This window comes from Magnolia sinica, chromosome 11 (genome assembly GCF_029962835.1).
Source record: "Magnolia sinica isolate HGM2019 chromosome 11, MsV1, whole genome shotgun sequence".
Lineage (NCBI taxonomy): Eukaryota > Viridiplantae > Streptophyta > Magnoliopsida > Magnoliales > Magnoliaceae > Magnolia > Magnolia sinica.
The window spans coordinates 67,528,485-67,672,663 of record NC_080583.1 but is presented as its reverse complement, the minus strand read 5'-3'; the positions used below and the strand labels follow the sequence as shown (position 1 = coordinate 67,672,663).

General features: G+C 40.3%; 2 protein-coding genes across 4 annotated transcripts; one reads left to right on the top strand and one right to left on the bottom strand.

Moving 5' to 3' along the window:
- The first annotated feature begins 33,983 nt into the window (after positions 1 to 33,983).
- LOC131219277 (UDP-glucose 6-dehydrogenase 3) lies at positions 33,984 to 40,416 on the top strand. Its single transcript, XM_058214340.1, has 2 exons — positions 33,984 to 34,169; positions 38,620 to 40,416. The coding sequence occupies exon 2, from the start codon at positions 38,635 to 38,637 to the stop codon at positions 40,075 to 40,077; it is 1,443 nt and encodes a 480-aa protein (XP_058070323.1). The 5' UTR covers positions 33,984 to 34,169; positions 38,620 to 38,634; the 3' UTR covers positions 40,078 to 40,416.
- Positions 40,417 to 45,709: 5,293 nt separating this feature from the next.
- Positions 45,710 to 141,476, bottom strand: LOC131219276 (pre-mRNA-splicing factor ATP-dependent RNA helicase DEAH1-like). Of its 3 annotated transcripts, none has more exons than XM_058214337.1 (28): positions 141,353 to 141,476; positions 124,623 to 124,756; positions 124,391 to 124,521; positions 117,340 to 117,534; positions 117,148 to 117,222; positions 115,036 to 115,122; positions 95,135 to 95,168; positions 94,999 to 95,053; positions 94,706 to 94,765; positions 94,146 to 94,217; positions 86,792 to 86,855; positions 75,397 to 75,476; positions 75,148 to 75,239; positions 74,924 to 74,981; positions 74,723 to 74,780; positions 74,499 to 74,567; positions 74,211 to 74,279; positions 71,987 to 72,076; positions 58,325 to 58,411; positions 58,040 to 58,155; positions 57,892 to 57,958; positions 51,539 to 52,579; positions 51,343 to 51,405; positions 50,285 to 50,408; positions 49,478 to 49,578; positions 48,787 to 48,849; positions 46,078 to 46,150; positions 45,710 to 46,000 (listed from the first exon to the last, which is right to left on the bottom strand). In XM_058214337.1, exons 2-28 carry the CDS (start codon positions 124,720 to 124,722, stop codon positions 45,948 to 45,950), a joined length of 3,177 nt encoding a protein of 1,058 aa, XP_058070320.1. In that variant the 5' UTR covers positions 124,723 to 124,756; positions 141,353 to 141,476; the 3' UTR covers positions 45,710 to 45,947. The 3 variants fall into 3 exon arrangements, with proteins under 3 accessions (XP_058070320.1, XP_058070321.1, XP_058070322.1); XM_058214338.1 differs by having other exon boundaries at positions 75,148 to 75,215; XM_058214339.1 differs by lacking the exons at positions 124,391 to 124,521; positions 124,623 to 124,756; positions 141,353 to 141,476 and having other exon boundaries at positions 117,292 to 117,429.
- Positions 141,477 to 144,179: the final 2,703 nt, after the last annotated feature.

The window sequence follows — 144,179 nt, the reverse complement described above, 5'->3', positions numbered from 1 at the left end:
TGGCGGACCACACTTAATTCAACGGTCACCAAATCTCGATCAGGTCCACAAGCATAAGGACATGCCTGGGCCACCTTTCCTGATCAGAGGGTGAAATTGGGTCAGAATCCAATGGTCAGATTGCTTAAAATCATCGCGCAAGCAACATGACTCAGATTTCATAATATCTTAATTAATTTCCAACCGTTCTCACACTCTTCACTCCGAACTCAACCAAATCGACCCAGAACATCATCTGGACTTGATTTTTGAGGTGATGGCCAAGTCCAACATGGTGACCGCAACAGCCTAAGATCATCGCTATTGGACTTTCGACGCGCGGTCCAGGTCCGATCCAGAACTTCCAAAAATTTCCAAGAGCAACTGGATTTAGCAATGAATCCTAAATTTCAGAGTAACCTAGCGCTAACCATTCTACAGGTTTTAAGTCATGCAGATCAAATTTAAAGTGATTGATGCAAATTTCACAAGCAATTGAGCTTAGCGCTAATTACTCCAAAAAGCTTTTAAGGAAAATAGAGGTAGTACTCGAGTCTTGGCACAAAATTTTCAGGGTCATTACAATCTACCCCCTTAAAGAAAATTTCGTCCTCGAAATTCATACCTTCTCATATTCCTCAAGGATCTGAGGGTAGCTCTTTCTAACCTCAGCTTCAGATTCCCAAGTAGCCTCTTCTTCATCATGATGCGTCCATAGCACCTTCACAAGAGGAATGACCTTGCTACGCAATACCTGCTCCTTCCTGTCGAGAATACGCGTCGGTCGCAGTACATATGTGGCATCTTCGCTCAACTGCACCTGCTCCCAACTGATAATATGCGAAGGATCAGGAACGTACTTCTTCAGCATAGAAACATGAAATATGTTATGCACGCCCGCAAGATGTGTGGGCAAAGCGAGGCGGTATGCTACCGCTCCCACTCGATCCAGAACTTGAAATGGACCAATAAATCTCAGCGTAAGCTTCCCCTTCTTACCGAACCGCAGAACTCCCTTCATAGGAGAGACCTTCAGAAATACATGGTCTCCAACCTCAAACTCAAGCGGTCGCCGCCTTGTATCAGCATAACTCTTTTGCCTACTCTGGGCTGTCAGAAGTCGATGTCGAATAACGTCAACTTTCTCTTAAGTCACCTGCACCAATTCTGGGCCAAGCAAACTACGCTCACCAACTTCTGCCCAGCAATGTGGTGCTCTGCACGGGCGACCATACAACGCCTCATAGGGAGCCATGCCAATACTCGCCTGGAAACTGTTATTATACGCGAACTCTGCATACTGAAGACAATCATCCCAACTGTCCTTAAAATCTAAAACACAAGCTCGCAACATGTCTTCCAGGACCTGATTCACGCGTTCCGTCTGCCCATCTGTCTGCGGATAAAACGCGGTGCTGAACTTCGATTTCACACCCATCGCTTCCTGAATACGAGTTCAGAAGATAGATGTGAAACGTGTGTCTCTGTCAGACATAATCTCCAAGGGAACTCCATGCAGACATACAATCTCCTTGATATACAGCCTAGCCAACTCATCTGCAGAGTTTGTGACTCTGATAGGTAAGAAATGAGCCGACTTCGTCAATCGGTCGATGATCACCCAAATAGAGTCATATCCCTTCCTCGTTCTCGGCAACCCAGAAATAAAATCCATAGAGCTGAAGTTTCACTTCCATTCTGCTATGGGCATGGGCTGCAGCAACCCAGGAGGTCGGCAATGCTCTACCTTGACCTGCTGGCTCGTGAGACAATGAGAGACAAACTCAGCAATATGGACCTTCATGTTGTCCCACCAATAAGATCTCCTCATATCCTAATACATCTTCGTGCTACCTGCATGCATCGCAAGCTTAGAACTATGGGCTAACTTGAGAACCTCTCGTCTCAAGTCAGGGATGTCAGGAACACATAACCGGCCAAGAAATCGTAAGCCCCCATTAGAACTAACACTCCAGTCGGAGTTCTCATCTGTACCAACCCGCTTTCTCATCTTCACCAAAAGCTCATCATCTGCCTGAGCTGCAACAATCTTCTCGTCGATAAGGGGCTGTACACGAATGTGTGCGATAACCTCATATGGCTCTTCCACCGTAAGCTTCTGCTCAAAGTCTCGCACAAACTCCAACATATCTCACTCTGCTATCATCAGCGGAGCCACAAACTCAATAGCCTTCTTGCGATTCAACGCATCTGCCACAAGGTTCACCTTGTCCGGATGGTAAGAAACATCGAACTTAAAGTCTTTCAATGTTTTCATCCATCAGCGTTGCCTCATATTCAAATCATGCTGCGTGAAAATATACTTAAGGCTCTTGTGGTCGCAAAAGAGCTCGAACTCCTCTCCATAGAGGTAATGTCTCTAGAGCTTTAATGCAAAAATGGCAGCTGCTAACTCCAGGTCGTGCGTAGGATAATTCTCTTCATGTTTCCTCAACTGACACGAAGCATAAGCAATCACCCTGTCCTTCTGCATAAGGACACAACCCAGACCAACGTGAGAGGCGTCAGTATATATAATATACTTTACCCCTTGCTCTGGCAATACTAGCACAGGGGCGGACGTCAACTTGTCCTTCAGCTCTTGAAAAGCTATCTCCGCCCTCTCATTCCAAGTAAACTTCAAATCTTTCCGTGTCAACTGCGACAATGGTCTGGCAATCTTCGAGAAGTCCTGAATGAAGCGTCGATAATAGCCTGCAAGACCCAGAAAGCTCCTTACCTTAGTAACTAAACCAGGCTGCTTCCAGTCCTGCACTACAGCTACCTTGGCAAGATCGACAGCTATCCCTTCCTTGGACACCACATGTCCCAATAACTTGACTTCCACTTTTCAGAAATCACACTTCTTGAACTGCGCAAAAAGCTGATTCTTCCTGAGAGTATCCAAAACTGTTCTTAAGTGCTCCTCGTGCTCTTCCCAACTTGCAGAATAAATCAAAATGTCATCGATAAAAACAATGACGAATCGGAACAAGAATGGCTAAAACACCCTGTTCATCAGATCCATGAACACGGCCGGTACGTTCTAAGACCGAACGACATCACAAGGAACTCATAGTGACCGAAGCTAGTCCTAAAAGCGGTCTTCTGCACGTCCTCATCCTTGACGCGCAACTGATGATACCTTGACTGCAGATCAACTTTCGAAAAGTACCGTGCCCCCTTCAACTAATCAAACAGATCATCAATCCTGGGCAAAGGGTACTTATTCTTCACAGTTACCAGATTCAACCTGCGATAATCAATATATAATCGCAAGGAACCATCTTTCTTCTTCACAAACAAGACAGGTGCTCCCCACGGAGACACACTAGGCCGAATAAAACCCAAATTCAGCAAACCATCTATCTGCTTCCTCAACTCCTCCATTTCGCTCGGAGGCATACAATAGGTGGGCAATGAAATGAGCGCCGTACCAGGCATGAGATCGATAGCAAAATCAATCTCGCGCTGAGGAGGTAATCCAGAAATCGACTCAAACACATCTTCAAACTCCCGAACTACCGGTGTGCTATCAAACGCCGAATCAGCCATACTCTCCAACAGAGAAGTATAATAATCAAGACGAAGAGGGTAACTGACCTGAACTGGGAAAGTAACTGTCTCGCCCTCAAGTCCATGGATGGTCACCGACCTTGCTTCACAATTAATCTCAGCTCGCATCCTCGTTAGTCAATCCATACCCATAATAACATCGTAATGATAAAGAGGTGCGACAAAGAAATCAACACGGATCGATCCACTTCCTAGATCAACCAAACAATCCATACAATGCTTGTTCATAGTAGAGGAAATCCCCGTAGCAGTAGTAAGCGTCACTCCTTGCATAGAAACAGTGCTCAAACCCAAACACCTAACTGCCACATATGATATAAGAGAGGTAGTGGACCCTATATCCACCAACATAGAAACGGGAATACCTTCAATGTGCGCTATAACCTCGAAGGATCTCGGCACCAAGTCAGACATAGGCGCTTCAGCTGAGAGCGCATGAACTCGAGCCTGCTGCTAACGATTCGGCGGAGGAACCATGGGCCACTGAGGTGGCCTGAAGCTAGGTATTGCAGGTCTGAAGGATGGATGAGCTGGCGCTGAACGAAGAGGTAGAGGAGAAATAACCTGAGGCATCGGACGGCTAATCCTCTACGGTAGAGTAAAACCATTGGCCCGCATACGCGAAAAGCAAAAACGATCCAAATGCCCCATCTTCCCACAATACGAACAGCGAAGATCAGCTCTCATCTACTGAGTGGGCGGCGCTGAACGCCTAGGAGGAGAATCTGCTCGTGGCCTCTTGCCGAGGATAGGTGCACCCTGAAAGTCAGGTCGCGGCCTAGGAACCATCGATGCTCGCATACAGGACGACCTGTCCCCGTCCTGCTCTGCTCGTAAGGACATGCTCACCAACTCCGCATAAGAAGAAATGCTAGCAAACATAACTTCAATCAGATCTCAGGCCTCAATCCCTCAGAAAAGCACCGCATCCTCATCGGCTGATCGCCCAGAATCAAAGGAACATACCAACCTAGCTCAGTGAACCGATTCTCATACTCCGTCACCGACAGCCCTCCCTGGCGGAGGCGAAGGAACTCACTCTCCTTCTCATGTAGGTACGTAACTGAAAAATACTTCTCGTGGAAGCGTGCCTCAAATGCCTGCCACGACCACTCAAATCCTTCCTCGACAGTACGAAGAACACTGTCCCACCATAGACTGGCCTCCTTCTTAAACATGAAGGAGGCAAGCTCAACCTGCTCAACCTCAGAGCAGTGCAGCGGTCTCAGCATCTTAGAGATGCGATCAATCCAATACTCGGCCACCTTGGGTCTATGAGAACCCCGCAAACGTGGGAGGTCGTAAGCGCTGGAATCGCTCAAAAGTGTCGTTAGCACTGGCGCTCCCAGATGGGGGCATAGGTGAAGCAGGAGGAATCGCCCCCACTGACTGAGCAAAGATGCCAGCCATGGAAGATAGGAACTGCTGCTGCTGCTGCTGGTGGTGCTGCTACTGCTGAATCTACTGCTACTGCATCAACAGCATCATCTGCTCAAACCTATCAGACGGTGGAGCAGACGAAGATGTACGGCTCCGCTCGGGAACCGAAGGCGTGACTGGAGGAGCCATAGGTGTCGGCCCAACACCGGCATGAGACGGGCCCGTCTGTGGATCCGTCTAGCTATCACTCAGGGGAGGAACCCTAGCAAGTGACTCAACCAAGGAGAGACGGGCCGAAGTCTTCGAACCCTTAGGAGGCATACCCTACATTCAACAGAGGATGCAACCTGTAAGATTCTACGTCCACATAATCTATCCACACAGCATTCACAGCACAACTCCAAAGACAAACAACATGCATTCCATTAAACAAAATTGTCGCAATACAAGTAGTGCAACATTACATGAATCACGACAAGGAAAGCATGTGAACAACAACATCTACAACTTCAAACAACAACAAACAACTACAAGCAACTCCAACTACAAAGCCAACAACGACTACACACAGAAAGAAACAACAAAATAAAGCAAAGGACGACTACAACGACAACTACTCGTCGAAATCAGGAGATGGAGGCGGGGCACCCTTATCCTGCAAGCAACACAGGATAGACTTCAGAGTTCGAGTCACCTTCTTAAACTTATGCTTCACAAGGCCTCAAAGATCCATGATATCCTGGTGTAGAACAGCCTGCCCTTCCTCAAGCCGAGCAATACGGGCATCCCTGGCAGCCTGATCTGCGCTCTGCTCTGGTGCCACAGGAGGAAAGCTCTCACTCGTATCCTGTGCCTCTACCTCTTCCTCGTCCTGCTCTGTTTCTCCTTCAATCTCAGCACCACCTTCAGCATAACTCTCATCCTCATCACTCTCTGACTCATCCTCACTCTCTAAGGCCTGCCGATGAGGACCAATCTTCATCTGCTTAAGGGTCGTCAGATTAAGATGACGAACAGGAACCGGCTTCTCTGTTCCAAGCTTATAGCCAAACTCATGAGCAAGCTTACAAATGAGGCGGCCAAAAGGAAGCGATTCGGTCCTCCTGGTCGAACGAGTGATAAGGATAATCTGACGTAAGATGTATGTCGGCACACACAACTTCACTTCTTGCCCCGCCTGATATAGAAAATCTACCATCAGGCGCGTACACTCGCTGCGATTGCTCCACCTGGGATATACATTGAACGTACACATATGGTGAAGCAAGCGGAAGTCGTCCGTCATGTTGGTAGCCAGAAGACTTCTATTCGGCTACCATTTGACCAGACGACCACGCAGGAACCGGGTGCGACGATCCTTCTCGCGCATACTGTTCAAATTCTTCTCACTGGCATGTACCTCACCAAGTGGCACATTCAGAAGTCGGGATATCAAAGCGACTTTGACCGTGGCCTCCCGACCGCTACTACAAGGAATCTTGAACTGCAGAGGCTCCAGCGAAGGATCACGAATATTAGCATAAAAAGCTCGAACAGTACTTACATTCGTACGATACTCGCCCTCAAACAAGGGACACCAACCAGACCCTTCCAGGCACTCCAACAATAAAAACTCACCAAACAGCCGCGGATCAACATGAGCCTCAAAAAGGACCCTACGGCCTTCATAGACTCCATGCGACAACTCCGCCAACAAGGTTCTACCAATGGGAGCTCGAGGATCAAAGTCCCACTTAGTTTGGAATTCACGAGAGGTGGTCGTGCTCGCGGCGGCACCTCTCGACCTCCGTGCACGGGTTGGGCGGCTAGGCCCGGCTTCATCCACGGGCGCTCTCTTCTTCCCCATCAAAGAAAGAATGAGAAAATGGAAAAGATGGCCGTGATAAACTCAAAGAGGGCCATGAGAAATGAGAGAAAGAGAGAAATAAGAAGAATGGTGGAGCTTTCACACACTTGGGATCCCAAAAGAGGATTTGAGAGCCCAAATGAGAAGAAAAGGAAAGGTAAACAGCAATGGGAGGTGAGGTTTTGAGATGGGCAGGTAGGGTTTGCACGAAAATGGAAGAAGAAGAAGATTTGGGGAGGATTTGGAGAAGTTTGGAGAAGAACTTGAAGGAAAACAGAGCTTGGGAGGGAGGATTGTGAAGGAAGTAGGGTATAGAAAAGGTTTAAACCAGCAAACCGTGGAAGGGTGGGCCACACTAAGCCATACATATGTCGGCCCAAGCCGGCCCGCCTGGCCTGACCCGCTGATCGGTGAGGCCTCGCCGAATCGGCGATGACATCGCCAGTCTCTGGACCAACCGGCGATGGCTCACGGTTTGGGCGAGGTCCGCCTGGTCCCCCAACTCTAAAATGATGTGGGTCCCCCCTGGGCCCCACTGGAAATGCCCCGATCGGCCCCTTTGCATGATTCGACGCTTATCGGGCCATTCGGGCAGAAATCTAATACAAACAGAGATTTCTTGAAGATTTAAGGGTTGAAATAGGATGATAAACCATCTAACTTATTAATAGATGGTCTAGAAGAGATTTCAGGTCGCTGTGTGTGATCAGGAGAGAGCACAAACTCGATCTCGGCGATCGTTTTCAGTAAACTTTCACCGATAGAAGCAACGGAACATAAACACACAACCTACGATAAACTCGCACCCAAATACACTAAAGTGGCGACAGCGTGCAGTGTGTGACCATAACCCAAGTCCGGTTTAATCTAAATCATGCTCTGATACCAACTTGTAACGCCCTGAAATTCGGGAGTCGAGCATAGCTCAACTCCCGAGTTCCAAAACATCACTTATGCAACATATTGAATGATGGATGTATGTTGTTTGTATTAGCGCATAAAACATGGAATAGATTAAGCTAAATAGCAAATATAATTCAGGGATAAGTGAAAAATGCAAGCGAAAGACTTATAGAAATATGTGAGTACATGTGCAAATCCCTGAAGTATATATACCTACCAGGTCGTATTTCAAGTGTTGCTATCAAAATTATAAGTATCAAATTACATCATTTAATTCTCAAAAGAAATCCCAGCATCCCGCGCATCAGAACAAGGCTCACTAGAACCCGTCTGAAAACTACATAAAAGAGAAAGCAGCCTCATCATCATCAATCTCCCGCTCTGCCTCAGAGGTCGCCTCAACATCTGCAACATCAGCAACTAAGACAGAGTCTGGTAGGTGTTTAACACCGCCCCAGAATGTGGGAGTGAGTAATCAACTCAGTGGAATAATAAAGCAAAGGTTAACATGTTATCAGTTCAATCAAGCAGTAATGATAAAGCAGAACAATTAAACATGTCCTAAGTACTCTTGTGAATGCAAAGATGTATGCAGAATGATGCATGCCCTCACGCATACACCCTCAGCGTCTTCATCTTACGTTACGCATGACATCGCCTTAAAGTGCGCCATGTCTACAAAGCACATGCAAATGCGGTGCATGAACATGATTACCAAGTTGTTATTAGTCCTTTTCATACAGTAGGATTGAGAAGTTAAGGTACCTTCCTCATATCACCATCCAAACAATGATCCATTCTAGGGTTGTCAGTCCTAGACAATCTCATACGATCATATGTTTTCAGGTCGTTGCAAAGGGCTCGTCACCAATCAATGCACGCCTATCACACCTTCGTTACTACACTAAGGCTCATCACCTCAATGCGGTATCCAGGTGTGCTCGAAGTCACTACAAAGGGCTCGTCACCAATCAATGTACGCCGACAGCGCGAATGTAGTGTCTCATACCACCATAATCGGCTCATGAGTTTGGTTGCTCACTGGTCACTACGAGGAGGCTCGTCACCCCAGCGTAGGCCGACAGCTCGACCACGGTGTCCCATACCACCATGTCCGGCTCATGAGTCTTAGCGGATCAAGGTACCATGGTTAATAGGATTTCATCGGTAAGTTTGGTACCCTAGATTCAAACAGTAGCGTCCATACATGGTGAACATACATCGGACAATCGGGTTACTTGACGAACTCGACTAGCACGAGCGCACGTTGGGTTGAACGACATAGAGTGCGCAAACACTCCGCGTGGCCAAACCACTGCCGACAACTCTAATACGACTCGGGTTCGTCTAATCACGTCCTACGTGGCGAAAGCAACCTCAGCCACGAACGTAGGGTCGATTGCCGATTTCCTGAACTAACTCATAGTCCCACACACATTCCACTACAACAGATGTTCATATCTACAATTTAGAATAGCAATGGAACAACAACTCAAATCATATGGTATGTAAGCATCTGAAGAATATTAACTTAACATGGATTTAAGCATAAGTAATACTTGAATTTAAACAATAAGGAATGTAACTTGCATGAAGGAAATCACACACACTAGTGGGAGAGTTGAGAATCGCTTCTCAACGCCCATACTAGGTTGATATATCACACTTTAGATCATTCAGGCATTTCTACAAACACTTAGAATACTTAGTTCACCAGACATGACGTATGTTGAAAATACACGCATTTGAACAATTCCTTTTACTAAGGAGTTGTTGTACATACATCTAGCATAAGTACACGACAAATAATCATGGCAATCACATGTTCATATTTTATACGCATACGGTACTTTATACATACACATAGAATACACAAATCTCAATGTAACACATGCATATCAGGAACGCAAAGTAAACATAACATTTGGCATGTGAAATCTCATCATAACAAGAATAAACCATTCACTAACATTGAAAGCCTTGAAAACCATAACCTATACGATTAAAGTCCGCACCTTAATCCAAAAAAGAACACCAACGGCGACAGGATAACCTAAGGTAAGAATAGAAATGAGATACAACATCACAAAGACTATTCTAAGTTCTAACACAGATTAGGTTAACTTACCCAAAGATGAACTTAGAATCGCCGGAATAACGATTCAAAAGTGAAGGTTTAAGATGAAGAAGAACAGGAAAGAATCTAAGATGATTCACCAACTTTCTCTCTCACTTTCTCTCTCTTTCTAACCTAGGGTTAGGAAATTCATATGGAAAAGAGAGCTAGGGTTTTAAGGTCTATAAATAGGCCTAACATTGATGAAAATAACCCCAGGGCCAAGGTATACTTAGGGTATAACCAAAACAAGCCTCTCTCGATCCAACGAAGCACTTCCGGTGGGCCTATTACCACGAAAGGTCGGACTTAAGCTCACTGACCATGGATCTAGGTCAAGTTGAGTTTTTGTACCAACCGGATCTTCAGATCAGCCGTGGCGGACCACACTCAATTCAACGGTCACCAAATCTCGATCAGGTCCACAAGCACAAGGACATGCCTGGGCCACCTTTCCTGATCAGAGGGTGAAATTGGGTCAGAATCCAACGGTCAGATTGTTTAAAATCATCGCGCAAGCGACACGACTCAGATTTCATAATATCTTAATTAATTTCCAACCGTTCTCACACTCTTCACTCTGAACTCAACTAAATCGACCCAGAACATTATCTGGACTTGATTTTTGAGGTGATGCCCAAGTCCAACATGGTGACCGCAACAGCCTAAGATCATCGCTATCGGACTTTCAACGCGCGGTCCAGGTCCGATCCAGAACTTCTAAAAATTTCCAAGAGCAACTGGATTTAGCGATGAATCCCAGATTTCAGAGTAACCTAGCGCTAACCATTTTACAGGTTTTAAGTCATACAGATCAAATTTAAAGTGATTGATGCAAATTTTACAAGCAATCGAGCTTAGAGCTAATTACCCCAAAAAGCTTCTAAGGAAAATAGAGGTAATACTCGAGTCTTGGCACAAAATTTTCAGGGTCATTACACGCAACCTCGATCGACCATCAATAACTGTCAAACTAACTTCTAATCATATTCATCGATCGATGCATCCCAATGGCGAGTCAATCATATTCATACGTAGACCATCGCTAGGACCAACTATCTTATAGTGTATATTGACATGTACATCTCCTAATGGATTATAAAATTTTTAAAAACCTCCCATAGGGTTGTAATAATAAATAGTTGGGCTTTATGGCCATTTGCACCACATCTGACACTATAAATACATCCCATTTGGGCTTCCCTCTCCTAAATCCAAATTTTCTAGGGCTTGAGAGAAAGAGAAAGAGAGAGAATGAGAGAAAGAGAGAAAAAGATTGAGAATAAGAGAAAGAGTGAGGGTGAGAGTGTTGTAAGAATTAGATTTGGGATTTCTTATTCTTGTAGGTTGTTAGTGCTCCAAATCATAATGTTGCCGATCTCTTCGCCGGATCCACCTCATTTAGAATTGGAGGTAAAAAATGAATCGTGCTTCCCAAGTTCAATCCATTTAGTGTTAGAATTTCATGAATCTTACCTTATCTCTCTCGATTTGATTTAGGAATTTGTGATTTTCTCAAAAAAAATATACCTTAAGCGTGATTAGATCGCGTAAATCCCTTTAAAGTGCATACCATTCTTCTATGTTTTATTTTATCAACTATTAATAGTGATAGATAATGACTTTGATTATTTATAATATCCGTATGCTATTTATACTTGAATTGTTTTATTATTATAACTCTAATGTTACGTGTTGCTAGTAGTCAACATGTTCAATGAAATACCTAAGCAATAAGAAATTCCTACTGATATGAATTTTTATATTATTTGATAATTGTTATTAATATATGTAATTTTGTGTCGATATTCATTTTTTGGTGTCAATTCACACATCTATTTAATTGATATACCCTATTTGTAGTATTGAGTGGTTGCACAATTTATTTATGTATTTGATAATTTGATTTGTAGTCGTGTGGATCGATCCATGCAAAATGTTAAGTGGATGGCCCACTTTGGGTTAGCTATCCCGGACTTACACAGTCGACCGAGGTTGAACATAGACGACCGACAGTAATTGGAACTACACTGGATGTTTCGCACCCAATGTCAGTTTTCTTTTTCAAAATCTCCCTTTGTCGATCACATCAATTTAATGTAGGACTTAACATTCTTATGCTTGATGATTGTATAAAATTCAATACAATTTGGGATACCGTTATTACCGTTAATTTAAGTCTACTCATAACCATTAGTGTGTTACGATCCTATAAAGACGCATAAGCCGAGCATGATGGTATGGGACACTATATTCGAGTTGTCGGCCTACGCTGGTGCGACATGCCTACCACATAGGCAAAACATTGTTTAGTAAGCCCGCGATATTGGTAAAACATTAGGTGATGAGCCTCCTCATAATAATCACCAAGCACCAATGAATGTTGCGATCTACCATGTTGTTAATCGTTTGAGTGGCGTGCCTTCTCTACATTTGGGGTATGGGTGACGACCTTCACCCCAGATATGATAGTCCTTGGGCAACAAATCCTAATATTAAACCGACTGAGTTATATGGACTATTGAGTGATGAACCCAAATTTGGATCAAGAGACACCGGCAAGGGGTTGTCATATGCCGCCAGGAGGTATGTGAATTATTTTAACAACAATTGATAGAATGAAGATATCCTAACTTTACCAACTTACTTTTTAGACCGAAAATAATAACTACTTGGCTAATCATGCATATCATTACATTGTTGGGTCATGATGCGGGCCAACCATTATGTATATATTGACATCCTCGTTAGCAATAGCGTTGATATGGTTCTATATTGGTATTATTAATCTCAGTCATTCATCGTGTTAAACACTGTTGGGTTGTGCTGCAAGCTAACCATTATGCATATCATCATGTCATCCTTGCATTTAAACAATTAACTTAGCAATTATTTATTTTATAATGATATTATTGTATATGTTTGATTGTGTCAATAGCATGTATAACTTAGAAAATATAACCACTGAATTAGCTACTCACTCACACCTGGGACAGTGTTTTAAAACACCAACAAAGTGATATTATCAATGTATGTACTATTGAGATCTTAGACGGGTATGCATAGATCGGCTTGATTGTGTCGATAACATGTGTAACTTAGAAATGTAACCACTGAATTAGCTACTCCCACCTGGGACAGTGTTTTAAAACACCAACAAGGGGATATTATCAATGTATGTACTATTGAGATCTCAGATGGGTATGCATAGATCGCCTTGTACCACTGTCGTTATGTTTTAGAGGATTCGGTCAAAACTGAAAACTTTACATTTTAGTCATTTTTTGTATGTATATTATGTCTTGTACAATCCTCATTTAGATAGACACCACTCTTGGAATTGTGCATTTTAAATATTAGCCATCTATTTATGTACGTAGTTATCTCTACTTAACTTTTGATGATATTGATTTAAAACTACTCTAATTGGTGAACGTTAACTAAACTGTGCAAGTGCATGGGAACTTGCCCACGTGCATTTTTATTAGATTCACACCCAGGAACTCGAGATTGGAGTCTCTATACTCGGGTGTCGATTTTTAGGGCCTGAAATTAATGGTTCTTCTTTATCCTTGGTGTAAGATGGGCTTGGTTCGGTTAATTTTTGTAAAGATTTATACAGTTGAAAGGGCGATAATCGAAACCTCCAAGGTTTGTGACGCAATTAAAAAATTATACACTTCGTATGTTTCTACTTAACTGTAACACCCCGTACTTTCAGTACTCGGGTGTCACCACGTAAATCCAAATTAGCTCACATATATGCATTGACCCACATGATTTGCCTTACACGTCACTATCCAACAACCCTCAATCTATTCATCTTAACCCTTAGATTTTAGACTATGACAACTCACAACATCATAATAAGATTTGAGATCAATCTGTCCGTTTGACTATCACAAGTTGAACTGTATTTAAATAAATGAAAATCTTATTTTTTTATAATCTTGAGCGTGATGACATCTCATCATACACCTATTTAGTACAGTCGAACCGTATGAAACCAATGTAGGGATCAAAATCATAAAGTCCACTATTCATCGGTCTACAACGCCCCATAGAAAGATTCATCCTATTCAACTCCCAAATTTCACCTAAACATTCATTTGGACCCCTAGAGTTATCAATAATGAAATACTAGGAAATCTAATCGTTGAGTTGGTTTATAATGGTCCTAACTCCTAATGACCTACAGTGTAGCCCACAATATGAATTATATATATAGTGTGCAGACAATAGTAATAATAATACAAAAATGATATAAATGCATACACATAACAAAATAAATGAAATAAAATCAAATTATTATTATTATATGGGTAGTAACAAGTCTTGAAGATGTGGGCAACCCATAGGGCCACTTTAGCCGTTGACGATTGATTTGGGGTAAATCTGACCACCAGAACAATTATAATCATCCGTTAAGGGTCAAGATCTGGTTGGCATGGCCCACCTGGGTCTCACCATCGACCATAAATGGGACAAGTCCCTATGAAGGATTCCTAATGCAAATGGACGGTATGGATTATGATACTGACATCTCAGCGGGCCCCTACACGGTGCATGTGCACTAAGGACGCTGGTACACGAGCCACACTGGGACCAAGCCCTTTTGCAAATAAGAAATATCTCCCGCCTTTCTCTCTCTGTTTTAAACCGACGTACTTCAAACCTATAAGTGGGCCACCACGGCCACTTTTCGAGCTTTCTAAACCATTGCAATCCTTCATGGGGCCCACACGATCAAAACGGTATAGCCGTTTGATCACCTGTACTCGGACAAAAGGGATCGAATGCCACTGTCCAATCCGTGCCAAAAATCGCCCGACCCGAGCCTGTGAAAGACGAGAGAGCAGGAACGCCCTTCCTCTCTAGGATGGGCAAAGCTCAGCCGTCCATGGTAGGGACGATCTCGACCGTCCACCTCTCTCTCTCTCTCGTTTGGCTATAAAAAGGGCCCTGTAGCCCTTGGAATTTACACGAAGAGAGGAGGAAAGAGAAGAAAAACAAAACAGAGAGTCATTCTTTCGTATTATAGTTCGAGTGCAGGTCGGCAATCACCCACCTCAGGTGACTCTTCTTCTTCCCTCTCCATAGGAGTTTTTAGTTAAGATAATCATAGCATTGTCTGGGCCAACATCGTGCCAAGTAATGGTCGAGAGTCGGCCCAGCAATGGCAACCTTTGGAGGGTTGAAGCTAGGACCAAATGATGGCCATGCAAAGCTCTGTTTTGGATCTCTCATTATAGTTTGAAAATAGACTCGGGGAAACAAGCCAAACAATGGTCGTTTTAGACCACAGTCAGGCCCTAGTTGAGGTCTGTTTTGAGCTCTCTGTAGAGCTTTGAAATGGCTCAGGGTGCAAGCCAAACACGGTAGCAGCAAGCTAGGAGAAAGACTCCATTTTAGTCCGGAACCTGAGCCAAGCAATGGTTGCACGGTGAACTGAGAACACCGTTGAAATGAGTCCCTGTGTTCAGCCTGAAGCTGAGTCAAACAATGACTCTGTTTCAGTCTGGGATCGGACCCAAGTGCAGCTTATATTTCAGGCCAGGACCGGGCCAAACAATGGCCGTGCGTTAGGCCACGAGCAGGTAGAAACGAAGCTCTGTTTGAGCTATAAACAGACTAAGAACGGAGTCATTCTCGAAGCCAGAAATCAGTTGGAACAAGGCCTGTTCTCACGTTAAAGAGCTGGTGGGCCCTGTACGAATGTTGTGGGCCAGGATCTGGGCGTGGATCGGGCCTCGAGTAGACCTTGGTTCGAGTCCATGCACGGGTTCAGTCGGTGCCGGAAACCGGGACCGACGGTGGCTTCAAACAATGGCCGTTCCTTTTTCCTTTCCTTTCTTTTACATTACAGTTAGTGGGCTGTCTACCCGCCTGGGCCCTGCAAATTGCAGGTGGGCCTCAGTTAAAACACCAAGGTGGGCTGCATGGTCGGGCCATCTCATGGCAGCTGAGTCCCTGGCCCCGTGTGGCACCCACATGTGGATGGGATCCACCTTGCTCTACATACGTGAGGCCTACCAATCACATGGGACTCACCTGTGCAGAAAATACACGGTGCATGTAAGGGATGCTCGCCTGTCAATCAGTCCACATGAACTGATTGCAAAATGTTGAGATCTCATCATGACTGATGAATCTGGAAAATCTGAACGGTCCACCTGAAACAGAACCTTATGAAACCCACTGGTCCCAATTTTTACTTTGAACCAAAACTTCGGCAAGTCATGATTAAGGCAAACAGTTTCTTCCCTTGAAATTGCATTTATCATTAATATGGCCCACTGGAATCTTGGATCAGGGTGAAAATTTACTCCATAACGTGTCTCTAGATTCCACACCTCATGAGCCGTTCGGATTCGACACCCATGTCACAGGTGTGAAGGTACGCCCGTACCTAGATGCATAGGTAAGCATGTCTCATATATTCATGCAGGGTGAGTCCTACACGTGTGGAACCCACTTTTGTGCTATGGATATAAACTATCCAGGGGTTGGACGTGATGCACCAGGACGGTCGATATTTATATACGTACCATATAATATACATATTGTAAACATAGGTATACTATGTGATATATCTATAATGTATATAATATATACATACATACCATATGGTACAAATATAATATGCATGCTTTGTACATAGATATACTGTGTGACGCACCCATATTGTACATAATGTATACATGTATACCGTATGATGCAAATATATTGTACATAATGTATACACGGATATACTATGGGATGTATATAGGGGGTAAACTCATCTATATGGCGGTGGGCCACATATGGGGGCCCCACCATGATATAAATGCCTATTTGCATGGTCTGTGTAAGGGACCCCACCAAATAAATAATAGTATATCGAGCCCGCTTATTGGGACAGGTATTGACGGGCCTGTACCCCTTCAAATAAGCGTCAAACCATCATGATTTGGGCCATTCGACCAAAATGGCGTCCTAAAATCGTAGAACTTATCAGCCAATGCAAGGAATTTCTCTAGGAATCTGTTCAAGTGACGCAGAGACGCTAGCTTCTCGAGAGGGCTCACACCAAAGGACACCCTACAACGTATCTGGTGATAATTCTTCCCTTTGAGCTTTCCATCTTCTCATTAGCTTAAGTTATAGTTTTTATTTAAATTCATAATTGATATCTCCCTTTATAATCACATGTGTTAGTTAGTGAAAATTGAATTGATGTATTACATGCTTTATGATTATCCTGTATAATTGTTCATGCTTGTGGATTTCTTTTTGTGGATTGCTTATGGAACTTAAACTGGTACATTAGTGGGAAATTCCCACATATGAATGTACACCCATACTTGGGATGTAAATTGACTAGTCATGATCGTAATGGACCTTCGACTTGGTGGTTATTGAGCGATGATCTAGATAGATCATTGATGTGGGCCTACCATCCAGGGTTGTTGTATCCAATGGCTTTCAAGGATGGTCTTTTATCGCACGGTTCTGATACTCGCCCTATGTGGCCTACTTTGATGTCGCCCTGTGTGGCTTTGTTCTAGTATTTTCCCTATATGGGTCCGATATTTTACACTATGCAACCATGTGATGGTAAGCCCCATATATTGTAATATGATTGGCTACTAGTCGATGGGGTTCCATTAAATATCCTAAGGTGGTAGCCTCATGGGCCGGGCATGGTAGTCATGGGATACTATGCCTGAGTCGTCGACCTACGCTGGGCCATGTGCTCCCCGTAGTGACCGTGAGCTTACTTAAATTGGCTGGTTGCAAATAGACTAATAATGGGCTGACAAGTCATGCATACATGGCATATTTCCTGCCCTGTGATTACGCTGAATGTTGCGTTTATGACCAGTCATTCGATGATGATATTGACTCGGATTATCATGCCCTGCGATTACGCTGAATGTTGCGCTGATGACCAGTCTTATCCCTGGGTGACGACCCCGATGTCCGTCCGGATGTTTTTCCCGGGACATTGCCCGTCTGGATGTTTTACTCGGGGCACAGACTGTCTGGATGTTTTACCCGGGTCAATCATTATATTCATGCATCCATGCATCTAACAAGACTGCATTTACTCTGTTTTGGTTGTCTGTATGTTTTATATTATTTCTTACCTAATGCAGCAGTGCTTAATCCTGAGGGGAATTCACATTGAGTTGGCCACTCATCCATTAAATATAAAACCGTACAGGTAGTACAGGTGGCTTAAGTGATATGCATGTTCAGACTTGATAAGGAGAAGGGTACGATCACCAAGAATGCATGACTGTATGCTTGGAGGAGTTGTGTGATCTTATGGCTTATATTTATATGCTTTCTATTATTTCTCATGTACTAGATTATGTAATTCTTGTATTTGTTAATTTTGGAGACATTGGTTTGTATAAGTCATTATAGGCAGCACTTGTATATTCTAAATGAAATTTGAAATTTCCCTTTATGCTACTTGTCCACTCTACGCTCATCTGCTTACTCTGATAAAAGAAAAATATTATACCTGACCATCCTTTAAGGTTAACACTCGAATTTTCGAGACACGGGTCATGTACTCGGGTCTTGAAAAGTCAGGGCGTTAGATTAACCCATACTCATAATAAGTGATAAAAATGTCACGCCCCAAACCCAGAAACTAGGCTCATAGAATTCCTGATCGCTGAATCCGGTGCTGATAGCCTCCATAGTACCCCATTCTCGGCTCTCGACACTCATATGCCGGATTCTGATCCTGGGATCCTACAAGGAGGATTTTTAGTATGATTTTTTTTAACGGTTGATTTGTTTAGGCGATTACACATTTTATACATGGTATCAACGCATATCGAAGAGACGAACCTGTTTGATATATCACACATACTATGATGCACTTGCTCAATAGTAATGAGGAAAACAATAGCAACTCCAACAGTTCTTGCATGCATCCTGAAAAAGTGTAATCATCTATATAAGCAAACCACAGCTCGTGAGTCTACTGCATGCCAAGAGTAACACACGGCTTATCAAGGCACTCCTATAAAGACATCCAAAACAACCATAGGCATGTTATTAACCGAGCATATTATCATATGTGATCAGGTTGTCAATTAAACATGCTATATAACTGCATAGGTTATTATGAATATGACATCAATAATAGGCATGTCACTCAATAAGCGACCATGAATCATTAAAATAACCAATCATTATGAATAAGATAATCAAATTCCATTTTCTACTCTATGGCGTATGATGGAAAGGCAATGGCAGAGCTAGCATGTGGAGTTCTAGTAAGTCAAATGTCATATACTAAGGATGCAATGTAATATGCAATTCAAAAGAACTAACAAGCTGGAGTATGTAGTCGGGATGATAATACGTAGTATCGCAAGCTGTGAGATTTATCACAGGGACTTCTATCCAAACCAGTCTCATACCTAAATTTGGATAGCTAGACTCAATGTGGCAAACTCCTGATCTCAGGTTGGTCGCACGCCCCAACCGAAATCCTGACAATCGCGAAGATACACATAATGATTTGGTTGCGTACCACCAGCCCGATTGGATAGTGGATGGATGAATGAATGAGTCAAGTACTGAGTATGCAACTGTTGCACAGTAGCCTTTTGGCCCCGCCCACATCAGTGTCCGCAAACATGTGCCCGCCCACGTGAGCAACAGTGACGGGATGTCATCATATCAATACCATACATCTCTGGGATCATCACCGGGGTCTAGTACAATGCTTTCAGCTATACTAAGGCTATGCGATGCAAGACATGAATGCTATCTGCCGTATCAAGGTTATGCGATGCAATATATGAATGTTATCTGTCATACCAAGGCTATGTGATGCAAGGCATGAATGTTATCGGCCACACCAAGGCTATACGATGTGATGCAAGGCCTACATAGCCAATGTCATATGCAAGATGCAGCTCAAGCATACCAATTCATATATTAATCCAGCTCATCTTTGGAGCATCATATATCAGTACAGTTCTCTCTGGATAATCACCGGGGTCTAATACACTATACACCACATTACCGCCCTACACTGGACGCACAACCATGTAAGCGAAATAGACCTCACTACCCATCGACTAGTAGTCTGTAAATATCTACCCGGCACGTCGGTAGAGGACTCATTTACAAGCTGATCAAATCAACCTAGCAATTGCCCTTACCCTCAGGCAGGTAAGGCCACACCCCCTTCCAACCGACCATAAAATAGTGAGAGACGTTGCTTCCTGGTATTCAGCCCTCATACGCTCATACATCCACTTGGTCTAGGCATTGGAGCATCCTCCATGGAACCATAAGGGTTTGGGAACTTTCACCTTGGGACATCCTTCGCGCCCCCGTGCTTAACAAGAATTTCTGGTGTCCAATCTTGTCATCCAAGCTATACTGCGGAGGCTATAGCCCTGATGTCCCTAAAGCGTATAGTAATCATAATCACACAATACAAGATGCATGAGTCACTCAGTCTAATCATGCATCAATCTTACGCATACCGTGCGCTCATGTGGGACAACTTCGCCTATCAGGGATTCCCATAAACAACCTGCCTAATGGCATATGCAATGGTCAACCAGATCTCATATCAAGCATGCATATGAAGCGTATGGGCATGAATCATGGTGATGATATACTCTCCTCATATCAAGGATTGGCCTAGATGACCTACTCATATCAAGAATGTGCCTAATAATTATGGGGGCCCAATGATTTGGGTTAGCCCACTAAGAGGAGATGAGAATGGGCCTAACAACGGGCCTTAGAGAGGGTTACAATATGGACATTTAACCACCATTGTCCTTACAATGTGGACATTTAACCATCATTTCTCCTAAGGCATGACCCATTTTAATACCAACTAGGAAGACGAATGGGCATCATAAACATTTTTACATACATCATGGTGGAATCACACATCACAATTGGGCTTCATATACATCACCTTGGGCCTCACACAAGGGCCTCACATACATCACATTGAAACTTGCTCATGGGCCTCATTTACATCACTTTGGGCCTTACACAAGGGCCTCATATACATCACATTGCCCTCACTCATAGGCCTCATATACATCACTTTGAGCCTCACACAAGGGCCTCATATACATCACATTGGGCCTCACTCATGGGCCTCATATACATCACTTTGGGCCTCACACAAGGGCCTCATATACACCACTTTGAATATCAAGCACGGTGGTCAACTAGCATGTTTTGTCATCATGTGTGTGTGTGTGTGTATAAAATATCATCATCATTACCATGAGGATCATTTTCACTTCATGAGTAACATAAAAAATATCATAAGTGTTATAAATAATTACTCATCCATCATCAATGCATATGTTATAATTTACCATACATTAAATTGTATCTATCATTCAACCAACAACTCACAATCATCATTATGTTACTATACATGTATCATCATCTCACCCATCACTAGGTGCGTCCTACCTAGTGTGACTTCCACACTGGACTTGAACTACATGCAAGGCATGAGGTCATATAGGTCAAGTGTGGGTCCCACTTGGTGAACCAATAGGCCAACCCAATGGCATAAATGTCCAACCACAACGCTTTCAATGGTGTGGATCTAATTCTACAACTAAGTGGATACCACACATTCCACCAACTAGAAACAATGCACAATCTCAAATACAAAGGATAATATGCTAACATCTTTCATGTCATCATTTATCATATTGGGCCTACTAGCCACAGACACAACAACCAAGAAAAAGTCCAATTATCCAATTTATGCATTATAAAATAGGCCTCTCTAAGCGTGGTTTACTTGAATAGAAGTAATATACAAGACACGCTGCCCAGTAGGCAATGGGTCTGCCTAATGGGCTCAAGGAAGGTTACCTTAGTGGGTTTCTTATTCCCCAATATTTCTCCTAGTGTTGGGCCTGCTTGGGCCTTAGGGTTGCATCATTTAGATACACCCAAGGCCACCTATGTCTTAATAGAATATTTAGACAACAAAATCTGTCAACTAAATATTTTACAAGTTATACAACACCCATTTACAAAACATGCCAAGTGGACCTCATTACATGAAAGGTAAGGCCTATACAAGACAACCCATACTAGATGGCCCACATAAGATTTTTAAGCCCAAAAATATCTGAGAGTTATTTTTTAGAGTTTAGATGCTACATTAAATGTTTTGGGAAGGTAGTAAACCCCACTGACGTGACCCCACATCAATTTTACATCAAACAGATTTTTGTACAATGTTGGTTCTGGGCCATTTTAGAGTCAGATTCATGATCACGTGGGGCCTATATATGGTGAAAGAGAATAACCACCTAGTAGCTCTATGTATGGGATTTACAAATGATAAGGCAAGCCTCATTAGTTGGGTGAGTACAATTTACAGTGATGGCCCAAACATGAGTACTTGGAGAAACTGTGCAGGAAATATAGTGTAGAATTAGTTTTGACCCAATTTTAAGTATATCCCATGATCACAGGGGACCATATTTCAGTGTGCCGTCAGGTGCCCTTGGTTGTACTATACATGCACTTCAAAAATTATAAGTTGGGACCAACTAGTTGTGCACATGTAATATTTGGTATAGGGCTAAACATATGCACTTTGATTTTCTGCACATAATTGTTCTACACAACCATGCCTGACAACATTTTGGGATCCACTCCCTGATCATGTGGGGTCTGATTTGGCCCAATTAAAATATTATTTATCTATTCATTAGTGTATGTTAGAGGTTCCAAGTGGTGGCCTACTCAAACCTCCAGTGTGTGGTCCACTACAGAGGCCCAAAGTTGGTACAAAACACAAATAATCAGACAGTTTTCAGAAATAGATTCTGACACAACTTAGGGCTCAATTTTCAAACACTTAGGGATCATTCCTGACAAAAAGGTGGGACATCCTAGCTCAATTATATAAGGATTAAACATCCCCTAAAGTGAGACCCTTAACTATAGAGTGTGGGGCCCAGTACAAGGTGCAAAGAGGCCTACATACAATACAGTTAAGTACTTGAAAAATTTTCAGCAAACAGAAAGTGTAAAGGGAATGAAATAGATCCAATGGCAAGTGGGGCCCACATAGTAGCAAACCATAGATAAGAGACACAAAAATATATATGGGTTCCCAGATTGGATGAACTAATAAAATGCATAAATCACAAGTGATCCCACACCCAAGAGGGTCAACGAGAGGATAACTGTTATGTATAACATAGATCTAACATATTCATCAAGTAACAAATGAAATATATATTGATGAAATCTCTATGATCAGACTCTCTATTGGAAGATCTGATCCAATGGATGGTTTGGGAACAAGTCATTCAGGCCATTTATAGGTTTCCAACCATACAGAGCCTTGGATCCATCTGGACCACACATAGAAATTCAATATTTGTCCTTACAGAAGTATCTATCAGTCCATAATTTTCTAAATTTATCATGAAAGAATCTGACCATATGAACCATACATGTGATTATTAACTATCTCAAGTAAGTTAAGAACAAATATCAAATACATCTGACCATTAGAATCACGGATATGGCCCAAAAAAGAATGATCATAATAAGCTCTCCAATACATCTTTCGTATAAGGCCAAGATCTCAGTCGTCCGAACTCCGATTGAGGCTTATTATATACCGTTGGAAATATGGTTCGATTTTCTATGAATCTAAAAGGACATATATTTTTAATACATTCATTAAAAGAGTTTAAAAATGGGTATATTTAGGTAAATCGAAATCCTGCATGTGCTACTGGACAGCAGCCAAGTAAACTTGATGTTATAGATGATTGGACCGTTGGATATTGTGATTCATAATATCCCTAAGTTTTAACTCTAATCTTAGCATGGTTGATTTTATATGAGTTTTAGAACTTACTATCCAGAAACAAAAACAGGATTACAAATGAAAGGTGTAGATATGATATTCATCATGGTCGACCATACTGACATAGGCCAATTTTCTGACCACCATAGATATAAATACATGCACACAATAACTCCACACCAGTGGGGTCCACACATATCAAGAAAATAAAAAGAGGAAGAAAGAGGAGGATGAGGAGGATGGAAAGAGGGGTGTAGACTCACCTTAATGGATGGATGGTTGGATGATGATGTGTGGTCCACTCCCTCTAGATTAGATGATGGGCCACACCTTAGCCCCACTCTCTCTCATTTTCTCTTAAAATATCAGAATTTCTCTAAGTATATGAAAAGAATAAGTGCAAGAGAGCTCCTACTCTTATATAGGGATTGGGAGTTGAGGTGGCAAGATGATGTGGTAAGTTTATGAGATCTTATTGGTGCTAAAAATGAGGTGAAAGGTGGTCTATGGCATGAGTAGTAGATAGATGAGGTGGATAGTGCTAAGCATGCATTGGCCAAGGTGGAAGAAATCTAGACATGCATTGGCTAATGGATGGATAAGAGTTATGGGTAGTAAGTGATGCACGGTGGATGATGAAGTGAAGTGTTGCAATTAGTTGATTGAAGTGATGTGGCATAAATCAAGACATGCATTGGATGCATGTATAGGATGAGGTGGACATGGGTCATAATTAATTTCTAAGGCATGGGGAGAGAGCTAATAATGGGTTTTGGGAGAGAATCAAATTTTGTCTTATAGCACTTGTCTTATATTTACTAGCTTCTTATTTAGAGAGGTATTAGTTTTGATATTGAGGATGAGGATGAAAATGGGAATGGAAATTGTAAGCGTTATAATGTGTAAAGCACACCTTGTTTGTCAAATTTCGTATAGACAAAACAGCTTATGAAGTAGCCTTCTAGTGTGGTTCAAGATGAAAAATTCAAGTTCTACTAAGATCAAGATGGAAGTTCAACTTCTACTAACATCAAAATAGAAAGTTCAAGTTCTACTAAGATCAAGATGGAAAGTTCAGGTTAAGTTCAAGTTATACTAAATTTATAGTAAAAGATCAAGCTCCATTAAGAAATTCAAGATCTATTGAATAATCTAGTAGAAGAACAAGCTCCATAAAGTTTAAACATCTAATCTACTTTAAAGTGCAATCATTTCAGGTATTATAAACCCTAAAAGACCTTAGGTTTAGGTACTTTCAAAATATACTTTAAATGAGTTTTTATGCTTATGTTTGATTAAGGTTCGACTAGCCTAAGTTGTGGCTCGACTAGTCTAAGAATTTTTCGACTAGTCTTAATTCAAATCAAAGTAAAACAGATTTTCTATTACACCTTCGACCAGTCGAGGGTGGGCCTTCGACCAGTCGAGGGTTACTCGACTCAAAGTCTAGCAATTGAATCGTTCGGATTTTGTGCACCCTCGACCAGTTGAAGACTATGCTCGACGAGTCGAACAGGGCCCTCGATCAGTCGAGCAAGGCCTTCGACTATTTGAAGATTTGTTTTATCTTATCGCACTCAAATTTGAAAATTTATTGGCTCTTAGATAAGTCGAAGCAACAACTTCTTTGCTTTTAAATTGAGGTTTTCTCTCAATCCTAAAATACAATTCAAGTATATCAAATCCTTCTACAAGAAAGAGAGAGAGAGAGAGAGAGAGAGAGAGAGAGAGAGAGAGAGAGACCCCTGTTGTATTCAAGCTATTGCATGGTATTTATTAAATATTTTTAATAGCTTTTTGTTTAATTATTTAATCTTTTATTCTGTCAATTTTATTTGATAAAGAGAATAAATACTCTTCTTTTTTATATCTTAAAGGAATTCAAACAAGTAGCTATTGATTTGAATCTATTTAAAATCAATATAAAACTTGAACCTTTGTCTATATGACTGAATATTGAACGGTCTACATTCAAAAGAAGCGGTTATACGGCTACATCAACAGATATGTCTTCAAAGGTGAAGATAAGTACATAATTCTTTTATATTTTAGTTTTATTAAGATAGTCAGAAAATCTCATTATTAGTTTTCCTAAGATATCCAGAAAATCTCAGTCAGGGGTTTTTTTTTGTTTGTGATAGCCCGCTAAAATCACAACTATATCAGGTTTTAAGGTGTTCCTATAAAAACCTTATTTATAGTAAAAGGCAATATCACGTAGAGAGTGATTATTGGGAGTAGAGTAGCTGTGGCTGGTTGAGAACAATTGTTAACACAACGAACCACCATAATTCTTGGTGTTGTGGTGAATGCTTTTATTGTTTATGTGGTGAATGGTTGTAATCTATTTAAGTTAAAGTGGTGAATACTTATAATAATTTACTTTTTATTGACTCTTATTTGATTTGGAATTTTGATTCTTATAAGTTTAGTGAAATAAGATTGTCCTACCTAAACTCGTTTGAGTGAAGGTTGTCCTGCGAATCAGTTTGAATCAATGTTTTAATATTAGTATAATTGATACTTTTGATTTATTTATTATTTCTTCACTTTACTTAATTATTTGGCATAGTCCTATTCACCCTCATCTAAGATTGTTTAAGCACTCCCTTTTAGAAATGAAACAAGTCTCAATATAATACTGCACCCACATCAACATCAACAAAAATTAATAACACAAATTATTGTTATTTCGTTGAAAGTAATGTATTTGTCCCTTAATGCATTATAATTTACACATCCGCATCCCAGGCGTAGATAATCTCTCTGGATGTAGTGCTCTTCCCATTTGGCTCGGACCGTTTTTTCACCAATCCCGCGGCGTTCTACTTTAGCCGGTACCCGTTACAAATCTTTTCGGGAGATTCTTGTAGCCGTTAGGTTTGTGGGGCCACTGTGGTGTGTCTGTCATATCCGCTCCGTCCATCCGTTTTTTCAGCTAATTCCAGGGTATGATCCCAAACATGAGTCAAATCCAAAGCTCAGGCGGACCACATCACAGGAAATAGTGGGGAATAAAACGAACACTGTTGAAACCTTCCTATAGCCCACCATGATGTTTATACGTTAGTCATCTATCCCGTTCATAAGATGACTCCAACATGGATGAAGGGAAAAGGAAAATTTCAGCTTGACCCAGAACTTCTGTGGCCCTGTAGAAGTTTTCAACAGTGGACGGTTCAATCCTCACTGTTTTTTGCAGTATGTAGCACTTGAGCTTTGGATCTACTGTTTTCTGTTGTATGTTCCACTTGAGCTTTGGATCTACCTCATGTTTGGGCTCATGACACAGATGGACGGAGTGGATATAACAAGTCAACCATGATGGACCCCACATATGGCAATCCGCTTCCCCTCGTACGTTCGCGCTTCGGTGGATCCGCGGATCTACCGAGGTGGGTGGATCACCGACTGTGGGGCCCACCTTGGTGTATATTCCTTGCATCCACGACGCCCATCCATTTTGAAAGCTTATTTTAGAAAATGATTTAAAAATATAGCAGGTACAAATCTCAGTTGGACCACACCATAGGAAACAGCAATGATTGACCATTAAAAGTTTTTTATGGGCCAAAAAAGTTTTATATCAAGATTATATTTGTGTGGTTCTTCGTCCAGGTCTTTCTGACCTTATCAACAGGTTGGATGGCAAATAAAAATTCTGGCGGCCCCATAAAAGACTATTCAATCACCACAGTTTCCTGTGGTGTGGTCCAACTAAGGTTTGGACGTCTCCATTTTTTGGGATCATTTAAAATGAGCTTTCAAAACGGATGGATGGCGTGGATGAAAGATCCAAACATCAAGGTGGGCCCCACAGTCAGGGATCCACCCACCTCGGTGGATCCTGGGATCCACTGAAACCGCGGCCGTTACAAACCACCACACTTTTCTTGAGGTGTGGGCTTCTATCCTGACCGTCAGTTATTTACAACGTGGCGTTGATTACACTCAAAGCTTCCCGAATCCGCCGCTGAAAAGGTTGCTGTGTTTCGAAGCCTCTTTTTTTCTGTAAATGGCCGCAATCGAGTGTTCGGTTAAGCCCCCCAAAGCACATGAAAAGCACTCGATTGGGGGTTAGATGCTCTGGCAGATCATGACACTTGATACGCAGGCACTTAGAGACGCTACCCTTAAGACCAACGAAATTTTGGAACGTACGATAGTCCCAAAATCAGATTGATTGAACAATTCTGACATATGATTTGTGCATACTTTGGCTGTTGAAATAGGAACATTGAATGATTTCACCTCAACCGTCCAATACATATCCACCACCAATCTGATTGTCAAATATTCAAATTAGTGTAATTTTTTGTTGGTGATAAATCTGAACGGCGGCCCACAGTTTGGACAGTCTATATTAAATTATTTTTATGCCATTTACTAATTTCTAAGTGCCCGCGTATCATCCATCATAATCTGCAAGAGTACCAAAGTTTTTCTCCACTCCATAAACAGCTTTTTCCGATTTTTTAGGGGGAATTGACAGATCGAATTAGTCCGTCCAATTTGTGGGCCCCACTGAAAAATAGCTAACCACTACATATTTATCAGATTGATCTTAACATCCTACCTTTGATTAGTGGGATTTGTTCGTTGAATTCAGACCATTGACTACATTCGCGACCCTAGTACTGTCAAATCGAAGTTGGTTATCAAGCACTCATTCTCCATGCACATGATCAACATGCACGAGATCTGGACCATTTATTAGATGGGCCCCACAGTTTATGGACCCATCCCAACTTATAAATATATTCAACGAGCGAAAGCAGGGCCCAGAACGGTTGTCAATGGGGGAAAGGGAATTGCCTGCTGGACCCGTCACCAGGGATAACCCTGACCTGGCACAACGTGGCCTAATCTTTATGGGGCTCACCTGATGTATGTCTTTCATCTATTCGGTCCATCTTCATTGCAGGATTATTATATGGCGTGGGCCCAAAAATGAGGCAGATCCAAAGCTCAACTGGACCACACCATAGGAAAAAAGGGGACGATGGCACACACCATTGAAACATTTCAAAGGCTAATGTGATGGTTACATGCCATCCAACGTGTTCATGAGGTCACATGGGCCGGGAAAACACAAACATCTACTTCATCCAAAACTTCCGTGGCTCTCAGGAAGTTTTCAACGGCTGTCATCGTTCAATCCATGTGCTTCATTTCTATTCCGACAAATAAGCCGACAAAACGGATGGATGGTACTGATAAAACATATATCACAGTGGCCCAATAAAGCTTGCCCACGTGGAAGTTGCCCTTATTGATCGGTGCTACCATTCGTACGTTTTTCCAGTTCATTTAGGGCCTGTTTGGCCAGGCGAATCCCATGGGATTAGGAGGGTTGGGATGGATTTTAAGGTAATGATGGGAGTGTCAGTGGATTGGTTTAAGATCCATGGGATTGCTATATCCCGGGACAAGTTAACTTGGTCTGTTTGGTACGCCTAGTATATCCCAGGATTTCACCTTCGGATGGGATCAATTTTAAAGTAATGATGTTGATGTCAGTGGATTGTTTTAAGCTCCATGGGATTGCTTATATCCCCGTGAACTGGGACAAGTTCACGGGTTCGTTTGGCTCATCATGTATATCCCACGATAATGCGATCCCATCCCTCCTAATACATATTGCAATTCCATCCCTCTTAATACTGTGGGATCGGTCCGACCAAACAGACCCTTAGAGCGTATGAGCCCAAAATAAGTTAGATCTTGAGTTATTTGTCATCCAACCTATTGATAAGGTCACACAGATTATGATGATGGGCAAACACAAATATTAGCTTGATACAGAACTTTTGTGACCTCAAGAAGCTTTCAATAGCGTGCGTTCAATTACTACTGCTTTCCATGGTGTGGTCCACCTGAAATTTGGATCTACCTCTTTTTTGGGCTCATATCTTAAAATGTCGTGGTAAAATAGATGAATGGCATGGATAAAACACATATATCATGGTGGGTCTTACAGAGAACCAAACAGTATCGACCTGGTACAGGAGGGGTCACTGCCGACACCGACTCCACCGCGACCTACCGGTACTTGATGGACCCCACCAGATTTTCATGGACTCAGGTCTAATTTTCTGAAATATTTTAGAAATTAACCTGGTGGGGTCCACCATCTTGGATGTGGTTCGAACTGAGTGAGTCGGGTCCAGTCAATTTGTTACAAATATCATGCAATCTAACAACCGAAACGAGGTTTGGTAGAGCCCGTGCACCCACCATGCATGTCTCACAGAATCATACGTGCGTGTAATTTAATACATCCATTTTGTGGTCCCAAACATGTAGATGGTCTTATTTGACCTGGACCAAACTCGAAACCAAGGTCGAAAGACCCGATGGGTCCCATGGGCACTCAGATCCGGCGAGACCCAAACACGATCCTGCCGGGCATGGTTCTCTAGTACGAGACCCGACCGCATGTCATGCGGCAACCGACTGAGGGAAACGGATTGGCTACTCCCCCTGCCACCAGCCACGGTGCTCTGTGGGCCCTACCATGATGTATGTGTTTCATCCATTCCGTTAATCCATTTTTAAAGATCATTTTAGAGCTTTATCCAAAAAATTAGAGGGATATAAATCTCAGGTGGTCCCACCACATGAAAACAATAGTGATTGGATATCCACCATTAAAATCCTCCTAAGGCCCACTGTATTGTTTATTTGACATCCAATCTGTTGATTTGGTCATATAGACTTAGATGAAGGGAAAAAACCAAAAATAAACTTAATCCAAAACTTTTATGGCCAACAAAATGTTTTTAATGGTCATCGCTCATTCAACACTGTTTCCTGTAATGTGGTCGAATTGAGATTTGGATATATATCATTTTTGGTATTGTACTGTAAAATTATTTGTAAAAATAGATGGACGGCATGGATGAAACCCATACATCATGATGGGGCCCACAAAGCACCGACCATCAGCCATTGGCTGGTGTCAGGGGAAGTAGCCAATCCGTTCCCCTGAGCTGGGACTTTGGTTCTCTGTCCAAACCTGATGCGCGTCCGATTGGCTGGTGTACCACACACAACCGAACTGGCTAGTGTGTTTACGTAACCAAGTTCTGTGGGTCCTACCATGAGGTATGTTTTATATCCAAACCGTCTATCCACTTGACTAGCTTATTTTAACGTTTGAACCAAAATAAGATAGATCCAAATATCAATTGAACCGCAATACAAAAAAGTAATAGAAGAGTGAATGTATACCGTTGAAATCCTTTTGGTGGTCATAGAAGTTTTGGATCAATATGATATTATTTTTACCTCTTCATCAAAGTCTGTGTGAGCTTATAAACGGATTTGATGGAAAGTAAAAGTTTTGGGGTGAGAATCATTCTTCCCGTTGCTAATTGTGGTGTGGTCCACTTTATGTTGCATATGACTCATTTTTGGGCTAATGCTCTAAAATGATCTCGAAAAAATGGATGAACGGTGTGGATATAATAAATACATCATTTTCAGGCCGATATAGCTTTGATCTTCTTTAAACCGTTCGTACAGTTCGAAGCTCGAGGAACGTCAGAGCTCGTTTTCGCACGACACGTACACACATCAGCCAGTTCGGTGGCGTGTTGTACACCAGCCAATCCGCCGTAGGCTGCGTATGGACCTGAGAAACGGTCTGGGCCCGCCCCCGAATAACAATCTGGTGGATTCGAGCTCAGCCAGACCCGGCCACAAGTAGGCCATGTGGGTCAGGGTCAGCTGCACTTTAGATGGTAGGCCGCATCATGGATAAACCACGGATGGTCCCACTTTCTCTAAAGATAATCTCAACCATTGGAGAGTGGACGTGAATGTAAACCATTAACCATCCCATGACTCTGCGTCCATAGATTAAATATCTAAGTATTTTTAGCAATATGTAAATATTTCATAGTGGGGTCTACCACTTTAACGGTTCCGATCACGCACAGACATGGCACAAGTAGTTGGACTGGAGCACGTATGTTGGTATCAAATACCGGTGTTCTCCTGGAAAACGCTTGGTTGTAAACGCGTTGGAAAATCCAGTCTCAATGACGTCGCTTGCTGTTTAAGGTTGGTATCGAGGACCACCTAGTACAGAAATAAATATGATACTCTGGCAGAGTGTGAATGTCCATACACAGGCACGTATCTATTGTACATGTAGAAGGCATCTAAACCGATCCAACTCTTCAAAATATGGATCCCACTTCAGATAGCTCAAAAACATACTAAAGGAACATTTTTTCTATCCGACTACTTATTAATTTACGGTTGACATGGAAACCATCCACCTATCTACATTTTAGAAAAATATTATTTATATAATTTTAGATATTTTAAATTGGGTCCACTATCTGGATGGTTTGGATTTCTATAAAAGCATGAAATCTATGCAGTGTCAACGTGCATGAGTATGAATGGTCATTCTCTACCATCGTATCGAATAATTTCCATTTTCCAGTACTGAGTTATTTCATTCGCTGGCAGATTTTTATCATTTACATACCGGCACTTAGAATTGTCTACGAAGCATACGTGTACTCAAACTAAACCGTCCAAGCCGTGGGACCCACTGTTGAATGGTTGATAGGTCACAATGATTAGTGAACATTTCTTTGACAAATCCGGACCGTTAACTCTTCCTCGTTGTAATGGCCTTTTAAATATTCGCTATTTTGCGCAATTTGTATGTGGACCGTTTAAAGTGGGCCCCAGAATTTGGACGGTTTATTTTGTGTTGCGTGTATAACATCTTCCAGAGTACCAAAGTATGAATTTTGGAAATTCCACGCTCGTGTGGAAGCCTACCCTACCAGGCTACCACACACAGGTACACGTGTCTATTGGAATAAGGAAACGGATTGGCTACTCGCCTGCCACCAGCCCGGTGGTTGATGGTCGGTGCTCTGTGGGCTCCACCATGATGTATATGTTTCATCCATGCCGTTCCTCCATTTTTACAGATCATTTTATGTCTTGATGCAAAAATTGAGAGAGATATAAATCTCAAGTGGACCAGGAAAACAATAGTGATTGGATATCCACCATTAAAATCCTACTAAGGCCCACTGTACTGTTTATTTGAAATCCAATCTGTTGATTAGGTCATACAGACCTAGATGAAGGGAGAAAAAACAAAGATCATCTTGATCCAAAACTTTTATAGCCCCCAAAAAGTTTGTAATGGTCGAAGTTCATTCAACACTGTTTCCTGTAATGTGGTCCACTTGAGATTGTGATACATCTAATTTTTGGTCTCATACCCTAAAATGATCTATAAAAATAGATGGACGGCATGGATGAAACACATACATCATGGTGGAGCCCACAGAGCACCGACCACCAGCCATTGGCTGGTGGAAGGGGGAGTAGCCAATCCGTTTCCTTGGAAGAAGTGTAAAAGATCTGAACCTTACACCGGGTGAGATACACTGTTCAGATCTTCTCTGGCCTCAAAATAAGGCAATTCCACACATTAGGTGGACCCTAGCATACAAAAGTACATTGACGGCTAGGAGAAGTTTTCAGCCATCGGTGTAGAAACTTTCTACAACCTAACATTATTTCGAACTAGGTGGAAAGCTCATATTTCACATACGTGTGCCATGTCGGCACGTGCTCCCGCGTTCGTTTTGACTAGGCTCAACGCCCATGGAATCAGCAAACCTCGAGCCTTTTCATTTCTCTTTCTTATTTCCTTTTCTCACATCTGTATATTTCACACTACTCCCCTGCTTGTTCACCACCATTTTAAAAATAGTGGTGACTCAACCATGGTGCAGATGGCTTACTTCTAATACAATCTAGACCGTCCAATAGCTTTCTTACTTGGAATTTGGAGCAATCAAATTTACTTTTAACCATTCATCCGATAACCATCAACTTGATTGGTTAGGATGATCACCTGACCAGCGTAATTACAAAAGTGCTACATGGACGACAAGTCACTGGTAGTTTGAAAATGTTGGTCTACCATCGCCAAGCAAGTGCAGCAGATACTTTTATGCAAGTCTTCAATATATGCGATTTTTCACATACGCCCTCAATCTTCAGTATATTGTAAAAAAGTCCCTCACTATTCATACCTTTTCCTGTGTATATGCAATGCAACCGATGTCGTTGAGTATATTTTCAAAAATGATAAAAATATTTTTTAATAAACTCTGAAAATCCTATAAGGCTGGACTACAGGTTGTTTTTTAAGTATATGAAAATGGGAGGGCCGTATTTGCAAAAACCTCCGTATTTTTTGTAAGTTAGTGGAAGGCAGTGCTTGAAAACGTGTTGAACTGAACAGAACAAAACAGCTCAGCTGTTAAAATCTGACTTTTCTCAGTTAGTTTTGTTAAAACTGAAGAAGGCTTAGATCTCAAATGGACCTTCTTCTCTTTGCTTTTGTGGGTATTTAAAGAGAGTCAGGTCCTCTTCATTTCCTTGCACAAGAAAGAGAGATTGTGAGATCTACTGCTACTTTTTCCTTCCACATCTCATTCACTTGTTAGAGGGAGGGAGAAAATTCATATAAGGTAATGGTGTTAGATTTTAAATTCAAATTTCTCTCCTTGAGCTGAATCTAGTACTTGGTTCATGGTTTTTTAGCATTTGTTGGTTTGGTTATTCAATTGGGTTTCTTCATATTTATCGTTTTCTCACCAATCTATGATTTGGGTGCATCTGTTTCTTTCTGATCCGAATTGGGTTTTTTTTTTTTTTGAAGTTCAATTGGGTTTTATTTGTTTGATCTTTGGATGAATTGAAATGTTACTCTTAGATCTACTTCTACTTTTTTCTTTCACTTCACATTTCGTTGTTACTAGAAAGAATTGAGGGAGGGAGCAAATCTATGTATATGGTGATGTTGGTAGATCTCAAGTTCAAATTTCTCTTCCTGATCTAAATCTAGTACTTGGTTCATGATTTGTTTGCATTTGTTGGTCTGGTAATTCAGTAGGGTTGCTTCATGTTTATCAATTTCTCGCTGATCCACAGTTTGGTTGCATCGATTTCTTTCTGAACTGAATTGATTTTTTTATTTTCCAATTTTACAAATTCAACTCGGTGGTGTTTGTTTTGGTCTTTATATTATTTAAAATGTGACTATTGGATCTACTTTTACTTCTGTTTCGGTTTTTTTTTTTTTTTTTTCTTTGACTTCTCAATCTGTTGTTACTAGAGAGGATTGAGGGAGGAGAGCAAAGTTATATAAAAGCTAATGTTGGTAGATCTCCTGTTCAAAATTCTCTCTCTGAATTGAATCTAGTACTTGGTTTATGATTTGTTTGCATTTGTTGGTCTGGTAATTCAATTGGGTTGTTTCTTCTTCTTTTTATCTTTTTCTTTTTTGCCGATCCACGGTTCAGATGCATTCGTTTCCTTTGGATCTGAAATGGGTTGTCTTTTTCTTAGTTCAATTTAGGCATTGTTTCTTTTATCTTGTTATGATTTTGAATATGACTATATTGAAGGAGCTTTTTGTAAACGCTTAGATCTGTTGTGGTTCTTGCATTTCATGGTCTGGATCCAATGCCTGTGACCATTGCTTTTTTCTTGTTTTTTTTTTTTTTTTCCTGTCTCTCTCTGTAGAACCTTCAGCCCATTTGAGAATTCAATGGATTGACTGAATGTAGGATCGGATTTGGCCAAATAAATAAACAATAATAATAATCAGACACCAATGAAGGCCTTTTTGTTAGATTCTCTACATTGATATCAGATCTGTAGTGATCTTCTAATTTTATTTTCATTTTTGGATTATACTGAGTTCTTCAGTTCCGGATTTATTTATAAAGCATTCGTTCATTTTTATTGCAATTGTTCTAATTCTGTCATTTTTATCGCAATTGTTCTAATTCTATCCTTACTTTCTATTTAAGAATGTATTGCTGAATCACATTGTGTAGGCAATTTGCCCAGATCGAGATATCCTTCTTCCCCTCAGTGAAAACGATTTGTGCACTTGTATTTGTTCAGATCTGGGTCTTGTTGTTTCCCTTTTACATGACTTAATATGGTTTACTTCTCTTTTTCTATGGCTGTGTTTGGTTCATGGGTCATCTCCATTTCAGCAGTAGAGAAAAATAAGTTGCAAATTTGGAATTTTTGCTCATATTAGAATTTCCAAAATCACAAAAATGAGTCTCTTTTATGTGCTATCGGAAAGAAATAGCTCTTTGATATCCATTCAGGTATCATTTATTGTTCTTTCCAAATTCTAATAAGAGTGGAAACCCAAAAAAAATCATGAATTATTTTTCTCCTGACCCAAGCCAAATGCCGCCACTGAAGTAAATTGGATATTGTGTTGTGTATGGAACATAATCCACAAATGATCTGTCCAAGTCTGCAGAAACCATTAGATCGTTGGATGTCTCAAATCAATTATTTGAAATATGGTTGAAATTTTATGGATGCCGTATGGCCTATTTTGGTAGGATCTCTGCAGAAACCAAATGACCTGTTTTGCATTGCAAAAAATCCATCTTGGTTTTGACCATGTAAATTTGTGATGATGTGAGCCTAACAGTTCTGTGTCCACGGCTTGCTACTTGTTTTGTGGGAAGGAACACTGTCTTTGCAATAGTCTATTAGATAGACTTACATAGGTTGACTGATTACAAAAATAGTCTATTAGATTCTGCCTGTGGGAGTTTTATGCTCTCATTGCCGGTCCCCAGCCCAGATAAAGGAGGGTTGCGTCAGATTGGCAGCCAGTGTCAAACTTATGCCAAAACTTCCAACATGAGTCCAAACAATATGACATTCAAAGCCCTTGATAGAGTGGAATGGCGGAAAAGGATTCGTGTAGCCATGATAAGCCCTGTATTTGCAATGGTTTTGTTTTAGTGCTGCATTGAAATAAAATGAATGGCAAAGATAGACTCCTCCCTGCAAAATGAAAAGCACCATATGGTGATGACTGATGAGGACCATCGGCCCACATCATCTGAACTGGGTTGAAATATAACCCATTGCAAAGGTGGGTCCTCCACAGAAAATGAGAACTAGCATGGTGATGATGATCCATGGCCTCACATTGTCAGAAATTGTTGGTGGTTGAAATATTGATGAATTATCTCAATGCAAACAATTCCTTAGATATGAAGATTGATTCAGCATTCCAATCTAACATCTTCCCTGGTTGATCCTTTTTTTTATTGTGGGCATAATGTTTGGGATATCAGCAGATTCATGTCTCTTGCTTGCTTGGTAGTGATGTTCAGAGTCGCATTATGAGTAACTCAAGGCTTAAACTATTTTACCGACTTCTTTCTGAAAACTCTTCTTTTTCCCTCTGTCTGCTATTGGGGAAGCGTTCTGCAATGATCCATGTTCGCGATTCACTAGAGCCCATCCTCTTTCTTCAACCCTTGATTTTATGACCCATGTTATTGATCTGAAATGTGCCTCTATCTTCATTCTAACTGCTATGTAACATTACTTTGTTGTATGATAATAAAGGCTTGTTTGGACGCACCTTCCAAAGGGGCATTTGAGGAATAAACACCCTTTTGGGCCAAACTAAGGTTTTTTTATTTGCATTTGGATGCACTTTACAAACCCCCATTTCCCCATGTCACCTGACAGAATAGGCACTAAAGTGCAGACTTGACGAAAACCAATAGGATTGGTTTTCGTCAAGTGGACTAAAAAAGCGGCTTGAAATCTCTTTTTGAGGAAACCCCTTCTGCCTAATTGCATCCAAATGGACCCTAAGTCTTTAAAAACTTGAGGCAATGCTCAAAAAAGCTCAGTGAGTCAACACAACTCAGTCAAGAGTCAGGTGAGGTAATATCATTTCCCTAACTCCCAAAAATAAAAATAAAAATTGGTATTCGTAAAATGTGGAAAACTTGACTGGCATTAAAAATTTGAAAACAACTCAATTAGAAAGTTGAAAAACGTTCTGAATAATACTAGGAACTTAGAAAATCGGAATATAACATGAGCCTTTGAAGTTGAAGAACTAGATTGAGTGCTCGACTGAGTTCCCTGCCTCAACCGTGAATCTGGCCCTAATCAAGCTTTGAGTTTCTAAACCTTGGATGTAGTGCATTCATTTACCAGCATTTCTGTAAACAAGAAGTCAGCGGCCCTAATCAAGCTTTGAGTTTCTAAACCTTGGATGTAGTGCATTCATTTACCAGCATTTCTGTAAACAAGAAGTCAGCAAATCAACCCTGCCAGACCTGAAAGTTTTGGAGTTTTGGTTGCACGCTGGAATTTCTTAGTGGGTGACATCGCGGTTGCTGGAGAAAAGGGAAGAGATCACCCTCTTCTTCTCAAGAATAGTCCTTTGAATCCTCAAGGAGAGAAAATCTCTAGAAACAAGAAATAAAATTGATAATGTTGATGAAAACTATTGTTTACAATGTAATTAATGGCCTTGTATAAGCATAGAGGCTCTAGACTCCTAATCTGACTCAAGCTAGGCATCTTTCCTGAAATAGTAAAATTTACTAAACTAGTAAGTTACTGAAAAGAGTAAAAGATGCCTAATTGTAAACAAACTAATTAACAACTCTTTGATGACCAAAACAATGACTTTGGACAGCAACTTAACTCTTAAAACCGTAAAAATAGCAAAAGTGGAACTAACTAAAAATAATAAGCTTTGAACTAAAATGCATTTTGACCCAGAAAATGCAGTTCTTCAAGAAATCCTCCGGGGTCGACCAACTCCATCTATTTCAATGTCACAGGGGCCCATCAATATCTTTCCAACAGCTTATTATATGGATGAATCTGATAAGCAGTCGGAAAGTTACAGCCATTGGAAGCCATAGTGCATGTTTAGGCCATTTTTTCCCACTCAGGCGTTCCAGCCCAAATTCATGCAATCTTGGCACTCCATTGAACTGTCCATGACCTGTCCTATATCAGTGGGTGTGTTTCCAAGTTTCCAAATTTGAATATATTGCATATGGATTATTAGATGATAAGGTGCCATTGTTTTTATTTTCCACTTGAATGGTACAGGTAAAAGAAGAAAAGATGGTGAAGATCTGCTGTATCGGAGCTGGATATGTCGGAGGCCCAACCATGGCTGTGATTGCGCTCAAATGCCCATCAATTGAAGTGGTTGTTGTCGACATATCAGTCGCTCGGATCACAGCCTGGAACAGTGAGCAGCTCCCAATCTATGAGCCGGGCCTTGACGATGTGGTCAAGGAGTGCAGAGGGAGGAATCTCTTCTTCAGTACTGACGTCGAAAAACATGTCAGTGAAGCAGACATAATCTTTGTCTCTGTCAACACCCCAACCAAAACCCGTGGCCTGGGTGCAGGTAAGGCCGCTGATCTGACTTACTGGGAGAGTGCTGCTCGGATGATCGCTGATGTGTCTAAATCCGATAAGATCGTCGTTGAGAAATCAACTGTTCCAGTGAAAACAGCCGAGGCGATTGAAAAGATACTCACACACAATAGCAAGGGCATCAACTTCCAAATTCTCTCCAACCCAGAATTCCTTGCAGAAGGAACTGCAATCCAGGATCTTTTCCACCCTGATCGGGTGCTCATTGGAGGGAGGGAGACCTCAGAAGGCCAGAAAGCCATCCAGGCCTTGAAAAATGTCTATGCTCATTGGGTGCCCGAGGATCGGATCCTATCCACCAACCTTTGGTCCGCAGAACTCTCGAAGCTTGCAGCCAATGCGATCTTAGCTCAGAGGATCTCATCCGTCAATGCAATGTCAGCCCTCTGCGAAGCGACTGGGGCTGACGTTACAGAGGTGGCCTATGCCGTCGGGAAGGACTCAAGGATCGGGCCCAAGTTCCTAAATGCCAGCGTGGGCTTTGGGGGTTCATGCTTCCAAAAGGACATCCTCAACCTGGTATACATCTGCGAGTGCAATGGTCTCCCAGAGGTCGCACACTACTGGAAGCAGGTGATCAAGATCAATGACTACCAGAAGAACCGATTCGTGAACCGGGTGGTGTCGTCCATGTTCAACACTGTCTCGGGCAAAAAGATTGCAGTCCTGGGATTCGCGTTCAAGAAGGACACTGGGGACACAAGGGAGACGCCTGCGATCGATGTTTGCAAGGGGCTGTTGGGTGACAAGGCCTCGATTAGTATCTATGATCCACAAGTAACTGAGGATCAGATCCAGAGGGACCTGTCGATGAACAAGTTCGACTGGGACCACCCAATCCACCTGCAGCCAATGAGCCCCACTGCAGTGAAGCAAGTGAGCGTGGCGTGGGATGCATATGAAGCAACAAAGGGTGCGCATGGGATCTGCATTTTGACAGAGTGGGACGAGTTCAAGGCCCTCGACTATAAGAAAATCTACGAAAACATGCAGAAGCCTGCATTTGTGTTTGACGGGCGGAACATCGTCAACGTGGAGAAGCTGAGGGAGATTGGATTTATCGTGTACTCTATAGGGAAGCCACTGGATCCATGGGTCAAGGACTTGCCTGCTGTGGCATAGACAGTAAAAGAGAGGAGAAGAAATCAGTAATTGGTTCAGCAGTACCCATACTAGATTGAGAGCATAAGATAGACGCATTTGATTATTTTTTTCAACCTCTCCTTTCTTTCTTTTGTTGAAACATTGCTCTATTCTGTCATGTGTTGTTCTTTCTGGCTAATAGTCTTAGGGTAGGATCAGCATTTTGTCTTTGATAAAAAGATTGTGGGATACCTTGTTTTTGCTTTTTATTATTGCTTTGTAGTTAATCATACTGTATTAATAATTGCGGTGTTTGTTTATTTTGCTTCATTGGAAGTTTTTATATACACACACCCATACGAGGTTTGGGTATGTCAATTTGATTTGTTCATGCCTCTCTCTCTCTCTCTCTCTCTCTCTCTCTCTCTCTCTCTCTCTCTCAACATGGAAAAACAAATTATTTTATAATTATTTCCATTGGCACTGCTTAAAACAGATTCCATTTTAATGGTTCATGTTTGTTTTGCAAGCAGAAATTCCATAATCCAGATAAAATGGTTTCCTTGCATCTTGGACCGAAAAACTGTCACCATGTATAAGGCTAGTAATTATTTTTGTAGAATTCACAGTTTCTTTGGCAACTAATGGCAGAAAACTTCAAATTAAGGGAAAATGTTTTTTTTTTTTTTTAAGTTCACGTGTTCTGTTTATCTAGGATGCCAAAATCTTGCAAAGGAAATTGATTTTTTGGGTAGAATCCTACTTTTCCTGCAAAGCTTTGTACTTGTCCCGCCTCATTCATCCAAATCACCATAGATACCTTGTGGATTGGTCATGTATCACAAATCTGAACCATCCAAGTAGTGGGCCCCTTGTGGATTGTTCATGTATGCAACATCATATTGAGTTAATCCCCACCTTTGATTAATTGATATTTGTTTGTAAAGCTTGTGTCGCGTTACATGCTAATTATAGTAACTGTTTTGCATATTTCACTTTTTAGATAATATGCAACCACACGAGCATGTCCTTTCTCTGGGGCCATCAATTTCTCTAGCTAATGTTATGGCACGAGTCTAAAAATGAGGCAGATCTAAAACTCAGCACAGAAAATAGTGAGGATTGGGGCCATCAATTTCTCCAGCTAATGTTAGGGCACGAGTCAAAAAATGAGGCAAATCTAAAACTCAGCACAGAAAAGAGTGAGGATTGAACACCCACGGTTGAAACCTTCATGGGGCTACAAAAGCTTTGGATGAGCCTTTCCAACATTTCGAGTGACATGTAAAACATCACCATGGACCTTGAGAAGATTTCAACTGTGGGTGTATTCATCGTCATTGTTTCCTGTGGTGTGCCCCACTTGAGTTTTAGATCTGCCTCGTTTTTTAACTCTTCTCCTAACACAAGCCAGAGAAAGTGATGGACGGAGTGGATGTCACACCGTCATTGCTATGGACTCCATAAACAATGATGCTAATGGTTTTCTTAGCAATTGCCTCTTTCTCAACCTTTTAAGCGTGCATACAATCATGAATTGAAGACTTACCACTCAGATCAACCCCTTCGTCACTGAGTCAAGTCAGGATGCGGCTGAGTCGAGGGTGACTTGTTCAAGTCAAACTGAGTCAGGTACATTATCATTGCTGACTATATTGCTGAATGGGATTGGACACTACTGAGCCCCGAGTTGACTCGGTCAAGTTGCATCAACTCAGACGAATCAGCAATCTAGGGGCATGTAAGTGGTGCCGTGGTCCAGTTTCTGGCTAAGACAATGAGGACCATGATGAACCATTTACAGTGGTCCCCACTTTTTGGTGGGTTGTTTAGGTACATGCCCATGTAAACCAGGAGCCTCAAAGAGGTGGAATCCACCAACTTTTTTTTTAAGGCAAGGTTTCAATTATTAGGCCAAGACGCACAAACAAGAAGAGACTTTTTACTCTCTCTTTTGCTTCTTTGTTTTCCTTTTCTTGGATTGGTTACATGCCTAACTTTAGGTTGATTTTTCACATTTAACTTATAGTAAGGTTGCGTTTGGTTGCACCAAATATCTCGATATTTCATTACCAATCAATCTAATTTGGAGCAAAATATCATGAAATTTCATGATACCAATGCAACCAAATGCACCCTAAAACATTAGAAAAAAAAAAAAAAAAAAGAAAGAAAAAAGAAAAAGAAGCATAGTTATCTTTAACTATGATTTACATAATCTTCACCATGAATTACACACTCTCACAAGCAGTTAAAATGACCATTTAGGAAGGAAAGAAAATCAAAAGTGGGCCTCACATGATGGATGGTCCAAATCAATGATTAGAGCTTCTCTATTATAATCAATATGAACAATCCATTTTCCTAATCATTGATCATATGGCTAGGATCATCCTATTTTAAAGCAACTTTTAATAGAGACAGGCAACAAAGGTAAGCCACACATGATGGACAATCCAATTGATGGCTAGATCTTATTATAATTAATATGGACTGTCCATTTTCCTCGCCATTTGATGGATAGTTAGAATCATCGGTTCAAAGTAATTTTCTTAGAGTGATAAGCAACTAATGCTGGGCCCAACTAATCAATGGTCAAAATTTCTCTATTATAATTTATATGGGTTGTACGATATTATTAGCCCTAAATCAGGACACTGGGATCATCAGATGAAGCGACATCTAAGGGGGATAAGCAATCAAAGGTGGGCCCCTAGTGATGGACGGTCCAAATCAATGATTGGACCTCTAAATAATCAGTAGTGAACATCCATTTTTTAGCAATTAATCGGATGGTTAGAATCATTCAATCAAAGTGATGGATAGGCAATAAACAGTGGGCCTCGGTGATGTATAGTCTTGATTATTGATTGTATCTTCTTATCATAATCAATGTGGGACTATCCATTTTTTGTAGCAAATGATTTCATGGTTAGGATCATGCCATCAAAGTGATTTTTAAGGGGGGGAAAGGCATCAAAGATGGCCCCCACATGATAGACAGTCCATATTAATGATTGGACCTTCTCTTTTATAGATGTGGACGGGCCACTTTCCCTAGCTATTGATTAGATAGTTAGGATCATCCAGTCAAAGTGATTTTTGGGTAGAAAGGGCAATCAAAGGTGGGACCAAATGATGGACGGTCTAGATCAATAATCAAACCTTCCTATTATAATCAATATGAAGCATCCATTTTTCATCGGATGGACAGTATCATCAGAGGAAAGTGACGTTTAGAGGGGTGGACAACAAAGGTGGGCCTACATGATGGATGGTCTAGATGAATGATTGGACATCTGTTATAATCAACATGAACCATACATTTTCCTAACCATTAATGGGATGGCTAAGATTATCTTTTCAAAGTGACCTCTTAGAGGGACAACCAATCAAAGATGGGGCCCCACATGATGGCTGATCCATATTAATGACTAGATCTCTATTGTAATCAATACAGACCATCTATTTCCGTATTCATTGATGGAATGGCCAGGATCATCCAATCAAATTGTGTTTTTTTTTTTTTTTTTTTTTTTTTGTGGAGAATAGGCAACCAAAGGTGGGCCCCACAGGATAGACAGTCCAAATCACATATATGATTCGGGCTTTCTCTACTTTAGTCAATAGGAAACCATGCATTTTCCTGGCCATTTATTGGATGCATATTATCATCCCATCAAAGTGACTTTTAAGAGGGACATGCAATCGAAGGTGGGGCCCAAGTGGTCCACAGCTCAGGTCAATGACTGGAGCTTCTCTGTTATAATCGATACCAACTGTCTATTTTCCTAGTGATTGATCTTATGGTCAGGATCACCCAATCAAAGAGATTTTTATAATGGACATGAAACCAGAGGTGGGCCCGACATGATAGATAGACTAAATCACTTATTAGACCTTTGCTAGTGTAATAAATATGGACGGTCCAAACCTGGTACATTGCTCAGATGGTGCGGATCAGACCATGCACTTCCTAAGTTGCTGTTCGATAGTTAGATGGTTAGGATCGTCATAAAATTAAGTTTTCTCAGGGGTGAATGTTCAAAGGTGGGCAGCCACATGATGGATGGTCCATATCAATGATTGGAGCTTTTATAGCATTATACATATGGATCATCCATTTTCATAGACATGATTGGTCGATCATCGAATCAAGGTGACTAAATAGGATTGGAAGATCAAAGGTGGACCCCACATGATGGACAGTCCAAAATCCAAATTACTGACCCAAAATTCAAGCATAATAATCATTAGCTATCCATATTCCTTCAAAAGTTGGAATGTACATCTCAAAATCAGATGGCTAGGATTGTCAAATCACATTTTGAATGTGCTTCCCAACATTGGTTGCCCATAATAATTAAATTGAAACCGTAATTTCCAATCATAAAAACTGTAATTAAGAACTATTGCATGCCAAACGCACCCTCATCCCAATACATTGTTGCATGACATGGTATACCAACCCAAGAGAGATGAATACCAGTGTAACAGCTAGATCTTGGAAACGCTGGCTTCTTAAGATCTTAATTTGGGATTTTAATATGCTTATATGGTGTGTGTGTGTGTGTGTGTGTGTGTCCATTTTCTTTTTTTTACACAGACATCTGAAGGCAACTCATTTAAATGTCCCACACCTGCCAACATGGCACACGTTTGAGATCCAAGCCTTCCATCAAGTGGGTCCCACCACATTAATACCATCCTTAAAATCAAGCAGATATACCGAGCAAGAGGCAAAGAAGCTTGAAAAATTGTTCATGGGTTATTACTTGCATTTTATTATAGTTTGAATTTCCACTCAGACTCTCTGGATTTGGGGTGAATCTGAATTTCTCCAAATCCTTTTTTAACCAAAGCGATTTGGCTTGTTTGATTTATTCAAAGCCATCTCGATTAGGAAGAAGAAATAGTTGACATGAACACCCTTTTATGAGTCATTTGCTTTCAAAAGGCCCTTAAATTTGTATAGAATATTCACATAAATTCTTAAAAATCCTTCTGTTACATGTTGTCTCTCCAAAAATGTGCAATTCACTGCATTTCTAGCTGGCTAACGTATAATCCAATCCAATCCAATCCAATTCCATGGACGGGGCAAGTTCATTTCACTCCACAAGCTTCTTAAATTGTTCTTCGATGCAAATCCAATACATTTGGCCAAAGTTTCAACGGTATGTAGGGAGAAGCTTCGGACAGAGATGATAAGTCATGCAGTTCCAGTTCAAACCGGGCAATGCAATTTCAAAGGATTTTCTCATGAAAGAATACAAATCATGCAATATCTTCTAAGCAATGATTCCAATTACTGTTGTTTTGTGGAAAGTTTTGAAGACGTTCCGTCATTAGTTCCAGCTCAACCAGGCCATGTATCTCAAAAGATTATCCCACAAAAGAAAACAAATGAACAACATCTTCTAAGCAACTGACTCCAATTATCCTTGTTTGGTGGGAAGTTTTGAAGACATTCTGTCATTTGTTTTACAGTGAGCATCTCATGAAGTGAATGTCACCAACTGAAGTGGCGCCATGGGCACCGCAAAAGCTTGTGAAAGATTTTTATCCAATTCAAACTTAGCCTTTACAAATTCCATGAACTTCAAATGGAAAAAGAAAAATCTCAATGCCTCTTGGTAGCATGATTGTAAGACCATATCTACGCTAGTGCTTTGGTGGGTCACACTAAAAAATCATCTACCTTATTGCTGCGATGAAAATTGCAACTATCCATGATATATACAAGGTGAATATTAATTTTAAGAAAAGAAGAAGAAAAGGACAATAAGAGGAAAGGAGCCTTTTCTACTCAAGTAATATACAACATACAATTACAGTTTCTTCATCCTATCAGCAACACCATCTCCACCTCTCCTTCAAAACCCAAAATGGTTTCCCTTCTAAAACGATTACTGGTCCATAATTGCTCGTCCTTGCCCACGAGGCATTTTCTTTGATCCAGCTGCCAAAGAAAACATATTTCAGCAATTTAAAAGCTTAAGGGAGGGGGGGGAGGACAGACAGGAAGAGGGTGCATACTGTCTTCTACATCTTTCAACTGGTAATAGTGAGGGGCAATTTCCACCAACCACTCAGGTTTCAATTCTGTAACCTGCATTACAGAAGACAATTTAACTTTGCCTTTGTTCAACAAGTTACCTTTAGGAACGAAAACAAAATTTTAAAAAATATTCACAAACTTGAAGAAAGCAGAAGGATACGCCTACTGTTGAGGGTCAAATATTGCATATTATCCCTCATTTATTACTTGGTTTTATGAACACGATAATGCTTAATATTCTATTTTAATCATGTTTGTGTTGCAGGGTGAATTTAAGAACTTGAATTGAAAAGGATGCTAAATGTATAGATTTAACGATCAAGAATTACCATAGCCAAGGATGGATCTTATGAGACCAAGAATGAAGAATTCACGTGCCAAAGATTCAAGAAAACCAAGTCAAGAATGAAGAGAATCGAAATTTTGAAGTGAATTTCTGTGATCCTCGACTAGTCTAAGCTTCGACTCGTCTTAAGTTTCGACCAGTCCTGATGCCTGCTCGACTAGTCCTGTCTTCGCTTCAACTAGTCGAGGCTTCTGCTCGACTAGTCGAAGAATCCTCGACTCGAACTCCCGCAACATGAACTTCTAAATTCCCGTTATCCTCGACCAGTCGAAGGTGACCCTCGACTAGTTGAAGGCTGTCCTCGACTAGTCGAGGGTTACGTAGATTTTGCGCGAACTGCGTAAATTTGAGGCGGTTTCTGGATTTTTCCAACTCAGTGAGAAAGTTGGAGTTGCACAACTATAAATAGGAGTCTCTATGATGTTCCTAGGCATCTTATAGGGTTTAAGGAGTGGAGCAAAAGGGTGGAGCCGCCGTCCGGGAGTTTTTCTTCTTCTTCCTTAATTAATGTTTTGTTTAAGAGTCTTTAGTTCAATCATGTTTATGGTTGGCTAGACCTCTTAGCTAGGGCTAAGAGGTGAAGCTTGTAGAGTGATTGGGATGTTTGCGTTGTTTTGATTCATGTTTTGTTGAACTCTCTTGGATTCTAGTTTGATTATAAGGAATATTTTTAATTTTTAATAGTTTGTTGTGACAAATTACAATAGATTTGCGATAGCTTTGAATATCTTCTTTTTCTGATTTGAGATTGTGAAATTAGTAAGTCCTGTTGTTCACCATCATCCCTTGGGCATAGTAGGATGATGGAATCCTTCCTAACTTTCACAATTCTCTTATGATTAGTTGTGAGATTGGTAAATCCTGTTGTTTGCCTTGTCTCCTGGGCATGGTTAGGTGATGGAATCACTTCCAAATCCTCACAAATCTCATCCATTAATGATTAAATCCATGAGAAGTTCAGAGATATGACAATTCTCTTCTTACCAATTGGATAAGATAGGACTCTAATTCCAGTTGTGTCCTTGAATCAAGCAAGGTAGCATCCTGAGAACCTACAAGTGGATCCTTAGTACCCTAGTTACCACCTTTAAATTTATAAGTTTTAATTACCTTATTCAACAACACTTTCTCAAATATTTCAGATTTAGGTTTACATCTTCTTCTACTTCTAGCTCTAGTTACTTTTAGAGTACACACAAGATTAGTCCCTGTGGATTTGACCTCGGTCTTACCGAGATTATTACTACATCACGACCCTATACTTGGGGTTATGAACACTTACATTGTGATTGTACTCTCAAACCCGTTATTAAAAAAAGAAAAAAAGAAAAAAAAAAGAATACAACCCAAGATGATTTATTCCCAGCTCAGGCCTGAGACCGACCTGAGCCCAGCCCACTCGCCCATTTTTTGCAAGATTTGGGCACGGTTTTAAGACTTAGGTAAGTCCCATGCAACTCGTCTGAGTTGATTCGGACTTCAGACCCAATCTCGTTTAACACTTGATTCACCTAGACAAATCACCCCAACACAGACAAGAAGGGCCAGTTCAACCCCGACTCAGGCAAGACCAGACTCAACTTGAAACAGACAGAGACAGTCCGATCCACCAAAGCAATGAAACAGAACCATATTATAGATAAATGGGACATCCAGAAATGACCATTGAAAACCCTAAAAAAGTTGGGTCGAGCCGAGCTCAGACTGAGCCAACAGGCTTCTAGACACAGCCTGAACCCTCAACCCAGCCTGATTAATACACATGCTTGAATTTTAGGTGCATGCTCAGCTCTCATGCCTGATACATCAACCCAAGCACGGCCCAAAGTGGGGCCTGGCCTGAAACATCAATGGGCCAGTTCGACCCATTGACAGCCCTAATTCTCAACATGACCCATATACAAGCACCAATTATGTATTTTGCTACTCTGCCAATGTGTTAAACCCCAATCTCCACCACATCTTCAGTGATCAGAATTATATATTTGGCAGGACCCACCACTGGTGAACCACATTGAAAAAACTGCATAGATCAGGCAACCTGTGTGAGTCAAGTTGCGAAAACCACATGGTATGGACAATCCAGTTGTAACAGCCCGCATGCAAACTATATGGACCTAATGGATCATCCAATCCATGTGATTTCATCATAGCCCATCCTTGGTGGTACCAACTATGACTGCCCACAGAGTGCATGCCCATCCACAGTGGGTATGGAAGTTGAGTTGTGATGCACCAAATGTTTACCCTTTGAATATAATCAAAGGCATCCCATGCAATATCTAACCAAAGAGTCCATTACATGCCTGAGAAACATTTTTCCTTCAAAAGCATGACATACCTGGCGCATGTATTCTTTCGTTGTAAGCACTAGCTCATGGTAAACAACCCATCTAGGGAGTACCTAAAAAACAGAAAAATTAATCAACAATCAAAAAGATTGTTCAAAAACTTATAAACACAAATAAACATTAAAAAAGAAAAAAAAAATTAATTAAAACATATACAACTCAGCCAACTTTATTCAATTCGACCAGATTTCACAAGTATCAATGGAAACTTGATTTGGTTAAAGACTTCATCAACTTGAGCACTTGAACTCAGACAAAACCTTTGAAAGAAAGGAACAAAGACTCAATAATTTTTACATTTCTAAGTATCGAATATTATCAACTCAGTCAGACCACAATCGAGTAACTCAACTCAAAAGACTTTCGATTCGAGTGAGTTTTGCAGTTTTTGAAAGCTGCTCCAAAGTCATTCATATGTTACTGATATTCCATTTTTTGGGCTGCCATATTTCTATAGTTTTTATGGCTTCTGGAATCTATGCTCCCTTCTGTTTTCATAAAATTCAATATTGCCAACACCAGAAAAGGATGGAAATTTCATGTTTAACACCTAAAAGTGTGATGATGTTGACTGAATCGTCTATATGACTCACCAAACAAATATATCAGGTAATTCTCTAACTTCATTATCGATGGTTGGACATATGAAAGGGTTTCCCTGGTGATTTGCAGATCACTTACCTGTGCCAGACCAGAACTAGGATGTATATGCACGGTTTGCGGGTTTTTAACAGTTCGGTATGCTCCACTCTTTTGCAATCTGGCTGAATGGGGGAAGAAGCCTGAAAGGGAAACAAAGGGGGGGAAAGAAAAGAAACAAGAAATGAACATTAAGAGCAGACCCTCAAATTTAACATTCTAAAAATTAAGAAAAGTACTCGATTGACACTCTTAAGGGCTTATTTGAATTTTCAATTCAGTGGTAAATACCCTGTAAATGGGTAATAATTATTTCATCTGGTATTTACAGCACTATTCCCAGTGCTTGATTTGACCAGCTGCTCTTGGGACACAAAAACCGAGAAGGCCACAAAATATTTGTGGGTCCCACCGTGATGCATATTGCTTATCCACACCGTTCATCCATTATGCCTGCTGAATTTATGGCATGAGCCAAAAAATGAGGCATATCCAAAGCTCAAGTGGACCACGCCATGGGAAAAAGGAAATCGAACACTTACCGTTAAAAACCTATTGGGGCCACTGTTTCTTTTGGTGTGGGCCACTTGAGTGTTGGATCTGCCTCGTTTTTCAGATCATGCCTCAAAATATTGTGGCTAAACGGATGGACAGAATGGATATATAATACACATCACATTGGGGTCCACAAATTTAAACTAACTCTTTTGAACCAGTTTCCAAGGCAGAAATTCATTTGATTTTCAAACAGGGTGAAATGGTAATAATTACCCATTTACAGGGGTAATTACACAAGCTTTCAAAAATCAAACAAGCCCTAAATGTCTATAAAAAAGAATCAAAACAAACCTGATGTTATGGCCTTCTTTATTGGTTCCAAATCGTTGGGATTCGACGAAAGCTCAATTTCAACCCTCTCCAATAGCCCCTCCAACTGGTCTCTAACATCTCTAGCTCGTTTCATACTCCGGACCTGACGCATTAGCGCACACATGAATAAGAACTCGAAGGGAGATTAAGACTAATTATAGAATACAGGCACCCACAAGTAAAAGAGAAAAACATTGATACTCTGGCAGAGCGTACTGGATGATATTGAGTCACTTAGAAATTACTTACAAACTGCACTCATGGCATACAAGTAATACAATCCTGTCCAAATTATGGGTCCTTATTTAGATATATAAAAAAAAAGTTCATGATGATTTGACTCACACATATTTGTGGACATTTATTGGACAGCAAAAAAAAAAAATTGAAAAACATTCAATGGTCCTATTTCAAGAAATAGGTGCCCATGAATCAAAGCAAGGATTTTTCAACCAATTTGATTATGATATGGTGACTTAGCAACAGTATGTTCAACAACCTAGCAGTTTTAACTTGAGTTTATGTATGTCACTTCTACAATTTGTCAGTGCCTGCATATTAGGCAACATACTCTGCCAGAGTATCAAATAACTCCCCAAGTAAAAAAGAATCCTTGCGCATAATGGAAGATTGGTGTAAGCTGGCATACTCTAAGTCATCCAGTTGTAATAAACACAACTAAAGGACGCAAAAGACCAGAAGAGCCAGCTTGATTCAATCAAGACGATGGACAAGTTTTTTTTTTTTTTTTTTTAAGGTTAGTCAGGTTCACCAAAATCTCAAAAAGTTCTTGATCAAATTCAATAAAATACAAAAAATAATAATAATAATAAATAAAATTAAAAAAAAAAAAAAAAAAAAATCAGAATAAGCTTCTGAAGTCAAATACTGAAACTGGGCTGTATTGAATTTTGAGCTCAACTGAACTCGGGCTCTCATCAAGTGCAAGTCAAGTATATAGAAATATTTGATGATTGTTGTGAAATCAAAAAGAGAAATCACAGAAATTCATAACTATAAAGCACATCAGTCTGTACCTGAATATAATTTTCATAGCACCATTGAGTTGAGAAGTTGGTTTCTTTCCAAGAATTATAGACCTGAAATGATGAAATTTAACAGGTTAATCGAACCGTAATCAATCTTGAAAAAGAAATAAAATATAAGCCAGAGTCGTTCAGATTTTGAGAAGAAACTGCCTGATTAAATACGATTGAATAATGAATACAGCACCTTAAGCAATGCTATATGGTCTCCAACATTCCCAGTGTGAAAATTCATCCTTGCATTGTCTGCGTGTACCTGTTTATCCTTTGGACGGTAAAAGATTGAATTGCCAACAGACAGCATAGCAGCAATCGAAATAACCTCCTCAGCACATTTGTACTTGTCCGAAGCAACTATCATCTTAGAAAGCATAGGATCAAGAGGAAACTCAGCCATCCTTCTACCCACCTTTGTCAGCTCTCCTACACTGTTCAGTGCACTAAGTGCAAAGAGCAGCTCAAGAGCTTTAATTAACGCCTCAGCTGGAGGTGGATCCATGAAATCAAAATTCACCAAGTCATTAATGCCAAGGCTCTTAAGAATAAGAACAACATTGGCAAGGTTTGTCCTCTGTATCTCCGGAACAGCATTATCTTCCAGATCATTGTGATAGTTATAGGCAGTATACAAACGGAAGCATTTCCCAGGGCCTGTACGCCCTGATCTACCTGCTCTTTGCATTGCGGACGCTTTCGATATGGGATTAATGAGTAAAGACTCCATGCCAGTCCGTGGATTATACGATTTCATCTTACAGAATCCAGGATCAATAACATATCTAATCCCATCGATTGTCAGTGATGTTTCTGCAATGTTTGTTGCCAAGACAACTTTCCGAGCCCCTTCAGGAGTAGGTTCGAAAATCTTAGATTGAAGCTCAGTGGGGAGATTAGCATATATAGGGCATATTATTAGTTCAGCGATTTTTGTTCCTAATCCCCGCGTCCTGTGTTTCATAATTTCTTCTGCCGTTTCAATCTCCTCCTGCCCTGTGAGGAATACTAGAATATCACCAGGTGGTTGGGTCACATGTATCTGAAGAACAGTGACGATTGCAGCATCCAAGTAATCTGCCTCCGGTGCTTTTGTAAAATGTATATCAACAGGAAATCGCCTTCCTGGAATTTTAAAAATTGGGGCTGAGTCAAAGTAGTCACTAAATTTTTCGGCATCCAGAGTTGCACTTGAAATAAGCAACTTCAGATCAGTTCGAAATCTAGCAATGTCCTACAAAGGATGCATTACGTGTCAGACTTTGAGTAATGAAAGCAACAATGAAACTATATGATTGTGAGGAATTATAAGATCCTCAAAATGGGGATATGCACAACAGACTCATGTTTCAGTTTGTAATGGTTGGGCCCATGGTTCAAATCATTGTTCGAAGTATCACCGATATTATTTGTATCTCCAGCTCAGCGACACCGATAACACTAATAGAGATACCAATAACATTGGTAATATTAGAAAATCCAGGTATCAGCGATATATCCCTAAATATCGCTAATGTATCGCCAATATTTCCGACCATGTAAATTCCAGGTGTTGCTTGTATCGCCAATATTTTCGACTGTGTAAATTCCAAGTGTCATATCGCCAATGTATAAACAATATTTTGATAATATCACCAATGTACCGATATCGTAAAAAATCTGTTTATTAAAAAAAAAAAAAATCATTTTAAATTTTTTTATGGGGGCATGGTTGTATGCAGTGTTCAATTTGTCAACGATAACATCACAATATTATCATTATCACAGCATGGGCAATTTCAAGTCCATAATCTTTCATTTCATTTCCAATTGTAGACGAGTGTTGCTGATATTTTGAAATATCGATGGATGTTTGGATAGAAGGTTGGATGGATAGATGGGATGGATGGACAGGATGGTTAGACTGATTTCCTATGACAACACATGCTCTTAGGCCCCCATTAAATTGAAACTTATTATGTACGCATTCTTTTTAGAAATTTTTTATTCCTAAATATTCAAATATGTGTATTTTAAGCATCTCTCAACGTTTCACTGAAAAATTCTACCGTTTTCTCCATGTTTCCTCGCATTTCCGGTTATTGGTGATATTATCGGCAATATTGATATAATTTTCATATCCCTAGCCAGTGAAAATTGTAGCGATATCAATACCTCAAACATTGGTTCAAATCATCCCAGACTGTTGTTCTATTGGTCCCCACTCCCCACTATGGATGGATCATGCTTGAAAATCTCCATCCTATCCCCTTTCTTTCTTTCTTTTAAAAAAAAAAAAAAAAAACATACCATAACTTGTTGATTGTAATCAACCTATATACTAGAACATTAGATAGCGCTTGATTGTAATCAACCTATATAATAGTCCAATACATTGCGCCTGTAAGAGTTTTGTGCTCTCATTGTCGGTCCCAAGCCCAGATAAAGGAGGGTTGAGTCATGTTGGCAGCTAGCATCAAACTTATGCAGTAACTTCCATCATGAATTTGAACTTGTTAAATGACAACCACTTTGAGAGCATAGGGATAGAAGGAACCATAAACTCCAATAATGCCGGATACCATCGATACTTTCATAAGAATAGGATATGTGAAGTGAAAGAAGCTCTAGGAAAGATGAAAGCAAGGGAAGGCCCTTGGATTTGATGGTATACTGTATACCAATAGAAGTTTGGAAGTGTATAGGAGATACTGGATTATTTTGGTTGATAAAGTGGTTCAACAAGATTGTAAGATAGAATTAAAAACCAGACAAATGGAGGAAAAGTACCATGGTACCTATTTAAAAGAACTTTATTGAGTTGCACTAGCTATCATGAGATTAAACTTATGAGGCACACTATGAAACTTTGGGAGAGAGTGATTGAGCAAAGACTAAGGCATGAAACGAATCATTAGAAAATCAGTATGGTTTCATTCCTGCGAAATCTACCACTGAAGTCATTTTCCTACTTGGAGAATTGATGGAGAAATATAGGGAGAGGAGAAAGGATCTCCATGTGGTCTCTATTCACTTAGAGAGCATATGATAAGATCCCTAAAGAGTTAATTTGGTGGGTATTGGGAAACAAAGGAGTCTCAAGAGGAAATATTGACATAGTTAAGGATATGAGTAGTAACAAATGTGAGGACTGCTAGTGGAGAGTCAAGCAAGGTGTGCAAAAACAGTTATGCAATAGGCTTCAACTACCAGTAACAATAGACTGTTACTTGTTGTGGGATTGTAACAGTCCATTGTGTGCTGATTCTGAGCCTTTAGAGATGTGATGATTTACATGTAATGGAGACGTGCCTTTGGAGTTTTATGTGATCATCATGCACCACCCAAATTGAAGGGGAAATTTTATAGGATATATAAGACTAGCCATGCTTTATAGGAAGAATGTTGGGCGATTAAGAACACATTGATAGGATGAGTTTAACTGATATGAGGCTGTTGAGTTAGATGAGTGGCAAGACAAGGAAATATGAAATTAGAAATGAATGCATTTGAGGGAACTTAGAACTCAATAGCAGTAACAGTAGGTAATAAAATGAGGGAAAGTGGACTTAAATGGTTAGGTCATGTGCAATGTAGACCAAGAACTATGCCAATTAAGAGTGAGTTGGTACAAGTTGAAGGCTCTGAAAGGCTGGAGGGAAGGCCCAAAAGGACGTAGATGGATGTAGTAAGAAAAGACTTGATGACCTCCGGTCGAACTTAAGGCCTAGCCCTTGATAGAGTGGAATGGTGGAACAGGATTCATGTAGCTGACTAATTAATTGGGATAAGGCTTAGTTGATGACGATAATGATGATTTTTTTTTAAACAATAATGATGTCATAAAAAAAAAAAAAATTAAAAAGGCCAAAGCCAAAAACACATATCAACAGCAATTTACAATGACTGCCACGAAATTGGGAATTGGCTATAGAGATTTATAGTCAAAGTCCATTCCACAACTTGACCTTCAGCCCTTTTGAACACATCTATGGGTCACCCTTTACGGTTTCTAAAACATGGCTCATTCCTCACTCTCCATAGACCGCATAATCCTGCCAATATAGCCAACCTTTAGATTTTTGCCTCCCTTTTCCCATTACCTCCACTGTGACATGATAGCAAAAAAGCATCTATAGAACCCGGAAGCATCCACACCACTCCAAACAGTTGAAAGAAATCATTCCATACTTCTCTTGTGAAGGAGCAACAAATGACGAGATGATCCACAAATTCTGCATTTTGGAAGTAAAGCAAACAAATATTCGGAAGGCAAGAATTCCTTTTGCAGAAATTATCCATAGCTAACACCTTATTTCTCCCCACTAACGAAGCAAAAGCCGTCACCTTCAACGGCGCATCGTATCCCCATACAAACTTCGTCGGACATAATCCAACACCTTCACAACTGTCACTAATCCATCAATAAAAAGACTTCACACCGAGAAACTACCTAATTTGTCTTTTGACCATTTGAGCGAGTCAACACTTGCTTGTTGCGGAGACATCTTACCAAGAACCTAAAGGAGCCGGACAAATTATTCCACCTCTCCATCATCGAGATTCCTTCAACATCGGGGGGTGGGGGGGCACTACCTCCTCCCCCCTCATGGAGAAACATAAAGCCACTAATAAATTATCCTCCCTTGCTATTCCCACTAAACTCAGGAACTTATCACACAATTTAATGTCGGGTTTGGTTTGGCTCCCCCCTCAGGGAGAAACATGAAGCCTCTCATAAATTATCCTCCCTTGCTATTCCCACTAAACTCAGGAACTCATCGCAAAATTTAATGTCTCCCACCCATTTATCCTCCCAAAAATTGATTTTTTTCCCCATCCCTCAAATTTAAACAACCCCTTCCCATACCTAATGTTTTAGTGTCGCCACCAACTTCCACAAGTAAGAAGCCCGATATAGCGAAGAAGGTTTAGTCCACCATCACATTTCACCCACCCCATACTTTCTACCCAGCATCTCCCTCCACCTAGCTCCCGCTTCAACCCCGAATCTCCACACCCATTTTCCTAACAACGCCAAATTCATCTTCTCTAAGTTCCTAAGACCCGCTCCTCCTTAATCAACTAGTTTACAGACCTCCCATTTCAAGAGAAGAAATTTATGCTTCTCCTTTGCATCTCCCCACAAAAACTCCCACCTTACTTTCTCCAAACTATTGAGAACGGATTTGGGACTTTTAGAGAGAGACATAAAGTAAACTGGGAGATTCGATATAGAAGTTTTAATCAGGGCAATTCTCCCACCTAGATATTTTGATTGCCACTTAGACATCTTCCCCTCGCTTCGTTCAATCACCATGTCCCACATCGCCTTTGCCGGTCTTCCTATGCATAACGGAAGCCCGAGATAAGTAGAAATGGAAATGAACCCTCCCTACACCCAAAGATCGATGCGAAATTCAGAGTCTCCTCTTTTGATAAGCCAACCCCTAGAATCTCACTTTTATTGATATTCACCTTTAGACTAAACACCACCTCGAAACAAACTATAATCGAATGCAAATTTTGTAGATGCCACTCAGCTGCCTTGCAAAAGATCAATGTGTCATCCACATATTGGAGGTGCGACAACTAGAATTCCAAATTATCCACCCGAAAGCCTTCCACCAGCCCAATATCTATCTCTCTATCGATCAATCTGTTAAAAGTTTCCATAACAGTCACAAATAAGTATGGAGAAAGTGGATCACCTTGTCATAAACCCCTCGAAGATGAGAAGAAACCATTTAGTGAATTATTTACCAAGATAGAAAACTTAGCCGACCTCACACAATTCTGCATTCAAGAACGTCATTTCACAAAGCACCCCAATCTTCCCAGCATGTAGTCCAAGAAGGTCCAATTCACGTGATCATATGCCTTTTCAACATCTAGCTTGGCAACTGAACATGTCTCCTCTTCTGTTGTATGAATTGATGCATTCATTAGCCATAAGGGAACTGTCTACTATCTGCCCACAATCCACAAAGGCCTCTTGAGAAAGCGATATTACTTGACCCAAAACCATTCGGAATCTAGATGCCAAAACTTTTACAAGAATTTTGTAAGGACCGCCAAGTAAACTGATCGGACGGAGATCACTGAGACTTTCAGCACCCTCCTATTTGGGGATGACAGCTATAGAAGTGGCCCTTGACTCCACCTGTATTGTGCCTTTAAAAGAAAAGAAAAGAAAAGGAAAAAAAAAAAAAAAAAGGCCTTCATGAAACCTATAACATCCAACCTGACCACCTCCTAAAATTTTGTATATAACGCTATCAGGAAACTGTCCGGTCCCGGAGCTTTATCACTACCTAAGGAGCGTAGCCACTCAGCTTCTCTTCTTAATTACATTTCAGGCCACAAATTGAAATGTTAGATTGTCCCCTTGAGGACATATTTATGGAATGTTCCATCCACAATGGGTCCAAGAAACAAAAGGTCTAGATTACCGAACCATGGGCCCCACAGGTAGAAACTAAAAACCCAGAGTATGATGTGCATATAACCAGCTTGAGGATCAGATAATTCCTCATGAGTTAAAAGTTAAAACAAAGTTTTGCTTACCTTTACTAAACCAAATAAAATATCAGTTGTAAGCGTTCTCTCATGTGCCTCGTCCACCATCACCACACTGATTTTTTTAGGAAAAAGGTTAGCAGCCAAATCTAATGATGGAACAGATTCAGCAATGCAACTAGTTTGTTTAGCTTACCTATAGCTGGCTAGATCAGGCTCCCCAAGGAATTCCCTCAACAGCATTCCATCTGTCATGTATTTTAGAACTGTCTTGTCTGAAGTGCAATCTTCAAATCGAATAGAATAACCAACCTGCAAGTGTAAGCATAATGGCAAAGATCAGACACTCACATGCTAATGACTGTGGGAAGTCTACACCTGAGGAATTAAGAAACCTAAACATTTACCAAGTAACGAGAGAGAGATTGTATCTAACATCCTACCCCTAATCTATAGGAGAAATAGAAATTGGAAAAGAAACCTCATGACCAAGTTTAACACCCATCTCCTGGGAAACTCGTGCAGCAACGCTCATTGCTGCAACACGGCGTGGCTGGGTGCATCCAATCTGGAAAGAAGAGGAAAAGGATGATGAATGTTAGTTAATCTATCCACAAAATAATAACAAGAGAAGGATAATAAAGAACAATTAGAGCATTAGTGCCAACACGTCAATTGCATACAACATGCAACCCATCCAAAAGGATCGCCCCCCGATGAAGAACATTTGTTGTTAGATTCGGTGTTTTCAATATCTTGCAATATCACCAATATATCCAATGATATCTCTTATCCTAGTTGGCGGATACAAAACACAGCTTTAGTATCCATTTTTCATGGTATCTTGCAATATATCGTAGATATTTCAATATTGTGTGATATATCCACTCTCCCCTTCATAAATTCTTAATGTCTGATATATCAATACCGAGTGTGACATCGAAAGGGATAAAAGGAAACCAATGCTATTTTGTCTGGAAAATCCTCAAAAATCCATTTGTAAAAACATAATAATAATAATAAAAACTTCCCAGTACATTGTAAGGTGATTTCGACCAATCCACTCGAATTTGTTAGAAAATCTTAGAAATTTTTCCGAACAAAAAAAAAAAAAAAAAAAAAAAAGAAGAAGAAAAAAAGCAAAGCAAAATTTCCTCAAATTTTCCCAAATTGGTTGCAATCTTAGTGTCCAAACACAAAATCAAACGTGTATATAACATGATTTATACATTCTTAGCAATTTGGGAGTTTTTGAAAAAAATAATCATTTTTAATTAAAAAAATTAAAATATATTTAAAATATATTCTTTTTTGAAATCTGCAGGTATATTTCTAGTTTTATACTTCTTCTTTTGCTCTTGAATATAATGCTTGTGTTTCCATATATGTCTTCTTACATTTATGAATTTTATGAATTGACTTTGAATATAGTTGCATCAGTTCAACCAAACAACACAATTAAGACCCTATACAAAGGAAACATATTATGTGCACTTGTCTTTTATATATATATATATATATTTCTAAGTGTGTATTGATGTCATATTTAACAATTCTTGAAGTTTCATTGAAATAATTGACCAATTTCCCCATGTTTCCCAACAACAAGGATAAATTATGTGATATAACCAATATATCCCATGCGATAACTGATATGCATCTATATCCCAAGGGTGCGATATATTACAAGATAACGATATGGAAAACATTGGTTAAAATTAGTCTAATCCACTCATCATGTGGACCACACTGTAGAAAACAGTGAACAGTCGCTAATCCAATCCAAAGTATTTGTATTCCCCACACAATGAGTGGGTCAGCCTGATTCGTCTTCATGGCAAGGTGAACCTTATCATTCGAAAAAAATGGATGGGCAAACCTTTTGGACGAATTGAGTGTCATAGACAAATGAAAGGTTGGCAATTATGGGCAGCATAGTTGCATAACTTAGCAGTCCAACTAGTTGCATGCAAAACATCATATATGCATGCATGCACCCCCCCACACATGCAATTTGTCATTCAACCAGATTTATCTTCATGGCAAGGTGAACCATATCATTCAAGAAAAAAAGTGGTGGTGCAAACCTTTTGGACGGGTTGAGTGTCATATACAAATAAAAGGTTGGCAATTATGAATAGTTGGATGATAGCTTAGCATCCCAACTAGCTGCATATGAAACATCATACACACATGCATGCGTCCACACGGACGCATGCAATTTGTATATGTATGTTTTTGTGTATACGTGTCATTCAATGGATTGATTAGATTGTTTGCTTCCTGGGAAAGAGATGATAGGAAACCATCCGTGTGTGTTTGGCAATAAAGATTGAAGAGGTAAATCATATCACCTGTGCCAACATGACATGGATGTGCAAGAAGCAAGACATTAATCATACTTAGCCTATCGTCATATAGCCTTGGCCAAAAGAATAGGCTATGATAATCATCAGGTGGCTCATATATTAAGCCCACAATTTCAGTAATTCAAGACAAAACTGCCAAAATGAATGGCTACATTAACAGTCTGTTAAACAGGTGGGCAACAAATGAACATTTAAGATTCACAATTGTAACAAAAATTTCCCCATACATCCATTTATATTCTCAAACATGTGGACAAATTGATGAGTGCATGCATACACCACACTCGAACAATTGTTACCCCTCACACATGTGCTAGGGGAGCACACATGCCTTCATCTCTTCAACCCATGACCTTTTTTGCCAATACAGAACTCGAAAAGAACAGACTCCCTCTGGCCTCTGCATATAAGAGAAGCAAACTCTTGTGCTTCTCATTCCCAACCCTCAGAATCGTCTCCTCCCATTTCTTCACCACCAAACCAAAACCCCTCTCTTACCGGATACCACCCTTTCAGGAGATGTTGGCAAACAAAGCATCTTCCCCAATGGCCTTGCCCTCATCACGCTCGATCGCCCATGAGTCATCAACACAATGAATCTAGGTCTCCTCTTTCTCCTTCTCAGTCTTCTTCTTTCTTTTCAACCGGGTTTTGAAGTCATTGGCCCATATACATGGGTGTGTAAGGGGCTATGTGTGTAGGGGGGCTGCTATGTCCATCTAAGAGGGATTATGTATAGGACAAGAGAGTGCCGTGCTGCTGTATCTCTATAGAAATTACAAAAAAGGGACCATTGAAGGAGGAAGGGGAAAGAGCTCCTCCAGAATCTGTTCACTGCCAGTTTTGAAAGAAACAAAGGCATTTAGGTAGAAAATCTTTCCAACAGGAATGTGTTTCTATCAGTTCCTTTCATCCAAATGCGAGAAAGAGGCCCCACTTATGGTATCACTTTCCACATTTCCTCGCATGATGAACCCTTAGAGATGCTCTTGTATGACTCCTCCCTAAATATAATGTGGCTCCCTCTCCATTGATTGCACGCTGAACCCATTTCAAAATTGCTTTATTTCCTCTCAACATTCCAAAAATGAGTGTCATTCCACTTTCTTATTTTACTAGCATTTGTAATCTCTTGAAAACTTTGAAGCAGCCCAACCATGAACAACAAATTTTCACCAAAATTTTCCTAGTAACACTAGATTATGGCTCTTCTAGCCACATATTTCAAATCTAAATGGACAAGGATAATTTGTAAATTCAAAACTCCCAGCATATAAGGAAAATGATCCAATGTCAGTCAAGCAAGAACCAGCCGAGCAATACCGATTTCTTTCCATTCATTAGAGAAAAACATTGGCTATCACAATTCTCTCTTGGTAATGGACCAGATAGAAATACCCCTTCCCATAAGTACATCGATGATCCTCTGAAACAACTGAAAACAGAGAATTTCCCATGGTAGAGCCATTCGGCTTTCCCCTCAATGTTCCAAAGGAAAATCTAATTACATTGAAGCCACCACACAGAAAGGAAGCTTCCTCTTCCAATGCATCACACCATGCTCTGCCTATAGTACTCTCCTATGTGAATCATACGTCCTTGATGGATACTTTGAATCATACATCCATTGCAGATTTAAGAAGCTAGTAAAATATATCCGCAATGGATAAACACCTAGTATGTATGAAAAAGTCCTCAATCTTCCTCTTCAAGCCCCATTACTTTACTACTCTGATCAAAATTAGCCCCTGACCGAATCTCATGCCGTAAGAAGTGTTTTAAATAGCGAATAACATGCAGCATAGCATTCACCCCTCGGAAGCGTGAGGCTTAACTTACATAGTATGTGGCGTAAGCTACATGCTACTTCTAGATTTTTAATTAAGATTGTGCTTGGTTGCATCAAATATTATGAAATCTCATGATATTTTGCAACAAATTAGACTGATTAATAATGCAACAATGAAATCTAATGACATTTAGTGAACCAAACAGCCTAAAATAACAAGAAAAGTAGGCAAAGATTAAGTATAAAGGTACAGAAAGAACAATCTAACTGATTTAATATTATTACTTCCGTATCATAGGCTATGTAGCATGTAGCATAGCTACACATGACTTAAGCTATTTTCATGAGCTACGTAGCGTTAATGATATGCTACACTACAAGGTGTAAGCTACGCGCAACATAGCGAAGCTATTTAAAACAGTGGGGTTAGGTAACACCAACTGCTTAAAATGCCACTAGCTGCCAATGTAGCAATGGCTACACACAAACATTTCACTGATAATATTGCATGGACCCACATGCCCATGTGGACACTGAATACACACCACACTGGTAAGCAATTCATGAAGCAAAATGCAAGATCCTCACATCTATACAAAGGATACTCTGCATTGACATGGCCACCCATTGGGTGAAATGGAGAATTACCCAACTCATAAGGAACTGGTCAAATGTAGCACGCAATCAGCCTGACTCATGTCATGAGGAACTCAATCACTTTATCTTTTTCTTCTTCTTCTTTTTTTTCTTTTTTTCTGACACGTAACTTGGGATCAAACCTGAGACCTCAGTGTTGAAACGCAAGCTGTCTACCACAGACCTACAGGCCCCAACCCAGTTTCAATCACAATTATTTCAAGCTAGCAGCAAATACGAAAAATTTATACATGACGATTAGCACCTGAGAAACTCCTATAATACCTAGGTAGCATACCCATTAACATCATCATCATCATCATCATCTTAGGGCCTATTAGGATTCAGTGAAATGGTGGGAAATGAAATAAGGTTTCTCGAGAAACCATCTTTTTGTTGTTTGTCAACACCAAAATCATGGGAAAGAAAGGGAATTTCAATTTCCCACGCAGTTAATTTTCTCTCAAAATTGTGCTTCTATTTTCTCACCTTGACCTAGAGCTGGACACAAACCAAACCAGCTCGAAAGCTCGGCTCAGATTGGTTTGAAAAGGCTAGCTTGGATTGGTTCGAATAGAAGTTCAAACCAAACCAAGCCTCGGAGTCGAGCTCATTTAAAAAAAAACAAACCAAGCTCAAACCAGGGCAGTACCAGCTCAGCTTGATTCGGCTCATAGATTGTATGCACGCTGTTTCATGTGGTCTGATCCACCTGAGCTTTGGATATGATTCAATTTTGGGATCATGTCTTTGTAAAAACGGATGGATGGCATGGATAACACATATACATGACAATGTGGATAATACATAATACATATACATGAATGCAGTGTTCAAAGTATCGGTATTGCTACAAGCTTCGCTGGCCAGGGATATGGAAACAATATCGATATTGCCGATAATATCGCTGATAACCGGAAATGCGGGGAAACATAGGATAAACAATGGAATTTTCAGCGAAACTTCATAAGATGTTAAAATGTACATATTTGCATATTTAGAAAGAAAGAAAAAAAATTGCAAAAAGAATACATACATAGCAAGTTTTCATTTAATGGGGCCTTACAAGCATGTGCTGGTGTAAGAAATCAGTCCAACCATCCTCTCCGGCCAATTTAATCATCCAACATTCCATCCAAACATCAATTGATATTGCAAAATATCAAAAACACATGATATTTCACCAAGAAATCATCGACAATTGGAAAGGAAACGAAAGATTGTGGTCTCAATATCTAGCATGTTGCGATATCGATAATATTGAGATATTATCAATATTATCAATGACAAATTAAACACTACATACAACCATGTGCCTGTGGAAAAATTTTAAGATAAAAAAAATTTTAATAAACAAAATTTTCATGATATCAATACGTTGGCGATATTATTGAAATATCGTCAATACACTTATGATACAAGCATTACCTAGAATTTACACAGTCGAAATTATTGGCGATACATTGGCAATATTGATGCATTGGCAATACAAGTGACACCTAGAATTTACATAGTTGAAAATATTGACAATTATATTAGCGATATTGATATGTTGGCGATACTTAGCGATACATTGCTAATACCTAGAATTTTTTATACTATTAGCGTTTTCGATATCGCTACCAATGTTATCGGCATCGCTGAGCTAGAGATAAAGATAATATGGGAGATATTTCGCTAATATCGGTGATAATTTGAACACTGCATGAATGCACATTGTTTCCTATGGTTTGGTCCACTTGAGCTTTGGATATGATGTGATTTTGGACCATGTACTAAAATGATATGTAAAAACGGATGGACGGCATGGATAATATATATATATATATATATATATATATATATGATGTTGAGCCCACAAAGTTTACTCAGTATGCTAAAGTGGGATTCAAATTGGTTGGTGACTTCAAAACCCACGACATAGCTAGTGTCAAAGCTCTGTGGGCCCCACCATGATACATGTGTTTTATCCAACCGTCCATCAAATTGTCCAGCTCATTTTACGTAATAAAATCAAAAATAAGGAAGATCCAAACCTCTGGTAGACACCACAACACAGGATCCAAACTTGTTGAGGGACAGAAGTTTCGGATCAATACTATTTTCCTGTGGTGGGGCCACCTCAATGTATGTGATGCATATCCACACCACCCATCCATTTTTCCAGCTCATTTTATGGCATAGGCCAAAAAATGAAGTAGATCCAAATATCATGTGGGAGGATATGAAACAGCCTATGGAGGATATTAAACTTTATGTTATTTTTTAGTGTTGTTACTTTTGTATTAGTCTTTTTTAATATTATTTTGTAGTGTTATCTTTGTGTGTGTGTGTGTGTGTGTATAATATTATGTATATTGTTTATTTAACCAAAAAAAAAAAAAAAACGAGTTGACTCATGTTCGAACTTGGCTCGACTCGGATATTTGGACCAAACCAAATGTAGCTCAAGCTTGTATAATTTGGACCAAACCAAGCTCAGACAATAGGGATAAACTCGAAGCTCGACTCGTGTAAAGCTTGAACAGGGGATGTCGCAAAAACAAGCCAAACCAAACTTAGTTCAAACTCAGCTTGGCTCGGCTCGTGTACAGCTCTACCTAGACCCTTGAGAAATAAGGTTTCCTTTCCTATGTTTTCTCTCCACAACAGATAAAGTGTCGCGGCGGCATCACCCAAGACTGTGTAGCCCTTCCCATGGGCCCACTTTGATGTATGTATCCTATATCCACGCAATCCATCCATTTTTCTAGATCATTTTAGCGCATGAACCCAAAAATGAAGCAGATCCAAGTCTTAGGTGGACCATACTATAAGAAATGGTGGTGATCGAATGCCCCGCCATTAAAAACTTCCTCGCGCCCACCATAATATTTTAGTAATGTATATTTTCCATCCAAACTATTGATAAGGTCACACAATCTTGGATGAAGATTTATAATATAAATAAAAAATTAAAAAAAAAAAAAAAACAAATATTAGCATGATCCAAAACTTGTGGCCTATGAGAAGTTTTTGATCAATCACCATTGTTTTCTATGGTATGGTCCACTTGAGATTTTGATATGTTTCATATTTGGGATCAAGCTCTAAAATGATCTTAAAAAACAAATGGACGGTGTGGATATAGAATAACATCAAGGTGGGCCCCACGGTGAAGGCAGCACCGTGGTGGGTGAGGCCGGGGCCATATCTAATCCACTCCGGAAGCAAATTGGGTACTACCACCAACAGGACCTAGCTAGAGATGGACGGTCTAGTCAGTGACTTTGTGGGGTCCACCAAGATGTATATTTTTTATCCACGTCATCCATCGATTTTGAAAGATCATTTCAGGGCATGAGTCCAAAAAGGAGGTAGATGGAAGGCTCAAGTTGACGATAACACAAGAAGCAGTGAGGATGAAAATTTATTAGGGGCCACAGAAGTTTTGGATCAAGCTGATATTTATGTTTTCCCTTCATCCAAGTCCATGTGACCTTATGAATATGTTGGATGGAAAATAAACAACACGATGGGCGCTAGGAAGTTTTCAATGGTAAGAGTTCAATCCCCACTGCTTCTTGTAGTGTGGTCCACTTGAGCCTTCAATCTACCTCCTTTATGGGTTATTGCCCTAAAATGATGTGTCAAAATAGATGGATGGTGTGGATAAAAAATATACATCATGGTGGGCCACATCGACCCCAGACAGGACCATTCGTCTCTAGCTAGTTCCTGGTCAGGAAGCACCCGATTCGCATCCATCCGCTCCCCGTTTTCTCGATTTTGGATTCATCAACAACCCCTCTGTACGTTAGTGCTGCCAAAAACTTTATGGGCCCATCATGATGCATGTGTTTTATCTATGCAATCCATCCATTTTTCTAGCTCATTTTAGGGCATGAGCCCAAAAATGAGGTAGATTCAAATCTCAAGTGGACCACACCATAGGAAACAAGGGTGATTTTTTTATGAAGGATCAACAAAATTAATATTAAAGAGAAAAAGGGAATACAGGAAGAGCGGAGCCGCTAAGAAGGCAAGCCACCTATGCTCCTAAGAAAAGAAGATTACAGCCCTTGAGATGATCTACATTCATGGCCCATTCTATGATATACTGTTTAACTCTCTGAACTAAGGACTCCACCGATTTGGAGTCGTTTCTGAAGGATCTTCCATTTGTTTCTTCCCAAACTGACCACCAAATAGCCAGGAGGGCTATTCTCCAGATTGGAGTTTTTCGCTTGCCTAGGCTAACCCCATGCCACGCCTTTAGCAAACGACCTATTGAGTCAGGAAACGACCATTTGATGCCAAAGGGACTCAAGATTAGAGGCCAGATTTAGTTTATGTAGGAGCAATGAATAAACAAGTGATCAATTGTCTCTTCATCTGCCATGCAACAAATACATACGTTTGGGAGAATCATCCCCCTTTTCCTCAAGTTGTCTATCGTAAGGACCTTTTTCTTTCCTACTAGCCACCCAAAAAACGTTATCTTAGGATGGACGTAGTAGCTCCAAATCTGATTTGTCATAATTTCTTCTTAAATGGAGGAATTGCTGTCCAGACTTTTGAAAAATGATTTAACTGAGAACTCCCCTGATTTATCAGCCCTCCAAACTAGCCTGTCTTCACCCAATTGATCCGGCTTGCTTTTGGAGATTCGATCTAGGAGGGCCACATACTCTACAATCTCCCAATCCTGTAAATTCCTTCTGCATTCTAGGTTCCAAACCAAATTCCCACCAATGAAAGAACGACACTTGGCTACGTTAATATCTTGGTTTGGAACAATGCGGTAAATGTTCGGAAAGTCGCATTTCAGAGGAGCATCTCCCGACCATGTATCTTCCCAGAATCGGGTGTTTTCTCCGTTACCGATAGCGAAACTGATACCTTTGAGAACCTCCTTTTTTCATTGATAAAACACCCCTCCAAAGAGCCGAGGTCCTGTACAAGGAGGAATCTTTTGTCCACCATCCTCCCTTAGAACAACCATACTTGCTTTTGACTAGTTTGTTCCAGAGACTCCCACTTTCCCTCCCTAATCTCCACATCCACTTTTCTAAAAGGGTCCAGTTCATTGTCTTGAGAGCTTTAATCCCAACACCTCCTTCCATTCTACCAAGTGAAATTTATTTTTCTCCTCTTTCCCGTGCCAAAGAAAATCGCGTCTCTATTTCTCAAGGATAGCCAGAACCGAAGGAGGGCATCTGAATAGGGACATGAAGTATAACGGAAGATTTGATAACGCCAACTTAATAAGGGTGATGCACCCCCCAAAAGATAAGTATCTGCATTTCCATCTAGCGAGGTATTTCTCAAATCTGTCAATGACCTTGTCCCACATAGATTTTGGGGGCTTACCAATACACAACGAGAGACCAACGAAAGAGGTCGGAAAGCTGCCTATGGAACAATTAAAGAAATCAACACGGAACCTGATGTCTTCATGTTCCATGTTCACCCCATACATCTTGGTTTTAGCCATATTAACTCTCAAACCAGAAATTGCCTCAAAACATTGGATCCTCGTGCGCAGATTGCTCACCTTTTCCTTGTCTGCTTCGCTAAAGATCAGCATATCGTCCGCAAACTAAACATGAGATATCGGAGTGTCCATGCCCTTTACTCGTATACCGCTAAGAATGCCTTCTTCTTGGCCTTTGCTAAGCATTTTGGATCCTCCCCAACTATAAGGAAGAGGAAAGGCGACAGCGGATCCCCTTGACGAAGGCCCCTCAAGCTTTTGAAAAAGCCTTTTGGGGAACCGTTTAAAAGCACAGAGAAATGGGCCGACCCAATGCACTCCCCTATCCACCATTTCCATTTCTCACCAAAGCCCATTCGAGATAACATATACTGAAAGAAGGCCCAATCCACGTGGTCGTATGCCTTCTCAATATCAAGCTTGCATAGGATTCCCTTCGATTTGGATCTGTGGCTGGAATCTAGGCATTCAAACGCAATTAAGGCACTATCTATGATTTGTCTACCTGGAATGAAAGCACTCTGATTACCAGATATAATGTTCCCTATCACCTTCTTCAGCCAAGACACCAAGAATTTAGCCAGGATCTTATACGGCCCCCCAATCAGGCTTATCGGTCTAAATTCTTTGAAGGAAAAAAGCACCCGGAAATTTTGGGATTGATGTAATGAAAGATGCCCCAAGCCCTTTAGAAAGACGCCCTCTTTCGTAGAATTCGCTAAAAAACTCCATAATATCACACCGTAGATCTTCCCAGAAAATTTGGAAAAATAAGATTGGAAATCCATCAGGCCCTGGCGCCTCATCTCCTCCCAAAGCGTCCACCGCTGCCTTCACTTCATCCGAGGAAAAGGGGGACTCTAAATCTTTAGCATCGACTTTCGGCAGCCTGTCTATCTGCAATAGGTCTAGATAAGGTTTGTTCCAATCCTCTCCCTTGAGTAATTTGTTGAAAAAGCTCATTGCCTCTGCCTCAATTTGATCTTTATCTTCAATCCGAGTATCATTCACCTCTATACCACTGATCCTGTGGTATCTGTGACGGGCGCTGGCAATGCTGTGAAAGTACTTTGTGTTTTTATCCCCTTCACTGATCCACTTTGACCGCGAACGTTGTCTCCAAGCTATTTCATCTTCTAATACTCTAGCTGAAATATTTTTTATAATCTGGATTTTGTTTGTCAATTGATCTGAAGACATCGATCCTTCTTCCTCTCTAAGGTCGATATTTTGCACGTCAAATAATAATGCTTCCATTTCCTTCGCCCTTTATCCGATTCTTTTGCTCTCCATTGTTTGATCTTATCCTCCAGAAGCTTCAATTTGAAGCTCAACCTAAACCCTGCATAACCTTCCACTACAAAAGAAGCCCACCAGTCTTTTATAAGTTGCGAGAAACCTGTTATCTTTAGCCAAGAGATTTCAAATTTCAAAGGTTTTGGCCCCCAACTCTGATCTTCCGCTGTGAGAATCACCGGGCAATGGTCTGATGTGGTTCTCAGAAGGGCCGACTGGGATACACAAGGGAATGTCTCAGTCCAATCAGAGGATACCAAGAATCTGTCCAATCCACATAAGGTTAGCTTCACCCTCCCGTGTGTCCAGGTGAATCTAGAGCCGGATAGGGGAAGATCCACCAGCTCTTGTTCATTGATCCATGTGGAGAACAATCGCATCGCTGGAGTGACCTTGCTATCGTGGGACTTGTCTTCGGCATATCTTGTAACGTTGAAATCACCACATAAGCACCATGGGCCGCTGAATCTGCACCTAGTTGCACTTAGTTCCGCCCAAAATCGTTTTTGTTGTCTTCCGAGTTAGGTCCGTAGACTGAGGTGATGAGGCAGCAAAAATCGGAGGAGATGTTTTTCAGGATGATCAAAAGACAGAACTCTCCATTCCAACTATTCTGAAGGGACCAAACAGAAGATTTCCACGCCACTAGAATTCCTCCAATGTAACCTGTAGCATTCAACATGGCCCATTTAGCATCTTGGGCCTTCCAAAGGGAACCCATCAGCTGATCTAAGAAGTTTTGAACCTGTCTCCTGAAAACAAATCACATCTGGACTATTTCTCCCGCAAGTGTCTTTGAGCAGCCTTCTTTTCTGCTTCAACCCGACTCTTACATTCTGCGAGAGGATCTTCATAGTGAAACCAAACTGTCCCTTTGGCCTGCCTTCCCTGTTCCCGATATGAGACCAATGGATGAGATAAGAGTGGACGTGAGATTGTGGAGTTCCCTGTTGCTGCACGATCTAGAGGGGCGCCGTCTAGGAGATCTAGTTCCTGGAAGCGGTCGGCCTCGAGTCTCAACACATTGGAAAAGGGGGATGTAGTCTTCCGGGCAGTCCCCGAAAGATAGCCTTAAGGATCTTCCCACATGTTCAATGGCATCTCTGATCCATTTTTACCTTTGGATGACACCAATCAACCTAGCCCTCTAAATCTCTACATCCGCCTTTAACAACCGAATGTTCTCCGTCTCTACTGAAGCTCCTTCCGACCGAATCTACAAAGGCTCTGCTTCGATAAAACCTGTGGTGATGTCCTCCCGAAATAGAGTGGTCAGAGCTAGCTGAGACGAGCCGCTTCTGGGAGATAGGGAAGTGGACTGGATAGAGACTCCTGATAATCTGAATTCGATGACCGAGAATGAAGATCGGGGAAATCTTCGGCGTCCCACGTGAGAGGCATCGAACCTGTAGGGAGAGGAGCGTGGTTGAATGCCACCATTAAAAACTTCTTTGGGGCCACTAAAGTTATAGATCAGGCTGATATTTGTGTTTTCCCATAGTATATGTCTGTGACCTAATCAAGTTGGATGGCAACTAAACATTTTGGTGGGCCCTAGAAAGTTTTTAATGGTAAGCATTCAACCACCATTGTTTCACATGGTATGGTCCACCTGAGATTTGTATATGCTTCATTTTTGTACTAATGCCCTAAAATGAGCTGGCAAATGGATGGATAGCCTGGATAAAACACATACATCATGCTGGGGCCCACAAATCTTTTCCAGCACCGACCAGCAGGACGTGGAACCCAGAGGGTTACTGTCCTATCCTACTTAAACAGGGAGCGACCCAAGATGGTGCTGCCCTTACCGTGAGGCCCCACTTTGATGTATATATTCTACATCCACGTCATCCATCTGTTAGGCACTGAGACAAAAAAATCAGCCCGATCCACAACTTAACTGGGCATGTCTACAAGAACTACGTGGGCAGGAAAAGCATAGGTTTGCATGTGAATACCAGATGTTCAATCTAAGCCATTGATCAAGTGCCTTTAAAGTGGGGCTCAAATTGTATTCTAAATATTTTGAGATTGGAAGTTGTTCTCAAGAGAATTTTATTTTGTCAAACATATGATTTTAAAAAGGACCTCAATTTTTTCGAGAAAATGTTGATGATAAACAAACATGAGAAATTTTATTTCCTTTCCCATACTTTCTTGGAAACAAAGTTTCTCGGGAAATATAATTTCCTTTCCCACTCTTTCCGCAAATCCAAATAGGCCCTTAGCCTTCTCCCAGCAATCATGGGTAACATACATGCTAATATGTATACATAGGTTCTCTTATTTTTCCCATCAAATCCTCCTACATAGCATTGACAGTAAGAAGAAAGTATGAATAGCTTCAATGCATTCACTCAAAGAGAGGCGAAGGACCTTCGGCTAGAAGAAGATGGCCCTATCAGAACTGTATTCTTCTCCCTTTTCTTCCTTTTTTTTCCCCTTTTTTTAACCAGTGAAGAACAAATCACTCAATGGGATTGAGAGGACAGAAAAGAGTTGAACAATAAGAACAATCATGGCATATTTTTATTTGCTTTCTAAATATAAGCAGCACGAAAAAGATTATCATACCTTCCCTCGTTTTGTGTACCCAGCTTCATGAAGATACTGGGGTATCTGAGTAGTCTTTCCTGAACCAGTTTCTCCAACAATTACAAGAACCTGTGAAGGTGTGGAAGTATTGAAAAAGCACAGTAAGTAAGAGACATAACAATTGGAAAGATCGCTTCGAGTTTGATCTGCAATGTACTCAAAATGTACATTTTTCCAATGACAAGGAGTTATTGCACATGATAATTCTAAAGGTTAAAATAGAAAAAGCACACTGGCTTAACAAGATCAGAAAAATTAAGTCTCCTACTCAAACAGTGAGGAAAACCATTATGCATGTGAAGAAAGAAAAGAGTGACTGTGCGAGCCACTGAATCAGAAAACAGAGAATTTGAGAATATGCACGTAGCTTTTTATCCAACCCTGTTGAACCAAACAGAATATCTGAGTTTGACAAAGTCAAAAAGATGGTATTAAACTGCGGCATCATTTTATCTCAAGTTTTTCATGGATATGAGTACAGACCAAGGTTACCTGGATAGTGGGTCACTCTAGTACATGGTAAAGTGTACATGAGTATGCATGTATGTGCACGTGCACAACGATATTGTAATTTATAAATAAAATTATCAATGTTATTATTTTAGATCCTGCATGCCTAGCATTATGTTGTGTGCCTACCTATTGCATAAACCAAAGTGTAAATCCCTAGACTCCCAGCATAAATTAATATACGATTTAAGCAATGATAAGACCAGAGAATCAAAACTTCTCAGCAGGAAAGTAGTGATCCGGACTCCAATGAACCATAATCTGGTCCATGCAATTCGGAACGAAAAACATATGGGTTGGTGATCCAGGTAACATTGGCACAAACAATGATTATATAAGTGAACAAGGAATTTAATTCATGAGCAAACAGTTGAAACATATTGATCAGACTCAAAGAATCATATTTTAATCAAATGTCCCCCAATCAGTTTTGGACAAGTTGGAGAGGTTAAGGCGGGATTTTCAGAGGGACCAAGGAAAGAAATAGATTTCATCTGCTAACTTGGGATGAGGTTTGCATGCCAGGGAGGTGGGTGAGTATGAACAGGGCCTTGCTAGGGAAGTGGTTATGGAGATTTAGAACTGAAAAAGGGAGACTATGGCGGATTATAGTTAGCAAGTATGGGGTCGAAAAAAGGGGTCAGTGGGTAAAGACTTCTTCTCTTTATAGAGTTTCAAATCTGTGGAAACCTATTTCAAGAATGACTTTGAAATTTAAAGAGTGGGCTTCCTTCAATGTGGGAAAGGGAAGTCTGTGTTCACTTCTGAGAGGATATCTGGTGTGGAGGATCCACACTCCAAACAGAATTCCCCAGATTAGTTCCCCTCTTGTCGAAGAAGAACATCTCTGTGGTTCATTGCTACGAGATGTGCGACGGAGCAGTAGTCTAGACTCCTCTGGGTTGAAGGGATCTGTGGGATGAGGATGTGGGTGAACTCATTGGCCTCCTAGATTGGCAGCAGGGCTTCGCTCCATCTCCAAGGAAGAGGGACCATTATGACATCATAAATCGGGCCAATTCTCAGTTCGTTCCTTCTACAATCTGCTTACGCAGCCCCAAGCCACGGAGCTAAAGGGTATGCATGTTCTATTCTTGGCATTATGGAGCCCCTCCTAGAGTAACGACTTTTTTGTGGTTCGTGGGGAGAAAGTGGGTTCTCATGATCGACAATCTCCAAAGAAGAGCAATGATTCTTCCAAATGCATGTGTGATATGCGTGAGCAATGCGGAGTCAGTAAACCATCTATTCATCCATTGCCTTGTGGCCCATAAGGTGTGGGGAATCCATGTTAACTCTCTTCAATACCTCCTAGATATTGTCGAAATTGATTGTTGATTTCCTTTTGGCTTGGCACGATGGAGGGGGTCGGATGGGGGGGCGAGGTGCTTTGGAGGCTAGTCCGTAAGGTGTCTCTTGGGCAATTTGGAGGGAAAGTAACAACCGTTGCTTCCAAAATAACCGTGGTTTAGTGACGGATTTGGTGTAGAGGATCAAGGTGGTTGTGGTGAAATGGCTTCCATCTTGGGAGTTAAGGATGATTGTAATTTGGTTTCCTTTTTGCTTTTTAATTTGTTCCGTCTTAGCTTTTGTGTGGTGGGCTTTTTATTAAAATTGAATTGTGTCTCAAAAAAATAAAAAAATAAAAAATAATAACAGGAAACCTATAAATAAATAGAAGATTTTGACAAACCTGGTGATCATTAATGGCCTGGAGTAGTTCATCTCGATATGGATAGATTGGCAGTGTTTTCCTATCATCCTAAATGAAAACATAATGAAACGAGCAGGTAAGATAAATGAAAACATAAGGAGAAATGGCTGGAGCACCATTGGTATGTTAATAACAATAACAAATGCGTGCAATCCCATAAATCATGCACATACAATGTTTAGATTAGACAAATTCAAATGTATAGCACTAAACAGGAAATTTTGAGTAAAGCCATTCCATAATGCAAAAACTGTTGGAAATTCATACCTGAAGTTTCTGTAATGCTGATTTCCCGATCGAATCCTCAGCCGCGTCTCCTGGCAATTCATCTTCATACTGTTCGGGAAAAAAATATGTGCGCAATAATGAATTTTTCAGAAGATATCAGAAGAACATTATCATTCAAGGTAAACAAAAATTAAAAATTAAAAATAACAAAATAAAAAAAAATAAAAAAATAAAAGTAGCACAGGTGGTATTCCTTGACATACCTTGACACCATCCATCACAGATGCCTTTACAAACTCAATCTGGTCTTCAAACACATACCTACAATGAAGATAGTAATGAAAATAAGATGCAAGATTTTTGTGCATGCATGTATTGACTGGGAATCCCATTTCCTTATTAAGTGGCATTTGCTGTTTGAAACATAAAGAACAACCCATGCGTGGGAAACAATGATCACTTACTGATAATCATCCGATTTTTGGTTTTTATCTTTTGAACCGAACTTAAGGGTTGCTTTGCCTGTAAGAAGTTTAGAATTGAAAACATAAACTAATGAGAAAACATTGAGTTTATGCAACAAATCATGCATCAATAGAACTGAGCAAGTTAATTATGTCACAGTGATGAACGGTTAAATGTCAAAGCCCTGAAAAGGAGGTTCCAACGTATTGAGAATATAATATACCAATCTGATGCTCTTCCCATGCCTCTTGTTCCGCAAATGGATTCATCTTATCTCCAGCGCCAGTGTCCCTAGACAAGGCAAACAGCTTAAAACTTCCAGAAATGAAGTTCATATCCCTATCAGGAATGCCTGAGTATATAGAGAAATTGTGTGTGCATGTAGGGGTGGTGGTAGTCAAGTGTATTAGAGAAATTGTGTATGCATGTGGGGGAGGTGGTAGTCAAGTGTATCCACAAAAAGCAAGCAGACCTGTAGCGCTGCAATGCTGCAGCAAATCGCTTCTCCTGATTTACACCCCCATCTTGATCGTAGGCTTCAGGCATCCTGTACTGCACTTCAGAATGAATTTACGCTGGTTACCAATCATAGAATTGAGATAAAAGTGACAAGAATGAGAAATGTGGAGCCAGAAATAATGATTAAAGGAGGACAGACGGAAAATTAAATCAAAATAAAGAAATTTGCAAATGCTACCTACCATAAATGCCTTGTGGACTTTCCATGACTATATGAAATTGAATTGCCAATCATAGATAGATACCTCATGCAATTCTTTAACTCTGAAAGCAGGTCTATAATGGAAATGATGCACAAAGAACTAGAATGTGCCCAGTAGCAATCATCACATGAAAATAGACTGCATCATGCATCATTTGGCCTGGAAGGAGGCAATCAAGCATGTGCAATAAAGCTTATGCACATGCCACACACATGTCAGCATGGACAATAGGTCTGAGATCCAATCCATCCATCAGAAAGGAACCACTATATTGATGCCCTTGCCCAAGAATCAAGTTGATTAACTGGTCAGGGGGGCCACAGTTTGCAAAACAAATGTACGGCTCTGAAAATTTTGGCTAGAGTTTTCTCAACCATCCACCTGTTTCACATGCTGAGAAGACCAGATTTATTTTTGGGAAAAAATGTAGCAGGTCAGACCAACTGGATGGATGGATTGGATTTTGCAACGATGTGCCATGATGGCGCGTGTACATGAGATTTATTTCACACGCGAATGTGCTTAGCAAAGCTCATTATCATGGATTAAGATAGAAATGAACCCAACGATGTCAAAGAAAAGCAGTGTCTACCAAAATGGCCAATGGACTCAAGTACAACTTTAAACTTCAAAGAATGCAAATGAATTAGGAAATGCAATGGGACGGAAGAAAAACTAAGTAGAGCAATGATAAGATATTACATCTACAAGGAAACAAGAGAAATTATTTCTTGAGAGGGAAGAATCAATGCATGATTAGGCAACTGAATAATTATGATCATAGCAACACTATCAATTTTAATAGAAGCATGCTGTGGAATATTGAGATATAAGGAAATCTAATAGATGTATAAATTTTTCTTTTCCTGTTGACCTATATTTTCAGCCACATATAGAAACTAAAGCTTGCGAGGATTCCTCATGCAGCAAGATTAAGGAGAAGTTGATGAATCTATAATCTCCCCAACTGGAAGACATGACATGCTCCATAGTTAACCCAGAAAGGATCACATTTTCAACTTTCTATGTCAACCATAGTTTGATGGGGACATCCTGCCTGCACGCGCACGCACACCACCCCCCCTACGCACGTACGTACAAAGGAGGACCCCACCGTCGATCTGGCTCAATGACGACGTCCAGGGAGGGCCTCCTAGTTAGAAGACGAAGTTTTGATTCAAAAGAGTGGTCCCGATAGTTAAGAAAAGCCCATCATGGGATCTCATGGCCCACTAGTCGGATTGATTTCATGAACGCTTTAGATTTCTTTGATTAGTTTTTATTTTGGTTTACTTCATCGCCAAGTAATAAGTTGCGCACATGGCACGAGTTTTGAGATATAGGGTTTTCCTACAAATAGGCACTCCTTGTAGTTCTTTTTTTTTCATTGAAGTTGAATAAAAATTCCTGCGTGGTATTTCTGCTCTCTAAGTTTCTGAGTTGTGGAAAAATTAAAGTGGGTGCGAAGCCCTCCCTTTTTGAAGGGCTGACATTAAAGTAAGTGCGAAGCCCTCCCTTTTCGAAGGGTTAACTACCGTGGTGCGAAGCCACATTTATCCCCATCCACCCCTCCATCTTATTTCATCATTCCCACAATCATCTTCGCGCCCAATCCGTTTGTTTTGCAACTGTTCATCCCTCCACAATCAGTTTTCAGAATCTGGCCCTACCGGAGGGCTGAAACTTCGACGGAGCACCATGCCTAGACCACAGCCCAGATCAACGTGAGATTTGGAGGTTTTGCAGCCCCAGCCTGGCCGACCAGGGCCAAGAAGCCGAATTGGGAAGGCAAGCCTTCATTGCACGTGCGGCCAGCCTCGAGGCACTATCTGCACGGGGAAGCTATTTCTGGGTCAGGTTTTTCTCTTGTTTTCCTCTTTTCATCCCTAATTTATAAACTCTAACCCTAGATTGCCCTAAATCCCTAATTTCTCTCTCTTTTCTCACCCTAGGGTTCCTTGATTTGAAATTGGTGAATGCCTTGGATTAGGGATTGAGTGTCATGCATGTGTGGATAATTTCTATTTCCCTTTGAGTATTGTTTGGTTCATAATTTTTATTGATCTATCCCTAACGTGTGTAGGCCTGGACCCACATGGACTCCCCTTCATTGAATATTTGGACTTTTGTGTAGGATGTGGAATTTGTGTAATTGTTTATGAACTATGCAATCTTAAATCTGAAATCTTGCACATCATATCTGAATTTCATATCTTGCATCAAATTTGGTATCAGAGCCTAGGGTTCTTATAAAGGAATGCATTACATGTTTAGGGTGTAGTTGTTTATGTCCATTACGCATCAATTCTCATCATATATGACTGTTTAGAGGTCCATAAACCCTAACATAAGCTGCTGAAATTTTCTATTATCCCTTTATTTAGATTATTTTAGAAATTAACGTAGCTTTCTATTTCTAAGTTTAGAAACTTTCCTTTTCTGTTTTTAGAAACTAATTTTAAAAAAAAACTTTCTTAATCTGTTTTTAGAAACTAATTTCTTTTCTTTTTTCTTTTTTAGAAACTAGTTTACTTTCTTTTTAGAAACTAACAGAAACTTTTTTTTTTTAAGAAACTAGGTTGTTTTTTTTTTTTAGAAACATTTCCAATTTGATTTTTAGAACTTTTCGAATTTGTTTTTAGAAACTTTCCTTTTTCGTTTTTAGAAACTAGGTTATTTCTTAATAATAATAAAATATTAAAAAAATATATTTAAAAAAAAAAAAAAAAACATGGAGCAACTGCTAGAGTCACTAAATAAACTATCACAGCAGATTGAGTCTTTGGGTAAGCGCTTGGATATGGACCAATGCTTTGCACAACTTGATGTGCGCATACCCAACTAAAGGCCTCCGCCAGGACAAACCCCAACCATTGGGGTAGATATCCAATCTCAGGTAGGTGGCCAGGAGGATAGACCAATGAATGGAGTTGGCCAAGGAGTCAGTCAGGGGCATGCACCCGTACACCCACCCCAAGAGGGACATCAAAACCACTATTTTGAGGAATACAACATGTGCGGCCTTGAGGCTGGAGAGAGTGCACCAGAGGCTAGTGTAAAGTTACCCACTGAGGCCATTCTGGTAGTGAATGAGTTTCGTGATGTCTGTCCTGATGATCGACCGGATGAGTCTCCCCCTAAGAGGGATATAGAGCACACCAGAACATAGGACACCGTAATACCTACAGCCGAGTTTGCGTTTAATAGTTCTGTCGATAGGTCCACAGGTCTCAGTCCTTATGAAGTCGTTACTGGTTATAAACCTGAGAAGCCTATTGATCTTGTCCCTATGTCACTGTCCCATAAGCCGTCAGAGCCTGCAGAGTCTTTTATGCATCACATTCATTTATGGCATCAAGAAATCAGGCACAAGATCACTACTAGTAATGAACATTACAAATTTTCTGCAGACCAGCATAAATGTTTCAAGGAATTCAATGTAAGGGACTCTATGATGGTCCACATCAGGCCCAAGCGGTATCCTCCAAGGGCCGTTCGTAAGTTACACACGCGTAGCGCTGGACCCTTGAAACTTATAAAACGAAACGGTCACAATGCGTATGTGGCAAATCTTCCACCCTCCATGAGAATTAGTTCCACATTCAATGTGTAGGATCTAGTTGCATTTCAAGGGGCGATTGATGCATTGTCCAGCCTTTCGCCTAACCATCCTGATTCCCAAAACCTTTTCCTTGATCCATGGCCCCCTCCCGACCCATCTTCGCAGTCTCTACCTCCCATACCTACCATTCTCGACCCATTTTCCCAGCCTCTACGTCCCATACCTACCCATCCCGGTCCATTTTTCCAACCTCTACCTCCCATACCTAATCCTTCCGACCCATTTTCCAAGCCTCTATGTCCCATACCTACCCATCCCGGCCCATTTTTCCAATCTCTACCTCCCATACCTACTCTTCCCGACCTTTCTACCCAGCTTCTACCTCCCATACCTAGCCTTCACACACCCAGAGAGGAAATAGAGGATATCCTGGACCATCAGATAGTTTCAACGTCGAACGGCGGGTTTCAGAAGTACCCGGTTAGATGGAAGTCACGCTCAGCTTCAAACAGCACGTGGCTCATTGAGGAGGAGCTTTAGAGACTTGATCCTGACATCCTAGAGCGATTCAGGAATTTTATTTCACCAGTAGAAAAATCTTCACAGCTGAGGACATCCCGCCCACACGCACACCACCCCCCTACGCATGTACGTACGAAGGAGGGCCCCAACGTCGATCTGGCTCGAGAACGACGTCCAGGGAGGGCCTCCTAGTTAGAAGACGAAGTTTTAATTCAAAAGAGTGGGCCCGATAGTCAAGAAAAGACCATCATGGGATCTCACGATCGTGGCCCACTAGTCAGATTGATTTCATATTTTAGGTTTTGAGTATTTATGTTATTTAGAACATGATGAACGCTTTAGATTTCTTTGATTAATTTTTATTTTGGTTTACTTCATCGCCAAGTAATAGGCTGCGCACATGACGCGAGTTTTGGGGTATAGGGTTTTCGTATAAATAGGCACCCCTTGTAGTTCTTTTTTTCATTGAAGTCAAATAAAAATTCCTGCGTTGTTTTTTTGTTCTCCGAGTTTCTGAGTTGTGGAAAAATTAATGTGGATGCAAAGCCCTCCCTTTTCGAAGGGCTAAGATTAAAGTGGGTTCAAAGTCCTCCATTTTCTAAGGGTTAACTACCGTGGTGCGAAGCCACATTTATCCCCATCTGCCCCTGCATCTATCTTATTTCATCCTTCCCACAATCATCTTCGCACCCAATCCATTTGTTTTGCAACTATTCATCCCTCCACAGCCAGTTTTCAGAATCTAGCCATGCAGGAGGGCTGAAACTTCAACGGAGCACCACGCGTAGACCACAGCCCGGATCTACATGAGATTTGGAGGTTTTGCAGCCCCAGCCTGGCCGACCAGGGCCAAGAAGCCGAATTGGGAAGGTGGGCCTTCATCGCACGTGCGGTCAGCCCATCTGCGCACGTACATCCGCCCCTTTGCACCGTCTACACGCAGGAGCTATTTCTGAGTCAAGTTTTTCTCTTATTTTCCTCTTTTCATCCCTAATTTTATAAACCCTAACAATAGATTGCCATAAATCCCTAATTTCTATCTCTTTTCTCACCCTAGGGTTTCTTGATTTGAAATTGGTGAATTCCTTGGATTAGGGATTGATTGTTATGCATGTGTGGATGATTTCTATTTCCCTTTGAGTATTGTTTGGTTCATAATTTTTATTGATCCAGCCCTAACGTATGTAGGCCTGGACCCACATAGATTCCCCTTAATTGAATATTTGGACTTTTGTGTGGGAAGTGGAATTTGTGTAATTGTTTATGAACTATGTGATCTTAAATCTTAAATCTTGCACATCATATCTGAATTTCATGTCCTGCATCAAATTTGGTATCAGAGCCTAGGGTTCTTATAGGGGAATGTATTACATGTTTAGGGTGTAGTTGTTTATGTCCATTACGCATCAATTCTCATCATATATGACTGTTTAGAGGTCCATAAACCATGACATAAGATGCTGAAATTTTCTGTTATCCCCTTATTTGGATTATTTTAGAAATTAACATAGCTTTCTATTTCTAGGTCTAGAAACTTTCCTTTTCTGTTTTTAGAAACTAAATTTTAAAAAAAACTTTCTTAATCTGTTTTTAGAAACTAATTTCCTTTCCTTTTTCTTTTTTATAAACTAGTTTACTTTCCTTTTTCTTTTTTTTTAGAAACTAACTTACTTTCTATTTTTAGAAACTAGGTTGTTTTTTTGTAGAAACTTTCCTAATTTGTTTTTTAAAAACTTTTCCAAATTGTTTTTAGAAACTTTCCTTTTTCGTTTTTAGAAACTAGGTTATTTCTTAATAATTTCAAAAAAAAAACATGGAGTAACTGCTAGAGTCACTAAATAAACTGTCCCAGCAGATTGAGTCTTTAGGTAAGCGCTTGTATATGGACCAATGCTATGAACAACTTGATGTGCGCATTACCCAACTAAAGGCCTCCGCCGGGACAAACCCCACCATTGGGGTAGATGTCCAATATCAAGTAGGTGGCTAGGAGAATAGACCAATGAATGGAGTTGGCCAAGGAGTCAATCAGGGGCATGCACCCACCCCAGGAGGGACATCAAGACCACTATTTTGAGGGGTGCAACATGTGCGGCCTTGTGGCTGGAGAGAGTGCACCAGAGGCTAGTATAGAGTTACCCACTAAGGCCACTCCAGTAGTGGATGGGTTTCGTGATGTCTGTCTTAATGATCTATCGAATGAGTCTCCTCCTAAGAGAGATATAGAGCACACCAGAACATGGGACACCGTAATACCTACAGCCGAGTTTATGTTTAATAGTTCTGTCGATAGGTCCACAGGTCTCAGTCCTTATGAAGTCGTTACTAGTTATAAACTTGAGAAACCTATTGATCTTGTCCCTATGTCACTGTCCCATAAGCCGCCAGAGCCTGCAGAGTCTTTTGTGCATCACATTCATTCATGACATCAAGAAATTAGGCACAAGATCACTACTAGTAATGAACATTACAAATTTTCTGCAGACCAGCATAAATGTTTCGAGGAATTTGATGCGAGGGACTCTGTGATGGTGCGCATCAGGCCCGAGTGGTATCCTCCGGGAGCCGTTCGTAAGTTACATGCACGTAGCGTTGGACCCTTCAAATTTATAAAACGAAATGGTCTCAATGCATATGTGGCAAATCTTCCACCCTCCATGAGAATTAGTTCCACATTCAATGTGGAGGATCGAGTTGCATTTCAAGGGACCATTGATGCATTGTCCAGCCTTTCGCCTAACCGTCTTGTTAATGCCAAAGAAGGGCAGAAGTTGGCAAATGTGCGTGAACAGTCATGCCATAAATAAAATAACCGTCAAGTACCGCTTCCCAATACCTCGACTCGATGATATGCTCGACATGTTGGCTGGTTCCAAAGTCTTTTCTTAGATCGACTTGAGATGCAGCTACCACCAAATATAGATCAGACATGGGGATGACTGGAAGACAGCATTTAAAACAAAGGATGGGCTCCACGAATAGTTGGTTATGCCTTTCAGATTGACCAATGCTCCTAGCACCATGTGAGTCATAACTCAGGCATTAAGGCAATGGCGGCATTACCTCATTAGCAAAGAATTTATTCTTTACTCTGACCATGAAGCGCTCAAGTATCTCAATTCCCAGAAGAACTTAAGTCTCATAGGCATGACAAATGGAGTGCTTATCTCCAAGAATTCACCTTTGTGTTGAAACATAGGTCGGGTGTTGAGAACAAAGCAGTTGGTGCATCGAGTAGACAAGCCCACTTGTTGACAACAATGTCAATGGAAGTGATCAGCTCCGACCAAATGAAGCGAGATTACAAGGGCGATGGTGATTTTGGCAGATTTATGCCGACTTTCATACCGGGCAGCAAGCGAGTCACCCAAAGTTCAATGTGCATGATAAGTATCTCTTCTTTAGAACTCGTCTATGTATGCCCGACACTTCTCTACGGGAGCATGTGGTGCGAGAATTACACCCGGGTGGCCTAGGCGGTCATTTTGGGCGTGACATCCATAAAGAGTGGTGGGGACATCACGCGCACACGCACCTCCCTTCCCCCCCCCTCTCATACGTACGCACGCAAGGAGGGCCCCGCCATTGATCTGGATCGATGACAGCGTCCAGGGTGGGCCTCCTAGTTAGAGGACTGCGTTTTGGTTCATTGGAATGGGCTTAATAATCATGTAAAGTCCACCATGGGTTCTCATGATAGTGGCCCACTATTCTAATTAATATAGTACTTTAGGTTTTGCTTATTATTGTTATTAGGAATATTATGAACAGTTTAGATTGTTTTGATTAGTCATTATTTTTTATTACTTCGTTTCTAAGTAATAGGTTGCGCAAATGGCGCAAGTTTTGGGGTATAGGATTTTATTATAAATAGGCACCCCTTGTAGTCTTTTTGATTCATTGAAAATTAATAAAATTCTGCATTTTTCTGCTCCTCTAAATTCCTGAGTTGTTGAGATTCAATTGGGTGTGAAACCCTCCCTTCCCCGAAGGGCTGACTACCGTGGTGCGAAGCCACACCTATCACGATTTGCCCCCACCTTCTTACATCCATATTTCTCCCCCTACAATCATCTACGCTTCAAATCCATCCTCTATTGCAGCCGTTTTTCTCTCTACAGCAGATTTCCAGAATCTAGCTCTATAGGAGGGCTGAAACTTCGGCGGAGCACCACGCACAAACCGTGCAACGGAACGAGCTGATATTTGGGGGTTTTAGAGTCCACTCCAAGCCGACCAGGGCCAAGCTGGCCTTTTTCTGAATAGTGGGCCCCACACACGTGCGGCCGAGATTACACGCACGTGCGTCTGGGCCATTACTACTGTCCACACATGCGGTACTTCTCTGGTTCGTCTCTCTTCTCTCTTTCACTCCTCTTTCATCCAAAATCCCTAAACCTAACCCTAAATTATTCAAATCCTCAATTTTATGCCCTTTCTTCAACCTTAGGGTTTCCCGAATTGAAATTTCTAAATCCCTTGGATTGGGGGAATTATTTCTATGCATGTGTGGATGAATTTACCCTCCTTTGATTCTTGTTTGGTTTATAATTTCGATTGATCTGGCCCTAGCATGTGTAAGCCTGGATCCGCATAAGTTTCCCCTAGATTGAGTGTTTGAACTTTTGTGTGGGATGTGGAATTTTGTGTAATTGTTTCTAAACTTGTGTGATCTAAAGCCTGAAAATCTTGCACATCATATTTGAATTTCATGTCCTGCATCAAAGAGATAAGGAGGATAGCAACCAACAATGAAAGAAATAAGGCACATACTGATTTGCATCGACGCTTTATGGAATTCAAGAACGGTGACAAAGTGATGTGCATCTCCATCCAGAAAGGTTTCCTAAGAGGAAATATCAAAAGCTTCACTTGAGGAGTGCAAACCCTTTCAAGGTATTGAAGAAAATCAACGCTAATGCTTATGTTTTGGAGTTGCCAGAAGATTTGCAAATCAACCCAACATTCAATGTTGAAGACTTGACCATTTATCATGGCGACCATAAAGATGAAGAATATAAGAGCAAGCCATAAGTTTGCCTCACGTACCTACTGCAAGCGAAGAGATTGAAGATGTGTACAACAATAAATTGGTGTCTACTAAGGACAAAAGACATCACAAGTTACTTGTCGAATGGAAGGGTAGACCAGCTTCCAATTGCACGTGGATTACAGCTTCCGATTTTTAGCGTCTTGATCCGGATTTGTACGAGAGATACCAAGTTGTTAATTCACCGGAGTCAAGTTTTTCCAAGCCGGGGAGGGATGATGAGGACCTCAAAGTCTATAGAAGGATAAGCACGGCTAGGGTGGGGCCCACGAGTCTTCTCGAGGCCCCACAGGTCAATCGACCACTCTTGCAAGCCAAAATAGGTGGTGCGGGTGGGCCCCCTTGTGGCCGACAGCGCACACGCGCCTTTTTCCTCAGGAAATGTTATTGCGGGGGTATTTTCCTGATAGTTCTTTTATAGGGGGTATTTTTGTAATATGTATTTTAAGTCAATCAGCCAGGGGGATCTTTATTTAAGGGTTTTTCTTGGAGAAAAAGGCAAATGCATTGTAAGTTGATTTTCTTTGAGGAAAGAACTTCTCTCTGGAAGAGATGCTAACTCCTCTTCCTTGTCTTGGTGCTGACTTTAAGACCACCACCGATGTTGATTCCGGTGAGATCTATCCCTTCTCCTTCTCTAATCCCCCATTCTAATTTCCCACCCTCTTCTTCTTCTATTCTAATCTTCACATCTTCTCCCTAAACCTTTAAATCTCCGTTCTTTCTCTATATTATCTTTATTCTCGTTGCCCATCCTCTATTAAAAGAAGTGGTTCAGTCAAAGAGGCACTGGGAAAGATTAAGGTGGAGGTGATTGGTTCAACTTTCTTCCTGCAAACCGTTGATGGTTGTAATATCTCTTCCTTTTTAGGGATGTAATCTGGTTCGGCTTTCTTTTTGTGTTCTTTTCCCGCCTAGCTTGTGCTTGCGTGGACTTTCTTAATAAAAAATTTATCACTCTTCAAAAAATTTATAATAATAATGATGAGAGGGAAGAGAGACAAATGAATAAAAAGGGAGCACCTAATGACGTACGAGTTCCGGATGAATTTCGAGGGATGCGATGGTGGATCCCCTGTGGGTTGTTGATCAAATTAGTGTCCCATGTGGTCCTATTGATCAAATTGGTGGGCCCTTGTGGTCTTCTGATCAGATCAAAGGGCCCTCTAAGACCTTTAACTAACATTAGTGGACCCTAGCCCTATTGTAGTTGTCAATGGCCTCTGTGGAGCCTCAGGTCCTTATTGTTGCAATTGTCATTAGCCTTAATAAGGTATAGAGCCATGTTTGACCCAAGAGTTCCTTAACCTAACCTCTTAAGGGGTTTTATGACCTCTTTTAGTTTACCGTTGGTAATCATAAAAGGGGTATATGAAATAATTATGCAATGGTACATTCAAGGAAGTATGTGCCCTAAAGTTGCCAGTATATTTATGACTGCTACCCCATCAGTAAAAACCCAATATGGGACAATAACTTAAATTCTGCAAATTCATTTAAAAAAATGCAATCATTATGCAATCAATACAATGAAAGTTTGACTTGTTCCCATCTCCCTCTGCAAATCTTAATAACATGGATCCCAGACTATCAATGAATTCATAGAAACATAGGGACAACTCACGTAGGTAGACCCAACAGTTTTCACATTACAAAGGGGATTACATAGAGCGTGTCGTGTGATGAGCATGATACAAGAAAATTTTCCATTGAAAATGCTACTTTTACAAATGATTTAACAGGTCTAGGACTCCAGAATGACAACGAATACACACTGACCAGTCCAGAACCGGTTGTTGCTCTAATCATATCCAGAGGAACTAAATTAGCAATCCACCGCTACTAATGCAACTACCTAAAGAAAATAACACCAATTCCCACATATGCACAAAAGAATAGAAAATAGAACGAGTCAACAGTACTTTCCTAAAAGCAGTTCCTCCAAAACTAACAGAATGAAGTAGGGGAATATCAAAATGAACCAGTTCATTCCATACTAAAAGAAATTTACCTCATTAATATCATCCACCTCTTCTAACCTCTTCTTTGCAAGCTCATATATTTCTTTCTTGTACCTGCAAATAAAAATTCCATGAGAGGTGTGTCAATAATCCATAATTAACAGTTTCAGACCTTTCTTTTCTAAATGACAAAATGTGCCAACACCAGCCACATGATAGGACTATCTTTGGTGTAGAGAAAACAAATCTTCTCGTGGTTTCCACAATACCCACAAGCAATTTCACCAAACAAAAAGGAGAAAACCATAGATTTAGGACAAACTTTCAGTTACGTATGATGAAGAATTTTTTAAAATAATAATAATAAATAAAAATCAACAATCCCAGGGAGGGGGTTCCTGTTTGGACCTTTGTCTACACTCTTGATTCTTGACTGCTTGCACATGAAGAAAAGAAACCCTCATTTTGTAGAAAATGAAACTTTCATTTCAAAAGAGAAGGCTACAACAATGGGATTGAATCCCTGGCACAACCAGCCAACCTCTTCCTTGAGGTTAAACATGGTGTGATTAACGTCTAAAGAAACTAAGAAACACAACATGTTTGCCCAAGTGGCAAGATCCCTAGTTTTGCCAACAATAAGCCCAAATTCCAAGGCACAGTAGCTTTGTATGGCACCCAACTCACAGCATTCAATTGCCAGTCCTCCGCCGATAACGTGCCCTGGTAAGAATTAGTGAAGATCTAGAGACCCTCACAAAGCACCTTGGACATGGCTATCGTCACCCTACCCAACCGAGCAGGTACAAGCAAATTTGACAGTCCAATGTTCATCTGCCCCCAACCACGAAGGCTTCCTAGAACCTCGCAAGCAACCCTTAGAAAGGAAACCTTATCCTATCATGGAAGAAAGAAACTCCTAAACTTATTCAAACCCTAATTGCAGAAAGTGTATGGTTAAGTGAGAGCATATTTGGGTGTGAGAGCAGGAAAAGTCATTTCCAGAATGTTAGGAAGTGCAAAAGCCTCAAAATCATGACTCTAAAGCAGCAATAGCAACAGGAGCGGCACCCTCGCTATTAGTTTCCTAAAACTAAGATTCATACCCCAACCCTCTATTAACTTGGAAAGGAAATAAATAAACCAACTTTGAAACAAAATTGCAACAATTTAACAATGGTTAGTTCCCATAACCAACTCGGACCTATAGTTGCACATAGTGTGTAGGAAAGTGGCAACAGTTGAAAAGTAGCAAGGAAGCCACAATAGATGCAGGGGCAAGAGTGAGGAATTGTCTGCTTCAAAATGTTAGCAAGCATAAATAGCTAGGAAGAGGGACAGAAAGTGCAGTTCCAAAGCGTGATACGAAGAGAGAGTGGCACCAAGGTAGAAGGTTTTTTTTTTTTTTTTAAGGTAATGGTAATTTTATTAAGCAACTGCCAAACAGGCGACAAAGAATACACAACAACCAAACCCCACCATTACAAAGGAAAAACTGAACCCCCCAAAACATCAAAAAAAAAAAAAAAAGAAGGGTAAAGACCACACGTTCTCCCCACCATTACACATACCCCATTCCAAAACAAAACACTTAGCCCTCACTCTTACCCTCTTAAAACTGTGGCCAACAGTGGTGAAGCATCTCCCATTTCTCTCCTCCCAGGTTATCCATAGACCCGCCATCAAACACAACCGCCATGAACCCTTCCTCTCCATCCCAACCTCCACACCATGCCAAGCCATAAAAATAAATAATAAATAAATAAATATCCTAGCTGAATTGGGCATTACCAAACAGATACCAAAGATAGTGAAAAAACTATTCCAAACCTGATGAGCAAAGGGACAACGAAGGAAATGGTTGACCGATTCAAGGTTAGCACCGCACATCAAGCAGACATTGAGTAAGATCATCCCTACTTCTAAAGGTACAATCAGAACCCTTTCCATACCCACTAGCCAAACAAAAGCAACAATTTTCGGAAGGGCACCATGGGACCACACATGCTTGATGTTCATGAATACTCCATCCATCTCTAACTTGTAGAGCATTCTGTAGAGCGACCTAACAAAGAATTTCCCTAATTTATCCCTTCTCCACACCATACAATCCTTTTCCCCATTATTTGGCCGATACAAGTGGATAAGGTTAAGTGAAACCAATTCAATAACATCATCATCTAACAGGAATAACCGGCACGGAGGAAACCACACCATACTGTTATTGCACATCGATGCACACTACGCAACCGTAATGTTACAATTTGGAGACAATCGGACAATTTTTGGAAACAACTCCTGCAACAGCGAATCTCCAACTCACACATCTTCCCATAAATGAATCCTTTCCCTGTCGCCAAGGCTAAAACCAGCTGCTTCAAAAAATCCTACCTTAACTAAGAGGATCCCTTTCCAAATCACCAAGGCTCTATACAAACATGATTTCTTAGTGCACGGAGGAAACCACACCATATTTAGACATTATCGTAACCCTTCATAAAGCATCTTCTTCCGACCCAACCCTCCATAACCACTTGGCCAGGGGCACTCTATTGATCACCTCCAAATCCTTGTTTCTAGCCCCTAGGTAATTATAAGGCTTGCACACCTCTTCCCAATTTAATAAATGAAATTTGGAGACTCCTTCTGCCCCTTTCCAAAGGAAGTCAAGACGCAATCTACCCACTCTCCCGAGAACTAATTTCGGACACCAATAAAGTGATATAAAATAGATCGGTAAATTTGGAAGTTATGCTTAATTAGAGTTATGCAGCCACCAAGGGATAAATACCGACACTTCCATAGAGCTAACTTCCTTTCAACCCTTTCCACTATTACATCCCACAAATGTTTCGTCAACTTGCCAATACATAATGGTAACCCCATATATGTGCAAGTAAAAGAACTCGCCTCACACCCAAAGACCCTGCTAGCCAACATCAAAAGATCCTCCCTCAGTAGGTGAACTCCTAATGTAACACTTCTAACAATGTTCACTTTCAACCTGAAAATCGCTTCAAAACATCGAATAATCATCCTCTGATTTTCCACCTTGACCTCATCAGCCTCACCAAACAAAAGAGTGTCATTTGCAAACTGAAGATGAGAAACCAAAGGGCGCATTCTATCTACATAGAAGCCCCGAAAGAGATCATTTGTTGCCCACGTTCAAGCATTCTGCTAAGTGCCTCGACTACCACTACAAATAGGAGAGGGAATAAGGGATCTCCTTGCCTCAAACCTCTCAAGCTACGGAAAAAACTTTTCGGCGATCCAATAACCAATACTGAGAATCTGGCAAATCTGATACACTCCTTTTAGCCAACCTCTCCATTTCGCCCTACAACCAATTCCCATAGCTTCTCCTTAAGCCTAGCGTCAATACACTCATGGGCTATCAGGGCACAATCCAAAATTTGTTGACCTTCAACGAAAGCACCTTGGAACTTGGAGATTACACCTGGTAGCAATCATTCTAAGTCTAGTCACAACTTGCAAGAATTTTATACACTTTCGATTGAGTTGATGGGTCTATAACCCTTTAGATTTTCTGCTCTCGAAACCATGAGAATCAACGCAATGAATGAAGCCCCTATTTGTTTCGAGATCTTTCCTCAGTTATGAAATTCTCCCACAAACGCCATCACATCCCCTTTCACATTTTCCCAAAAAACCTGGAAAAAAAAATGCTATAGGGAATCCATTCGACCCCGGTGCTTTATCTCTTTCCAAAGAGTCCACAACTTCCTTTACTTTTGCTTTTAAAAAAAAAACTCCACCTCTAGCAAATCTGCTTCCATCCCTGACATGCTTTGGAAGTGCAAGTTATCCAAAATTAGCCTTTTCCACCCTTCCCTAATCAACAACTCTTCGTAAAACTGTACTTCCCTCTCACATATCTTTTCTTTCTCTTACATCATTTCCCCATCTACTACAATGCTACTAAAATTGTTACATCTTGCTCGAGCACTCGCAATGCTATGAAAAAATCTTGTGTTCTTATCGCCCTCCTTTAACCAATTAGCCCGTGATCTTTGCTTCCATTTAATATTTTCCTCCTTGATACGGCTTGCATATTCTTGCCCAAGATTTCTACGAAGGATTTTTCCTTACATGGATAAAACCATATCCTCAGTTTAAATGTCGAGCTCATGGATTTTATGTAGGATTTCCTCTGTTTCCCCCTCCCATTTACCCAAACCCTCCCTTTTCCAATTTAAAATTTTTGTTTCAATAGCCTCAATTTCCGGCTCAGTCTAAACCCCAAAAAGCCTTCCATTTCAAATGAAGCCCACCAGTCCCTAACTAAAACCATGAATCCCTCTACCTCCAATCGTAATAATTCAAATATAAATAGTTTTGGACCCCAATTATCCTCTAGTTTCAACAAAATTGGGCAATGGTCTAAGACAAGCTTCTGCAAGCCATGTCGAGAAACAAGCAGAAACCTTTCCACCCAGATGGGAGAACAAAAACCTATCAATCCTTTTCATCATTGATCAGTCCTAACCATCAGACAAAGTATACTCCACCCAATCCTTCTAAAATCTCATAGCTAAAATATTTGCTAGAATCTTGTAAAGCCTTCCAATTAAACCGATAGCTTGAAAGTCCTTTAAATCTTCCATGCCTTCTTTTTGACTTCTTCCTAGACTTCTTCCTCCACTATTGGCCTTTCAATCCAAGCAACCTCTACCTCCACAACTTGGCAAATGCTAAGTTATCTAACCTAGGGTGCTTCCACCCAACGGTTGACAGAAGGTAGGAGAAGAACTTAACAATGGCTTCACAAATTTCATATTTCATTACCATCCCCGACCCAATTACTGACAACTTGTGGACATGATTTATGTCTTCCCCTTGCACTAGTCATATTGAGGAAAAACTTCGTATTATTTGCCTCCTTTTCAACCAAACTACCCTAAACCTCCGTCTCCATTTAATTTCCTCTTCTATGACTCTCTTTTTGAGATCATGCTGAAGCTGGAAACTATCCACCCTCTCCAATGCCGAGAGCACTGTCTTCCCCACAATTTCACAAATCCCCAATTTCCCCAACCTCAAACCCTAAATCCCCAATGTCCTCGAATTCCCCAAACTAGGGTCAAGTCAGTCACCTGAATGTATGATTATTTTTAGTTCATCCTTTATTGATTATTTCGAAGCCATACAAAAGGCATGACCAGTTTCCAGATACAAAACCATTCTGAATTGAATTTGCTCGAAGTTAGACCAGACTTGAATCTAATCGGATTCAGATACAGCACCCATATATGGCAAACGTGTCTGAACCCAATTACCCAACAAGCCTCAAATCATATTCTCTTAGTCGAGAGTCCAGAAACAGGTACATAGGTACCGAACCTGACCCATTGACAGCCCTATATTTAAGCGAGCTTCCCTCATTTCAGGCTTTCTCTGCGGAATTGTAACATTTTCTTGTAATACAAGTGTGTACTGCAACTCACTAACGTGGTCTCTAAGCATCCTGGCCAAGTTCATGTGATTAGCACTAAGTTGTGAATTTAAGGCTAATACAAGTAGCATTGGGGCTTGACCTAGTCTCACATGGGTGAGAGGGGAATTAGCAAGTCCAGGACATCCAGCTCCATCTCCTTTGCTCCTTTTCACAGGTCCATTTTGCAAGCATTTGATATTATCAGACAGGCACACTCTTTTAGATTATCTTTCACCTATCATGTACTTGTATATTTGCGAGAATCATTTCCAAAGTCACACCTAAGAATGTATAGAAATTAACCACTATATGATTAAGTAATTTCCAGAAAGTAATCAGATACATATTTACATACCCATGGCATAGAACTAAATGTCTCACAACTGTAATAATAAACCATGCATCTTAGATTGGTTAATAAACTAGATGCCTCATAATTGTACTAATAAACATTTTAGATTTTCTTTTATGGATAACAATAACTTTATTACCTAGGGAAAAGGTGGCAAGATCAAGTCACAACTACAAATGTCCGTCTTTTTTTTCCAATTTATCACAAATGTCTGATCAAGAAAAGAATGTTATCCGCTTCTGTAAAAACATGATGAAAATGAAATATTTAATCTAAAGGCAAAAATGTCATCTCAAAATGTCCTCGTAGTCAATGTCATCTATAAAATAGTTAAAAACAAACACAGATTGGTCTCGAGGTTTCCAGATTCAGTCCATCATTACCAATATAGGTGTCTTGCATTTAATAGGTCGTTCTGAAGGTATTCGGATTCATCCACCATTATTAATATAAATTGCATTTAATTGATTTTAAGCATGAACAAGAGTAATGGATTGTCAACATAGCCACTTAGAGAAGTTTTGAATTTGAGGACCATCTCAGTCATACAGTGTTGCATCTTGTAATTTTTGCATGGAGCTGAGATAAATTAGGGCAATCGGAGGGTCAAGTTTGGGTAGGGTACCGGTGTGCCGGAACCCAGACCCACCTAAAGGGAGACATGTTTGGGTCTTATCAGGTTCAGGTCCGAGTAGCACAGCCAGGGTAAGACCTGAAGCCAATCAGGTTTGGGTACTTCATACTTGTCAATACCTATTGCATCTTGGAATCCTAGGCACGGGTCGTGTTCAGGTCTAAAAGTGTGTTAAGTTGTTACCTTATTACAATATGCTGACCACAATTAGTTGGGATAAGGCTTAGATGATGCAGATGATCACCTTATTGTAATAAAATAGAAGGATTAGGGGGTCAGTTAGAAGGCATGAGTAGGCTCTAAAAGGGCAAGGGGAAGTCCCATAAGAATGCAGGTATGGTAAGAAAAGATTTGATGACCTATGGTTAGATAGAGTGGAATGGCGGAACAGGATTTGTGTAGCAAACCCTTATTAGTTGGGATAAGGCTTAAATGATGGTGATGATGTACTTAATCTCAATAGTAATATCAACCAGGTATATCCAATTTTAAACAGAATGTGGACCTGAACCAAACCCAATTTTTTAAAGGATCAGATAATTGGATCGAGAAACATTGAAATTGGGTCAGGTTGGGTACCCACAGATCCGGGTACCTGTTGATAGCCCTGAAAAAAAAAAAATAATAAATAAATATAAATAAAAAGAGCACAACTAAAGAAACCTATATCTTACGTAGAAGTGCAATTCCTTTTTCTATTTTATAGGTATGCTGGGCTCGATGCAATTCCAAATTTTTACCTACTATCATTGCAGCATGGGAATCAAAATCCAAATAAAAGTAGCCCAAAATATACCACTTCATTCCATATGAGTATGACAGAAATATGGATAGATAAAATTATAGGAATAAGAATAACTGGATAGAAAATTTCAACAAATCTTAAGGTCACATACAAAAATAACACTGCCTGTTAAACAAATTGAAAATGCACAGGCAAATGATACATGACCAGATTACCTCATCTCACGAATTTCTGCTTCAGTCAGTTTAACATCCCCAAACAGATATTGCTCGTCTTCTATGTCATCCCTATGATCAACAACTCAGCAAAAGTTAGAAACAGAAAGTAGGAGGTTTCTACAGATCTTGTAACAGGAGGATATCATCTTGGAGCCATTTCTGTGCTTCGGTAAAAGAAGATTCATCCAGAAGCTTCAAGAAACAGAAAGTAGGAAACACGAAACGATGTTTGATATCTACAGATTCTACACCCTTCTTTCCAGTTTTGGAATCAGAATAGTACAAGAGTGCTATAATGTAACCAACAAAAAAGTGGACCGGCATATGCATCAATATGAAAGGGTGTGGACTGGCATATGCATCAATATGAAAGGGTGTAATCTTTTTCTTTTGTTTTTTTCTTTTTTTGATAATCAATATTTTTTTGATAATCAATATGCAAGGGTGTCAATATCAGTTTCCGGTCAATTTTGTAACAAATACCGTAAATATACTCAGGATGAGATACATTAAAGAAAACATTTTAGCAACAACAATTACAAATTTTGCAGGCATACCTCAGCTCGTCTAACTTCTTTTGCTCCCTTTTCTTTAGATATTCTTGCCTTGAAACCTTCCTGTGAAAGCACAGCAGATCTCAAATGTCAAATGTGAATTATTAAATTTTTGGTACTCAGGGAACCTGGTTTGACCAGTATCCAAGCAGACTGATTTCAAGTTGCTTCAATTCCTAAAATATCAACCAGTCTTATACTGGTGCTGAACAAAGAACTCTTGGAATAGTTCAACATAACCAGCACAAGGCAATATCAATTATAAGTAAACAAAAAATCTGTGGATTAGTAAAAACCTTAGAGTTGAAGTGTCATTGTCCTCCAAAGCTTTAGATCTTCGAATCGCCTCCTCTATTACATGAAAGATCAGACTGGAACATATTTGGGAAAAGAAACAACCAAAAGAACTGCACTCAGTCAAAGGACTTGTACCTTCCTCCTCACGTGATAACTTTCGCTCTGTCAACTGTTAATGGGAAAATAAATAAATAAATAAATAAATAAAATCAAGAAACGAAAGGTACCATTACTCTAAACAAGATCCCAAAATTTTACAAGTAACCATAGAAGATTTTCCACTTTTTTTGGGGGGGAAGGTAAACTTCGATTTGATTGCAAAATATAGAAGATTTTCCACTGTTACTGAAAGCTATGGGTACATAAGACTACCAAATAAAAATAAAAATCACATCGAAATGTTTCTCTTGATATTCAGAAATCAATGGAATGAAAAATGCATATATACTTTGCATGTGCGACTGTAGGACTCTAGATGAATATATACATGTACGTTTTGCATACACTACACAAACACACTGTAAATGAATATATTCTTGCATGTTTTTTTGTGCACATGTGCACGCACAAACTATAGGGAAGTAGCACATGCAACACACATACAAAGAGGACAGGAGAGAAGTAAGAGCAATCCAGGAGGGGGAAACAAGTGAGAGAATTTTGCAGGAAGATGCAGGCTACATGCAAAGGGAGAGAAAGAAGGCCTCTTATGGTTTCAATGGTGGGCGACCCATCTTCACGTTTTCCTATGTTTTGGCCTACTCAAGCTTGAGATATGCCTCATTTTGTGCTAACATCCTAACATGAGCCTGTGCAACAGGTGTATGGCATGGATTTCACACAGTTATCACAGTCGGCCCCACGGGCCTTTGCTCCCTACTGCTATGCTCCATGCAAGCTACATGCAAAGATGAGAAATTCGAGCAGGCTATTCGTATCAAAGAATTGAAAATAAAAGAGATTGCTTGAATACGTCCTGAGGTATTGCAATATGATAAGTCAGGACTTCAGCCTTAGAATATGGGTGGTGCTCAAATGATTCAAACCGTTTATACGATTAGTCTCACAATATATTTTGAATAGGCAACAAGTAAAATCTCTCAAATTGGATTATTTCAAAGCTTTGAACTGTGGCTCTTTTGGATGAACCATAACCGTTGTACAATCAAATGATTAAAACATTCAATCTGAGACATTTTTTGGGCATCCCCCATTTAAGGGTACCCCAATCACATAAACGTTTTGGAAAATTGAAAATAACCAATTCCCAATAGTTAAAGTACCAAAGTATCATATTGCAATATGCCTTGTATTTGAGCAAACCTCAAAGACAAAAATACTTGTTGTGGGTGAACTGTAAACCGTAGGACAAAAGCCACATTTGTCGGTTCCCAAATACCCCTCAACTTCATTTAAAATGTATTCCCATACCCCTCGACTTCATTTAAAATGTATTCCCATGTCTTTAAACATTCGAAGTTTTCCACCCTACGAAACTAATTGCAGTGGCAAAAACATCCAAAAGCTGCTCGTATTATATTGTGTGTACGCAGAGAGGAAAAGAAAGAGACGTGTTATATCTCATACCACTCAAAATCATGAACCTCGCTCACTGCCCACGCATACATTCTCTCTCCTCCCCCTTGGAATTTTTCTTATAAGTTCTTTTTATTTAATTATTTTTCTTCTAAGTTCTAACCATCACCAAATTCTACAACTGACTGCCTTGGAAAATGCTAGTAAAAAAGACAAGATTTTACTAGCAAAAAACCAAGAAAGTGAACTGGAGAAGAATATCTAGTGAAGAAAGGACATTTTGGGGCATTTTGGATACTAGCATTCGTCAATCATGGATCCAACAATCCACAGATATGGTTTGAATTGTTGTTGCACGAAGCATGACGTGAAGTGGCAACAGATTCAGGTGCAGGAGCAGGATTAGTGAAGTGTCTATTTCAAAACTTTAGCAAGTATAAATGGCTAGAAAATGGGAGCGTGAGTCTGAAGCGTGATTTGAAGCAAGAGCGGCACTTGGTTACAAGGATTGTGCAACTAAGGTTTGAAATCAATGTTTGACACCTTCCAGGATTTCAGGATTGATGAGCCCACCTACCACCCTAAAATAAAAGGATGGACAACTACGAAAACGGTGTTATTGCACAATCCAAGGATTTGCAGCACCACACCCGCAAAACCATCCTCCGATATCGATCACCTGCCACCACCATCCAACAGCCATATCAATACTGTTGGCCCCACTACTTACCTCAAAATCACTTGAACTAAAATTCAAGAGCCCAAATTATTGACAGCAACATCCAACTGCTTAGAACAGTATCCAATGTTGCAAAATGCCAATACCAAAATCCAACATCTCTTAGAGACATCAAATGGCTGAAATTGCTCAAGATGGCATCTAACAGTGCAAGAGATTATTAGGTAGGTGAAAAAGAGGATCAAATAATCCTCCAAAAAAAAAAAAGAAAGATCAAATGGTAACAATTCACAATCCAAAGTCTGTCATGGAGAGATCAACAAGAGGCCCAAATTAGAGATCAATAGCAACTTAGCAAGAGATGGTAAATCAACAACGATGATAAACATCAATGGTAAAATCTTGCGATAATCGATGATCAATTGTTGGATCTAACGGTATTGATACAAGATGGTCGGATCTAGCAAATCATTGAAGATCAACAATCAGATCTAGCATTGGTGAAAGATCAACTGTCAAATATATTGATAAAGAATAATCAACAGTCCTTGCAGTTACAAAAGCCCAATGATCAGATCTAGTGATATTGGAAGATCAACAGTAAGGTCATGTGATAATGGAAGATAAACGATCAGATCCAGCAAGGATGGAAGTCAAAAAGTTGGACTGTATGATTATGTGATCTAGAACGTGTCACGGATACATTCCTAGCATGGATGGACCAAAAGAAGGTGGACCGTAAATTGATCATAACTTTTGATCTGGGTATCGTTACGGCGCACTAGACCAAGTATCAAGAACCGAAGCAACACGGGAACTCAAGGACGAGTTCTTTTGAAGTGGAGAGGACTGATGTAGAGCGGGTCGCGGACACTTTCATGTCCAAGATGGATCAAAAAAGGCCCGATCGGAGGCAAAAGCCATCAAGACCGCCATAACCTTAAAACAGGCATATCTTGCAAACCGGAATGAGTTACTCGACGTACCATATAAAATTTTGGGGTAGGACGAGCTACTTTAGCCAAACAACCCAGCTGTGCCGGGTTGCCCATGCCAAATTTGCAAGATTCTACCATATCAGCTGTCGAATTACATGTTTAACTCCATTTTTACTATAAATAGTAAGTTTTAGTTTGATTATAACTCTTCATCCATTTGGCATTAGGAGTTGCCCCCAACTTGAAAAGTGTTTAGAAAAATTAGGAGAATAACGTGGTTTGTCCACACAGGACACTTACTATAAATAGAAATTTACTATTTATATTAAGTTACGAATTTTAGGGAGTTTTAGTTATAGTTTAATTCCTAAACTTCTTCCAAGTCTTGGTATTCCTATTTAAAGGGTTGTAGACTCATTTATCAATATTCAACAAGTTTCTTTCATATATCTTAAAATTATTTCTATTTCTTTTCCTCGTGGATTCAAGAAGTCTCTGTGAGGAGTCCAGAGAAGTTCCGTGGATTCGAAGTAGTTATCCTTGAGGAAGACGATGATCGACCTCATCATGTTCATCCCTGCGTCAATTGGTATCAGAGCGAGGACTCCTCTCAGGCCGATGGCAAACAACAAAGGTATGAACCAAAATCCTGTGGACAGTGATCCACGGATTCGTTATCTTTCGGAAAGAATAAAAGCTTTCCACCGGGAGAGTCAGTTGACCATGCAAGAGCTGCAAGTAACCCTCAACCGTATTGTAGGTGCACTAATTCCGTCCCGAGTATAGGTGATGTTCAACCGCTCGTGGTTGCTGTATAGCACAACGCCGATTTCCGTAGAGCACTACCAGTAGTGAATCATAGGGCTATACCAGATAATACGAGTTCAGGGACGAGGACCTCGATGACGGCTTTGCCCAACAACCAGTCCATGGAGGAGATCGTCTAGATCGTATTGAAAGATACTATCGAGGTAAGGCCGAATTTCCTAGTTTTTATTGATTATTATGTATAGAAGATTTCCTCGACTAGCTTGCCGAAGTAGAACGATATTTCGATTACATGGATGTGCCGGAGCATAAAAAGGTGAAGTTGGTAGCCTTCAAATTAAAATCCGGTGTTTCTGCATGGTGGGAGCAATCACAACTCTCACGTGCCCGACAAAACAAGGCACTCATCTCATCATTGTCACAGATGAGACACCTCCTTCGATCACGATTTCTCCCTAGTGATTACAAGCAAGTATTGTTCCAGCGATATCAAAATTGCCAACAAGGGAATTGAACCGTCACAGATTACACTGAAGAATTTGAATGGTTGGCAACACAAAACAATATGCCAGAAACGGAATTCCTAGAAGGTAGCACGAGTTATAGGTGGGTTACGATCGGCGATTCAGGACCGAGTTCAAATGCACCCAGTCAGGACCGTGGATGAAGCAGTTCAGTTAGCAGAAACACAACTTGCGAGAGTTCCTATTCAGCCTTACCCTTTAACTCGGCCCCCCATTACGGGTCGCACTCAGGATTCAGAATTGACACGAGAAAAAGAACTAGTAGCAGGACATACTCAACCTTCCGCAACCAGTGGGAGCAGCCCATCTAGGCTTCAACGCCCTGCAACCCACTTGACCATTAACAAAGGGAGCACTAAAGGTGAGGCTGCAGAAGAAGACCCTACCTTTGATGAACATGAACAAGCCACTGAGGAAGGAGCACATGGCGAAGAATGGATAGGCGAGGATCGTAGTGAATCTCCAGTCGTGAGGTGATTAATGTACACCCCCACGGAAAGAATTACATCCACAGCAACATAATATATTTCGTACGCGGTGCACCGTCAACGGCAAGGTTTGTGATGTGATCATAGACAGTGGTAGTAGTGAGAACATCATCTCGAAAGTGATGGTGGACAAGTTGCAGTTACTTGCGACAAAACATCATTTCCCTTACTTAATTGGCTAGATTAAAAGGGTGAACGAGACCAAGGTAACTGAACAATGCACTGTCTCGTTTTCAATTGGTAAAACTAATAAAGATAAGATACTTTGTGACGTGGTAGACATGAAGCATGTCATATGTTACTCGGTCGACCATGGCAGTCAGACCGTGATGCGATCCACCAAGGACGAGACAATGTTTACGTCTTTGTTAATAACGGTCGAAAGATAATCCTTGCCCTTATGACACCAGAGAAACACCCCAAAGCTTCGAAAGTGGAGGGAAGCTCCCTCTTGACCATTCGAGGTTTTATGGAGGAATCCAAGGAAGCCGGCGAGGTATACATCGTAGTGGTAAAGGGCGAGGAATTGAAACCCTTAGACATTCCTTCAAGTTTAAGGCCTTTCCTGAACAAATTTAAAGAAGTCTAGCCCGAAGATTTACTCGATGGATTGTCGCCCATGAGGGACATCCAACATCAAATAGGCCTTATCCCCGGGGTTAGCTTGCCCAACCGCCCTCACTGTCAGGTAAGTCAGAAAGAATGTTAGATCTTGAAGGCAGGAGTAAAGGAACGGATCGATACTAGTTAAGTCAAGGAAAGCATTAGAACATGTATTGTGTCAGCTCAAGAGCCTAATGCCAAGAACAAGAAAATGGCTAATAAACATCAGTGTCAGAAGTTATCTCAGAATCATGAGCCAAGAGTCTTGAGTAACTCGAGGACGAGTTTTTTTCAAGTTGAGGGGTTTGATGTATAACGTGTCACAGATACATTCCTGGCATGGTTGGACCAAAAGAAGGTGGACCATAAATTGATCATAACTTTTGATATGGGTATCGTTACGGCGCACCAGACCGAGTATCAAGAACCGAAGCAGCACGAGAACTCGAGGACAAGTTCTTTTGAAGTGGAGGGGACTAATGTAGAGCGGGTCACGAACACTTTCATGTCCAAGATTGATCAGAGAAGGCCCAATTGGAGGCAAAAGTCATCAAGACCGTCAGAACCTTAAAACATGCATATATCGCAAATCGGAATAAGTTACTTGACGTACCATATATGATTTTGGGGTAAGACGAGCTACTTTAGCCAACCAACCCGGCCATTTCGGGTTGCCCACGCCGAATTTGTGAGATTCCATCATATTGACGGTCGAATTCCATGTTTAATTCCGTTTTTACTATAAATAGTAAGCTCTAGTTTGATTATAATTCTTCATCCGTTGGGCTTTAGGAGTTGCGCCCAACATGAAAACTGTTTAGAAAAATTAGGAGAATAACGTGGTTAAGCCACATAGGACACTTGCTATAAATAGAAAATTATAATTTATAGTAAGTTACGAATTTTAGGGAGTTTTAGTTATAGTTTAATTCCTAAACTTCTTCCAAGTCTTGGTATTCCTATTTAAAGGGTTGTAGACTCGTTTATCAATATTCAACAAATTTCTTTCATATATCTTAAAATTATTTCTATTTCTTTTCCTCGTGGATTCGAGAAGTCTCAGTGAGGAGTCCAGAGAAGCTTTCGTGGATTCGGAGTAGTTATCCTTGAGGAAGACGGTGATCAACCTCATCACGTCCATCCACGCGTCATTATGGAAGACCAATCATTGAATAGAGAGATAATGGAATGTCAATGGTCAGATCCATTGATAAAGTGTGATCAGCGATCAGATCTTATGATGATCTAGCAAATTTTATTTTGATAATTAACAGAACTTATTAAAAAGAAAAATAGGTTACTATCCAATAAGACAATTGATAAGTATCATGGGTATGCAAGGAATCACACTCATCTCCTTCAATGGTGGATGATCAAAGGTCAGATCAAAAATTGGATCTAGCAATGGTGGATGATCAACAGTTGTATCTAGCCCCATAGTGGATGATCACTTGTCAAAACTAGCAATCATTTTACACTAAGGTGGGCCAACCTTTGAAATGGCTTACATGTATTACAAGTGACAATGTGTAGGGATTCATGGTGGGGCAACCGTTATATATTCATGATGATGCCCATTACATGGTTAGGAACTTAGGATGTCACACCCATGAGATATTGGAGGTTATGGATAAAAGGTGAGGCCAACTATGTTTTATCTTAAGTTTCTTGCCATGTGTATAATTTCCACTACCAAACAACATATATACAAATTGTAGGATCTACGAATCCCGGTTCAAGATAGCTCACCAAACAACAAATTTACAAATTCCAAGATTTACTACACCTAGTGCAGAATGTGCCCACCATGCAACAAATCTATCAATTCAGAGACTAACAAATCCAGGATTAACAACTCCCACAGCCCTAGGACATACAACTCCTAGAATCCAAATGACCCAAAGGAGAAAGAAATTTGATTTTTTTTACAAGGAGGGTGGAGGAGGGATACGAGGGGTAAAGGAAATTGAATGTTGCATCAATGAAAATCCTCAGTTAGAATGTGAAGGGTTTATGGTGTAGAGAGAAAAGGCTTCAGATCAGGGATATGTGTTCTCATTGCAAGGCTCAAGTAGTTAATTTGCAGGAGACAAAAGTTGCGGGCTTGTATACTTGCAGATTGTAGATTCCACTGGTAAGGAGAGGACTGGGAGGTCCTCCATGTCGTTGGGTCTGCGGAGGGATCCTTGTCATCTGGAACTCTTTTCAATGGACCGCTGCAGTGGGTCTTTCTCAATTTCAATGTTGCTTAGGGAGAGGTCATTAACATTCAGATGGGTATTCCTTGCCGTTCCAAACCTATCAACACTGCGGTTGTCTTTCTAGGAGTTGGATGCAATTCATCGTAGGTGGCAATACCCGTGGTGTTTTGGGGGTGAGTTCAATGTGATCAAAAGTCGAGGGGTGGCCAAATAACACGAAGCACGCACGATTTCTCAGAGTGGATGGTTAGGAATGAGATGGACCTTCCGATGGGCCACATAAAGTTCACCTAGACGAATGGCAAGAAAATGCAGTCATGTCTAAGTTGGACCACTTCCTTGTCTCTCCCAAGTGGGTGGAGAAGTATCCTTTAGTGTGGCAAAAAGGGTTCCCGAGTCCAATTTGTAACCATTGTCCAATTTTCTTGGAGGTGGTTGAGGAGAACTAGGGCCTTCAGTATCGGTTACGTATCAGCCAATACGTAACGAATGACCCCGTTACCCCCCCCCCCCCCCAATTTTGTGACCGTAACAGTCCCATAACGGCTATTACTGCCCAACAACAGTCAAGGCGTAACAGTCAGAAAATGGCTAGTTTTTTTTCTCTTTTTAAGCTCCGATTTTTTACTTTTTTTTACACTTTTTACTTCCAAATTCTTCCTAAATCACTCTATTGCAATTTTCGACCACCCTTAGCTTAAAATTAAGATCAAAACAAGTTATATTAAGGATTTTCTTGATTCGAAGCTCCGTAGGCCATTTTTCAAAATTTCCTCAAAAACAGGTATTTATACTTTTTATTCATTGTATTGTTATTTTAATGGTAAAATATGATGTGTTAATCATAATAGAACATATTAATGTCCATTTAACAGATTATTGTTATGATTTTATATTTTTTTCTATTTACACACTATTTTCAGCCTTTTTTTTTAATTCGAAAAATCAATTTTTATTCAATGTTTTGTTGTTTTAATGGTAGAATATGATGTGTTAATCATAGTAGAACATATTAATGTCCATTTAACAGATTATTGTTGTGATTTTATTTTTTTTCTATTTATCCACTATTTTCTGCCCTTTTTTAAAAAATTCAAAAAATTAATTTTTATTCAATGTTTTGTTGTTTTAATGGTAGAATACGATGTATTAATCATAGTAGAACATATTAATGTCCATTTAACAGATTATTGTTGTGATTTTATATTTTTTTCTATTTACGCACTATTTTCGGCCCTTTTCTAAAAAATTCGAAAAATCGATTTTTATTCAATGTTTTGTTGTTTTAATGGTAGAATATGATGTGTTAATCATAGTAGAACATATTAATGTCCATTTAATAGATTATTGTTGTGATTTTTTTTTTTCTATTTAACGGCCCTTTATTTAAAAATTTTGAAAAATCGATTTTTATTCAATGTTTTGATTTTTTTAATGGTAGAATATGATGTGTTAGTAGAACATATTAATGTCCATTTAACAGATTATTGTTGTGGTTTTATATTTTTCTATTTTCGCACTATTTTCAGCCATTTTAAAAAAAAATTCGAAAAATCAATTTTTATTCAATGTTTTGTTGTTTTAATGGTAGAATATGATGTGTTAATCATAGTAGAGCATATTAATGTCTATTTAACAGATTATTGTTGTGATTTTATATTATTTTTTTTTCTATGTTCGAATTAGTGACTTTATGTTTATATTTTCTTATTTTGGACAGGTTTTGGAGTTTCTTAAGGTTTAGAACATCTTTATTGATTAGATTCAGAAGTTCGAACTTTCTGTTATTAATTTATTTACATTAGGTTTTCAAGATTTAAATTAATTAATTCATTCATTCTCCTATAAAAAGTAAATACTGTATATAAATTTAGAATAGCGAGTAGACTCACAATCTCGCATAGACATAGGTCATAGACTCATATCTAATCTACCTAAGGAAATGTCTGGGTCTAGCCAAGGATATTGGATGGCAACATTGTCAGAGGGTTGATGGTACTAGGCACCAAATGAAGTGCAACTATTATGACAGACTAGTAATTGGTGGAATTACGCGTCTCAAACAACATTTGGCACATCAAAAGGGTCAAGTTGCAGGATGTACTAGAGTACCAAAAGAGATAATGATTTTAATGCAAGCCAATCTGGATGAGTCGAAGGGTAAACGTGCTGCTGGACAAAAGAAGAAAGATGAGATTTTGAATGCGGCCCGACAGGATGTTTGATCCTAAATATATGGGCGTTCATGATAAAGATATTATTGATTCTGACGAAGATTCAAATTGGGAATTAACTACAACTAGGAGAGAGCTTGCGTTTTGCTCGTGAAGAGGAAGAACGTCGCCACATGTTTGGCGCGAGTAGATCAATACGTGACACAAGGGGGGCAGTGGCAGTGGCAGTGGGAGTGCAGCTGGAGTGTGACTGCTTTTGCAAGTAGGGGTGAGAGGGGTAGGTTTGGTGGGTTACAACGTATGTTTGGGAGCCGATGAGAGGCATCTTCACGTGATGCTCCTATACATTTGGATGAATGATGCAGGACAATTAACCACTTGCTCTAAAAGCTCGAACTGTTAGAGTATGGCGAATTAATCCCTTTATCTTATAGCCCAGGCCCCACATTTCATGGGTTAGGACCTCGGCCGAACCCCCTTCGTGGGCCCCAAATCACATGGGCTGCCCACCCCGAGTGTGTCCCCGCATCTCACAGGCTACCCCACTCGAGCCCGGTGTGAAATGCGCATTACTCACCCCTGGTAAGGAGTCTCGAACACGAGACCTCCCTCTTGGGCCCCAAATCGCATGGGTCACCCACCCCGAGTGTGCCCCTGCATCCAACAGGCGACCCCACTCGAGCCCGGTGTGAAAATGCCCCTGCATTAATGAAGAAGTAAATGAGCCTATAAGACCCTCTATTGATCCAATCCTGTTTAGGAAAGAAAGGGATCATTTAGAAGTTAGACATGGAGAGAGCATATGACCATGTGAATTGTGGTTTCTTGGATTATATGATGGGAACAATGGGGGTGATCAAAAATGGAGAAGTTGGATCCATGAATGTATGTGCTCGGCCAGATTTTATATGCTTGTCAATAGTTCCCCTAAAGACTTCTTTCAAGCATTAAGAAGCCTTAAGCAAGGGGACCCACTCTTCCTGTTTTTTGTTCACGATGGCAACAAAAGCATAGAGCAAGATGTTGGAAAGAGGTCAATTGATTGGGTTGTTATTGGTTTTACGGTGGAGAACGTCGATTTCCAAATATCGCATCTTCATTTCGATGACAACTCGATCCTCTCTTGTGATGTAGACATTGGACAATCTAAGGAAAATGGTGAGGTGCTTTGAGGAGGTTTTCAGGTTAAAGGTCAATATTCTCAGGATTGAGAGGAAAGCATTGAAAGGTGGAAGAGTCAACACCTTTCCTTTGGGGGGAGGCTTACATTGATTGAAGTAGATCTGTCGAATCTTCCAATTTATTTCATGTCCCTCTTTAACTGTCCAACTGCGAGTTAGAAAGGTTGGATAGGCTAAGACGTGGCTTCCAATGGGAAGGTGCTGAAGCGAAGAAGAAATGTCATCTTCTAAGGTGAGATCAGTGTTCGATATATTGGTATCGCGTTACATATCGCATCCTTAGGATACAAATATGTATCGGTTATCGCATGGGATATCGTTTGTATCAGGTAATTTACCGTACTTTTTAAGAAACATGAGGAAACATTGGGAAAATGGTTGATTTTTTCAATGAAACTTTAGGCCAGTGTTCAAAATATCGATGTCTCGTTACATATCGCACCCTTGGTATACAGATACGTACTGGTTATCGCACAAGATACATTGTTTGCATCGAGTAATTTATTGCACTTTTTGGGAAACAATGAGTTAATGATTGAATTTTTCAATGAAACAATGGGAAACATTGGGAAATTAGTTTATTTTTTCAACGAAACTATAGGGCAGTGTTCAAAATATCGGTGTCACGTTACATATCGCATCCTTGGGATACAGATACGTACTGGTTATCACACAAGATATATCATTTGCATCGAGTAATTTATCGCACTTTTGGGAAACATCGAGATAATGATAGAATTTTTCAATGAAACTTCAGGGATTGTAAAAAAAAAAAAAAAAAAAGACCTCGATACACATTTTTAAATCATAACATCTCAAAAAAGAAGTGCACATAATAGGTTTCCTTTTTATAGGGTCCTAAGCTATGCGTTGTCTTACTAAACTAATGCAACTATATTCAAATTGAATGCATAATATTTAGAGTGCATGTGATGATCATTTCATCAAACACTCCTAAATACTTCGAAATCAGTCTCAATTGACAGCTGGTTGAAGGGAAATTTTGAAAAAAAAAATATTTTTTAATAAATTTAATTTAATTTTTAATTAAAAATGATTTTTATTTTTTGAAAATCGACAAGGACTTAACAAATCAGTAGATCAGCCCTCATACATGCTTGATTTCATGTTTGGATTGTAACATTGCAAGCAATTTGGAAGAAATTGGGGATATTTCAAATTTTTCCCAATTTTCCTCAAATTGGACCATCTACGCTCAAATTTCAAAATTAGAGTTATGTAATGATCATTTAATCAAATACTTCGAAATTAGTCTCAATTGACAGTTGATTGAAGGGAAAAAAAATGAAAAACATTAAGAACCAATGGATATCGAAATCAAAGGTCCAACTCCATGATTTTTCGTGCAAAACATGAAGAACTAATGGATTTGTAACCATTTGACACTGATTTAACATAATTTCAACAAGAAAAAAAAAAAAGATCGGAAACTGAAAATGCTCACCAAATTGAACATTTAGGATATATTGGCACTACCTGTGCATTTCGTATCGCACAAGTGAGATACAAGATATATCGTGGGATATATCGGCCGATATCGTCGATATTTAAAACATTGCTTTATGGATTGTTAAAAAAAGACCTTAATACACACTTTTAAATCATAACATCTCAAAAAGAAGTGCACATAATATGTTACCTTTGTATAGGGTCTTGAGCTATGCATTGTCTAATTGAACTAAAGCAACTATATTCAAATTAAATAGATAACATTAGAGTGTATGTGACGATCATTTCATCCAACACTCATAAATACTTCAAAATTAGTCCCAATTAACAGCTGGTTGAAGTTTGAATATATATATATATGATTTTTTAATTAAAAATGATTTTAATTTTTAGAAATTTGACAATGACTTGACAAATCAGTAGATCAACCCTCATACATGTTTGATTTCATGTTTGGAGTGCAAAATTGCAAGCAATTTGGGAGAAATTGGGGAAATTTTGAATTTTCCCAAATCGGACCACTTACATTCAAATTTTGAAATTAGTCTCAATTGATAGCTGGTTGAAGGAAATTTTGAAAAAACATGGAGAAAATAAAGAACCAATGGATATCGAAATCAAAGCTCCAACTCTATGATTTTTCATGCAAAACGTTTGTAACCATTTGAAACTGATTTAACATAATTTCAAAAAAAAAAAAAAAAAGGGATCAGAAATTGAAAATGCTCACTGAATTGAGCATGTGGGATATATCGGCACAACTTGTGCATTTCATATCGCGCAGGTGGGATACAAGATATATCGTGGGACATATCAGCCAATATCATTGATATTTAAAACATTGGGTGGGGATATGTGTAAGTCGTACAAGGGAGGAGGAGCGGGGATAAGAAAAATTAGAGCAGTTAAACCAGGCTTTGCTAGGTAAATGGTTATGGAGGTTTGGCGTTGAAGAAGGGGAGGATGTGGAGAGAGGTGATAGTTGGCAAATAGGGTGTCCAAGAGGAGGGTTGGTGGGTGAAGGAATAGTCCCTCTATAGAGCTTTTGGGTTGTGGAGGGTGGTCTGAAGAGTGGTGAACAAGTTCAAGGGTCGAGTTCTCTTATAGCGATGGCCAAAGGATCCAATTTTGGGAAGTCTTATGGTTCGGCAAGAAACCCCTCCAGGAGTTCCTAGTGATGGCTAAGCCAGCCCCAAATTGAGATATCTGTTGCAAGATGCTTTTCCATTTTTGGAAACACAGCTTTTTGGTCTTCTCCTCGTAGCCAAAACCTGACAGAATGATCAATGATAGTAATATTGATAATATTGGCCAATATATCAACCGATATCTGATATTACTAGTATCGCAGTCAACGATACGAAACCTAATCGGAGTATCAAAATTCTAGTGTATCGCATTGCATCATTCAATCTCGCATGAGATTGATGGTATAATGAGAAATCGTGACTTTTCTTTTAAAATTTTCCTTTGTATCGACAATATAGATATCGACAAATATCATCGATACCGACAGGAACCGCACCAGTGTTTTGACTAAAACTCTTAGATCTTCATTTTCCTTCATTCTTGTGTGTTCTAAACACCTTTAGGGTGGATTTTGGTCCATCTTTTTCAATCTTTTGGGAGAAAAACAGAGATTACAAACCACAATCAAGATATAAGCAGATTTCGGGTCGATTCTAATTTGGTGAGTATTTTTTTTTTGCATGTTAATCCTTTCTGTTTTTTGTTTAAATCATACCAAATCAGTGTCAAAATGTTAGAAGTGCTTGATTCTTCATGTTTTGCATGGAAAATCAAGGATTTGAACCTTTGATTTCGAGATTTGAAGGTAGGTGATCCGATTTAGGGGAAATTGGGGAAATTTTCGCAATTTCTCCCAAATTGGTTGCAATCGTACTGTCTAAACATGAAATCAAACATATATGAGACCCAATCTACTGATTCATGTAGTTTTAGAGAATTTTCAAAAAATATATATATTTCTAATTAAAAATTAGTTAAAAAATATTTTTTAGAATTTTCAAAATTCCACTTTTATCAACAGTCAATTGGGCCTAATTTTAGAGTATGTAGGAGTATTTGATGAAATCACCATCACATACACTCTAACTTTAGGATTTGAGGATAGGAGGTCCGATTTAGGCAAAATTGGGAAAAATTCAAAAATTCAAAAAATATAATTACAAATTTATTTTAAAAACAATCGATAAATGTTAAAATTTATGGATGTAGTACACTGTCTTTGCAAACACAATGTTCTTTTGCAGGTAAAACATGTCAGGAGGAAAAGGGAGACAGCCTGACATTGGATGGGAGTACAGGACCCCTCTTCCCAATAATTGATTTGGGAGTGTTTGCAATGTGTAGCCATTTATCGAAGAGTGGAGGGCTAACCCGCTTGAAGGAACGTTTAGTGTTAGGGTATCGAAATGTTGTAAACATCCCTAAATGCCCAAAAGATGTGAGAGCACAAATGAGAGATTTGTAGAAAAAATAATATGAAGATTATAGACGATTGTACTGCACGGGAGAGGAAGATTGGGGAGGAGTTAGGGCGGGCATCATACACAAGTGAGGATGTAATAGATTTGGATGAGGAGAATTTTGATTATAAATGTGTTGTTGAATAGTGGGACATGGATCAGTCGAGGTGGTGGGAGGCGATAGGCCAAGATTTAAGGGGTCTATGCATGAGCGTGGTAGGGGGAGTGGAGCAGAGGGGAGTGAGGCAAGGGGTAATGGAGCAAGGAGGAGTTCTAAGAGGGGGTTGAAGTGTGGGGGACACAGAAGAAACTGAAGGAAATTATTAGTGGAGAGGATGTGAGGAAAAAGGTGGGGAAGTTCATAACAAAGTTTTTTTTATTTATGATCACATCCCCGCGAATAGGCAACGACCCTGCACTTCAAAAATATGATAAGTGAAGTGCAACGTGGGGTTGAGGGTGTGGTGTCACCCACACCGTGCAGCGTGGGGGTGAGGGTGTGGTGTCACCCACGTGAAACAATGGGGAAATATTTAGATGATGAATATGCAGAGATGCAGCGTTATGCAGATGGGTATCGTTAGTCGTGGGAGATGTATAGCCGCACCGTGAATCTGTGACGTGTGACTGGTGAACCAAACTGACGAGAATGTTGGTCATAAATTTTATGGTCTACTGTAAGGGGCGAACAGTGTTCATAAAGTCCATAGATGCCAGTAATAAGATATAAATAAATAAATTACATCTATGAGCTGATGCATGATGCCATGAAAGACATTAGGAGAAAAAACATTGGGCAGTTTTTTACAAACAATGGGAGTGCATTTATGAAGGTGGGGAAGGAGATAATGAAGAAGTACCATATGTACTAGACCCCCTACACAAATCATTGCATAGATCTCATGTTGGATGAGATCAAAGATAGGCCTTCAATGAAAGTCGTTATTATTGATGCACGATGCATCACAACCTTTATATACAACCACACCAGGTTACTATCTTAAATGCATGTGAGGTGTGATGGATATATAGTGCGCCCGGGCGACACGATTCGCCATATATTATATCACCCTAAATAGCCTCCTAAAACACAAGCAAGGGCTACGAGAGCTTTTGAGCTCTAGGGAGTACGCAAACTGGAATCAAAGTGGGAATAAAGTAGCTTGGAAAATTGAGGAGCTTGTATAGAGCAGCGCATCCTAGGAATGCATGCGTAATGTGTTGGGTATTCAAGAGCCCGTGCTGAGGACGGTTGATAATGAGGCATATTTGTCGATGGGATCCTTATATGCGTCCATATAGTTAATGAAAGATGTCATCTAGGCTAAAGACCCCAAAGCATATAAAAGGGTGCATGCGATAATCAATGATCCATGGGAAAGGACCCTTCTGCACCCACTTCATCAAACCTGAAAAGTAGTTACATAAATTTATTTTTTATCGTCTGTACACTTTAGTGCTTCACTAGTTCTTTGCATAGCATGTATGGCTATTTTATTGTTTTGATATGTGAATACTTATACCATATTGGGTTTCAGTATACTTCTTGAATCCCAAGTACCACTACAACCGGAGACTCTATAAAGACAACCCCTTGAAGAGGATTGTGCATGAGGTGTATGATAAGTTATTCCCCTACTGTCTGAGGAAAGGCAACTTTAGTAATGAGGTAAATATCTTATGCACTTACCTCCTCTCTAACTTCATTAAAACTTTCATACACTCCCTTTGCTAAATGCCATCAACAAATTGTTAGATTCTATGATTCTGTTGGAATGTTTGGGTGAAAGGCCACAGTGAGGGTGAAGGGTTAGATGATGGCATGTGAGTTGCTACATTAGTTACCTTTTACAACTTAAAATTGGTTTTCATATTTTAGTAGTAAATGTGCAACTAAGGAAAAAATTATCTATTTCACAAGCGAATGGTGGGCCACATATGGGAGTGATTAAGAGACTTTGCAGTGGTTGGTTATCAGTGTGCTCGCACAGACGGTGTCCTTCTCGCCCTGTGAAAGAAATTGGAGCACATTCCCTCTCATTCACACAAACAAGCGCAACAGATTGGAGTACGAGATGCTTCAGAAGTTAGTGTACTGCCACTACAACATGAAGTTACAAAGGAGGCTGCTCCACAATATAAAGAAGAAAGGCATAGATGACCCATTGGACCTAATGATGAACGGTCAGCATGCATTCGTTGAAGAAGATAAGAGGACCCACTTTACAAGTGGGTTAGGTCAAATGATTTTGACACTTCAAATGAGCGGCTAGAGCCGCACGTAGCGGCAAAGGCAGCGTCATAGGGGGTTGATGTTGACGCTCACGTAGAGTAGGCTAGATCTCCTGGCGAAGCTATTAACCCATTGACGAGAAGTCCAAAGGGCAACCCGTGACAGTGAGTATCACACGGGACACGTGGTGATGAGACTTTATCTAACACTAAGGGGGAGACGGAGAGTTATGCAGGTGATGAGTCTAATGACGATGATGATGGCAATGACAGTGACTCTAGCAAAGTAGCGATGATGGTGGCGGCGATAGCAGGGCTCGATTTAGGAGACAATCTTAAGGGCCTCTTAGCCCTTTCACTAGGGAGGGGGATTTTATCATGCCACGCAAGACACTAACCACGGTTCTCGTCCAGGACAATTGCAGCCCCATCTTATCTACAATAAGACATACGAGCTATCAAATTTTGATGAGATATGATGCAGGACAACCACCCACTTGCTTTAAAAGCTTGAACTGATAGAGCATGGCGAATCAATCCCTTTATCTCATAGCCCAGGCCACACATGCCATGAGTTAGGTCCTTGGCCGAACCCCCCTCGTGGGCCCTACATCACATGGGTTCCGCCTCACACGAGCCACCCGTCTCATACGGGTGGGGCCCGCCTCACACGGGTCGCCCACCCTGAGTATGCCCCTGCATCCAACGGGCACTCCACTCGAGTCCAGTGTGAAAATGCCCCAACATTAATCACCCCCGATGAAGAGTCTCAAACACGAGACCTCCCGCTCTGATACCACTTTGACGCAAGACAACTAACCACTTGCTCTAAAAGCTCGGCTGATAGAGCATGGCGAATCAATCCCTTTATCTCCAAGTCCAAGCCCCACATCCCATGGGTTAGGTCCTCAGTCGAACCCCCCTTGTGGGTCCCACATCACATGGGTTTTGCCTCACACGGGTCGCCCACCCCAAGTGTTTCCTTGCATCCCACAGGCCACCCCACTCGAGCCCAGTGTGAAAATGCATTGCATTAGGGGTGGCTCTAAATCTGGATCATGGACACGGAAGGGTAGCTCGAGTTCAGTTCCGCATCATAGATATGGATCACATACATATGAAGGTAGCTCGAGTTCTATGTCACAATAGGGATACATATACAGACTTGGTGGATATGCGGCGACGTAAGCGACTCCAGCAGTTACAACACATTGCTTTTCGACTACAGTCAGGAGTTCACTTCCGAGTACAGGCAGGGATATCCACAGTCAGGATATTGGCAACAATATGGATACTCGAGAGCTACATGTGTGCTCATCCCAAATCCATATCAGCCACAGACTAACGATTACGGAGTATCCACAGATGGGCATACTGGTTCAGTTTGGAAAGTATGAATATCGGCCTAATGTCAGAGAGTATCTTCATTGGTACCATTCTACTATGACCCAGGAACAGTAGTGTCGATTTGTGGAGCAACAATACTATTCTCAACCCCGTTAAGATGGAGATGATAGTTTCAAGTCACTGCACAGCTCTATGTGGGTATGAGCCACAACCAGACACATCATTCACATGTATATTTTAAAATTTCTACTACTAGTTTTGCTTTGGAATGTATTAGTTGTGTTTCTATAAATGTAAGAAATGTCTTCTTACATTTATAAATGTTATAAACTCACTTTGAATATAGTTGCATCAATTCAGTCAAACAGCCCATAGCTCAGGACCATATTCAAAGGAAACCTATTATGTGCACTTGTTTTTTTTTAAATGTTATGGTTTAAAAGTGTGTATTAATGTCTTTTTTAACAATCCTTGAAGTTTCATTGAAAACTTCGACCAATTACCCAGTGTTTCCCCATGTTTCCCAAAAAGTGTGATACATTACCCAATACAAACGATATATCCCATGCGATAACAAATACGTATCTGTGTCCCAAGGGCACATAACGCAATATCGATACAGTAAACACTAGGGAGGAATAGAGTGCTTATGAGGGACAACTTACAAAAGAGATCAATGGCATTCCCCAATTTTTGCATCATGTGTTTTTGAAGGACATGAAGTCGGTGAACCACTTGTTCATCCATTGCACATTTGCTCAGAAGGTATGGGAGAGGTTTCTCACCCTTTTCAGGATTTCTTGGGTGATGCCATGGTCTATTGAAGGGCTTCTCCTCCCATGGCATGGGGGAGGAGGTGGGGGTAAAGGGAGGGTGGTGTGGAGATTAGTTTTATTAGCAATCATTTGAGCTTTATGTGGGAAAACTGAAAAGGAATAATCGTACTTCTGTGATAAGGGCAGATGAGGTAGTTGTTTTTTAGGGGGCGATGCTAGATGTAATTTCTTAAGCCAATTGTATTGTCAAAGCATCCGACCATAGTGATTGGTTTGTAGTGGTTGGGTCGGTGGCAGCTATTTATTTTTTTCACCTTTGTGATGTCTTATTAATAAATTTATTCACCTTTCAAAGAAAAAGGGTGGATTGCAGTAGAGTTTTAGATGAAAGGAAAACATTTAAAAGAAAGAGGAGAAATCAGTTTCCATTTTATTCCCTCCCACATTTTAAAATAGTTTGTTTCAAAATGGTCAAAATGCCACTATCTTCCAGTGTAAATTATGCTCGATGAGGTTAACATAGGATGGTCAAGATTCTAATTAATTGTTATCCCGATGCTTCATGGATTTCGTTAGTGTTTTCAGCAACACACCATCAGAATATCAGATGATTCAGATTCTTCTATGTACCTTTCGTGTTCCAGCCGCATCTCTTTCTCTAATATTCCTCTCTAACTGTGCTCGTTCTTCCTGGTCGCGTATCCTAGCTTCCTCAGACTGCATGAAAAAAAAACATATTTTAGAATTAAAACAATAACTATACCTTCCTGAATCAATATAAGAAGAGAATATAGAAGGGCACTTGCTATATGAACCAATATAAGAAAACATATCGCACAAGCGATGCTAAGAACTGATGCACCAATCTCTTTTTACCAGAATGCTCCCAAAGACAAATGTTATAAACATCTACAATGTGTAAAGTCAAACAGTAGGCATCCCATTAGCAGAAATTCCAAGAAACTGCATCAATTACATCATTGAAAAATCCATCAGCATCAACGAAGCTCCATAGACTGTGGCAGACGAGACAGAAGTGAGCCTTTTTTTTTTCTGTGAGAAGGCAAGGAAATGAAATGATAAAGATGTTATATCATCTTTTCCATCATCAGAGCAACGGGACTAGATCCCAGTTCCCCCTATAGTGGGGGGAATGCATTAACCAACTAGACTCTCAAGCTGCAGGCGGCAAATGACGAAGGCCAATGATCAGAGGTGCCAAGCATAGGAGGTGAATCTTTGAGACATCGAGTGCAAAGCCATTTCAAATATCTCAAATAATAAGCGAAAATTATGCAATTCCCTTCAACCTCAAATAGAAGGGTTGAAGAAAGGGTACCTTGAAACAGAAGCAAAGAAATAAATAGAAAGAGACCAAAAGCAAATTTGAACTACAGAAGGCACCTAAATAAATGAAAGTGAGCCTTGGAGGCAAATATCTGAGGCTTTTATTATGTGAGAAAACTTAGAGAAGCCAACTACATGTGTTGAACAATAAGGGAACACAAAGCCCTTCGAAGTCGGGACAGAAGGATTGCAAAAGATCTAACTATACCACTTTGATTCATAATTAGAGGTTCTATTGCAGTTCCCATCTAAATCACATTCTTCCATTTTCACATTGCCGTTGTGTAATTATGTGTTCAGTTATGAGATATTTGCTCTCTTTTCTGCATATACTAGAAAGGAATACAAGTCTCTCATTTATTAACTACAAATGGACATCAAATTCTTGCAAGGGATAAAGGAATATGGGGCGGTTGCAACTGGTCAATATTCTCCATGTTAGGATTTTGTGATCAATTTTCAGAAAATATGGATGCTCATAGATGCACTTAAAGAAATTAAGAACTTGTCATTATCATTGACTGTACTTTTTCTTTTTCCTTTTTTTTTTGTCCTTTTTTTCACCTAGTCATTTTTATGTTAAATGTGAGTCTGATTCCAACAAGGATTTGGTAGCTGAGGATGGTTCTAAAGTGGCTGCATCAGTTGGATACATCATGCCTTTCCCACAGGTAGTACACTAGTACCAAGGTTTTATAACATGTTTACCAGAATCCATTCCCCTCAACCTTAGCAGATAGTAAACATTTAGCTTATAAACATCAATTTTGCCAGTCCCCATCCCAAAAAATTTCCCTCGACCTTAGCTGATGGTAAACATTTAGCTTATAAACATCAATTTTCCCTACCCTCCCCAACATTACCTGATTAAAAAAAACATGGTTGGGGGTGATTGCGTGCATCCGCAGGGAATAGTCTCGCCTCAAAATGGGGCGGGGACACCGTGTTGTCAAAACAAAAAACATCGATTTGCTAGTTTTAGCCTGTGCAGTTAAATTGAACACTGCCGCCAGCATTAGCCAGCAGAAAGGGGTGCCCAAGAAAGGGTAAACGGGTCAAATATTTTATATATATATATATATATATATATATATAAATCTTTGACAGAAAGCAAGTTGCTTTTCCTAAACACTCGTCTCTTTTAAACATTAAACTTAAAAGCAAATAGGCTTTGGTAACCGTACCTACAACATTTATGCATATCAGGCCATGTTTTCTCATCCCAAATGCGAAGACGCAATGCTCTACAAATTTCTTCGTCAAGGAAAAGGTAGTTTCACAAAAGATTTTCCAAAGGAATATCATATGCTCTACAGATTGCATTGGAAGATATTCTTATGCAAATGATGAAGGTAAATCTTATCATTCACCCAAACTCCCAAAGAAACAACATACCTCCACATCATCATCATTATCTTCTACAGATGTGCGTCTTCGAACTCGTCTTTCTTTTTCTCCTTGTGCAATCACCTGCAACATATCATTCAGTCAAAACAAAAGTAAGGAACCACTTGGAGGAGTGTTGATATGGCAGCTTACCATATGAAACAAAAAGTGAATTCTATCAATAAGAATATAACATTATGCCTCTTCATCTTCGCTTTCTTGGTTTTCATTCTTCCTCCGAAAGTGCTTTTGACGGGATACTGCTTTCTTTGATTGCACAACAACAGGAGAAACTCTGCCACCGGCATCCTCATCATCATCATCAGCATCTAAGATAGCATAACTCTTTTGCTTCTTCACCAACATTGCTGCTTCTTTTTCCTCCTTCTGATAACTCTGGGAAAAGGATAAAAAGTTAAATTTGCTTGTCCAGTATGCCGACTCCCACCTCTTCAAACAACCAAACATTTCAAACAAAGAAGCACAAGCAAACAACTGAACATTGCACCACTTTACAAGCGCCGATAATCATTTTCCGAATAGCAATATTGATGAAATTTAAGATCCATCGCATTGAAGAGTTGACTAAAAGAATATTGGCGATAACATGTAAAACAAGAGAAATACGTAGAAAGGTAAATTTTACATAAAATGTCACAACTACTGCCAAGAGGATCTAAAAATCATATGGACCAACAGATAACTGCCACAAATGGAAAACCAATTTTACTACAGAATAATGCAGAATTTCTACCTTTACATTTGTGGTGCCTTGTTCTTTACGCGGTAATCGTAAATAACTGATAAAATGTAAGCAGAAGATGACAGCTTTTAGGAGTTCTGCTACAGTATCTTTCAACAGACTTCATAACTGCTAAAAAGGAACTCTCTATCTGCTGTGCAATTAACCAAATTTACTCGATTTTACTGGTCTAAGCAACTTGCAATTTTGCAGACGAGAACATCAAAGACAACAGCTTTTAGGAGTTCTACTACAGTAATTCTATACAGACTTTGTATCAATTACTAAAAAGAAACTCTCGATCTGCTCTGAAATTAACCAAATTTACTCCATTTTACTGGTCTAAGCAGCTTGCAACTTTTGCAGACGAAAACATCAAAGACAACAGCATGTAGGAGTTCTACCACAGTATTTGTAAACAGAATTTGCAGCAAATGCTAAAAAGAAACTATCTATCTGCTTTGAAATTAACCAAATTCACTCCATTTTACTGATCTCCAAGTACCAAGGTTCAAATATGGTATTATAAAATTTTGAAGACAATTATTGGTTCAATCAAATTTCTCTAGACTCAAGTTTTTCATTGGCTTGGCCAAACAACACTTAGCAATTGCAAGTCTGGTTTCCTGTGAGTTTTCAAGCATTGTTTGTTAGAGATATAACAATGTCATTTGAGATATTGAAAGAGGCATCCATCCTTTGCTTCTATTGAGATTCAAGTCACGTCCTTGTAATTGTGCATAGATGGAGGTACCTCTCATGAACGCAACACAGATTATTTCCCCCCATAAGATCTTGTTTTATTTCTTAACAATATACTTGGTTCAGAGCAGCATCATTATGATTTTTTTTACTATAGACATCTTCTCATTTCCTTCAGGTACACCATCACTATTCTTTCCCATTGTTCTTCTTCTCAGAAGAATTTTACTTATCGATCTCTTTTTGTTTTTCAAATTCTTCTCTCATTGTTCTTTTTTACAATTCAATTCATCTTTTCACCCTCTACTTATTCATCTCAGTCTATCTACAAAATCCCCATTTTCCTTTCTTCTCTTCTTCTTCTTCATCCTCCGTAATTGTCCTCAACAGTTCTCCTTTTCCATTTTACCAACATGTGTGCCATATCAGTCTCATACTCGCAATGTGTGTGTGTGTGTGCACGCACGAGAGGTGCTCGCATCCAACTTGTTGGATGAGAAATCATAAGTTCCAACCATTTATGCATTTGAGAAATCCAACCCATCCAATGTGTTTGCCCCTCCATAATGAATTCCTACTTCAAAAATCAGCCCATCACACTCGTTAGGTGGGTGACACCATAGAAAACAATTGTTAACCATTGATATAAAAAAGAAATATTGGTGTGGACCACCTAATGGGCGGATTAGGCTGACTTGTGCTTAAGGTGATCCTCATGGTGGGGTTAACCTTTTGGACGGGTTGAATGTCACAAGAACAGGTTAGGATAAAAATAAACAGTCCAACCAGTTGGATGTAAGCATCTCCATATATGCCACAAATATATATATATATATATGGAAAATGTTCTCATAGGGTTGTGGTAGGGTCCAGCAGTACGAGGGCCACTGCCACGCATGTATGAAATCCAACCCAACCATTAAGCGTGCCCAGTCTTTCTAGGCCAGGGGCCCAAAAATCATGCAGATTCATGACTTATGTGGGCTACAATAAGGGAAAAGTTGGGAGGTGGACACCCTCCCTTGATTGCATGGCCTTATTTTTGGCATGCACCCTCATCCAAGCGAGATGGAGCAAACGAATAGATTGAACTTCATATACAAAGCATGGTGGGGCCCATACGCAACCAACGGCGGGCACCCCTCTCCCAACTGTTTCCTGTTGTTCTGACCCACCTTTTTTTGTAAGAATAACAAGTCAAATTTTATTTCGAAGCTGCCTGCCTAAAGAAGACAGCAAAAAAAAAGGCAAAGAAAAATGAAACCCAAAAAGAAACACAAAGTTACAACCCAAAAATAGTTGAAACATCAGATACATTAACATATTTCACCCCAGATGCCCAAGCTATGACGTCCCTCACAGGTCCCTTTTACTAAGGAAACATCACCTGTTACACTCTCCCCAAATGTTCCAAAGCACTGCAAGCAACACCAACCTCCAAGAAGCTAGCTTACTCTTTTCTAGCTTGACTCCATACCGCGCCCACATCCAAAGCATCTCAACCACTGATTGTAGCATCACCCAATCTGTTCCAAAGATATAAAGGAAGGAAGACCACACCCGACAGCCAAAGGAGCAACCTAGAAATAAGTGACCTATCGACTCTACATAGCACATACATAGAAGAAATATATTGGGGAGGATCACGGACCTTGTCTGAAGATTATCTATGGGTTTTTTTTTCCTTGAAATGATGATGATATTTCATAAACAAAGGCCGAAGCCAAACACAATACAATACACACGCGCACGCACATGCACAAAAAAATGTACAAGCAAACACCCTATCAAAACTCCCAGCAAAAACTATGAATTCGACACTTCCACCCACTCCTTTACATTAAGGATCACCTTCCTGATTACATCTATAGCTCTACCCTTTCATTTCTAAAAGTTGCAATGCACTTCCTACTAACCAATCAAACAAAAGTTACCACCTTAGGAGGAGCAACATAGAACCAAAATTCGTGGAAGAATTGTTGCCTACTTGGGGCTGACGATAGCCAAAGCATTGAATACATCGATTCAACCGAGAACTTCCATGAAGATGAAGCAGCCCAAAGCAAGGAATCCTTGGACGTCGAGGGGGCAATATTGTGAAGTCGCCCCAATAAGATAGCATAATCTTCCACCTCCTCGTCAGATAAATCCCTACAACATGGAGGACACCAAACCCCACTCCTACCACCAATGAAGAAGCAACGAGCCACGGATGTATTCTTCAAGGGAGACAAGCTAGTAAGAAATGGGAATTCCAATGCCAATGAAGTAGGCCCACACCACGGATCTTCACAAAAACAAATTCAATTCCCATCTCCAAGAACGAAAACCATACCAAGTTTGACCATAGGAGCAACGGTAATGCTGACCTTCCAAATCCTAGACGCCCGATAGTACAAAGAATGCTTCACTTCCCACTCACCTGTTTGGACACCATATTTGGAAGCCATAACTTCTCTCCACAGCTTCCCCTCTTCAGACGCAAATCTCCACTGCCACTTACCGAAGAGCCCAAATTCGTATATTCCAAAGCTTTGATATATGCACCTCCTTTGACTAATGGTTTGCAAGCATCTTCCCACTTAAGCAAACAAAATTTATGCTTTTCTTCAGGCCCCTGCCATAAGAAGTCACATCTCAACGTTTCTAGTAGATATGACCAACATAAGTCATAGATCCGTGTGATTTTGGGCCCTTGCCTAAAAATTAAGGTGGGCCCCACATTGCTCGACCCTACCCTCAAGTTATGGTCAAGTTGACCTTATAGGAATAGTATCCTATAAAATTAGCCAATCCTAATACAAGGAGATGGTAACAACGATAACGTATCAAGCTCTTCGAGTTTGTGGTGCAACCCAGTTATCGAGTCAATGAGATCTCGATACCCAAATTGCAAAAAACAAAAACAAAGTATACCCACGAGAACAATGGAGTAGAGAGGGAGAGAACTTTATTGATACCAACCTTCTTCTCTTACAAACTTTCAGAAAACTCTTACTTAGAAAAATATTCGAATGAATAATTCCTACACCACTACCCCCTTTTATAGATCCTAAATGAATCTTTAATTGAGATCACCCCAATTATGAGATTGATTTGATCCTAAATGAATCTTTAATTGAGATCACCCCAATTATGAGATTGATTTCAAATCAATCTCAATTTATTTCAAACAAATCTAATCTTCTTTAATAAGGTAAAAGCCTAACAATAAAATGCAAACATAGGAAATAATCAGCCCCATATCCCCAATCACATAAATCACATCTCCTTCATATCTTCAATCGCATCGTCAATCATATCTTTAAATCAGCCCCCATATCTCCCAAAAATAGTAAATTACAATCCTTGATTTAGGCCCCTAAATTTATAAATAAACAATCCAAAAATCAGCACATGTTGGGCCCTACGGTGGGCTTTGGGCATATGTCATTACTAGGCCCTATAGGCAGCCCAAGTATGCCATGGGCCTGCATCAGTCTGGTAATTGGAATGAGCACAAGCTAAATCCCTCCAATGTCCCTAGTGAGCTTATTTGGCATTGCATTTTAGAGCCCTCAAATACTTGCAAATATCCCTTTCCTGATAATATAAAATAGTTAGGTTAAAGTTAGAGCTGGGCATTTCTAACCCGATCCAGTGGATCCGACCCGATCCGAAACAAACCGAAGGCCTAGATCGGTACGGTTCGAGTAGGGCCAATCAGATCCGATCGTTCATCGGATCGAGTTCGGATCGTCGTCAATCCGGACCGATCCGATCCGGAATCTGATCCGACTGGATCCGATCCGATCCGGATCTATTATTAAGTATATATTTTTTTTAAATATTTTTTATTTTACTCATCCAAACCGTAAAAGTAGGTCCATGGAGATCATCAAACGGGGTTGAAATTAGATTGATCTTCTGACCAAGCGGCTTATGGTGTCATGGCCAATGGGTGGCTTATGTTTTGGGTCTAGGTGTGCCCTATCTTAACGTTCTGTGGGCCTGATTTTTCTAGTAGATGATCATCGAGGTGTGGCTCATCTTTACAACGGATCAGATTTTCCCAAAAAAACACACATCCTGCAGGAAAAGATGGGGCTGTATGTGCAAGTTCACATGCAATATGCATGTGATCACTGCTTGGTGGGGTTGAGTTTGCATCACGTTACTGTGTTTCCTAACCCCACAAGCGTGCCTTCATACCCGTTCGTACATTTTTGAGAGGATGGGATTATCCAAGCCATGCAACGGATAGGCCCACCATGTAGATAAGCTCCACCAAGAAATGATGTTGGTCACTCATATGATTGGCCACACGTGTTTGTAAGAAATGAACGGCTAAAGGCTGCACCATCTCCATATCCAACGTGCATATGTAGTCCCTTAGCAACTAGATGACAACGATTACGGAGACAGGTAATCTTCAAAGTGGGCCCCATCTTTTCACAGCTTGGATCTCAACAATGTATTCAAGCCTTTTTGTATAGGCGGGCGTGTGTAGGATTTTGGAGTTGGGGTAGAGTTATATCTGGAGAAATGAGATGATGGCTCCAAGGACCTCTTGATAGATAAGGCAAGCGACAATTAACCCGATTTCTTGTGAGACATGCCAGTGATACAGCTAGCGTAGATAAGTGTCGTGCAAAGACGAGCCCCGATGCGCCTCGAGCTCCGAGTTGTACGAACAGCTCAAATGAGATCAAAGTTATAGGGGCCCCACCATAACATTTATTTTCCATCTAATCTGCTCTTAAGGCTAAAAATACATGGGTGAATAGGAAAAACAAATTTCATATTGTTACGAAACTTCCGTGATCTCCAAAAAGGTTTCAATGGTAAACGTTAAATCCTCAACTGTTTTTTGCAGTGTGGTCCAACTGATCTTTAGATCTTTCTTATTTTTCAGCTCAAGCCTTAAGACGAGCTCTCCAAATGGATGGACGGTTTGGATATAACACATACCTCATAATTTGACCCATAAACCCAACCCGATCCGACTCGGTTTCCCTGACTAAGTCGGACTCGGTTCGGGTCAGGCCAATCGTGCATCGGATCGGCTTGATTCAGATGTCCCGGACTCGGTCCCGGATCGGATCGAGTTCGGGTCAACCCATGTAGATTTCGGACCGAATCGAGTTGGACCCAATCCGATCCGACTCGGTCCGATGCCCAGCTCTAGTTAAAGTGTAGTGTTGGGCATGATTGCGTTGGCATGTGAGTGATGTTTGGTAAACATGTCCAACGGGCTCCCTGTTTTTCCTGACAGCCATTTACTTGAGCATGTCCCTCTCAATTTTGGTTTGATCATGGTACATTCATGTGTTAATGGCTGCTTGTCTTTTGGGGACTCATATGCACTGCATGCGCTAGACATCATTGGTTGGCAAATTCCCCTCCATGGTCAGCACGATAATTGTCCTAAGATCAACTGTGGGACCAAACTGAGTTGGCATGCGAGCCATGTTAGCTATCAGATTTCAGTGGGCCACTGCTATTTTCTGCAGCCAACTACTCAAAAAGAAGATTTTATGTGTGCGGGTGCTTCATGCTTAGCAGTTTGCCTGGCAACTGCCCCTCCAAGACCTGACTTTGCATGCTCGCCTTTGGGGCATGATGCAATAGCTGGGCTGGGAATCAATAATAGGTGAGAACGTGTCAGCTTGTGAGTGGTGTGAACATGAGCTTTTGTTGTGTCAACTCCAAGTACTTGAGAAAGGTTGATGTTTGGAGGCAGCCGATAGTAAAACTTGTGCCAGTCAATTTAAAAGCCAACCCAAACTGTTGGAAGAAAAGCTAAGATGATAATGATGATGAACTTACATTTAAACCAGAAGCTTTACGCGGCACTCGAGCAAAAATCTCTTCAGCAAACAAGCGTGTTTCTGCAGATGAAGAAAATCCATACTCTACAAGCTTGCCTACGACATCAGCAGGCGAAGATGATGTCTTGGCTGCAAGGTGGCAACATATTCACAATAACCATTCCGTTGTATTATTTGATAATGTTACTTTTAGTACCAAGTTCTAATGAATAAGAGATCTCAATACTAACATAACCCAATAACAAACTTGACAACTGCAGGCTGCGAGTAACCCATCAGCGAGATCAATTTGTCTGAGACCCATGTTTTCAGATAGCTTTCATCTGCCATTTACTTTATAACAGGTTATAACTATAGCTCCAACCTGCTTGATATTTAAAAAAAAAAAAAAAAAACCGTAGTTAAAAAATTAAAAAATAATAATAATAATAGTTAAAAAGAGAGAGAGAGAGAGAGAGAGAGAGAGAGAGAGAGAGAGAGAAGAAGAAGAAGAAGAAGAAGAAGAGCAAGTTTGGTTAATGCAATAAGTAAAGAAGAATGCAAGTTTGGTTAATGTAACAAGTTAAACTTCAGACATTTTTCTTCCCAGTAATGATGCAAGTAACGATATCAAGTGAGAAACTTTCAAGCATTCACTATATTTGGAGAGAGCAATTTCCATTTCAATATGAATTTCAATAGCAGATACACCAAATTTTCATAAATGAAGCAATATATAGATATCAAAGAAAAGCATGCTCACTAATGGAAATATATTATCTGTCCAATGGCATGTCCATGAAATTCCATCTGCCCCCGTGAGTAATATTATTTAAGTGGGTAATGATTTGCGACAAGCTGCTAACAATCAACAACCTTGGGTATATATACATTTAATCATGGTTGCATGTTACCTGTGCTTGCGGAATGGGGAATGTGTGGACCACTTCTTCATTCACTACCCCTTTGCTGCTGAGGTGTGGAGGTGGTGCTTGAATCAGTTCAGTAGGCATAGTTGAGGCCTGTGCTGAATACTGATTTCAAGAAGGCCAGGCCAAAAGGGAAACATTCTTTGGCAACTGAGTTTTATTGCTGCACTTTGGCCCATTTGCAAGGAGTCAAACAACACATGTTTTGACAAATTGGTGAAAATCTGGTGAAAATCCTTGTCAGGTGATAGATATAGGGTAAGGAGTAGAGTTGTTGGGAAAAACACATTAAAGGAGTCCCGGGCCATAAGACAGAAGATTTCTATGAAAGGTCAGGTATTCTTTTAGGACATGCGTGTTTGTCCGCTTAACCCATCGTTGCTGTATTTTATACCTTTTTGAATTGCTCTTAGTAAATTCTGCTTATCAATCAAAAACATGGAAATTGATAATCCATTTACTCAAAAATTAAAGTATAAAAAATGCCATCGAGCTTTCACTGCCAATTTCAAGTAAAAATGCTATTTCATAAGCCAAGTGATATGGAGATATTGAAGAAAGTGCTGTACTGAATTCAAATTACCTTATTTTCTTGAAATTGTGATCCTATGTTACAAAAATCTGCACCTAAGGATTAGTACAAAACAGTTGCCGGAATATGCAAAAAGATCCTCTCTCTTTTCTTTTGAAGGATAATAGATCTAGGATCTCATCTGATTTATTGAAAGATTGCTTGAAAAATATCAAAGCAACAAAAAATATACAAGGTGTTACATCCCAAACAGTAGAATGGTACTACGTCCCAAACAAAGAAGAAACATCATGAGCATTTGCGTTTTGAATCCCTGAAGCCCATTCTATGACATCGCTCTTAACTTTCCACACTATCTCCTCCCACGGACCTTGTTTGTCAAGAAAGCACCGCCTATTGTGTTCCCCCTACATATTCCAAAGCACGGCAAGCAAAAGAAGATGCCAGAACACTAACTTCTCCTCGGAAAATAGAATTACGTGCCACATCCAAAGCAGGCCATCCACTAACAATGGAATCATCCATACCACGCCAAAGATCTGTAAGAAGGTGGACCACAATCGCCGCACAAATGAGCAATGAATGAATAGATGATCTATAGACTCAGCACCACCCTTGCATAGGAGACACATGTTGGGGAAAATCATTGATCTTTTCTAAAGATTATCTTTAGTTAACATATGTTTCTGCCCAACCAACCAAACAATAGATGCCACCTTAGGGGGAAGCCCCGTAGAACCAAAAATCATGGAAGAAGACCTGTCTACTTGTATTCAACAAATTCCATAGCATCACATAGAAAGAGTTGACAGAAATTTTACCAGACGATAATGTGCTCCATGCCAAGGAATCCTTTGAAGCCAAATTGAGATGAATGTTGTGGAGCTTCTCCAATTAGCTAGCATATTCCTCCGCTTCCTTATCACCTAACTCTCTACAACATGGGGGACACCACCACACCACCAACACTGGTGAAGGAGAAACAACTTGCCACTAGCATGTTCTTCCTAAGAGTGAGTCTTGCCAATAACGAGAATTCCAATTCCAATGTTCTATTCCCACACTATGGATCCTCCCAAAAATGGATTCTATCCCCATCTCCAAGTGAGAATACCAAGCCTAGTTTGAGTATAGGAGCTACCAAGTCGATAGCCTTCCAGATACTCAAAGCTCGATAGTAGTAGGATGACTTAATCTCCCAAGTTCCCTCCACAGCTTCCCCTCTTCAACCTTGAATCTCCATTGCCACTTTCCTAGGAGAGAGAACATGCACCCCCATCAACTATTGGCTTGCAAACATCTTCCCACTTAAGCTGATGAAATTTATGCTTCTCTTCCGCCCCTTGCCACAAGAAATCCCGATGCAGCTTTTCTATTCTATCCAAAACTGACTTCGGGCATTTGTACAAGGACATAAAATAAGGGGAAGATTGGAAAGGGCCGCTTTGATAAGAGTGATACGTCCCACCAGTGAAAAGTGTCGACTTTTCCACTAAGATAGCTTCGTCTTGAACCTCTCAATCACCTTCCATAAGCGTTTCGTTGGTTTCCCAGAGCAAGGTCCCAAGTAAGAGGAAGGGAAGGAGCCAACTCCACATCCAAAGATGCCTGCAAAGATAGAAGCTTCTTCTTTGGATAACCTAATGCCCAACATCTCACTTTTCCTAATGTTTATCCTTAGTCCCAATACTTCTTCACAAAATATTTCTTAAGTTATCCACCATCAATGTTCGAAATATCGGTATCGTGCAATGTATCGCAACCTTGGGATACAGATACGTATCGGTTATCGCATGGGATATATCATTTGTATTGCATAATTTATTGCATTTTTTAGGAAACATGGGGAAACATTAGCAAAATGGTTGAATTTTTTTAAGAAACTTCAGAGATTATTTAAAAAGACCTTAATACACACTTTTAAATTATAAAATATCAAAAAAGAAGTGCACATAATAAATTTCCTTTGTATAACGTACTAAGTTATGCGTTATCTGTTTAAGCTAAGGTAAATATATTTAAATATGATGCATACCATTTATAAATGTATAAATATATGTATGAAAATGAGTCATATCCAAACCTCAATTGAAATTCATTTTAACATATCATTTTAGGGCATGGCTTGAAAAATAAGGCAGATCAAAATCTGAGGTGGACCACACCACACAAAATAGTGGTCATTGAATGATCACCATTAAACTTTTTTAGGGCTATAAATTTTTTGGATAAAGCTAATATTTATGTTTTCCCATCCAGGTTTGTCCAACCTCATGAATAGATTGGATGACAAATAAACATAACGGTGGGCCCTAAAAAGCTTCAATGGTGGACATCATTGCCACCGCATTTTCTTGTGGTGTGGTACACTTGATCTTACATATGTCTCCTTTTTGGGCTCATACCTTAAAATTACTTATGAAAATAGATGGAGGGTGTGGATTGGCTGGTGTACCACACATCAGCGGGGTATGGGTATGTGTCGTGTGAAGATGGGACGTGGATTTCCTACTAAATCCTTTCGCAGGAGTGGGGCACATCGTGATGTTTGTGAGAAATCTACCCCATCCATCAGTTTTGTGAGCTTATTTGAAGACTTGAGGCAAAAATTGAGCAGGATCCAAGACTCAAGTGGGCCGCACTAAAGAAAAAGGTGGGTAGGTAAATTCTTACAGTTGAAACCTTCCTGAGTCGACGGTGATGTTTACATTCCATCCATACCGTTCATAACATCATTACAACTGGGATGAATTGAAAACTCAAATATTAGACTAATTCAAAACTTGTGGCCCCCCGAATATTTCAACTATGGACCTTCAGTCCTCACGTTTTCAGCCCACTTGAGTCTTGGATCCGGCTCATTTTTCGGCCCTATGTCTTAAAATGCGCTCAAAAAACAGATGGACGGAGTGGATTTCTCACAAACATCGCAGTGGACCCCACCTAAGTTTCCAGCGCATGAACTTCATGCAAAGTAGCGCGCCACCTCCAGTTGTAAAAACAGTTCAAAGGAGATCAGAGTTACATGGCTCCACAATAATGTATTTATTATATCCACACCGTTCATCCATTTGGAGAGATCATTTTAGATCATGGGCCCAAAAATGAGTCACATCCAAACCTCAATTGGACCACACCACAAATCGCAATGACGACAATGATTCTCACCGTTATAACATTCGTACGGTCCACCATGACGTTTTTTTCCATCCAATCTGTTCATGAGGTCACAAAGACCTTGATGAAGAGGAAAAAAAATATCATACGATCCAAAACTTTTGTGACCCCCGAAAGGGTTTCAATGGTAGACGTTCAATATCCCGCTACTTTTTCTAGTGTGGTCCGCTTGATCTTTGGATCTGTCTTATTTTTTGGCTCAACCCTTACGATGAGCTCGCCAACTGGACGAACGGTTTGGATATAACATATACCTCATGATGGGACCTACAGAACTTGGTGACGTCAACACATCATCCACGTCAGTGGTGTGCGGTACGCCAGCCCATCTACATCCCGTAAAAAGGGCTCGGAGCCCTTTTTTTTCGAAGGAGAGAGGATTCCGGCGTTCCGGAACCCTAAAATCTCTACCAAATCCATCGTTTCACCGAGAATATCTCTGGATTTCGACGAGAATTTCTCTGGATTTCGCGATTTCTTTGGATTTCAATGGATTTCGCCCAAATCTCTCCCAAATCAGAGATTTTGTTGCTACGATTCGAATGGCCCTTCAAATACAAGGCGATCTCCTCTACAGGTACCGAAATCTACTTGTTGAAAGATTTTTTTTCCCGAATAATGAGTCTGTTTGTCGATTTCCGAAAATAATGGAGGAGGAATCGTGCGATATCGCACGATGTATTGGCGATATCGATGAAATATAGCAGAATAGCGACGATATATCATGCGATATCTGGATTTTGAGATTTTTTGTATCTTCCCAATGTTATCGGACGGGTTTTGTCTCGCTGGGGGCCTATAACGATAATATTGGCCGATATATAGGCCGATAGTATCGATATTTCGAACACTGTCCACCATAAAAACCTCTACCTCACTAAATAACAATGTATCATCAGCAAATTGTAAATGAGATAATTGGGTTGTCTTATATACGCTAAAAGCCACAGATGATACTTGCTTCTTAACCTTTGGCAAGCATTCTACTCAAAGCTTTGCTACCACCACAAGCAGGAAAGCTAATAACAGATCCCCTTGCCTTAATCCTCGAGAAGCTTTAAAGAACCCTTTTGGAGAGTCATTTACCAGAAATGAAAAGCATGTCGATGACACACATTCTTGCATACACCTAATCCATTTTCTTCCACATCCTATTCATTTCAACATACACTCGAGGAAACCCCAATCGATGTGATAGTAAGCCTTCTCAATATACAGTTTGCATACCACTCCTTTCTTGCCTTCTTCGTGTCTCAAATCTATACATTCGAGTGTAATCAAAGCACTGTGAAGGATCTACCTATCTACCACACCAATCTGAATCTGGATGCAAAGATCTTCGCCTATATTTTGCAAAAAATATCTTTCAAAAAAATATTTTACAAGGACTGCCTATCAAGCTTATAGGACGAAAATCCATAAGCGCCTCTGCTCCGTTCTTCTTGGGGAAAATAGCAATAAAGGAGGCCCCCATACCTTTTGTAAGCCGACTTTTCTCACAAAAATCTTTAACAAATTCCACTAGAACTTTCTTCAGCACTTCCCAAAAAACCTGATAAAATGTCATAGGGAAATTGTCTGGACCTGGGGCCTTATCTCTACCCAAGGAGTCTAAGGCAAGTCTAATTTATTCTACCAATCATAACTTTTTGAGAGAACCGCTTTCCTCACTCGTGAGTTGTTGGAAAGGCAGGTTGTCCAACAAGGGTCTCCTCCACCCTTCGCTAGTTAATATTTTGGAGTAAAATTGTACTATAGCTGAACATACTCGTTCTTTATCTTCTATCCTCCGACCATCAACCACTAAACTACTTATCCTATTATTCCATGCCCTTGCACTAGCAATACCATGAAAAAAACTAGTGTTCTTATAATCTTCTTTTAGCCATGAAGCCCTCAACCTTTCTCTCCACATAATCTCTTCTTCTTTGAGATATTTGGAGTATTCTACCGATAAGACCAAACATCTATTTCGATCATCTATAGAAAGGGCGGCCCCTTCTTCCTTGACATCTAATTCATTTAACTCCCAAAGAATGCTTTCTAGCCTTTTCAATTCTGCAGCTTACGGCCTCCTTCCAATCATTTAGCTTCTCCTTAAGAAACTTGAGCTTCTAAGCCAAACATAAACTAGTTGTACCTGTTGCTTGAAAAGGTTGCCACCAACTTTTTATAAGATCAACAAACTCCTTGATGGGGACATCAATGATGCACCCTTTAGAGTGTACCAGAGGAGGAGGCATCGTCGACAAAGTACCAGAGCGGAGGAGTTGATGTGGATGGACGTTGGGTCTATCGGACCCATTTTCTGACACGCTCGAGTGCAGGAGCGGCATGACCGCACTCTGACCATAGATCCATGGGTCATATTTCACACCCTACCACACGGGTGTTTTAGTTTTAGGTGTTTTTGTTCTTTTTTCTTGTTTCAGGGGCTTTATTGCACTTTCTTTGTTTTTTCGTCTTTTTTTGTATTTTTCTTGTTTCCAGGGGCTTTAGTGCACTTTTATTTTTTATATAGCTTATATATACATTGTGAGAAACCCTATTTTCATTATTATTGAATGAATAGAAATTCGTATCTTTTCATCCTCTTTATTCAAGATATTAGGGTTTCAGGATTGGCCCTTGGGTGTTGAGGATTCCACCCCGATTTCAAGTTTCCTTCTTTCTATATCTTTGAGGTGCAGGAAAAGATAAGAATCATCCTCCTTTTCTTTTAACGATAAAAGGACCTGTACTTTCTTCATCTCGAACCCTTCATTCTTCACCCCTTTCGTTCCTCTCTGAATATCTCATTTCTAGTTTGAATGGAAAAGAGAGATGGTTAGTCAGTAGAATCAGATCCAAACTTAACCGTGGACTGACTTATGCTAGATCTGGGATATCCTCATATCCCTAGGTCCTCCCTTTTTACTGTTTACGTGATCTTATGCTAAGGGGCATGATCCTGATGGAATGACCTCATCTTTGTGTTGAGATTTACCTAATCCCTTTGATTGGAAACGCTTAGTTAATTGGTGTATTTATTTGAACATTCTTTAACCTGATTACACATGCATCTAGGGTTAGGTCATCACATGTCCCTACATCACCCCTCCATTTCCAACCACGTAAGTTTAAGTCTAAAGGGCTTGGGCCCCCAACTATCCTCATCAACTTCCATTAAAAAAGGTTTATGGTTAGATATAGGTACGGGGAGACCGCACACCGTCGCTAATGGAAATTTGTCTACCCAATCAACGGATAACATAAATTTGTCCAATCTCTCCATAACCGGAGCCTCCCTCCCATTCGACTGTGTGAATTTAGTTCCTGCCTATTGTACCCGTTATTAATGCTGTCAAATGCGATCACATATGCACATATGCGATTTGGATGGAGTGGATAGCATATGTCATGATGGTGGCATAAGCAATCCTGAAAATATGCCATCGCATACGATTTTGTGCCATCTCGCACTCTTTCTCCATTACTCTTATCTCTCTACAAATCATAATCTCTCTCTTTTACAATTTACTATTCATTTCCCATTTTCTCTTTCATGATTGAAGTTTAAACCAAATTTTAAGTTTACTCTTCCAAGTTTCTCTCTCTCTCTCTCTCTCTCTCACATTATCTCATGCATTCATTCTCTCTTAGTCTTAGACTCTTAAATCTTAATATCTATCTCACTCATTCTCCTATAAATCATAATCCCATTCATTGATTCATTCTTTGTTCTCTCTCTCTCTCTCTCTCTCTCTCTCTCTCTCTCTCTCTCTCTCTCTCTCTCTCTCTCTCTCTCTCTCTCTCTCATTATCTCATGCATTCATTCTCTCTTAGTCTTAGACTCTTAAATCTTAATATCTATCTCACTCATTCTCCTATAAATCATAATCCCCTCTTAAATCTTAATATCTATCTCACTCATTCTCCTATAAATCATAATCCCATTCATTGATTCATTCTTTGTTCTCTCTCTCTCTCTCTCTCTCTCTCTCTCTCTCTCTCTCTCATTCATTCTTCTTTTGTCCAAGTATCTTGATTTGAAATCAATGAATTCATACTTATTCTTTTCTCTCTTGCTTACTCTCTCTAATCTCTAGTTTTGTAGTAATTGTATCTCTCATTTCATATCTTCATAATATCTTTGAAGTCTTTTTTTCAAGAGAGGAGCCAAGTGACAATATTTACAAGTTAGAAGTTACAACTCACAACTTACAAGTGTAGATCAAGGGTGGCAAAGCTACAACTACAAGTTACAAGTTCAAGATTCAAGATTCAAGAAGAGTCACTCTCTCTCTCTCTCTTTCCCTACAACTACAAGTGTAAGTGTGTAGGTGTGACTCTCTCTCTCTCTCTCTCTCTCTCTCTCTCTCTCTCTCTCTCTCTCTCTCTCTCTCTCTCTCTCTCTCATCATAGCTTCTTCCCGATCTTCTTCTTTGAAACCCAAGTCAAATGAGCCGAGTTGGAAACAAAGGCACTATCGTAATGCTACCAAAAAGACTCGTGGTGTGTGAACTTTGTGGGTTTATAAGTGTCGGTGGCATTACACTACACAAATAACACCTTGCACACATGCCAGGATCAAATACAAGAGCATATCCCAACATTACTACAAAAATCCGAAAGGAAGTCATGAACTACATAAACAAACATGCCAGAAGAGAGCATGATAGTGACATACTTTGAGAAGAGTTTATGGAAAACGAAACCTATGAAAATATAAATATTGTTGTTGATATGGATCAACCTACCTCCCCTACATCGACCAGACACTCTAGACCACTGGCCACCAAAAGAGCTCATGGGCATGGACCAATAGATAGGTGATGTAGACCACATCCCGTGGATGTGGTTAACCAAATGGGCAAAGGAAAAAGACCCGCTCAAACAACACTTGAAAACCAATACAAGAATAAGGATAAAGAGACCACAATTCAGCACATTGATATGTGGTTATACCAAGCCGGTGTTACTTTCAACACTATTAAGTTAAAGAGTTTCACGGTTATTGTGGAAGCAATAGGTCAAATTGGACATAGACTTGAGCCTCCTTCATATCATAAAGTGAGAGAAACATCTCAAAACCGAGGTTGGTTATGTTAGAAGCTTCATTGTTGAATATAAAGAGGCATGGAAAACATGATTGTACTCCAATGGCTGATGGATGGATCAACCCATTCTCACATGGCCAACTATTTGTTTAAATTGTTAGATAGTACAATTGAGGAAGGAAGTGGGAGAGGAATATGTTGTCCAAGTTATCACGGACAACGCAACCTCCTATATAGCCGTCGGTCACCTTCTTATAAAGAAAACCCATTTATTTTAGTCCCCATGTATGGCTAATTACTAAGGCTAGAAGAATCAAGGTCTTTATGTACAAACATGTCCTTCTACTCCATAACATTTAAAAAAACACATTGGGTGTAATTTCTTTCGTCCAGTCTACCCGATTCACAAGGTTGCATTCAAAGAAATCCGAGTTTAGAACCTTTATAGTGTCAACTAAAGAAACATAAGAAGTATACATCGAAGAAGGAGACAACTCTGATGACGACAATGATGGTGGTGATCAGGTGCCGCAATGGCAAGGGGATCAATGTGTATAGTAGCCTATGTTATTAATATGTTTATTTTTAGATTTTAAATTTATAAGTCAATAAGTTGTCACTTGTAACTTTGTAAGTTGTTCAAGTAGTCAATAAAATTTCTATGTTCGAAGATTTTAATAATTAAGTCTCTCTTAGTGTAACTTGTTGATTGTTTTGTTATATATAATATAAGTAATTAAGTATAATATAACTTATAGATGGTCTAATGGTCTCAATTCTCAAACACTCAAACTACAAAAAGAACCCAATCTAATCACTTGTACTAATTTCTCATAGTTTTTCCGAATTTTTTAGAATTTTTTCAATTTTTCACTATTTTTTTAATAATTTTTTCACAAAAAAAAAAAAAAAAAAAAAAAGGAGGAAACGAGCCTGTGCAATTGCATATGCGAACAACACAGGCCTGTTACATGCGATTGCATGTGCGTTTTGACACCATTGCTTGATACCACTGTAACACCCAACAAAAGATGGGCACGTGGACGGTCCACCTTCCTCTGCAATTCCTTCTTACTGACCCACTTTGCCTCTCTCTACATGTACTCAAGAGAGAGCGCGCATACCTCCCCTCCTCTACCCCTCATGTCTCCAACGAACCTTCCCACCTCCCTAACCACCCAACGCCGCCCCAAACACCCATCACTGCGCTTCCATTCTTCTCCCCATCTACGAGGGACCCCCCAACTCAACTCTCTCATCACCCCTACTTCTATTTTCTCTCCTCCTATCCATACCACCATTGACTTGGGATCCACTGCTATCATTTGTCTCCTTACACAAACCCCAGTTGCACAAATTTCATCTCCATTTGCAGTCAGGGAGTCAATAGTCGTAACCTCTCCCAAGTCCCAAGCACGATCCTACGGCCTCAAAGATGTCATTAACCTAGATTCCCAACGATATAACCCATAATAGGTACCATGATTTCACCTCATCAAATAGAGACTTCTCCTCCCACCTATGGACCTCCATGATTGGCCCATCTTTAAATAGCATCCCCACAGAGATTATCCAACTGATGTTATCCTCCATTCGAACAGATACCCACAACTCCACCTCTGCCACTAGTTTGATTATACAGTCATCTTCCCAGAGCTGACAACATGTTTCGAACTAGGTCCGTACTTCTGTTAATGTAGCACCGGCTCTTATGATGATGAAGAGAGTATGCTTCAATTGTTCTCAAGCTCTCTGTAGCATTGCTAGGTTGACCACCACCGTGACCCCCTCCACCTCTTCCTTCCAAGCCCATTCATCCACGACTTCTTGAGAGCTCCGAATGTTGTTCAAGGCCTTCGAAACTACTTCCTCCCCTTTCTTCTCTTCAACTGCAGCTTCAACAAAAGACTTTACTACCCATACCCCTTTTCGTTTCCCCTTGTCCACCGGCTCCTCACCCCTACCTTTTACCCCAACATTCTTCCTGCTAACTCCCTAAGCCCTAGCCTTCCCTACGCCTACACCCTAATCTCCCCATCTTGTAGGCCTAACTCTCCCCTGCTCAAATATTCCCTTTTGGACTCCAGCTTCAACTGCCATGTCAGGGCCATAGTGAGCCTTTGGCACCAGTATCTCCATCCCTTTGAAGACCTAGCTATGAATCATGTCAATTGCTTGCTCCTGCACCAGCTCCACCTCCACCTCCACCTCCACTTCCTTGGAATGACTTCGTCTTTCTATCCTGAAGAATCATAACCTCCATAACTTTCCTGCCCCGCCCGAAAACTGTGGAACTACTCCTCCCTCTAGGTTCCCAAAAATCTCTCAACCAGTGTATTAAGTAGCGCTCGTAGCGTAGCAGTGGCGTACGCTACGTAGCACACCAAATAGCGCTCGTAGCATAGCGGGTCATAGCGTACGCTACGGACACATAGCATGTAGCGCAGGTAGCGTGCGCTACTCTGTACTATATTTTTTTTTGTTTTATCATTGCTGAAAACAGTGGTGAACTCACAACACAAGCAACTTAAGTAACTTTATAATAAATAAAAAAACCTATCGAACAGGGTATTCGAAACCCCTTCCAAACCTAAGCCGACACAACTTCCTCTCCCCTCTCTTCAATCTTGAGATCGAAAAGCCTTTAAATGGGCTTCTTTGGCCGATTGTTGGAGACTACAAGGAGGTCCATTTGGTGCAGTTTCATCAACAATGGAGAAGAAATGACGGAGAAATCGGATTTCACCTATTTCGATTCCGATTGGCTGTGGAGCTTCAACTTTTACAGTTTTCATTAATTCAATCTCATCTTGAGACAAAAATAGGTACGCTCGTTCCTTTTTTTTGAATTTTTTTCAATGTACAATGAAAGTAACTTGGTATTTTGAGTTTTTTTCTCATTTTTTTCCTGTTTAAAATGTCGGTTACTATGCGTTTTTTTGTTCCTTATAATTTTTTTCATTTCTTTTTCAATATCTCTGCAGATATAGATTGTTTTCTGTGGTATGGCCCACGTGGGGCCCACTGAGGTGTGTGAAGGGGTGGATTTGCATTGTTTTCTATGGTGTGGCCCACGTGGGGCCCACTGTGGTGTGCGTATGTGTGGATGTGCATTGTTTTCTATGGTGTGCGTGAAGGGGTGGATTTATCATATTTTTTTAATTAAAAAATAGAAGTATTGTGTAGCTTATGCTACACGCTATGCTATTTCGCTACACGCTACAGAGGGTTGAACGCTACACAACACGCTACCGCTATTTAAAACACTGCTCTCAACAGTGTCAGAAAATCTCTTAGCAAGGGACCCTGATGCTCAAACCTAACCTTCTTTTTCTTTAGAACAATAACCTATCCCTCCTCGTTCTGCCCCATGAGCAATTAGATTCTCCGGCATAACCAACCTTTCCTTTTCCTTTTTCGTCTTACCCCAACCTTCTCCCCTCTTCGATTCTCGCATCACCTCCCCTATCAAGATCATGGGTCTCCAGATCCGATGGCTAAAAGTAGATCTTCTCCTAGACTTGTAGCTTTCTTGGTGGCAATGCTTCCCTCCTCTGAGACCACCTCTATTCTTCCCTTCAAAGAGCTCCCTTTTCTCTCTCGGGGATTCTCTTTAAGGTGATCTCAGAGATACATCCCCCGCAATCCAAGTGATTCTTCTTCTCCTTCTCTGAGGATCCAATAGCAAGTTCAATTGAGAGAGAGTTTGAGCAAGAGAGAGAAATGGGTGATAGAGAGTTTGAGCGTGAGACAGATGGGAGAGAGATTGAGAAATGTGTGTGTGTGGGGGGGGGCGGTAAATTAGATCAAAGAAAGAAGGCACTCATTTGTGAAAATAATTAGTATGTTGACTTAAATTCCCATATTCCAATTCACGACAAAGAACTATAAGCCAATTCAACTTCACACAATATCAGTCCTAAAATATACCCAAAGCAAAAACAAAAAAGCAAAAAAAAAAAAACAAAAAACAAAACAAAAAATCCCATCTATGGTGGTTTAGACATACTGGGAAAAAAAAAAAAAATCGGTGTTTGGTGAAAAACTATCAGTCTTTTTTTTACCTTATCTCTGCCACTTACAACTGGCGGTGAGGATTACAGGAAAACCCCCGTAGAAGTACTCCTAAATTGTAGCCAAACATACAAGGCCGACCTTAATATCACAGAACATATGGTGGGCGCCACTGGCAAAAGTAAAAAGACAGCAACAACTAAAAAGGGAGGCAATTCACATCCAACTAGAAGAACTCCATTGATTGGACGATTAAGATCCAACAGTAAGGCTGGCTGAATGGTTCCAAGTGCTGACCTGTCCTTAAGGATTGACAAAAAAAACACCATCTATGGTTCAATAAAGATTCAAATATTATTAGAAAAGGGACTTTTTCACAACATGTCAATTCAAAGAGATTGGGGTGTATTGGGATGCACAACTAAATTGAATTTTGGACCTTTGAGTTAAATGGAGTGGTAATAAGAAGATTGTAGCCACCACCTACCATTCAAAGTGACTAAGTAGCCCTCAAATTGCAATTCCCATTCCTTTCAAATCCAGCTTGAAGTGATGCAATAGTTATTTGGAGCCTAATCCCTCGATTTTAGGACATGGGAGGGGATTTGGACCAAACTAAGGGCCCTTAGGTAATTTGGAGGCGCTCCTTGGGAGCATTTTCTTCATTTTAAAATATTGATGCGAGTAGCTTGCTCGTGATTGTCATTAGCTTGCTCTGTAAGTGCATGTAGCCCCCTCTTTTTGTGGGCTGTAATTTTTGGTACTCCTACAGTGTATGATGCTTGATGAAGAGACTAATCGGACCACCCATCAAGTGGGCAGCTGAATAAACACCACTTGTCATTTTCTTAAAGCCCATTTCTCACCACGTGTGGCGCAATTGATGAAGAGACTAACTCGATTATTGGACCATGGCAAGTTGAGAGAGCCAAGACCCTCACTTGTCATGGTTCAGTGCATCATGACTCCACTGGGCGGTTTGGATTCAGTCAGGCCAAGTGATGTGGTGACGGGCACATTGTTAGGACTTAGTTGTTTCCTAGACATACTATCGCAACTAACTGGTATTTTCCTTGTTTTCCTAATGACTAAAACAGGAATTGACGGATTGTGGCACATGTGTGGAAGTTGATATGTGTTGGAAATCATGGGTAAATAGTACTTTCAAAAGTACCTAGCGAGTGTCTTTCCATTTAGGTAATTAGTAGTACAATATTGTTCTAGGAGTTTTCTTTAACAAGTATTTTTATGTAGAGTTCTAGCTAGGATGTAGTCTATTGTTGGGAGTCCTTTAAGTAGTGTGATGTCATCCTAGTAATAGTAGTAGTAGTTTTTTAATATAATACATATAGCACTCCATGGCAATGAATGTATGCAATGAAAAGACTATTAAAGCGTGAGATTTTTTCCTTCGTTGAAAATACCCATTCACCTCCTTGAAGGTTAGATTTCTGATTTCATGGTTTGCTAAAGTGGGCCATCAAGTGGTCTACGCATTGGACCATCAAGTGGGCAACAATATAAATGTTGGCACTTGCCCACTGACACATGTGCATGCAAACATTGGACGCATGTATATATTCATGTGCCACATTTTTGGATGTTTGAAGATCGATGGCGGCATGCGAGGTGCTTCAACTTGGACGACCACATGTGTAGCACATTTGAATATGTCACACGTGTAAAAATAAAAGTATTGACAAGGAGTTCTACCTTTTAAGTAGAAACAACCCATTCATGTTGTCTTGGATTATTTATTTAAAAGTGCCTAGGTTTTCATGCACATGGGGGTTGACAAACCATATACATGTTTTTGTCACAGCTACTTGCCAATTACACAACTTTGCCCAAAAACCTAAATAGCCCTTCTAACACTTCATTAAAGGTGTTGTTCCAAATGGTTGAATTCTCCACAAATCCAAAGCGCCTTCTTGAACAAAAACTAGAAAGATTTTGAACATGTGGATTTACTAATTCAAGTTCCACAGCACCATATAGTGGCCAATATCTACCCCCAAATTGCATCCTTGGATTGGTATGAACAGGTCATGTTCTTGTTGTACCATACAAAATCCATGGTCTTATAATCATGTTTCATAGACTATCCTTTGAATTTAAATATGGGTTATTAAATATTCATCCTCATAAATAATCACTGAAACAAATTGTCTCTTATCAACAATTAACCACTTGCTCTAAAAGCTCGAACTATCAGAGCAGGGCAAATCAATCCATTTATCTTATAGCCCAGGCCCCACATCTCATAAGCTAGGATCTCGGCTGAACCCCCCTCATGGGCCCCATATTATATAGGTACTGCCTTACACAAGCCTCCCACCCCAAGTGTGTCCCCGCATCCCACAGGCTACCCCACTAAGCACCCGCGATGAGGAGTCTCGAACATGAGACCTCCCGCTCTGATACCAATTTGACGCGGGACAATTAACAACTTGCTTTAAAAGCTCGAACTATTATAGCATGGTGAATCAATCCTTTTATCTTATAGCTCAGGCCCAACATCTCATGGATTAGGATCTCAGCCGAACCCCCCTCGTGGGCCCCACATCACCTGGGTACCGCCTCACATGAGCCACCTGCCTCACACAGGTGGGGCCCGCCTCACACGGGCCACCCACCCCAAGTGTGTCCCCGCATCTCACATGTTACCCCTCTCGAGCCCGGTGTGAAAATGCGCCTGCATTATGAGGTCCACAAAATCTTGTTTTGGAAGGGTTATTCCTATCAATGATTTCATTATTGCAGATATTGGCCAACATATCAGCTGATGTATCGTGTATCACAGTGCAGAGATACGATATGCCCCTGAAGTCGCAGGAATTCCTCGTATCGTGTAATGTAGTGATATCATGATATATCGCATAGTATCACAGATATCGCGACCAGCCCTTTGTATAAAATGGCGAATATCAACAATATCGGTCGATATCAACCGATATCACATGAAAAGGTGGGAAGCCCATGGCTGTCTTCAGACATTTCGAAAAGAATAATAGAGATAAGGGGCTGTTTGGCAGGGCGGTTTCGGATGCCTAACTGTGGGGCCCACGGTGATGTACTTTCCTTACATCCACACCGTCCATCCGTTTTGAAAGCTCATTTTAGGATACGATCCAAAAAAATGAAGCCGATCCAAATCTCAAGCGGGTCACACCACAAGAAACAATCTTAACTAAATTCCTACTATTAAAAACATCATGGATGCAGCTGTGTCGAAGAAAAAAAAAAGAAGAAGAATAAGAAGAAAAAGAAGAAAAAGAAAGAAAACATACCAGCTGTGTCGAATATCGTCCGCTTCTTTTTCTCCTTCTTCTCTCCTCTGCTGCGCCTCTCTACTGCAACAGTCTCTCGATCTCTCTCTTCCCTCCCTCCGTGCCCTGTCTTTCGACTCAAGAGTCTTTTGAAACAAGAAAACGACATGAAGCCCGTTTCAAGGGGACGCGGATTAGATACCAGCAGGTTGAATAGCGAGACTCGCTACTCAAGTGACGTCACCAACTTCGTGGGCCCACCATCATGTATGTTTTGTATCCACACCGTTCATACATTTAGAGAGATCATATTAGGGCATAATCCAAATAATGAGTCCGATCCAAATCTCGAGTAGACCCCACCACAGAAAACAGTGGGGAGAGTGACGCCCACCATTAAAAATTTCTAAGGGCCACGAAAGTTTTCGATCAAGCTGATATTTGTATTTTCCCTTCTTTCCTGTCTGCTTTAACACATGAACAGGTTGGATCTCAAATAAACACCATGGTGGACCTTTGAAAGGTTTCAACGGTGGGTGTCACTCTCTCCATTGTTTTCTCTGGTGGGGTCCTTCCAGCCTTGGATCTCCCTCATTCTTTGTATCAGGCCCTAAAATGATCTATCAAAATGAATAAACGGTGTGGATACAAAACATACATCATGGTGGGGCCACATAACTCGGTGGCATCACTTCAGTAGCGAGTCTCGCTACTCGACCTGTCAGTAGTTAATCCGCATCCGTTTCAGGGACAACGGAGTAGGTGCAGCCCTTACCGTAGGGCCACCTTGATGTATGTAATTTATATTGACTCCGTCCATCCGTTTTGGCCGATCATGTTAGGGCATGGGTCTAAAAAATGAAGCAAATCCAAATCTCACGTGGACCATCCATAGGAAACACCGGTGACTGACCATTAAGGGCGTGTTTGGGCAGTGGGATTAGAAGGGATTAGGTGGGATGGAACTGCATCTGGTCTTTTGCCAATCCCACTCCATGTTTGGGAAGAACGGAAAAGCTGTAGATGGAATTGCATTGGTCCCGCGCCAATTTCACTCAATGTTAGCAACTTGTGTAGGTCACACCATGATGTGTGGGCTATATCTACACCGTCCACCCATTTTTTAAGATTATTTTAGAGCATTGGCCAAAAAATCAGGAAAATTTAAAGCTCAAGTGGACCCTACCATAGAAAGTAACTGGGATTGAAAACTTACGTTGAAAACTTCTTTGGAGCCACATAAGTTTTGGATCTGCCTCATTTTTAGGCTCATGCCATAAAATTAGGTTACAAAACAAATGAACAATTTAAATATAACACATGTGTGTTATTCTCAATAATTTCAAGTGATGGTGGGTATATCCATTCAATATACCACCATATTACCAGCAAAGCATAGAATTAATCTTGTCCCATGGCAACTGGGGACAGCCCCTGCCATGGGTAATATTCACCTTTTTTTTAATCCCATCCCACGTATACGCCCTAAAAGCTTCTCGTGGGCAGGGTGATATTTACTTTTCCGTTATCCATGTCGGATGGCAAATAAACATTGCCGAAACATTACGGTGGGCTCCGGACGTTTTTAGGGGGGGTTGTTCAATCACCACTGTTGCCCATGGCATTGTACACCTAAGATTTGGACCTGCTTCCGGCTCATGCCCTGAAATAATGGTGTGGATATAGCGTACATACATTAAGGTGGGCCCCACTATCTTGGGTGGGGCTGGGAGACAGTGTAGCCCTTGTCGTGGGGTCCACCTAACATATCTATTTTATATCCATGTTGTCCATGTCCATCCATTTTTTTAACCTCAAGCTCATCCCTTAAAAGGAAGTATATCATATGTCAAGTGGACTGTACCATAGAAAATAGTGGTGACTGGACGACCATTAAAACCTTGCTCTGGCTTATTATAGTGTTTCTGTAATGTTTATTTTCCATCTGGCGTGTTGATAAGGTCAGGCAAACCTAGGTGAACAGAATAAACAAATGCTAGATTGATCTAAAACTTTTGTAGCCCACTAGAAGTTTTTAATAGATAAAAACCACTTTTTCTATGTAGTCCACCTGGGATTTGGATCATTCATTTTTGGGCTCATGACCCAAAATGCTATGGAAAAACGGATGGATAGTATGGATATAAAATACATGCATTGAGGTAGGCCCAACAACAAGAGTTGCACCGACCTCCTTGGTGTGTTGAAGTGGAAAAGTTTTGTGGGCCCCACTATAATATATGTGTTATATGACACTATCCATACATTATGCTAGATCAATTTAAAGCATGAGCCGAAAGATGAAGTAAATCCAAAGCTCAAGTGGACCATATCATAAAAGGCAATGGGAACCGAACTCTTATCATTAAAAACTTCTTATGGCAGTAGAAGTTTTGATCAAGCTGATATTTCTATTTTCCATTCATTCAGGTCGTGTGGCCTTATGTACTAGTTGTATGTCAAATAAACATCATGGTGGGCCCTAGGAAGGTTTCAACCCTGGCGATCATTGTATCCACTGCTTTTCATGGTATGGTTTGCTTAAGCTTTGAATCTGTCTCATTTTTTGGTTCATGCTTAAAATATTCTCACAAATTGGATAGATAGTATGGATATAACAAACACATTATTGTTGGGCTAACAAAGCTTTACAACGTAATGCTATCCATGACCCTTTTAGAGTCTTTTCGTATCCCAATGTTTATATTTGGGACACGCTTACTGATATATGGGTCAGTGACTCAGGTGGGCCCCATCATAATGTTTTTTGTGAAATCCAACCCATTTACCCACATGTTAGGTTGGGGCCTAAAAATCAATTCATAGTATACAAGCAATGCTCACTCTC

Bases quoted from the DNA above. Each gene is read 5' to 3' on its own strand.
- LOC131219277 (XM_058214340.1), top strand. From the start codon at position 38,635: ATGGTGAAGATCTGCTGTATCGGAGCTGGATATGTCGGAGGCCCAACC.
- LOC131219276 (XM_058214337.1), bottom strand. From the start codon at position 124,722: ATGGCAGATGAAAGCTATCTGAAAACATGGGTCTCAGACAAATTGATC. The intron at 57,959-58,039 runs GTAAGCTAAACA...TAAAAAAATCAG, and splicing joins CCTGATCTAGCCAGCTATAG to TGTGGTGATGGTGGACGAGG. The intron at 49,579-50,284 runs GTTTGTTTTGAT...TTTCCCTTTCAG, and splicing joins AAAGAAGGCCATAACATCAG to GCTTCTTCCCCCATTCAGCC.